At 44.2% G+C, this 139,386-nt stretch overlaps 1 protein-coding gene, 1 long non-coding RNA gene and 1 pseudogene across 2 annotated transcripts; 2 read left to right on the top strand and 1 right to left on the bottom strand.

Annotated features, from left to right (window-relative positions):
* Positions 1–36,166: 36,166 nt before the first annotated feature.
* ADRA1B (adrenoceptor alpha 1B) lies at positions 36,167–92,642 on the bottom strand. The gene is made up of 2 exons (XM_003900455.5): positions 91,269–92,642; positions 36,167–37,297 (listed from the first exon to the last, which is right to left on the bottom strand). The coding sequence occupies exons 1-2, from the start codon at positions 92,215–92,217 to the stop codon at positions 36,690–36,692; spliced, it is 1,557 nt and encodes a 518-aa protein (XP_003900504.1). The 5' UTR covers positions 92,218–92,642; the 3' UTR covers positions 36,167–36,689.
* LOC101026793 lies at positions 56,019–58,653 on the top strand (annotated as a pseudogene).
* Positions 70,880–72,345, top strand: LOC103885542. Its single transcript, XR_001903908.3, has 2 exons — positions 70,880–71,586; positions 71,944–72,345. It is a non-coding gene; the product is annotated as an uncharacterized LOC103885542 (long non-coding RNA).
* Positions 92,643–139,386: the final 46,744 nt, after the last annotated feature.

The raw sequence follows: 139,386 nt of genomic DNA, 5'->3' as shown, positions 1-139,386 counted from the left end.
GGAGGATCCTTGAACCTAGGAGTCAGAGGCTGCAGTGAGCTGTGATCACGACACTGCACTTCGGCCTGAAGTCTCCCTCTGTCTATATTAAAAAAAAATATGGACAGAGGGAGACTCTGTCTATATCAAAAAACAAAAAAAACAAAAAAACCACAAATGGTTAGAGGCCCTGTTAATTCAATTCTGGTATAATGGAAAGGCTGTAAACTTTGGAGCTAAATAAATAAGAAATACATAAAACTTGAGTTACAGTCTCAGCTTTCTTTACGAGCTGTACAACTTTGAACAATAATTCCCATTGCTGATATTCACAGACTATATGCTTATTAAGCACCACATGCTGTGAAAAATGCTTTAGGTGGCTTATTTGATTATTGAGTTCTAATTCAGGCTCTGCCACTTGAGTAGAAGTGTGATTTTGGGACCAGTTACTTACGCTTCTAAGGTTTTTATTTTACTTTTTTTTTTTAAGAGACAAGTTCTCACATTTCCCAGGCTGGTTTCAAACTCCTGGGCTCAAACAATCCTCCCGGGTCAGCCTCCTAACATGCAATAATTATGGATGTGAGCCACAGGGCCCAGCCAACTTTTTAATGTATACATTTACCTCATATGTAAAAATTGGGATGGGTAACAGTGGTACCTACTCACAAGCTTGTTGGGAGAAAAAAGTATCTAGAAGACAAGGAGCACAGGGCAGGGGAGAAAAAAATATCTAGAAGATAAGGAGCACAAGGCTTGGCACAGTGTTTAATGAATATTAGCAACAATAATATTATATGGCAGGTCTTGCGCCAGTAGCTGGGGACAGAAAGCCTAATAAGACACAGTCCTTGCCCTTCTCCATCATCAGGAGCTCACAGACTAGTGGGGGAGTGGAGAAGGAAAATAAAGAAGTTACTGAGCCCGAAAGAAGAGCAATCTGCCTTTCTTTTTATGCCAAAAGGAACCAAAGTGGAACTGACCCAATTTGGTAGGTCTTCACTAACAGGATACTCGAGTTAGGCTGTATAAAGAAGAATAGTTCACTTAGTGGGGGCGGGGGGCAAAAAAACCAGGATAGGTAGAAGGACATGGAATCTGGAGCATACAAATATCAGAAGCATTTTTAGGAACAATAAGTAGTTGGATGCTATTTAAGTATATATAGAACATAAAGCAAGAAACAAATTTTTAATGATGGAAGCCAATTCATCCATTCCTGGAAACATGAAGATTTTGTTTCTTAGTCCTTACAACTATCCTGTAAAAGGACAAGAAATGTTTTTGATTCAGAGGGTGGTTCTGTTTCTATTTTCCCTGGCCAGAGACCATGTTTGCCCTGTTTACAGTTGTAAGGGATCAGTGAACATCCTATTTCAGAAATTTATGGCCAAAACACAGGCCACTCAGCTCTCTGAGTTGAGTAAGTAGATACTGACACTTTTGGAATTATAGGGTGGTTGTAAGAATTAAATGGTGTCATGTCTTATCTAAAACACAGAAAATGAAATCCTCAAGATAGAAAAAATACTTAAAATTTGTTTTGAGGCAGGTTCTCACTCTGTCACCCAGGCTGGAGTACAGTGGCGCAATCTTGGCTCACTACAGCCTTGACTGGGCTCAAGCAAGCCTCGCCACCCCAGCCTCCCGAGTAGCTAGGACTGATTATAGGCGCTCACTACCACACCTGACTCATTTTTGTATTTTTTGTGAAGATGGGGTTTTGCCATGTTGCCCAAGCTGGTCTCAAACTCCTGAGCTCAAGCAATCTGCCCGCCTTGGCCTCCCAAAGTGCTGGGATTACAGGAGTGAACCACTGCATCCAGCCGCTTTAATATTAATAGCACCTAGCACCGTAAGTACTCAATAAATGTTTGTTGTTATCGTAATCATTATTACTATTAATGAAGATCTCACAGATATTACCATTATTAACTACTAATAGTGATTTTTTATTACTATTGTTAATGACTACTACTACTATTATTAATAGTGGCAGTGTTTGTGAAGCTTTCATTCACACCCCCCAGATAGGGAACTGAGCACTCAAGTTTGTTGAAAGAATCAGTGCTGAACATAAATTATTGACTAATGAATACACGCTAGGCATCGTACTAGGTCCAGTGGTGGGTATAGCAATAAATCGAGAAAGTAGCAAAAGAACCAGTTTCCCTCAGTGTTTTTTTGTTGGCGGGGAGCAGCTCAGTGGTTTCTTAATGACACATGTCTATCACTCAATCAGTAAGGTGTTGCCCACTTATTTTGTGGCCAGCTCTGTGCTGGAAACAGGATAGGGATTAGGAAGAAATGAGCAGGTCTCAGCGTAACTGGTAATAATGAAGGATAAAAGAGAAGGAGTCTCTTCCTCAAGGGTGGTCTTTTGGGTCACTAGCATGACAACTGGGTTGCTGTCTAGTATGGTTGTTAAGAGCATAGATTCTGGAATCAGAGTGTCTATTACTACATATGTGATCTTGGACAAGCCATCAAATCTCGGTAATATAGTATGGATGTAATAGTGATACTTATGCCTCATAAAGTTTCTTGAGGCTTAAAAGAGATAACAAACCTGAGGCTGGGCACAGTGACTCACACCTGTAATCCCAGCACTTTGGCAGGCCAAGGTGGGTGGATCACCTGAGGTCAGGAGTTCGAGACCAGCCTGGCCAACATGGTGAAACCCCGTCTCTACTAAAAATACAAAAATTAGCAGGGCATGGTGGCACGTGCCTGTAATCCCAGCTGCTTGGGAGGCTGAGGAAGGAGAATCGCTTGAACCTGGGAGGTGGAGGCTGCAGTGAGCTGAGATCGTGCCACTGCACTACAGCCTAGGTGACAAGAGCAAGACTCCATCTCTAAATAAATAAATAAAAGAGATAACAAACCTAAAACACTTAGTGCAGGCCCTGGCACGTGCCTTTAACTTAAAATAAATTGCTTTGCAGGAAGTCTGCAGGCAGAGACCGAAATCACTCCTGCCTCCCTAGTGACTTATGCATATACTGTGCAAACTTTTGGGAAACTCTGTGCAACTACATTCCCTGGAGTTAGCGATTTACACTTATGCTAGACTGACTCAGTACTTTCCATGCTCAAAGTAGATATACTAATACTATAGGGTATTGAGCCCAGTTGGTTTTGGGGATAAAACCTTACATTCTGGGACCCTCTAAGTCCTGAGATCCATTCTCTCTATTTCCCCTGGGGTTGCGCTTCTTGAGTTTGCCAAAAGAGGGTCTAACATCCAGGAACAGTCAGGCATGCTAAAATAACTCCTTGAGAGTGAGATGTACATAAAAATAAATAAAGCCGGGCATGGCGGCTTATGTCTGTAATCCAGCACTTTGGGAGGCGGAGGCAGTAGTATTGCTTGAGGCCAGGAGTTCAAGACCAGCCTGGCCAACATAGTGGAACCCCGCCTCTACTAAAATTACAAAAATTAGCTGGATGTGGTGACGCAGGCCTATAATCCCAGCTACTCGGGAGGCTGAGGCACAAGAATCGCTTGAACCTGGGAGGAAGAAGTTTCAGTCAATTGAGACCACGCGACTGCCCTCCAGCCTGGGCAACAGAGTGAGACTCTGTCTCAAACAAAATATAAAATAAAATAAAATAAAAATAAATAAATAATTACGATGTAGATTATGCATTCCTGCAGTGTTTCCAAAAGATGCTTTTGTTTCCCAGTTCCAATCTTTGAATTAAAATTTCTGATGAGACATAATCAAGAATTAGCATTCTGTGCATTTATATGTCTACATTTTTGTTTTCCCTTAGATCAGCATGCCCAATAGAAATACAATGTGAACCACATATGTTATTTATTTATTTATTAGAGATAAGATCTCACTGTGTCACCCAGGCTGAGTGCAATGGCATAATTCTAGCTCACTGCAGCCTCAAACTCCTGGCCTCAAGTGATCCTTTCATGTCAGCCTCCCAAAATGCTGTGATTACATGCATGAGCCACTGTACTGGGCCACACATGTTTTATTACTTTTTCTGTATTTTGTAACAGGGTCTTACTCTGTCACCCAGGCTGTAGTGCAGTGGCACAGTCATAGCTCACTGCAGCCTCGACATCCTGGGTTCAAGCTATCCTCTCACTTCAGCCTCCCAAGCAACTGGGACTACAAGCGAATGCCGTCGTGCCTCTTTTCTTTTTTTTTTTTTCTTTTTTTCTTTTTTTTGTAGAGAGAGGGGCTTGCTATTTTTACCAGGTTGGTCTTGATTTCCTGGCCTCAAGGTATCCTCCAGCCTTGGCCTCCCAAAGTGCTGGGCTTATAGGTGTGAGCCATTATACCTGGTCGAATTTTAAATTTTCTAGTATCGGCATTAAAAACAGTAAAAGAAGTAAAATTAATTTAATATTTACTATTATTAAATGCAATTAATGTTTTATTTAAGAGAATATGTCTAAAATATCCCTTGGGCATGTGATCAGTGTAAAAATGTTATCAAGTTTTCTTTTTTTTTTTTTGAGATGGAGTCTCACTCATTCTGTCACCCAGACTGGAGGGCAGTGGCACGATCTTGGCTCACTGCAACCTCCAGCTCCTGGGTTCAAGTGATTCTCCTGTCTCAGCCTCCCGAGTAGCTGGGATTACATGCATGCACCACCATTCCCGGCTAACTTTTTGTATTTTTAGTAGAGACAGGGTTTCGCCATGTTGGCCAGGCTGCTCTTGAACTCCTGACCTCAGGTGATCTGCCCGCCTCAGCCTCCCAAAGTGCTAGGATTACTGGCGTGAGCCACCATGCCCAGCTGTAACAAGTTATTTTACGTTCTCTTTTTCTTACTAAGTCTTTGGGGTCATGTGCGTATTTTATAGTGTATCTCAATTTGGACATCAAATTTTCTTCCAAAATACTTGAGTCTGTGTTCACATTTCATAAAATCTGTACTTTAAAAAATTGATTCATATATCTAAGTTTTTTCAAACATGCTTCCCAGTAACTGAATTGAGTATCAGTTTTTAAATTTAAATTAATTAAAATTAAATAAAATGAGAAATTTAAGACTTTGGTTGCACTAGCCACATTCCAGATGCTCAGTAATCACATGTGGTGAATGGCTGGTATACTGTACAGGACAGGCTTAGACTTTCCAGAACAACTAACTATCATTTAGAGAATTTACATGCATCAGGGGCTGTGCTCATTACTTTACATTTGTAACTGCAGGTAATCTTTACGATAACCGTGGCCTCTCTTGTTTCTTATAATCTTTTCACAAAGCAACAAAACCAATCTTTTCAAGACATGAATCACAGCTGGGCATGGTGGCTCATGCCTGTAATCTCAGCACCTTGGGAGGCTCAGGCAGGAGGATTGTCTGAGGCCAGAAGTTTGAGACCAGCCTGGGTAGCATAGTGAGACCTTATTTCTAAAAATAAAAAATAGCCAGGTGCCATTGCACATGCCTGTAGTCCCAGCTACTCGGAAGGCTGAGTGAGGAGGATTCCTTGCCCCCAGGAGGTGAAGGCTGCAGGAAGCCATGATCACACCACACCACTCCAGCGTGGGTGACAGAGCCAGACCCTGTCTCAGAGATTTAAAAAAAAAAAAAAAAAGGAAAAGAAAATATGAACTCTGTACAATTCTTTTACTGACTTCCCACGCTGATTAGAACAAAATCTAAAGTCCTTACCATGATGCATGAAGCCCATGCAACTGGGCCTCTGCCTCCCTCCCCGACCTCATCTCATGCCACCTTGCCTCTTGACACTATGCTACTGTCTGTTCCTAAAACAACTTTTTTTTCTTTGTTTTTTGAGATGGAGTCTTGCTCTGTTGCCCAGGCTGGAGTGTAGTGGCGCAGTCTCGGTTCACCCACCGCAACCTCCTGGGTTCAAGCAATTCTCCCACCTCAGCTTCCCAAGTATCTGGGATTACAGGCGCACACCACCATACCCGGCTAATTTTTGTACTTTTTTTTTTTTTAGTAGAGACGGGGTTTCACCATGTTGGCCAGGCTGGTCTTGTACTCCTGACCTCAAGCGATCTGCCTGCCTTGGCCTCCCAAAGAGTTGGTATTACAGGCATGAGCCACCGCGCCTGGCCCTAAAACAACACTTCTTTTCCCATCCCCATACCTTTGTGCTCAATGTTCCCGCAGCTTGATACCATTAACAGCTCTTCCCATGGCTATTGCTCATTCTCATACTTCAGGTCTTCCCTTAATGTCACTTGAGTGGCTCACTCTATTACATCACCCTCTATATCCCCTTCACATCATTTATCATCATCTGTAACAATCTTGAGTATTTATTTACTTGATTATTGCAGCGCCTTCTATTAGATGGTAAGATGCACAAGGATAAGGATCTTGTCTGTCTTATTTGCTGTGAAATTTATAGCTCTTCACAGTGCCTGGCACACAATAGGCACTCAAATATTTGTTATACAGGTGGATGAAATTGGTAAGTACTGTTATTGCAAAAGATAAGACTGAGGCTCAGAGAGGTTAAAAGTTTTTCTCAAGGTCACACAGTTAGTAGAATGGATCAGAGACTTAAAGCCCAGTCTAACCATGAAGTCTATGTTCTTCTAAAGAACAAAAGTGCTGGGCAGATTTAGTAACCTTAACTGCAGAGAGGAGAAGTGGCTTGAAGGTGATTTATGTCTATAAAAAAATGTGGATATATATTTGGCAGGAAAACTCAGCTGTTTTTCAGTGTCAGGCAAATGGCTCAGAGCCTGGTTAAAGATTAGGCTTTTAATGCTGGTGTTGGATGGGTGGAGGGACCAAGACTGACACAGTTGTGGAAAGAGTCATCCAGAGGCTGCCCAGGCAAGCATTCTGCTCCCACTCACTTGAGTGCTCATTCCCCTTTTGCCCTCCACCTTGGTCTTCTGGACAAAGAAAGATAATTCACTGCCTCAACTATAATGGAATGGCTGACCTGGCTGACCTAGCACATTCCCCTCGCTGCACCCCCCACCCCCGCACTCATCAACTGGACCCAAACAGTTTATTCTGAGTTGTGAAACTTACTTCCAACCTTCACTTTGTTATATGAAATGTCAATGTCGGTTTTAAAGCATAAAGCATTGTGTCCATGATATACAAACCTTTGGAAGTTGAGGCAGGTGGCCAATTTTGGTCCAGGAGGTGGCAAGGGCAGGTGTCGGAAGGAAGGGGACGTTTGCTGAGTGTTGACTGGGTGCAAAGCACCACACAGAACACCTTCAGCTGTCATTCCCCTCACTGAACTCTTCTAGACTCATTTTGAAGGGGAAGGAAATATTTTCACGCCAGAAAGGAGATAGGTTTCTTTGTCATCCTCTGTTCAGGTCAAAGCACAGATAGTGGGTATTTGGGGAGCTGACTAAACTACAAATTCCTCAGCAACAAGCTCACTCTGGGGATTGAGATCTCAGTTTGGAAGTTCCCACTCTGGGGGCTCACATTTTAAAGAGGATGACTCTACCCTCCACCACTCCAGTTATCCACAACTGCTCAAATGCTGTTGTCACACAAAAGCAGCCACATACACCATGTAAATGAACAACAGTGCCTGTGTTCCAATAAAACTTTATTTATAAAAAGAGGCATCAGGCCAGACTTGGCCTATGGTCTGCAGTGTGCTGACTCCTGTTTTAGAGATGAACTGTGGTATCAGACTGGCCAAGACTGAATCCCAGCTCTGTTCCAACAAGTCCTATCACCTTCGACAAGCTCCTTAATTTAAGTAAGCTTCAGATTCTCTGTTCGTAACATGGAGATAATAACAGTATTTTCATCCCAGGGCTACTGGGATGCATAAATGAATTAACATATGTAGAATACTCAAAGCCTGTCTTTTAAAAAGTAACAGCTGGGTTTGGTGGCACATGCCTGTAGTCCCAGCTACTCAGGAGGCTGAGGCGGGAGGATCACTTGAGCCCAGGAGTTCAAGACTGCAGTGAGCCATGAATGAGCCACTGCACTCCAGCCTGGGCAACAGAGCAAGACCCTGTGTAAGGAAAATAAAAATAAGTGATCCACATGCCTCAGCCTCCCAAAGTTCTGGGATTATAGGTGTGAGCCACTGCCCCCAGCATAATCAGTTGATTTAAAAAAATATATATATATATATATAAAAAAGTGGGCTTTTCAGGCCAGGACAGTGGTTCATGCCTGTAATCCCAGCACTTTGAGAGGCTGATGCGGGCAAATCACTTGAGGCCAGGAGTTTGAGACTAGCCTGGCCAATATGGTAAAATCCCATCTCCTCTAAAAATATGAAAATTAGTTGGGTGTGTTGGCAGGAGCATGTAGTCTCAGCTACTCGGGAGGCTGAGGCAAGAGACTTGCTTCAACCTGGGAGGTGGAGGTTGCAGTGAGCCAAGATTGCACCATTGCACTCCAGCCTGGATGACAGAGGGATGCATGGTCTCAAAAAAAAAAAAAAAAAAAAAAAAAAAAAAAAAAAGTGGGCTTTTCTTTTTTCTTTTTTAGTAGCATAGAAATTTCCTCAAGCCTGACTTTTAGCTGAATTATTTATATGACTCAGACCCCAACATCATCCTGAAATTCTCTTAAAACGAGAAAAAAAGAATAGCTTCCAGTGTGCAAATCAAACATCCTCCCCAACATAAATATCTCAGAGCATTTCCATAAATATTTGAAGAAACTGTATCAAAATAGTAGCTTGTTAGCAACTATCTTGCTTGTCCATGTAGACTACCTTACTCACAGTACCCTGTGTCTTTTAGTTAAAGACTATGAAAGCATTCAGCAGTACTTCAAACATAATTTGAAGTACTTCCTTAAACATAATTTAACAAATAAGATACTCGTAGCCTGGGATGGTGGCTCGTCCCTCTAATTCCAGCAGTTTTGGAGGCTGAGGTGGGAGGATCACTTGAGGCCAGGAGTTCAAGACAAGCCTGGGCAACATAGACCCCATCTTTACAAAAAATGAAAAATTAGCCAAGTGTGGAGGCATGTGCCTGTAGTCCCAGCTATTTGGGTGGCTGAGGTGGGAGGATCACTTGAGCCCAGGAGATTGAAGCTGCAACGAACTTTTGATGTGGTTTGGATCTGTGTCCTCACCTAAATCTTGTGTTGAAATGTAATCCCCAATGCTGGTGGTGGGTCCTGATAGGAGGTGATTGGATCATGGGGTCAGTTTCTCATGGTTTAACACCATCCCCCTTTGGTGTTGTGGTCACAATAGTAAGTTCTTGTGAGATCTGGTTGTTTAAAAGTGTGTGGCATATGCGCTTTTTTTTTTTTTTTTTTTAAATGGCGAATCCACACTGTCAGATGAGACCCATGGCCTTTCTAGTGTTTTCCTGCACCGTCCTTAAAATGTGGCCATAATGTCCCTCTTCCAGGCAGGAAGAAAAGGTGACAAAGGCGAAAGGATACATACAGGGCCAGGTGTGGTGACTCACACCTGTAATCCCAGCCACTCAGGAGACCAGGGTGGGAGGACTGCTTGAGCCCAGGAGTTTGAGACCAGCCTGGGCAACATAGCAAGATCCCCTCCTACAAAGGTAGAGAGAGTAAGGTATTTCTTTATAGCAGTAGCAGAACAGATTAATACAGCTGTGTTCACATCACTAAACCCCAGCCTGGGTGATGGAGCAAGACCCTGTCCGTCCTAAAAACAAACAAACAGGCGGCCGGGCGCGGTGGCTCAAGCCTGTAATCCCAGCACTTTGGGAGGCCGAGACGGGCGGATCACGAGTTCAGGAGATCGAGACCATCCTGGCTAACACGGTGAAACCCCGTCTCTACTAAAATACAAAAAAAAATTAGCCGGGCGAGGTGGCGGGCGCCTGTAGTCCCAGCTACTCGGGAGGCTGAGGCAGGAGAATGGCGTGAACCCGGGAGGCGGGGCTTGCAGTGAGCTGAGATCCGGCCACTGCACTCCAGCCTGGGCAACAGAGCCAGACTCCGTCTCAAAAAACAAACAAACAAACAAACAAACAAAAGATATTTGTAGATCTTTACTTGGCTATTTGAAACACTAATTATGGCCACCTAACCCGACTTTTAGATGAATGTTTAATAAGTATTCACAGATATCCAAAGACACAGATTATGAACAAGATAAACCAACTTTCCTTATTTTTCTGTCCTTTGTCCAGTTGTCCCTGTTTAGAAGTTGTAGACAAAATGACTGTGTTTGATCTGTAACTTAAAATCACAATATATTGACCCAAACTTTTCAAAGAGCCTAAGATAATTGGAGCTACAAGACCCATTGGCGAAATCTCATTTTATCTTCTATTTTCTTAAGTAGTTCCATCCAAGTGCACTTAAGATGCATTTCCCCCTTTATTATTGAATTGTATATGAATTCAGTCCTAAACTGGCACTAAAAAAAATACATCATTGTAGCAGGACACTCACATGGAAGTGACAGAAAAACATCAGCATCTCTGGGAAATAGGTCTAAAGTTGAACAGTGTAGTAACACTCAACATTCACTCAGCACTACAGAAGCCGACCCTGTGTAATTGAATATGCATAAGCTCTGCATTCATGTGTGCTTACATGTAGATTACTTCTGAGCTAGGCAAGGCAAGTATTACTCCCGTTTTACAGAAGAGAAAACTGAGGAAATCAAGAACTGAGAGGACTTGTTCAGGAGGACCACGATAGCTTATGACAGAGTTATATTTATAGCCAGAGGGACAAAGAGATCTCTGTCCAGTTCTTCATCTCATTTGTTCTATGAACTCCTTTGGTGGGCTGCTAAAGCCTCTGGATCCCTTCTCAGAGAAATTTTTTTCTAAATGCATAAAACAAAATATACTGGAATATGAAGGAAATAAATTATATTGAAATACAGTTCCTGTAATACTAACAATAAAATTAGCAAGATCTATATATCTGCATATCTATATATTCTATCTGTCTACACACACATGCACACTCCTCCTTATTAACACATTAAATATAGCAGGTGTAATAACTACCACAATTTTGAAGTAGTGATGAGTATATTCAATCTTTCAAGTCATCTGAAACAACTTAATATGCTATGAAATATCTGATATTCTTTTGGTGACAAAGTCAAAAGCTCTGCTAATATTACTATGGCCTATTGGCTAAATTCATAAAAGAAGGAAAAGCTAAATTTCAGTTAAAAGTTAGAGGCCAGGCACGGTGGCTCACGCCTGTAATCCTAGCACTTTGGGAGCCCGAGGCAGGAGGATCACCTGAGGTTGGCAGTTCGAGACCAGTCTGGCCAACATGATGAAACCCCATGTCTACTAAAAATACAAAAATTAGCCTGGTGTGGTGGTGGTCATCTGTAATCCTGGCTACTCGGGAGGCTGAGGCAGGAGAATTGCTTAAAACCGGGAGGCGGAGGTTGCAGTGAGCCGAGATTGCGCCAGTGCACTCCAGCCTGGGTGACAGTGCAAGACTCCGTCTCAAAAAAAAAAAAAAAAAAAAGTTAGTGAAGATAAGAATGTAATTTTTCCCCTGTCTAAAGTCATGACCCTTCCCTCTGAATTTTATCCATTGTCCTTTTAGGGGTTTGTAGACCCCAAGTTAAGATCTCCTTATCTAGTCCAATCTCTCATAAAACAGATGAACAAATGAGGTCCAGAGAGGGAATGTGATTTATCTAAGACATTTTAGCCACATAGCAGGGAGTAAACTAAAACCCAGAGGCTGATAATTCCTTCTCTACAAGGCTGTTATGAGGAATAAATGTAATAATATATGTAAAATCTTAGCACAGTACCAGTGACACAATGGGCATTTGTAGAAAACTGGCCACACAACACAGTAGAAGTAGAGAGATGAGACTTTCTGGAAATCTCTGTAACAGGGCAAACTCAGCTGTATGTGTCTTTTTGTTTGTTTTTATTTATTTTTTATTTGATTTTAAAAATTCTTTTTGCCACACTGGAGGAGAATGTTTGTTTGTTTTTAGACAGTCTCACTTTGTCACCTAGGCTGGAGTGCAACGGCACGATCTCGGCTCACTGCAACCTCTGCCTCCTGGGTTCAAGTGATTCTCCTGCCTCAGCCTCATGAGTAGCTGGGATTACAGGCACCTGCTACCATGCCCGGCTGATTTTTGTTTTTTTGTAGAGACGGGGTTTCACCGTGTTGGCCAGGCTCGTCTCGAACTCCTGACCTCAGGTGATCCACTGACCTCGGCCTCCCAAAGTGCTGGGATTACAGGCATGAGCCACCACACCTGGCCAGTTTGTTTGTTGCCCAGCCTGGAGTGCAGTGGTGCAATCACAGCTCACAGCAACCCGCAGCTCCTGGGCTCAAGTGATCCCCTTGCCTCAGTCTCCTAAGTAGCTGGGACTATAGGGGCGTACCACCAAGCCTGGATAATTTTTTGTTTTTAAATTTCTTTGTAGAGGGATCTTGCTATGTTGCCCAGGCTGGTCTCAAACTCCTGGGCTCAAGCAGCCCTCCCACTCTGGTCTCCTGAGTGGCTGGGATTACAGGTATGAGCCACCACACCTGGCCCTGTATGTGCCTTTTGTCTTTGTCACATTTATTCCTGCCTGGAAGAGGGACATTATGGCCACATTTAAAGGACAGAGTAGGGAAACTCTAGAAGGGCCATGGGCCTCTCCTGACAGTGTGAATTTGCCATACTGTCCCCACTGTCCCCAGACTGCCTACTTCCAGACTTCTCATATGAGAGAAAAAATAAACAGCTCTTTTTGATTTGTTCAAGCCACTGTTATGTGTTCTGTTATGTGCAGCCAAACTCACTCCCCTAACTGATACACAGCTCTTCCTGGCTGGATGACTTACTCTCGCTGAGCCCTGAGTCCTTCATTTAAGGTTTTTTGGTGAGGATTAGAAGATACAGAGGACTTAGGCAGTGCCTGGCACAGCAAGAAGCAGCTATTATTATTATTACTGTTTCAGTGGATTGCAGTTCAGTGCTCTTTCTACCAAATTGACTCACAGCTTAAAAATCACTCACACCGACTCAATATCCCATTAAGCCCTCCCCAGCCCCAGCCCCCCTTCTCCAGCTGCAGCTCTGGTCCACTGCCTCAAAGTCAGCCTGAGGAAATGCTTATAATGTCCCAGAGAGAGGAACAGTTTATGAAAATGCTGACACAGAGGAAACACCTAATAATTAGTGGCCGACGACCACAGACATGGAGGCAATTAGGAAGGTTGTATAAATTGAGGGGACTAAAGCAACTTCTCATTTATTCCTCAAATGTTTTGCCTAAGCCTCCGAGATATTTATTCTGCCAGCAGTACTGACTTTACAGGAAGAAAGTGGGATGAGAAGTGGTGGAGAGTTTGTAGGAGCTGTGAAGAAGCTTTAGACTCCAGATGCCTTTCCTGTTCCAGTGGCCACTCTGCTAGGCTTTCTCCCATATGAGCTGGGGCCATGTGGGTTGTGCTGGGCATGCGTGAGCCCATAGGACTTACAAGGGCTCAAAGGGCAAGGATGGCCTGTGGTTCCCAAAGGCACACTTGGCCTACAGTTCTGTCGAAGGATGGTGCCATTTATCTACCTGGCTCTTTTGTTTTCTTTGACACTACTTCCTTAGCACTGATGGTTTAGGGACCACCGACGATGCTAATGCCTGCCAAAGTGGCTTCCTTCCATGTGGGGCTAAGAAGTGAGGCACATGTCTCTCTATACTGGGGGCTGGTTGGGTCCCCAGAAGTATACTGGGCAGGCTAAAATTGGGCATCCATTCTAATTAATATCCCTTTATCATCATCATCTTTATTAAAAAAAACACAATTAAAAAAATCTAGGCATTAAAATAAGACTAACTTCAAGCCCCACTACCACTCCCCAGAAGTGATATTAACAGGAATGAAACCAATGAACTTTTCCTGTAATTTATCCCAGCGATGTTTTAGCATTTCTTTCAGATTCTCCCTCTCCCTTCCTCTGCCCGCAACCACCCCAGGGAGCTCTGGTTTGCTACTTAATCCAGCTGTCTACATGAAAACTTGGGGGCTCTCAAGGCATCAACTTGAAGGACATGAGGAAAACTCTCAAATTTCCATTTTCTTACCTAGGGAGATTTTCCTAAGGGCTAAGGCACAGTGAGTTGCTTTTGTTGTTTCTTATAATGAACAGCCCTTTAGATCTTAGATTTAGAAATGTTCATTTGGGATTCCTTAGTAATCACTGCTCTGGATGGCTCTTGGCATAAGATGAATGATGAGAGAAGGAACATGAAGGCTTGTGGGAGGTGCTCTGAGAGTCATCTTGACCACGCTTATTTCTTACAGGAACTGACACCGCCAGTAGCATCCCCTTGGAAGGATAAGTATGACTAGCAGTGTGAGCACAACTTATGAAGGCCTATTTCTAGAAGATTCTCCCACCCCTGCGGGATAGGTAAAATATGGGAGGCAGTGAGAGTGACTGGGCATTCTCTTCCCTGCCGTCCCTTTCCCTGCTGAGGGCTTCTGTGATGGAGTCACGTCAGAGTGCCCAGTTACTCCTAGGGCCTGCAAAAAGGTCTTGGACCTGAAGCCACTTTCTGGCTCCTCAGCTTTAGTTTCCAAACTGCAGGCCTCCCTGGCCCATTGCTGTTGCTCCATAAAGTGACACAGTGGGGTGGATGAAGCAGTTGTGATCTGTTTTTAGCCAAAGCTTTGTCCACAGCCTATAATTTCTTCTTTTTTCTTTTTTCGAGACAGAGTCTTGTTCTGTTGCCCAGGCTGGAATGCAGTGGCACGATCTTGGCTCACTACAGCCTCCTCCTCCTGGGTTCAAGTGATTCTCCTGCCTCAGCCTCCCGAGTAGCTGGGATTACAGGCACCTGCCACCACGCCTGGCTAATTTTTGTATTTTTAGTAGAGATGGGGTTTTACCATGTGGCCCAGGCTGCTCTTGAACTCCTGACCTCAAGTGATCTGCTGGCCTAGGCCTCCCAAAGTGCTGGGATTACAGGCGTGAGCCACTGTGCCCAGCCAACAGCCTATAATTTCCAAAGGACTGATGAGCTGTAAGTCCTGCTTTCAGTTCCCAAGAAGTAGCATCAGTAATTGAATAGTGTACTGTTTCTCAAATATCAGTGATTAGCATATCTACATTATGATTTTTGCTATTTCTGCAGTCTTCTATTATTTAAGTAAATTTAAAAATCATTCCATCACTTTTTGACTCAGTAAAATTTATTTTAAGAAGAAAATTTTATGTCATCCATACAGTTGAAATACTAGTGTCACTTGTGCTAAAGAGATGTTTTTAGTAGAAATAAGTAAAATAGAAATAAAATAATGTTATTAAAATTGAGCTTTGAGGTTGTCTGCTTAAATTTCTGAGCCTGAGGTCTGATATCTCTTTAGTTAAAGAAATACATCCTGGCTAACATGGTGAAACCCCGTCTCTACTAAAAGTACAAAAAATTAGCCAGGCGTGGTGGCGGGTGCCTGTAGTCCCAGCTACTTGGGAGGCTGAGGCAGGAGAATGGCATGAACCCGGGAGGCAGAGCTTGCAGTGAGCCGAGATGGTGCCACTGCACTCCAGCCTGGGCAATAGAGCAAGACTCTATCTCAAAAAAAAAAGAAAAAGAAATGAACAAGTTGGGGGTAGCGGCTCAGGATTGTAATCCCAGTGCTTTGGGAGGCCAACATAGGAAGATCATTTGAGGCCAGGAGTTTGAGACCAGTCTAGGGAACACAAGGAAACCCTGTCTCTACAAAAACGTAAAAAAGGAAAAAATTAAAAAAAAACCACACACATAAAGAAAGAGATTAGCAAGTATTAGAGGGGTGTTAGGTGTCTACTAACAAGACAGTTCTCTTGGATAGACCCAATTCTCCCCCTCATCTTGCTTATAGTTCTCAAGAGTAACTAAAGAATGTGCTGGGGATATAATATCCTGAGATTTGGAGGAGCCGACTGGAACAGCTTGGGCTTTGTTTCAGTCCCTCCTAGAAACAGGATGTCCTTCAATGCTTTAGCTCAGTGAGTCCCATATCCGCTGGTATAAAACCCAGGATGAGCTGCTTTCCGGGGTCCTTCAGCTGTGGTGCAAGGGGGCATGTGCAGATGAGCCTTCATCTGCCCCAGGCAGCTTTTCCTGAGCTTTGAGGGACTGGCTCATTGTGAATCCTGGACTTCTGTTGTCCCTTGCTGCCTGTCTGTGAGTAATAAGCCCATTTCATGTAATGGGTTATGTGTGTGAATATTCTCTTAACTTGGCAAGCAATTGGTGCACAGTGAACCTGCTTTGCACTAGCACCAAGGCAAGACTTTCAACTTGACAGAATCAGAAAGAATAAAAGAGACTGAAAAGAGAGTAACTTTTTAATTCTGTGGTTTAATATTATTGCTGCCTACTTAGTACTCTACTTAAGTTATCCTATAAGTAGGCAGAATGCAAAGTACACTACCTGAGCAGTTTATGGTGTCTTAGAAATTTAGAACCTGAAGGGCACAGTGAGCTCAACTTCCTTCTTGCATAGATGAGGGAAGTAGCGTCCCAAGGGGGAGGTGAGGACAAAATAACTTAAATTTTTTTTATTGTAGTAAAATACATATAACATAAAATTTCCTATTAGTAACATATAATATTCATAATGTTGTGCAACCATCACTATTACCAAGTTCCAGAACATTTTTATCACTCCAAAAATAAATTCTGTACCTATTAATAATTCCCATTTCCCCCTTCCCCCAGCTCTGGCAACCACTCCTCTGCTTTCTGTTTTTATAGATTGAATCTGGATATTTCACATAAATGGGATCCTACAACATGTAGGCTTTTGTGTTTGGCTTCTTCTTTCAAGATTCATTTATGTTGTGGCATATAACAGTACTTCTTTGTTTTATGGCTGAATAATATTCCATTGTATGGATATACCTCATTTTAAAAAACCCTTTTATCAGTTGATGGACATTTGAATTGTTTCTACATTTTGGCTACTATGAATACTGATGCTATGAACTTTTGTGTGTAAGTTTTTGAGTAACCTGTTTTCAGTTCCTTTGGGGATATACCTAGAAGTGGAATTGCTGGGTCAAATGCTTATTCTATAACTGATTGAAGAACTGCCAAACTGTTTTTTTTTATAGCGGATTTACCATTTAATATCCCTACCAACAGGGCGCAAAGATTCTAATGTCTCCACATCATTGTCAAGACTTGTTATCGTTAAAAAAAAAATGATACCCACTTTAGTGAGGTGGATAAATTAACTTTAATGCAGCACAAACTCCCTCTCTCATCCATCATCCTTCCATCCACCAACCAGATTGATCTTTCCAAAATGCCCATCTGGATCACATCACCTGCAAAACTGGAAATTTTCCTCCCAGTTTCTTAGGATGAAGACAAAAATACACCCAAAACCCTCAAGATCTGCCTACCTTCCCAGCCTCCTTATGACTCTCTCTCCTTCATTCAGTACCATCCACACTGGCCTTTCAGAAAGCACCCTCCTTGCGAGAGCCACTGCCTGAATTGTTTCCTCTGCCTGCAATGCTCCCTTCCCGCCCCACCTCTAAAGCTCAGCTCAATCCAGGCATAATGGTGCACACCTATAGTAGCAGCTACCTGGGAGGCTGAGGCGGGAGAACAGCTTGAGCCCAGGAGTTTGAGGCCAGCCTGGGCAACATAGTGGGACCCCCATCTCTGAAAAGTAAAAATAAAAAAACTCAGCTCAAGCTCCATTCCCTCAGGAAAGTCACCCCTGAACATCTCCTCCCTCCCCACCTCCACCTAGGCCTGGGGCCTGGTGGTCAGCCCTCAGAGCACTGTGCATCTCTCCTTTGTAATACTTATTCTTTTCTGCAATTATAAATTTATTCATGCCATTAATTGATTATATGGGAGAGCTCCACTTTCCGTCACTTATGAGGCACAGAGAGACAATGAGGGCTTGGAAGTTGTTTGAATCTAAAGCAATGGTCTCCTCTCCTCTCCATTTGGTCCAATGAAGGCTCACTCTAATTTCTCCCTACTCCATGTTCCTTAACTCAAAGACCAACTGTTTCTCCCCATAAGATTCATCAAGCAAGCAGGGTTTTTGCTTTCCTTTTTTTTTTTTTTTGGACAGGATCTGGCTCTGTCACCCAGGCTGGAATGTAGTGGCACAATCATGGCTCACTGCAGCCCCCAACTCCTTGGCTCAAGCAATTCTCTGGACTCAGCCTCCCAAGTAGCTGGGACTATAGATGTGCACCACTATGCCAGGCTAATTTTTAAATTTGTTATAGAGACAGAGTCTCCCTGCGTTGCCCAGGCTAGTCTCAAACTCCTGGACTCAAGCAATCCTCCTACATTGGCCTCCCAAAGTGTTAGGATTACAGGCATGAGCCACCACACTCAACCTGCTTTCTTTTTAAATAAAAAAAAAATTACTTACAGGACAATAAAAAGTATGCACTTCATTGAAATTAAATATGCCTACTTTTCAGAAGACATTATTAAAGAAACAAAAGGCAAGAGAAATGAAAAGACTGGAAGAAAATGTTTGCAAAGCATATATGCATTAAAAGAATTACACATAATATAAATCAATAACTTACATCTCAATAAGAAGAGCAAAATTGCCAATAAAACTGAGCAAAATATTTAAACAGACACATCACCAAAGATGTACAGAGGGCAGATAAGCAGATAAAAAGATGTTCAACATTAGTAGGCTTTAGGGAAATACAAATTAAAGCCACAAGAGAGCACTACAAACCAATTAGAATGACTAAAAATGAAACAGAATCATATACTAGGTGTTACTAAGGATGTGGAGCAGCCAGAAATCTCATGCATTGTTTGGAGAAACATGAAATACCACAGCAACTTTGGAAAACAGTTTGTCAGCTTTTTTTTTTTTTTTTTTCCAGACGGAGCCCTGCTCTGTCGCCCAGGCTGGAATATAGTGGTGTGATCTGGGCTCACTGCAACCTCCATCTCCCAGGTTCAAGCAATTCCCCTGCCTCAGCCTCCCAAGTAGCTGGGATTACAGATGCCTGCCACCATACTTGGCTATTTATTTATTTATTTATTTTTGTATTTTTAGTAGAGACGGGGTTTCACCATGTTGGCCAGGTTGGTCTCAAACTCCTGACCTCAAGTAATCCGCCTGCCTTGGCCTCCCAAAGTGCTGAAATTACAGGCGTGAGCCACTGCACCTGGCAGTTTGGCAGCTTTTATAACATTAAACATACACTTACCATACAACCCAGCAATCCGACTCCTAGGTATTCATTCAAGAGAAAGGAAGACCTGTATGCAAATATTTATGGCACTTTCATTTACAATCTAATGTCCATAAACTGATGAATTAATAAACGAATTATAGTATATCCATACACTGGAATACCACTCACTGATAAAAAGGAATGAATTACTGACACATACAACAACATGGATGAATCTCAAAGGCATTATTTTATACAGAAGGCTACATAGGGTATGATTTCATTTATAAGACATTTGGGAAAGGTAAAACTATAGGGGAGATCAGTGGTTGTCAGGACTGATGAAGGGAGAGGAGTTTGATGGCACAGGGGCCTGAGAGAAATTTTTGGGGTTATGAAAATGTTCTGTATTTTGATTGTGGTGTTGGTTATATGATCGCATACGTTTGTCAAAACCTATCATACACTTAAAATCTTACACTTAAAAATGGTGAAATTCATTTTATATAGTGAATTTTATTTTATATATATCCTACCCCCTCCAAAAAAAAACTGACTTAAAAGACTTACTTGAAAATCAACAACAACAAACACAAATAAGTTGATTTAAAAAGTGGGCAAAGGACTTGAATAAATGTTTTTCCAAAGAGAATATGCAAATGTCCAATAAGCACATGAAAAGATGCTCCACATCACTAATCATTAGTCAAAATCTCTGTGAGATATCACCTCACACCCATTAGAGTGCTTACTATAGAACAAACACTAGAAAAATAACAAAATTGATGAAGAGGTGGTGAAAACTGGAACCCCTGTGTACTGTTGGTGGGAATGTAAAATGGTGCAGCCACTATGGGAAACAGTATTGGGGTTCCTTAAAAAAATCAAATTATGATCCAGCAAGTCCATTTCTAGGTATATAGCCAAAGAATTGAAAGCAGGGTCTGGAAGAGATATTTATATGCCCATCCTCATAGCAGCGTTATTCACAATAGCCAAAAGGTAGAAAGCAGCCCAACTGGCCATCAGTGTATGGCCTCAAGTAATCCTCCTGTCTTAGTCTCCTGAGTAGGTAGGAATATAGGTGCATATCACCAAACCTGGCTAATTTAAATTTTTTTTTTCGTAGAGATGGGGTCTTGCTATGTTGTCCAGGCTGGTCTTGAATTCCTGGGCTCAAGTGATCTTCCCACTTCAGCCTCCTAAACTATTGGGATTGCAGTCATACACCACCATGCCCGGCCACTGATGCAATTTGAATTTTATCTTCCTAACTAGTTCTGAAACTCTCCAGGAAAGGGACTCAGATGTAGTTGTACCTCCGTGGCACAGGTGAGTTCAGTAGGGTCAGTTAGACTTTCTGTCTCTTGGTTGTCTCCTCCTGGAGAGGGGAAGGATCAGTGATACAGAGAATCTCAGCACTGTAAAGGACTGTGGTCTCTTACCACTTTTAGGGTCTGACGCCTGCTGAGATGCATATTAGCTTCCTAAAGCTTCTGTAACAAAGCACTACAAAGTAGTGGCATAAAGGAACAAACACATTGATTCTCTTGCAGTTCTGGAGGTCAGAAGTCTACAGTCAGTTTTACTGGGCTAAAGTCGAGGTGTCAGCAGTGGGGTTCTTTCCGGAGGCTCCTGGGTCTGGAGAAGCTGTTTCCTTGACCTTTCAAGCTTTCAGAATCTGCCCACATCCTTTGGCTCACGGCCCTGTTTCCCCATCTTCAAAGTCAGTCGTGTGGCATCTTAAAATGTCTGTCTCTTTGTTCTCCTGCTTCTGTTGTCACATTGTCTTCTGTCTGTCTCCTTTTGTGTTCGTCTTATAAGAACCCTTGTGATATCAGGCCCACCAGGATAATCCAGGCTAATCTCCCCATCTCATGATCCTTAACTTGATCATATCTGCAAAGTACCCTTTGCCATAAAGGGTAACATTCGCAGGTTCCAGGGATTAGGATGTAAAGATATTTTGGGTGGCGGCGGGGGGCGGGGGAGGGGGGTGGCATTTTTCAGCCTACAAAGTCGACGAGGAGAAGTGACACATCTGCTTGGTCATCACTTACCACCAATGGCTTGCACATTGCCTGGCACTTGGTCCACAGACCATATAAAATTAGACTCATGAAAATTGTGCATCCCTTTTCCAGAAAAATACTACATTGTTCATAGCATTTTAGAGAGCTCCCAGATTCCCTGAAGCCAGCGCACGGACCCCAGGTTAAGCAATCCTAACCTAGAATTCTAGACTATCTTGCTGCATCCATGGAGGCATAGGGGAAGTGCCGCAGGGCCGCACCAGCTGAATTGCCAAGCAGCCTGGTTTCTTTGCACTCCCGTGGCTTAGGCGCGTTGGCCAGCGGGTGGCGCGCGGGTCCACCTCAACGCCGAGCATTCCCCACGCCAAGCACCTGCTCAGGGGAAGGGGAAGGGGGCGTGGAGCGGGCTGGGTCACTGCAGTGTCTAAAGAGCTGCTTCCCAGTCTCTGCACGTACGGAGGAAGGATGCCCCGTTCCAGGCGGAGAGGAGCGGCCCCGGGAGGCTTCGTCTTCTTTGCTGCGCTCTGCTGGAGACGCCGCGGCGCCGGCCCGCTGAGCCCGGAGCAGAGACCCGCGCACCTGGGCGCCCCCGCCGCGGGAGGTGGATCGGAGCTCCTGGCAACGGCAGAAAACACAGAAACCCAAAGGCAAATATTTACGTGCCTGCAGAGGAAGAAACTGAAACCTCTACGCGTGATTTAAAAGGCATGATAACAACTGCCGTTTGGTTTCTGGAACCGGGCTAGTCCAGCTTCTTACACCACCACCCTTTAGCCCGCAGGCCCGGCTCCCCTGCCGCTGGGGCCAGGGTGTGGACGTTAACCACCTGGGAAGTGACTGGTCGATGACAAGCTTACTTTCTCTGGAGTCATCCTGGGTTCTAGGGACCCTTAAGGCAGAGGGCAGGTAGAAGTTACATCTGGAAGCAGCACCATCAGAGATTGGGAAAGAGAGGAAGCTGCTTTTCCAACTCGGTGTTTAGCAAAGTGGACCCCGTAAGACAGTAGGCACCGTTGAGCGGGAAGTAAAACCTAGCCCTTATCTGGGCAATGTAAGACGGAGCACCCATGCTCCTGGAATTACGATGGGGCTAGGCCTCCAGAAACCCATCGTAAAGCCAATAAATCGTAAATTGAGCCCTCCTGAGTCATTGACCGTCTGTACAATGCTTCTCAATATCTGGTCCATGGACCAACTGTATCATTTCTTTAAATGCAGATTACTGGGTCTTATTTCCATCTACTAAATCCGTTAGAGGGAGCTGGAGGTAACTGTGAGTCTGTATTTTTAATTAGCTCACTGAGTGATTCTCTCTGAGTTTGATTATCACAGCTCCAGCTCTTGGTACTAAAAGCTGTCGGTTCAAATAAAAGAACCGGCCTCAGAGCACACACCTCTTTTCAAAGATGAGTCTCTCTAGTCTCACAAGTCAGAGGGTGCAAATTAGGTCATGTGATTGTGAATAATCAATATTTTCTGTCTAGGTTGGGTGTACTGGCTTACACCTGTAATCCCAGTGCTTTGGGAGGCCAGGGAAGAGGATCACTTGAGGCCAGTAGTTTGAGATCTGCCTGGGCAACATAGAGGGGCCCTGTCTCTACAAATTTTAAAGATTAGAAGAGCATGGTGGCATGCACCTGTAGTCCCAGCTACTTGGGAGGCTGAGGTGGGAGGATCCCTTGAGCCAGGAGTTCGAGGCTGCAGTGAGCTGACTGTGTCACTGCATACCAGCCTGGGTGAGCATTGTCTCTTAAAAGAAAATCTGTCTACTGGTCCTCACCTGTCAAACTCAGGCCCTCTTAAAAGGCTCCCCAGATATTTCTGGGGGCCCTGTGGGTTCCTTTCTTCCCACCACCTTCTTAATAACTGCTTTCAGCAAGTTGCATTAAAGAGTAGTCACTGCTGCTGATGCTTCTGGTGCTTCTGTGAACTCTCCTCCTCCTTCGGGGCTATGCTGTGTCCCAGCCCTCCCAAAGCTGCAAAGCCTCGAGGGCTAGATGGAACTCTCTTCCCTTCAGGTCCCACAGTGCCTTGTTCCAAGCCGAATGCTCCTCTTTGCAATGCAGGATCAGGCTTTGTCAGCAGGGCCCAGAGGCAGCACTGCTTGGCCTCTCAGTGATCCAGAGTCCTTTGAGGAAAGCGTTTCTTCCAAGATTATTTCCAGTCCTTTTCCAGACCCTTTGGTGTGCTGGTAAATAGCTCTACAAAAAAGAAAAGAAAAAGGAGCCCTGATTTGTAGTGTTTGTCAATTTCTGTGGTGTACATATTCCCATCAGCATATTTCAAGCTGTCATTATGTCACTGAAGGCAAAGTTGAACAGAGATGCTTATAAACTGCTCTCAGCTGGTACAAGTCAGCTTTAGCATGCTACTACTTGGGGCCTGGCCAGAGACCAGATATTAAGACATCATTCATTCATTCAATAAATATTTAATGAGTGCCTGCTGTGTGCCAGTTATTATTCCCTGATCTAGGAATCCAGAAGTAACCAAAGTAACTAAAGTACTTGCCAAGGTGGATTTCATATTCCAATGGAGGAGATAGCCCATAAAGAAATAAATAATAGATCAGTTCACAATGTGTGCTAATTAAAAGGTAAAACCAGGTAAAGAGCTACAGAGTGATAGACGATCTGTTTTAGAATGGGTAATCAGGGCCTCTTTTAGGGGGTCTCTTATTGAGTCCTGAAGGGTGTGAAACCTGTAAATATCTGGAATGAGCACAGGCAGAGGAAACAGCAAGAGCAGAGGCTCTGTCCCTGGTGTGTTCATTAAGGGGACCCATATGGCTGGAGTGGAGTGAGGGAGGGGGTAGTATCAGAAGAGGAGGTGGGAGAGGGGCAGACCATTGCAAAATGTGGATTTTATGGATGGGAAATCATTGGAGGGTTCCAGCAGAAGCATAGTCTCATTTGCTTTTCTTTCTTTTTTTTTTCTTTTTTTTTTTGAGATGGAGTTTTGCTCTTTTGCCCAGGCTGGAGTGATGTGGCCTGATCTGGCTCAGTGCAACCTCCGTCCCCCAGGTTCAAGCAATTCTCCTGCCTCAGCCTCCCGAGTAGCTGGGATTATAGACACCCATCACCTCGCCTGGCTAATTTTTTTTTTTTTTTTTTTTTGTATTTTTAGTAGGGATGGGGTATTGCCATGTTGACCAGGTTGGTCTCGAACTCCTAACCTCAGGTGATCCACCCACCTTGGCCTCTCAAAGTGCTAGGATTACAGGCGTAAGCTACCACGTCCAGCCTCATTTACTTTTCAAACAGACCATTCTAGTAGCTGGGGAGGAGGGCAAATTGACCATTTTCTGAGGTGGAAGCCCAGAGTTTAGTTAGGAGGCAACTGCAGTGGTTCAGGCTGGAGAAGATGGGGTGGTGGTGGCAGTGGAGGTAGTGCAAAACAGATGGATTCTGGGTAGCTTCCGATGCTTGATGTGGGGTTTAAGAGTCAGAGAGAAGTCAAGAATGAGCTACGATTTTTATTTTGTGCATTCAGATGAACATTGGTCCATTTCCTGAGATGGGGGGCAGCCATTGTGGGAAAGAAACAAGAGGTCAGTTTGGGACATGTTAAGTTTGAGATGCCTATGAAAAGCCTGAGCTGGTGACATAATTTGGGAGTCACCATTTTGGATAAACTTAAAGTCATGGGAGTGGAGGAGGTGGCGAGGGAGTGAAGAGAAAGGCCTAAGGACTGAGTCCTGGAAACCTCAACATTTAGAGATTGGGAAGAGGAGAAGGTTCTCCACTGAGGAGTGGTCAGCAAGGTTGGAAGCAGTGTGAAAGAAGTGCTCAAAAGTGAAAAACCATGTATCAGTCACACCAAATGTTGCTGAGAGGTGTAGGAAGATGAAGCCTTGGCTCTGGCAGCATCAAGATCCTTAATGACCTTGACAAGCAGAGTTCTCAAGGAGAAGTAAGGATGAAAGCCATCTTCAGTGGATGGCAGAAAGAACCCGGGGAGGGAAAGTGGAGTCAGGGAAAATAATGTGGAGTGCTTTAGTTAGGGGAAATACTGGGGTAGTTTGGTAGCTGGAAGGCAACACAGGTCAACAGAGGAAGAAAAGGAGAGATCAGTGATGCTAGAAAAAAAAAAAAATCTTGTCTCTCTGCCCCCAGAGATCCACCTGCAAAATTCCCCTTCTTGCAGAATCCTGTGACGCGTGCATGCCATCTTATGCAAACAGATGTTTGGGAGGACCTGTGAGCCACTAATGCAGCAGACACAATCAAACTTCAAATCCCAATTTCGGTTCGGCTGGCACCCTTGCCACATTCCCACTGCCAAGGCAGTGATGAAGATCCTTGTTCATCACTGTATCTTAAGCGTGTCTGGCTGAGAAGAGGCCCCAGCGGCATGCGCTGAGTGGGTGTTGAAGGAATACCTGTCTCTGTTACCTCAGTAATGAGAGTGAGAGAGTGTGGTGCCAGAACACATGGGGTTTAAGGCTTGTAATGGGGGAGAATCCTAACAGAAGGCATCGGGTGCTCTCTGACATCTCTCTGCAGGTGTTTTCCAGGTGAGGGTCGGGGATGGTGGAGAGGAAAGCCTTGTCCAGGGTATTCTCTTGGACAGATCACAGCTCTGGACTGGCCAGCCCTTGGGGCTTTCTGAAGCAGCAGAGGGATCTGGCTGGGATAAGGAAGTCCTGCTCACTCTGCCCTGGTGGGGAAGCTACCAGCCTCTGCCTTTGGAACCCCTTCATGAGAAACCTTCAGGCTCATCCTGGGGTCAGGCTGAAGGGGAAAGAAGGTGATTACTTTCAACCCTGAATTCTGCAGCAGGTGCTTCCTCATCAATCCCTGCACTACATAAGCTTTTGAGGACTGGCCTTGAGCAGGATTAACTGAACGTCATCCACATCAGATTGAGTCAGAGCCGCGTCCTGCATGTGTGTGCGCACACGCGCAGAGCATCTTAGTAACTGCCTTTGGATAGGGACTGATGAGACATTTAGGTAGTGAGTGACTGGATAATAATTTGTGATATTCATTCATATTTCTGCCCCCACCCATCTTTTCCCCAGATTCAATCAAGTAGCAGGCTTCGTGCCTCCCTCCTTCAGGTGAGGTGTGGGGGAGGGAGGGAAGCAGAAGAAACTTACAAGTTTTCCTGGCTTTTGTTTTCTAAAAGCTAGAGACCAGAAAGAGGGCAGAGGTAGGTGGGAGCTTGGAGAAGCAGGAGGGTGAGAGGAGCTTCCTCCCAGGAACAAAGGAGGATTGTCCAGGCTGGGGGTGTGCAGAACAAGGTTGGTTGGCTGCAAGACTCAAATCCTGGCTCTGCCACCTAGAAGCCATGTTATCTTGGACTAATTACCTTAACTTTTCTAAGCCTAAAAATGAGACAGTAATAATGCCTATCTCATTGATGTGTTGTTCTAACATTGTGGTTTTAGTCCCAATGTTCTGGGTTGTTGATATTAAGCTTTGGAGGTCCCCGAGATACAAAGCTGCCTACCTAATTGGATGGGAAAATAAGTCAAACAACCAAGCACATCTCTTCCTGACTTTATGCCCTCTGACTCCTTTGCAAGTCAAGACCAGAAGATACCAGACCTCAAATCTTTCCCATCATTTCATTAGCTCTGTCAAGACAGAACGGACATTTCTAGGGCACCTGTTAGGTGCCCAATCACTTATTATTGTTACTTTCATCACCATTATGGGGATTGGCTAGGCTCAGTTAGTTGATTTGCACTTAGGAGTTATTTACGTGTCTGCAGGTGAGGCTGACTGCTGGCTGGAACCTTAGCCAGTAGGAACATCTCCATGTGGCCTCTCCATGTGGCTTGAACTTTCTCATAGAATGATAGATGGGTTCCAAGGGTGAGCATTCCAAGAAAGAAAGATGGGTGGAAACAGAATCGCCTTATATGACTTTGGAAGTCCCACAGGTCACTTCTGCTGCATTGCATGCAAGACATGGGTGATTAGGCTTTACCTCTAAATGAGAGGAGTGCCAAAGAATCTGCAGAAATATTTTAAAACCACCAGACCTTTCTAAGTATGCAACATTGGACAAGTTACTTGGCTTCTTAGAACTTCACTTTCCTCATCTGTACAGTAATGTTAATAACCATAACACCTTGTTTATAGAAAGAAAGTGAGAACTAAATGAGTAAATCTGTGTAAAGCCCTTAGGACAGTGCCTATCACATAGTGATGGCTCAATTAGAGGTAGTGCTTACTTTAAGAATTAGCTCATTAATGTCCACCCAAGCCTTTGAAATAGACATTTGATCCCCATTTTGCAGAGGATGAGACAGAGGCCCTAAGAGGATAAGTATCTTTCCCAGCCCAAACATCTTCCCAATTCCCAATAGGGAGTCTCCTCTGGGAATGATGGGGGACATTGGAAAACAGTTACAACTGAGTTCTTCAGGGCCTGGGATAAGTAGAAACCTTCACCTGAAATAGTGCCCCTCAAAGTATTGTTCTTACGGTGTAAAATCGAGTTAGTGGACCACAATTAGCACTATTATTATTTTTATTATTATTATTGTTATTATTATTTTTTGTAGAGACAGGGTTTCACCATGTTGGCCAGTCTGATCTCAAAGTCCTGGCCTCAAGTGATCCACCCACCTCAGCCTCCCAAACTTCTGGGATTACAGGCGTGAGTCACTGTGCCCATCCCCAAATTAGCACTTTTAAAAAAGTGACATCTAATAATACAAAATGGGAACTATTAGAGTACATTTTGTAAATATGGGTAACCTTCATAAAACTTTTGTTTCTTACATCTCTATCCATCAGTGGTTTTCATTTGGGAGCTATTTTACCGCCCCCCCCCCAGGAGGCATTTGACTGGAGACAATTTTGATTGTCAGAGCTGGTGGTGGGAGATGCTGCTAGCTTCTAGTAGGTAGAGACCGGAGATGCTGCTAAACATTCAGCAATTTGCAGGACAGTGCCTGCCCCCTGCCCAACAAGTAATTATCCAAATCAAAATTTCAATAGTGCTGGGATTGAGAAATCTGGATCTGTCTGTATTTATATCTGCATAGCTATATCTCTCTATGTATACTGGGTGGTAATGTAAAATGTATTTCATCCTGTGGGTTGCAGTTGGAAAGTTTGAGAGCCCCTGGCCTAGAAGTCTCTACATGAGTCCAGCTCCTGGACCTTGTTTTGCCCTCAACATTTGCTCATCAGCCCCAGTTAGCATCTGCCCCTGCTCAGATGATTTGGATTTATAATTTGTTTTCTTCTGGTTTTCTTTTACTGTGAGGTCTCCCAAAATAGTACTTATCTCAGGAGAGTTGAAGCGTCTCAAGAGAGAGTCCTCTAATACCTCTTACCCCTGGCTCAGAGAGGTTTGCGCTTTCCTGACGGCTAATTCTAAGACTCCATTTTCTCTGTTTCCTCACACTGGATAATGCTATCACTAATACTGTTGGCTATTAGTTGAGCATTTCCTATATGCCCAGTACGTCTCAGTTCCATGCATTGGCTCATTTATTTCTCATAGCAACTTTGTGAAGAAGATTCTGTTATTCTGCCAGTCTTCCCAATCAGGAAACGGAGGCTGAGAGAAGTTAAATCACTTGTCTAGGGCCACACAGCTTGCAAGTAGCAGAACCAGGATTTGAATGCAGTTCTTTCTGACCTCAAGCCCAAGTCCTAAAGACCAGGCTGTACTACTACTCGTCTGAGCTATGTTTTGGGCATCATAATCTGGGGTTGAAACCCATCTGTCACATAGAAAGATCTAGAAAGAGAAAAAATGTCTCAGTTGGGGCCAGGCAGTGTGGAGTCTTGTTCTCGCTCTCCCTCACACTAGCTATGTGACCGAAGAAAGAAATCTTTTAGAGTGTCATTTTCCTCCTCTTTCAGGTGGAGATTACTGTACCTGTTTAGCCTGTCACAGGAAAACCGTAATGAGGCAACTCTATGGATATGGAACCTCTTGGGCCAGTTCTGTGGCCATCCACCCAGTCACCTTTCACAGATCTCACCTTGAAATTCCCTTCTTGAATCCTCATTGCTGGCAGGTTGTCAGGGCTCCCTAACCACCCTTCCAACCTGAAGTCCCTCCCTCCACCTTTCTCTCTCTTTTGCTGCCTGGTGGTCCCTGTGAAACACGACTTTCCTTCTTCTATGGCAAATCTGAGGCTCTCCTCACACGATGGTCCGCTTACATTGGTGGGGCGCCTTCTGCTGTCTTGATCTGCCTCTAGCTTCCTTTCCCAGCCCCATCTTCTCTTCCTCATCATGCTTTGTCTCCTCTGCTCTCCTTCTTGCCCTCTCTACTTGGCCACATCTTTTTTTTTTTTTTTTTTTACAGAGTCTTGCTCTGTTGCCCAGGCTGGAATATAGTGGCAAGATCTTGGCTCACTGCAACCTTCTTCTCCCAGGTTCAAGAGACTCTCCTGCCTCAGCCTCCAGAGTAGCTGAGTTTACAGGCATGCACCACCATGCCTAGCTAATTTTTGTATTTTTAGTAGAGATGGGGTTTCACCATGTTGGCCAGTCTGGTCTTGAACTCCTGACCTTGGGTGATCCGCCCTCCATGGTCTCCACAGTGCTGGGATTACAGGCGAGAGTCACCACGCCCAGCCGGCCACATCTTTTAGACCCATTTCAAAAGTTCCATGAAGCCTTTCTTATTCTGTGCAAGTGGACATGAACCCTTGGATTCCCAAAGCCCCTTACTGGTATGCCTACAATGGCTCTTAATAACTTCCACTTACTGAACAAATACCATGTGCCAGGTATTGCACTAAACATGCTACATCCGAAGTGTAACTGATCTTCATGACAACCTTTTAAGACAGGTATTATTCTCATTTTACAGAATAAGAAAACTGACCCTCTCAGAGGATAGGTGACATGCCCAAGGAGACACAACTAATAAATGGGAAAATCAGGATTGTCATCCAGTTCTAGCTGATTCTATGGTTCTAATACTTAACTCATGTGTTACACAAACGTCTTTCTACCTTGTATGTAAGGTTTTTCTAAATTTTCTAAATTAATTTTTTTTGGTAGAGATAGTGTTGCCAGGCTGGTCTGGAAGTACTGGCCTCAAGCAATCCTCTTGCCTCAGCCTCCCAAAGTGCTGAGATTACAGTTATGAGCCACTACACCTGGCCATTTTGAATGACTGTGCAATCTCCCCTTTCACAATGAAATTTTCATGAGAGCAAAGACAGGTTTTGCTCAAGTTCTTGGCTCCAAGCTTTGTGTAGATGTTAAGAATAGTTTGCAGAATGAATGAATGAAAAAACAAATGAGCGAATGAAGTACTGCACAGGTGTCAGTGGTTGGCTGGGTTTCAGATGGTGTTTGGTGAGGACATAGCATGCCTCTGACAGTAGTGGCTGACACAATATTTGAGAGCATTCACTAGGTTTTAGCATTTTCCTCTGCTCCCAAGCAGTTTTGTAAATCTCTTGTGAAGATGCTATTTCTCTGAATAAGGCCATCAGCAAGGGCCAAAGCTGTTTGTCTTACTAATCCCAATGAAGTTGTCTCCAAAAATAACTTATCTGAGGATTGTGCAATGAGGAGGGGAGAACAAAAGCTGAAGTGACAGATCTGCAGAGCTTAGCTATTGTCTCTGGCTTAGTACAGATAAGAGACAGAGCCTTAGAAAGGGCCAGGGAGTTAGGTAGGGGCTGAGCCAGAATCAGACCGTAGGCCTTCAGACTCCATCCCCACTTAGGGGCACAAGGGAGAGCACTGACTATGGAAACACCAGGGTTGCCTGGCAGTGAGTCCCAGATGACATTTGTCAGATGCCACTTCTTACAGGAAGCCCTCCCTGACCAGAACTGCTCCATCAATTTAGAGGTAGGACCCAATGCCATGTGCTTCCCACAGCACTCTGTTCTGCTACTATAGCATTTTCACAGTCATGGCAGGGTAATACACATTTCTTCATTCAAGAATATTTAGTGAGCACCTAAAATGTGTCAGGTACTACGTGAAGTGCTGAGAAACAACAGTGAGCAAAACAGACAAATATCCCCACCCTCATGGAATATACACTTCTAGTGTGTGTGTGTGGGGAAACAGACAGTACACATGTAAATAAGTTTGAAAAATATATGTCAGGCAGTGATAAGTACTATGGAGAAAAATAAAGCGGGAAAGGGCAATAGGGATTGCTGGACAGTATTGGTAATAGGGAAGTCACTTTTAAGTTGGACGGTAGGAGAAATTAGATGATCACTGAGAAGGTGACATTTGAGCAAAGAGGGGAAGGAGGTCATGGAGGAGGCCACATGGAAAGGAGGGGCTCCAGGCAGAGGGGACAACAAGTGCAAAGTCCCTGAGCTGGGAGTCGTGAGGCTCCCCATGCTCCTATCATTTGAAGAGTAGCAAACAGGGATGGTAGGAAAGAAGATCAGAGAGGGAATAAGGGCAGGTCATGCCTGTGTGCCCCCTCCTCACCCCAATGCCCACACTTCAGTGAATTATCTTAGACACTAAACCTCTGACTCCAGCCAAGTCAGCTGGATGTCAGCCACTCATTGCCCAAGGGAACGGCTGTCAAGGGGAAGCTAAAGAAAAAAGTGTCAAATTCTTGGCTCTTAACTTTCAAAAGGCAGGTCCAGGTATAAGCTGGCAAAACTGTGGAAGGATGCAAATTCTTCCAAATCCAACCAACCTTGGGGGGCAACCTCCTTGCAAGAACCTGGAGCACTTTACCATCACTGCCATCCCTCCAATGGGAGATGGAGCCTGACACTGGGGTCTCACCAAGTGAGAACAGTAGTGGACCACTTTCTATCTGTGATGCACTTGAATGGGATTGCTTGCTGACCTGCTGCCTCTCACCCAGGCTGAGTTCCCTGACCTTGGGTCTTGGTCTCCCTCCGTGTTGTGTTCACAGGTCTAACACAGGGCCAGATTTCTCACTCTTGTATGTTCTCTTTGGCTTCTTCTGTATATTGAGGAAGCATATTTGTTAAGAAGTTTATAACCTGGGTTCCATGTGTCCTTTGGGAGATTTAGCAGGGCAGGGATAATAGGTGAAGTTTGAGCCTCCTGTGTTCATTTTTCTTTAGCTTTTATTAGATTCTTAAAGGAAATGCTGATCCAGGAAAAGTTGAGAACTGCTGGAACGGAGGATATACAAGGTCCCCCATAGTTAATAAAAATAGTGCCTACTCTGTGCCAAGCTCTTTCATATTTTGTCTCATTTATTGTTCATCCCAACCTTGTGAAGTAGGTGCTATCTGCATCCCCAATTTACAGGCAGAGTGGTTGGTCTCAAGAGGGTAAGTGCTTCACTTGGGTAGGAGAGCTGGGCCTTGAATTCAGGTGCATGAATTCAGAGCTGGGCCTTGAATTCAGGTGCCACTGTCCTGGTCCCCTCCTCCACCTCTTCTGTCACAGGATGTGCTAATCCTAACACATGTATGCTTCCCTTACCCATTTTGGTTTTGTCACCTGGAATGTCCTATAACTTTTATTAAATGTTTAAAGTTATTTTTAATTTTAGTTTGGACTGATTACCTTTTTGAGTAACGCGTCTTCATGCTGTAGGACAATTTTTTTTTTTTTTTTTTTTTTTGAGACAGTGAGATAACTCGCTCTGGGAGTTATCTCGGCTCACTGCAATCTCTGATTCCCAGGTTCAAGCGATTCTCCTGCCTTAACCTCCTGAGTAGCTGGGATTACAGGTGCATGCACTACGCCTGGCTAATTTTTATGTTTTTAGTAGAGACAGGCTATTCTCAAACTGCTGGCCTCAAATGATCCGCCTACCTCAGCCTCCCGAAGTGCTGGGATTACAGGTGTGAGCCACCGCGCCTGACCAACAAAATTCTTTTACTCTGTGATAAACTTATGTCTTTCTTCTTCAGGGTGGACCCTAAGTCCTAAAACCTGGAATCTGACCCAAAAAACCTGAATTGTTTTGTCTCTATATTCAGATTTTCCAAATTTCATATATCCCAGTAAATAATTGAAGAATGACTACCTCCGTTAATAGCTACTGTTCATGGGATGCTCACTGAGTGCCTGGCATGGTGTCAACTGTTTTAGCCTCATGATCTCATTTGATCCTTCCGATGTCCCTGTGAAGTAGTTAGTATTATTATCTCTATTTTATAGTTAAGGAAATGGAGGTTTAGACCCATGATGTAAGCTGCCCAATGTCACACAGCTACTACTGGCAGAGGTGGAATTTGAGTCCAAGTCTGGAAAATTAACTAGTATTCCACTTGCCAAGCCACTGGCCTCTTGACTGGGGTTGGCAGATTTATTCCTGTGCATCCTTCAATGGTGACAATGGCCCAGCAGTCTGGGTGGCTGGAGAGGAAAAAGTAGGGCTGCTTTGCTGCCTGTTGGGAGATCAGAACAGAGAGGACCTGTCTGTCTGAGGGATTCTTGATGAACTCTGGGTCCTCCTGGATACAACAAGGTGACTTGGGAAGGCCAGCAAAATGTAGACTCTGGCGAGGGGCAGATCTGGACTGTAGCACCCTCTGGGGCATATAAGCCACTGCTTGGCCAGTCTTCCTTCTGGAAAGAAACAGGAGGCTGCTACTGCCTCTCTGTGCTGCCTGGGTGACCTCCAAACACCAGTAATGAATGAGATCATCAGAACTGAGCAGCTCAGGAAATGCCTTTAGTGCCTTGTGGCTTCAGATATCCAAGGTCCAAATTATAACTTGCATCTGCCCAGTGATTTGCATTTCGGTGTTTATACTTCAATGATCTTGTTGAATCCTTTGTGTGTCCTGGTGGGCTGTGATGATCGTGTCCATTTGCTAGACCAGAAGAGGCAAGATGAACTGCCCAAGGTCATGCAGAGCTAAGACTTGAACCCAGGCCCTATTGACTCCAAATCCCATTTACTTGCACTAGACCAGTGATTTTTAAACATCATTCTGTGGAACTCCAGGGTGAATGGGGCAGGCCAGAGCAAGGGTCTCAGGAAGAGGAGGAGGCTGAGGAGGCTCTGTCTTCTTCTCTCCACTCCACTATGAGCTGATCTTGTATCAGATTTCTGTGTAAGATTTGTTAGAAGATTTGTGTTCCTAACAAAATGTTTTCAGAACTGCCCCAAATGATTCCTTCTTCTCTGGGAATGGAGTTGGGGTTTTTCTTTTCCTAGGGCCCCCTTTTCTCTATTTGGGCAAGAAAAGGACTGCTCTCTGTTGGAGGATGTACTTAACTACAGGATGGTAGCACAGGAGAATGTAAAAGGTACTGGACAAAGAGGCAGAAGACCTGGGTTCTACAGCTTTGGTGTGACCCAGTAAAGTTATTTACCTCGGTCTTCCCATGTGTAAAATTGAGGGAGTTGGCCTAGATAATTACTAAAATACAGTTCAGAGCATATAAACCGAGGATAGTGAGATCTTACACAGGGGTATGGCATCTAAAATTGAATGAAAATGTAATTTTTTTGGTATGTGCGTTTTTATGGAAAGAGAGTCTATAGCCTTCATCAAAGTCTTAAGGGGGTTTGTGATACAGAATCTCTGGCTTCCTAGGATTTTTTTTTTTTTTTTCCTGACGGAGTCTTGCTCTTGTCACCCAGGTTGGAGTGCGATGGTGTGATTTTGGCCCACTGCAACCTCCGCCTCCTGAGTTCAAGCAATTCTCCTGCCTCAGCCTCCCGAATAGCTGGGATTACAGGTGCCCACCATCACACCTAGCTAATTTTTTGTATTTTTAGTAGAATTGGAGTTTCACCATGTTGGCCAGGCTGGTCTTGAACTCCTGACCTCAGGTGATCCACCCATCTTGGCCTCCCAAAGTGCTGCGATTACAGGTGTGAGCCGCTGCGCTCAGCTGATTTTCTTTTTCATTTTTTGACAGAACTGCTGGGCAATCTTGTTTCTCCTTTTGAGGGTATCAAGTTGTAAGAATGTCGTGAGGAAGGCATTTTCAATAAGGAAACTAGGGCAATATACAAAGATAAGCAGAACTAAAAGATGGAAGCTACAGGAAGGAGAAAGAGACTGTGAGTAACTTGACAATCTTGTTTATGCCCCTGTATCCAGACATACCTGACACCCCTACACTTTTCAACTACATCAATCACTGGCTCTTTCCGCTTTAAGTATTTTCTCTCTCAATCACCTACAGAATGAATGGTCGATGTGCTAATATTATTGGAAGAGGTCCTTGCCATTTGCAAAATTATGAAACTCAACTCAGAAAAGCAAAGTAGAAAGAGAAAAAGGGATGGGATGTGGGAAGAGCGTTCCTCCTAGGCTTTTCTGAATCTCTGAAGAAAAATGTTTCATATTTTACTCACTGTCCTTTATTCTGTTTTCAAACTGGGGGCTTTCAGAGGCAGCAAAGACCTTAGAATCAACCCCACCATTACACAGATGGGGAACCAAGATCCAGAGAGGGGATGTAACTCTGCTCTTCATACAATAAATCAGTAGTAGGACTGAGACTGGAACCCAAGTTACTGACTCCAAAGAATGCTCCACCTTTCTGTGTGACCTTCCTCAGTGCTTTTTTTCCAGGCAGGGTCACAAGTCAGCAGAGCTTGGGAGGGTTCTTGTGCTCCTGTGTGCTGCTGGGCCCCAAGGATCCACACCTTATCCAGAAATGTCTGCAGTTTGGATGTCTTTTCAAGTTCTGTGGGCACAGGCAAACAATCAGTGGAGTGTTGGCCTGGGGATGCAAAGGGAAGGGGAAGGGAACCAGCCCCTCTCTCTGCCTGGGCTTTATCCTCTCTCTGGAAATAGGCCCATTTAGGGGACTGGCCCGGGAACCCCAGCTAGGGTTGGGGTTCTAGGGATTAGGACCAAGCCAGACATTGCTCAGTGTTGGTCACAGCAGGAGGGAGCCGCAGGAGGATTCAGATTCTGCTAAGGGTCAAAAGCGGGTAAGCAGGATTTATTAGGCAAGTCCAGGGCCTCACGTTCAGCCACAGGGCCAGATTGGTGCAGCCCCTTAGGTCAGTAACCGCAAAGGCATAAATGGGACCTAGGGGAGCCAGCACTAATTGTCCTCAGGACGTGGTGAGAGTGGCTCTTCTGGGGTGGAGACTGAAGGGCAGGGGAAAGGAAAGCGAAGAAGGAGCCTAAGACCTAGGACGGGATCAAATCCGAAGCGGAAGGAAGAGGAAACGCAAGGCTCGGCCTGCCGCTCGTCCACAAACCACTCAAAGCCGCACAGGAGAAATGACCTTTAATGTCGACTTTGTTTCCAACCCCACCAAAGTGCCATCCTTCAGTGAAGTACAAGGAGGGGCTTGAGAGGTACGAAGTCACGACACACACAACGCCCCCGGCTGCCTCCTGGGCGCACACTCGCTCCGCCCCCACAGGGCAGCCCCACGCGCACACACATGCGGAACACACGCACACCGCACAGACACACTCACTTGCACCCACGGTTAAATACAAGTAGAGAGGGACTCGTTTATATATACACAGAGGGAGAGAGAGAGGTAAATCCCGGCGGCGTCGGGTCCCCCAGGCTCTCAGCATGCTCCGCCCGGCTCTCCGCGTGGTACCTGGCACCCATGCCCCTGCCAGAAAAGCAGCTGCCCCTCTCCCCGGCCCTCCCCCCCCGTTCCCCTTGGGAAGCGCGTCTACCCGGCGTGGACGCTCCCCTCCCCCCCCCCCCCCCCCCCCCCCCCCCCCCCCCACGATGTTTTCCTCCCCAGGGAAAGGAAGCTGCGCACAGGGGCCCTAAAACTGCCCGGGCGCCAGGGGCATGTTGCTTTTGAAGCCCGGCTGCCCGTTGGCCACGTCGGCCGCGGCCTCGCAGCCTCCGTTGCTGGCGCCGCCGTCGGTCCCGGGGCTCTCGGGCTCGGCCAGGAGCTTGAAGGTGAAGAGCTGGCCCGAGTCGTGGCGGCCGCGGCGGCCGGGGGCCTCAGGCGCGGGCAGGCTCAGGAGGGCGCCGGGCGCCTTCCACTCGGGGAAGGCGCACAGCTCGACTGGCGGCGGCGCGCCGCGGCCCAGGTAGCCCGGGCTCGGCGAGGCCGAGGGCAGGGTCCGCTGGCTGCCGCTCAGGCAGCTGCCACTGTCGTCCATCGAGTCCTTGCGCGACTGCGAGCGCTCCAGCGAGCCGCCGCGCGTCCACGGCCGGTAGGTGTAGGCGCAGCCGCCCAGGCGGCGGCGGCGTCGGCGGCGTCGGCGGCCGCGGCACTGGCACCCGAGGATGCGCACGAAAGCGCGCTTGAACTCCTTGCTGGAGCATGGGTAGATGATGGGGTTGAGGCAGCTGTTGAAGTAGCCCAGCCAGAACACCACCTTGAACACGGCGTCGGGGGGCTTCAGGGTGGAGAACAAGGAGCCTGCAGTGGGGAGGGGGGTGGGCACGGGCAGAAAGACAGCAATTTGTGAGTAGTCAAGCTCTCGCCCCAATATGCTCCTCAACATTGTCAACCCGCAGCGTTTCTGCCGCCAGGCCTTTCCCCGAGCCAGTTCCTCGGCCCGGAATACTTCCCTTTCCATTCAAAATGAATGAATCCTACACTCATTTTTAGGGCCAGCCTCAATAACTTCGCCTTTGTCCATGAAACCTTTCTTGATCTAGTTGAACAGCATCTAAGCTCCTATAATTTCTTCTGGTAGCACTTGGCACCTTCTATCAAAGTAGTAACAATAATCGCCCACAATTGCACATCGCTTTTGGGTCAGGCACTGTGCTAGGTGCTTTCGCGATATTAGTTTATCCTTCACACAACGTCATGAAGTAGATGCCGACTTATTTCCGTGGAAAGTAGAAGGTGTATTAAAGACCTAAATGTGAAAGGTAAAGTTTTAAAGGTAAAAGAGGACAACATAAAAGACTATTTTTTTGATCTAGGGGTGGAGAAAAACAGTACTTCAAAAGGACGAATCATGAGGCAAGAATCTGGGAAGATATTTACAATGTCCAAAACAGTCAAGCGATTGATATTTAGAATATGCAAGGAACTCTTACAAATCAGCAAGAAAAAGTGTTCCCAGTAGAAACACTTTTTGGGCAATGGAAATTAGCAGGAAATTTACAAAATAGGAAACTCAAGGGCTAATGAACATATGAAAAGATAATCAAAATATTAGGCAGTCAAATAAAATAAAAACCGCAAAGAGGCTGAGTGCAGTGACTCATGCCTGTAATCCCAGCACTTTGGGAGACCAAGGCAGGAGGATCACTTGAGCCCAAGGGTTTGAGCTCTGCCTGGGCAGCACAGGGGGATCCCGTCTCTACAAAAGAATTAAGCATTAACCAGGCGTGTTGGTGCGTGCCTGTAGTCCTAGCTACTTGGGAGGCTGAGGCAGGAGGATTGCTTGAGTGCAAGAGTTCAAGGCTGCAGTGAACTATGATCGTGGCACTGCGCTCCAGCCTGGGTGTCAGAGCAAGACCCTGTCTCTAAAAAAACAACAACGAAAATGAAAACCACAAAGGAACGTATCTGAAAGGCTGGCAAAAATTAGGAAGCTAGATGCTTCCAAGTTCACACAGGGGTGTGGGGTGTGGGGACTCGAGGAGCTTTGTGCGTGGCTGGTGGGGGCACAGGCTGTACACACATCCTGGAGATGACTCTGGTAGCACTTGGTCTAATTAACTATACATACATCTTGTGACCCAGCCATTTTGCTCCAGGTCACAGATCTCAATGAATTTTCACACAAGTCCATAAGGGTTCATATATGAGGGGGCTCATGGCAATATTGTTTGTAGGGACAGAAGGTGGGAGACAACCTGGATGTCCCTCCCTGGGAAAAGTAGAATGGGGTAGATGCATTCTTAGATATTATGCAGCATTTAGAGGCCCAGGGTGACACGTCCACATGACCACATGGAAAGATCTGAAATACATGGTTCTTTGTGAAAAAAGTAGGAAATAGAATGAGGTTTATGACATAATACTATTTAAGTAGCTCACCAAACAACCACATGCATTTTGCAAAAACACACTCAAATTAACAAAAACATATTAAAGACAGAATGCCTAGGGGTGGAAGCAGAGGGAAATGGGTATGGGAATAAAAGGAAATAAATCAATATAATGAGACAGGCCTGGCATAGACTCATGATGATGAGGTGTTACGAATAAGAAACATGATTAACTCACCCCTCTGAATTTGAGATCCCAAAACATTTTATGGCAATATTCAAAACAATTTCCATTTTAAATATAAGTCAGCTGAAACTTAGAGAGGTTAAATGACTTGCCCCAGGTCACACAGCATGCATGTAATATATCTGGGATTTAAACTAAATTCTATTTGAATAAAAATGTGTCTTTTTTTAAAAAAAAAGAAGATGCAATTAATAATCTGTGTAGAGATAAGAAAATATAAAAATGCAAAAAGAAAAACTATTTTAAAAGCACATATAACTCTGCAGTGCCAAAATACCATATTTTAGTGTCTATACTTTCAGATTTTTCCTCTTGTATATACAAATTTAAATATCTTAAGAAAATGGAATACTTTCTAGAACATTTTGTACCTTCTAACCGTGTCTCTGTCCCTGCCACCTGGCTTGTGGCATATTTTGTATTCCTGACTTCTCAGACTGAGCTTCCCAAGGGCCTGGTCTGTGGGATCATCACTGAATTTATTTGTTAAAAGAAGAGTCAACACTCTTAGAGCATATCTGAATGGGAGGGATCTTAGCAACTGCCAAGTCCAACCAGTTTGCAAGTGGAGACACCAAGACCCAGAGAGTAGCTGAAAATCCCTGAGGTGGTTGGCACAGATGCCACATGGATTCCCATCTTTGATTTTGGATTGCTCTTGCATTTCCTCTCTGTAGCATTTCACTTTCTTGATTATTTGAGATTTGGCCTGTTTCAAACCTCAAATAATCAAGAAGAATAAATATAGGAGCCTGACTCCTAATTCTCTGCGCAGTAACTCAGTGGTGGCTACTGGGGGGGCAGTGGCTGGGCTCTTGGTACAGGACTCAGTCAGTCAGGAATTCAACTTAGAAAGAGGGTTATCCATACCTGGATGTAAGCGCCAAGTGTAAGTACTGACCTCTTTTCAGGTCAGGGGGAAATGTGGCAGTGGGATACTTTCTAGGTTTGGTCTAGGTGAGATAAGGGAGGGCACTATCTTGTGGCCTGTTTTGTGACAAGATTCACACCATTAGTTTGGGGTTTCACCATTGGAGCTACTCTTTTGGATTAAGACTCTGTACAGAAGGCCCCAGCTGAAATGCAACTATGGTATATGAACACCTAGTTATTCCCTGATGCGGGGAGTTGTCTCTGTCCACGGGGATGGGCTTATTTCTGTCACTGAGTCTGAAGAACATAGGAAACTGGCCTTGACAAAATGGGACACTGGGGAATAAATTTTGGAGAGGGCCAGACATGGTGGTTCACGTCTGTAATTCCAGCACTTTGGGAGGCCAAGGCGGGAGGATAGCTTGAGACCAGGAGTTCGAGACCATCCTGGCCAACATGGCAAAACCATGGACAGGATCTAGAGCAGAAAAGCATGTTTGTTGAGGACCAACTTGTAACTTCATTTGGTGCCAACCCTGTTGAAGGTGGTTGTGAAATAGGCAAATGGATTAATGAGGACGCAACCTGAGAAACTGGCTCTTTTAAAGGTTGCACGAATATCAATAATGCTAATAGCTACGATTCATCATAGCCAACATTTATCTTGTGTGTGTGCTCTGCAGGTCCTGTGCTAACTCTTCACACCACTAGCTTATTTAATTTTTATAATTGGAATGTACCAGTAAGGAAGGTACTGTTGTTGGTCCCATTGTTTTGGATCAAGCGACTAGTATATGGTAGTCATAGTTATTTAAATTCTTATATGTTCATTCATGTGTTCATTCATTCATCCGTCCCACAAACACTAAGCTCCTGCTAAGTGCTAGGCATGAGGACAAGCTATGGAAATACAGAGATGAGTTTGGGGTGTGGTGTTGCACCATGGCAGCTAACAGGCCATTCAACAGAGCAAATGTAGCATTAGGAAGGGCATACATTTCACTTTCCCCCTATGTCCGTGTGGCATATGTTTTTTGGTTGTTCTTCACGTCCATCACACTGGAAGCGCCTTGTCAGGGACAATGATGGGCTAGATTTTTACCTTCATTTTCTTACAAAGTACCCTCCAAGGACCATGGCCTTGAGAAGTGTTCAGCCAAAGGTGAGGGGGTGATGCCAACTTTTCTCATGGGCATTTACTGCCACATTTTGGATTTGGGCTCGTTACACTGTTTATTCGTCTGAGAAGAAGCAGCCAAGGGCCATTCTTTGCCCTTGGATCATTATGATTAGGCAGTGTGGTCAAGTGGCTGGAACCCAGAAACTGGGATGACACAGACCCATATTGAAACCCCTCTTGAGTTATTAGCTGTTCAGCTTTAGAAGAGTTAATTAGCCATCTCAGCCTCAATTTTCCCATCTGTAAAATGGGGACAATATCTGTGTCATAGAGTTACTATGAATACATGAAAATATCCATGTAAAATACTTGACACAGAGTCTGGCATCTTGAAAATAATAAGTAGTGAACATTTTCTAAATATACTTTATATCCTGGCCCATTCTTCTCGAGGAACTCAGCTCTGATTAGCCCCACCCAACTCAGATGGACTTCTTTATTCTGCACCCCATAGAATTCATACAAGCAGATCGTATTTTGTTATTTTATTATTTGCTTTTTCATGTTAAGCCATCCCAGGGCTGGCTGAATCCTGGTTCGTCACCCAGATTGTAAATTCCTTCTGGGAAGGAGCTATATCTTCATTTCTTTTCTTTTCCCTTCCAGATTTGTATATATTTTTTTATTTCAAAAGTAATCCATGCTGAATTTAAAAAATACATATCACAAAAAGTCTAAGTCTAGAGTAAAAATACGCCACTTAAGCAGAAGGGATCAGAGTTAACAGTTTTATTTTGAATCCTTCCAGATTTTAAAAAACGGGGTCATACTGCACATTCCTTTCCCCAAATTGCTCTCTTTGCTTAGAGTATGTAAAAGATATTTCCCTGTCAAAGTACGTGGTGCTATTTCACTTCTCTCCCCGCCGCACAAGGGCTGCATTACATCCTACTGTCCGGATAGATGGTAGTTTTATTTAATGCCTTCTCTATAGGTGATTTCCAATTTTTGGCTATTATGGACTGCAGTGATGAAAAGCCACATGCATTCACTTTTTGCATGCACATTTGAGTGTTTCTGTGCAATAAATTCCACATGAGGAGTCACTGGGTCATTTCCACTTTTAAGCACTGTCAGCCAAATTGCCTTCTGAACTGGTTGTACTAATTTACCCACCTATCAACTGTGCCTGAGTCTGACATTTTCTCTACAACTCCCCAGCTCTGGGCTCTTTCAGCCTTTTTACTCCTCACTTGTTTGGTAGGTGAACACTGGTGTTGCCCTCTTGTTCCATTTGCATTTCATTTTATTTTGTCCTCCCGCAGAGGAGGGCACCCTGAACAAGTTCTCAGTGACTTCTGACAGGGAGTCCCCTTTTTTATTGGAATGGGACTCCCTGGGATAGAATCCTGGCTCTGGCCATGTGACCTTGGGCCGGTTTCATACTGTTCCTAAGCCTTAGTTCCTCATCGGTAAGATGGGCTAATAATAGTACTAACCTCTCTGATTGTTGTGAGGATTAAGCAAGGTGAAAACATGTAGAGTCCTTATGAGCACTCTGGATCCCAGATGTCTGCCACCCAGTCAAGTCTGCATGAACAGTAATTAACTGAATAATAATTATTGTCCCTGTAAATCCCTGATTGGGCTGGAAATCTAATTTTAGGAAACATATTTGGGACCTATTTTACTAACTCCATGTATTATTTTGGGTAAACTGCTTTCCAATTTTGTGCCTGTTTTCCTTCTTTAATTGAGTGGTGTGAGGTGGGTCTTTTTCAGTCTTAAAATTCAGAGTTCTGGCCAGGTATGGTGGCTCACACCTGTAATCTGGCACTTTGGGAGGCCGAGGTGGGCAGATTACCTGAGGTCAGGAGTTTGAGACCAGCCTGGCCAATATGGTGAAACCCTGTCTTTACTAAAAATACGAAAATTAGCCGAAATGCTCCTGAACCCAGGAGGTGGAAGTTGCAGTGAGCTGAGATCGCTCCATTGCTCTACAGCCTGGGCTGTCTCAAAACAAAAACAAAAACAAAAAAAATTCAGAGTCCTCATGAAGTCAGAGACCAAAGCCTTGCCATCCCTGCTGGGGCGTGCCTGCTTCCCTAGACTCTCACCACAGCGGGGCAGTGTGGGTCAGGGACTGGACCGCCAGGCTGCCACGGATTCCACAAAATTTTCGGCCCCCTCCTTCCTCCTCCTTCCTCTGCCAGCACAGTAACTGCTGGGATTAGGGGGGTCCCGTTTGCTGCACTGGCCTGCCCTGGTGGAAACCAAGAAGCTGTCGTTAAGTGACAAGATGCTGAGCCTGTTGGGCATGTAAGAGGATGTGTGACAGGGATCTTTTCCCCTGGGCAGCCAAACAGACCTGTCATTGGAGAAGAGTGTGGTGGGTGAAGCTGCTGGGAGAGGGGAGTAAATACAACAGGAAGTGTGGGTTCCTGGAAGGCCCGGACACTCTGTGCTGGAAGTCAGGGCTGCGCTGGGCTCTTTAACAATGCCAGTAACCCCTGTGCATGTTCCCGAGCCTGGCCCTGAGCCTGCCTCTGCTTCTCTTGCTCATGGAATGTTTCCGATGCTCCTTGGCCTGCCTCTTAGAATCATGGCTTGCCAGGCCTGGGAAGCCTCCTTCCTTAATGGAGGGTCAGTGAGGGTGAGGGGAGTGACTCACTCAAGGTCACTCACCTGGTGAATGGCAGAGTGGCCACTAAGACCTGTTCAAGTTTCCATTCATTTGCTTCATTAAATATTTATTGAGGCAGTGGAGTTTAGTGGTTAAGGACCTGCTCAGCCATCACGGGTAGGTAGATCTGGGTTCAACCCTAGCCCTGGCATTCTCAGCTGGGTAAACTTGGAGAAGATCCTTAAGTTCGGTGAGGCTTGGTTTCCTGGAAAATGGGGAGGGTAATGATTCTTTTCTGTACGGATGAGGTAAGCTCAGGCTTGGTAAGTACCTGGCACATTGAAAGCACTTAATAAGTATAGCTATGATGACTGCTTTGAGCGCTGCTACTATTACAACTGCCAGTGCTGCTGTTACCACCGGTACCACTGCTACCGAGATGAGGAAGGTGGTGAAGAGGATGAGGTCTTTGTGTTGTCTGGGCATTGAGACTTACCCTACTGCTCTTTCCAATACCAGCTGAGTCATGGGCTCCACATGGCTCCTGAACCTGCTAACATTGTGGGCAACATTCCTATATTTTTCTTGGTGAGATTCTATAGCTGTCTTCATGGTCTTAAAGGGATCAGTAACCCTCAAAGGGTTGAGACTCACTCATCCCAGGTCTAAAGCTTGCTAAGAATTCATCATTCTGCCACCTGGACCACCATTTATTTAGTGCTTTCCTTTGCACCAATTAGCCTTTGGTATCTCAATTCTTTTGAGCTTTCTATCACTATTTTAAAACTTGCATCATTTGCTATAAATAAAACATCATGGTGGAGAAAATAAGATGAAAACAAAACAATGTTTGTACCTACTGGATAGCTCCAGACTGTGATGTGAATGAGGCCTGCTCCCTCTTTCTCCAAAAGGGAGATTAGCAGTGGTTGAGAGGTGCTGAAGACATTTTGTCCCTAAACTGAGAGGCACTCCTCTCTGAGGAACCTAAAGGATTGAAAGAGAAGTGAACAGGGAACCACTTCGTCTCTGGAGAGCTCAGGCCCTGGCACACATAGTAAGTGCTGAACAGATATTTGCTCAGTGATGGCCTGACTGAATATGTGACTCACAGTGTCTTGTGCTATCTCTAGATGTCATTTCAATCTTGCACACCACCCAAATCCATAGTGAATTTCACCTGCTGTGTAGGTACAGCCCTGGGAAAGCACATGTGGGAGGCATTTCTATTATTTTATTCTTTTTTTTTCTGGGGTGGGGTGGTGAGGGGAGGAGGGATAAATTGAGGAACAATGTTGCCGTGAGCCCACCCACGTCACTTGGGCTTTGAGTGCCCAAGGGCGATTTAGAGGGACTGAGAAGTGCAAGGATCAAAGACTCACATTGAGCAGGATATACACAGGGAAAAACATTTTTTGGCTGGACATGGCCCCAGCAGGTCATCCTTAAGGTGCCATTCAACAAATCTGAACAGTAAACAATGAACACTGGAGGTCTCAACCCTCTGTGAACCTCCGCTCATCAAAACCTCAGGGCATGTCTGTGGAATAGTGGCTGCCATTTAACAAGCTCTGACTCTGTGCCAGGCAATGGGCTAAGCGCTTAACTGCTGTTGGGCCAGTTACTCCTTCAACAGCCACTGTTCCCAGGGCAGCCCCTCATGACTGTGTTCTAGAAGGAACCATTCATACTGTCATTTGCAACAATTCTTGATGACTGTGTCCAACCTGCATCACCGGCCTGGGGGGCCACGATTCTTACACACGGCGGAACAGAAACTCAAATTTGATAGGTAACTCAAATTTGATAGGTAAGTTGCCTAAGGCCACAGAGCTAGTAGGTAACAGAGTTAGAATTTAAATCCAGGCAGCTATAACGGGGCTCTTAATCACCACAATGCAGCTCACAGGAAAACAAAATATACATACTTATGTGTGTGGATATATATATATATATATATTTGTTGTTGTTTATTCACTGTCAAGTCTCAACATAATGCTCATGTATAGAAAGGTCTGGGAGGGTGTGCACTGGAATGTCAACTGTGCTTATCTTTGAGTGCAGGGGAATTATGGGTGAATTTTCCTTCTCTGTGCTTTTCGGTATTTTCCAAAATGTTCTCCATGAACACAAATTCCTTCTGTAACTGGGGAAAATCCAATGAATGTTATCTGAAAGCTAAAAGACAGCTCAGGTGCAATGACTCATGGCTATAATCCCAGGACTTTGGAAGGCTGAAGCAGGAGGATTGCATGAGTCCAGGAGTTTGAGAACAACCCAGGCAACATAGATGTCTCAAAAAGAAAAAAAAGAAGAAGAAAAAGAAGAAATAAAAGCTAAAAACCAAACAAGCCAAAAAGGAAAAAAAAAAAAAAAATTAGCCAGGTGGCGTGGCCCCCACACCTGTGGAGCAGCTACTAGGGAGGCTGAGGTGGGAGGATTGCTTGAGCTCGGGAGGTTGAGGCTGAAGTGAGCTATGATCGCACCGCTACATTCCAGCCTGGGCAACAGAGTGAGACCTTGTCTCAAAAGAAAAAAAAAAAAAGAAAGAAAAAAAAGAAAAAAAAAAAGCTGAAATACAAGCCAAAAGATGCTGTGCGTATTGGGTCCTTGTTATGTGCCTCCAACTTTCTTAGATCCTACTTCATTTAATCCCGACAATAGCTCCCTGAGCAGTGTGGGCTTCTCCCTACTTTACAGATGAAGAAATGGGTAGAGGCAGCACCAGTGTGAGGTCCCTCACAGGTGAGAGAATGAGAGGTTTAAAATGAAATCAGATGATTTGAGAGATTTGAAATGAAAATGAAATCAGATGATTTGAGAGGTTTGAAATGAAATCAGACAGATGGCAGCACCACTCAGACAGATGGCAACACCAGTCTGAGGTCCCTGAGAAAGAGAGTTTTTAAATGAAATCTTTTGTTATTAAGCCCAGTAACCCCCTCGTTAGTTCCTGGTGTGCCTGTGGTCCCCTGTCCCTGTCGCCTTATTGTAGGGCATAAGTGGAGGAATCCTTTTAGTCTTTACATATTCTTTTTTCTTTGAGACAGAGTCTTACTCTGTTGCCCAGGCTGGAGCACAGTGGTGCGATCTTGGCTCACTGTAACTTCCACCTCCCGGATTCAAGTGATTCTCCTGCCTCAGCTTCCTGTGTAGTTGGGACTATAGGTGCGTGCCACCACACCCGGCTACTTTTTGTATTTTTTGGTACAGACAGGCTTTCATCATGTTGACCAGGCTGGTCTTGAACTCCTGACCTCAAGTGATCCACCCACCTTGGCTTCCCAAAGCGCTGTCTTTACATATTCTTAAATCCATTGGCCTTCACTCAATATTGGCTGAAGAAATGAGGCAGTGAGTGGGCTCAGAGACTGCGGCGTGGTGTGGGGACCTAAAGCATCATTTATCTGGTCCACAAAATGCCAGCCATGGGCTGGGTGGTTTCTAACATTCCTCCGGGCCCTGACGTTCTGGGACTCTGGGATTATAAATTTGATTTGATTTATTTCACAGTCAGTGTCAAACAAGCCAGTGACCTCAGGGGAGTCAGTGGGTGGAGAAACTGTTTCGATCCTCTTGTAAATGGAGTGGAACTCCTCTGCAGCACAGCTCTTATTAGGGGCACTTGGCTACACCGTCAGCCAAACCACATTTCCTCAGCCGAAACAATTTGATCTAGTAAAAACTGGAAAAATTTACAATAGTTGCTGCTTCTTTCAGCACCAGCTTTGTAAAAGGTTTCCTTGGATTTGGAAATTCCCTTCAAGGTTTTTCCAGTTTTATTTGCCACTTAACCCTGGAATGAGATCATAAACTTGTCCAATTAATACAATATCTTTGGGCCAATAGAGCCATGTTAAGTTTTAAAACAAACGCTGAAAACAATAAAAATCACCAGAGTCACCTTTTACAACGACTCCATTCCCAAACCAGTTATTAAGGTACCACATTTACAAACATTCTCTATTGTTAATTTTCCAACAGCCCTGCTACTATGTATTTCATTTTACAAATGAGGAAATAAGGCTTAAGAGGTTAACAAGGTCACATGCGTAGTATGTGGTGGACTGAAATTAAAATCCAATTTTGAAGCGTGGGTTTTTACTCGTTTAATAGTAAGGAAAAGGAGCATTTATTCATTTCCTTAAACACTAGGGAATTTCTCCCTTAACTGGGAACACTGAATTGTCAAAGCACTTTTTCTGAAACTAAAATGTGGCATTTATCCCTTTCGACCTTGGATTACAATTGCTTAGGTCTATATCTCATATCCTCTGATTTGACTGTGAATGAATAGAAAAGAGAGTTCATGTCTGACTCTTGTTTCTCTGCCCAAGGCCTACCTAGCACAGTGCCTGACACGTGAAAGGCACTCAGCCAACAGGTGTTGCATGAATAATAGTGATAAAAATAATAAAACCAAAATACATTAGCCTCTGGCTATGCAAAATGAAGTTCATGGATAAGCAGCACCTGAGTGCTGGTTAGACATGCAGAATCTCCCATCCAGTGCATCAGAATCTGTTTTTTTTTTTTTTTTTTTTAAGAGCTGGGGTCTTGCTATGTTGCCCAGGCCAGACTGGCCTTGATTGCTGAGTTCAAGCAATCCTCCTGCTTCAGCCTCCTGAGTAGTTGGAACTACAAGCAGGTATCCTCATGTCCAGTTCAAAATCTACTTTTTAACAAGATCCTGAGGTGAGAAGTATTGCCTTAGCTCACATTACAATTTTACTTTTAAGAACTGTTTTTGTGTGTATCTTGGGATTCATGGGTGAGCAAAGGCTGGGCTGAGAGCCACCTCACTATGGGGTTGACTCTCTTGGCCCCGATCCTCCAGTGTCTCCTCTAGTTTATAGGATAAAGTTCAAACTGCTTAGATTAGAATACAAGACCTGTTCAATGTGGCTGCAACGGACTGATTCTCTGCAACAGCATTGACTTTTCTGGCCCCTTTCCTTTTATTCACACTGTCCACATTGGCCTGAGATGCTCTTTTCTCTCCATCCTTTCCAGGCCTGGTTCACATTCTTTCTTCTCATAACCACTTTCCTCTGAAGTGTGAAAGCAGAGGGAAGGAATGAACAGCCCAAGAAGACCTGCTCAGATCCAGATGACTTACACACCTGACCTATTAATATTTTCATCTTCACAATAACACGGGGATGCCTCATGTAACGCCTTGGGTTCTGTAACTCCCAATTTACAAATGTGGAAATGGAAGCCGTGAGTGTATGGAACTCACCCAATATGACACAGATATTAAGTGGTAGAGTCATGATTGAAACACTAATCTTCCTGGCCTCAAATTAGTTTCCATAATACACAATATTATTTCTAAACTCTTAGAATACTTCTGGGGTGGGGAAGGCCGGAACTAGGTACTTAGGCTTTTTTGTAAGTTTTTTTTACATTTTTAAACTTTTTATTAAACTAATATTATTTTGCTTCTACAAATGATGACTCCTAGAAGTAATGACATCTTCACATATATTTTATCTGGCTATTAAGATGCAAGTATCTAGAAGCCAGGGATTTTGTGCCACCTTTAACTTGACAATACTGGTTAAGCAGATAATTCAGTGCCTTGTAATTTCAGGGGCTCACAGGCCTGCTGAATCTCATCCACTGATGTCCAGGAAGTACACGGCCCCCAGCTTAAGAGTCTCTGCTCTTCTCGCTACAGATTTCCATCATAACAGTTGAACTTATTTAAGGGTTTGTCTTCCTTGTTCACAAGCTCCTTAAGGCCAGGGTCAATCTTACTCATCTTGGTTTCTCTAGCAGCCAACATAGAGCTTGTCTTATAGTGAATGTGTAAAAATACTTGTTGAGCACATAACCTCCTTTTCATGTGCCTAACTCAGTATCGGGTTCATAATAGATGCTGAATAAATGGCTGTTGCCTGTATTTGATTCCTTTCTATTCTTTACGTACCTAAATGACATTCATGTGCCAACACCCAGCTCGGTTTCCATCTTCTCCCCAAACCCTTTCTGACTGCTCCAGACTTCTTTTTTATTTACCATCAAAGTCCATAGTACATGGATTAATCTAAAGTGCCATTGTTAGGGAGTGTGCCTCTTAACTCTTTGAGAACTGTAAAAGCTCCTTAAAAATGAGGTCTGTGTCTTGCCCTTGTAGCACAGGCCTTGGTATGCAGTCAGTGCCCATTGATTAGCACTGACTAACTGACCCATTCCAACTTCCAGTAGGGGAGCTACCTTTTGGCTTAAGCCCAGAGTTGAAAGCAGATGGGATGAAATAGTTTCTGCAGCACTAAGGTTCCATCTTTGATGCCAGACTGAGTTTGTTCCATGCTTTGACCTCATTGGAAATAGCACTTTCCCTGCAGAACACTTTTAGAAACTGAGCATTGGTGGGACTTACTGTGAAGAAGCTATAAAACTTTATAAAGGGTCATAAAAGAAGACATCTATAAATGGAGATACATAGATTGCTTTTGTACAGGGAGTCTCTATCCAAGATAACTTCAGTTTTCCCCAAATTAATCTGAAAATTCAAAACAGTCTAATTAAAATCCCAACAGGTATTTTTTTTTGTTGTTGTTGTTGTTGTTGTTGTGTGGAGAGTTAAATGATCCAAAACCAAATTTATGGAAGAATATGGAATTTGGAAGAATAACCATGAGAAAAATATCCAGATCAATGGAAATAAAGAGGGATGGTAAGAGTGGGTATGAGGAAAATGGGTAAACTCAGCTCTATAAATATTAAAACCTGTCATAGAATCATAGTAATTTAAAAAAATCCTAGGGCAGGAAGTGCAGAAGAAGGCAGAAGAAAGAAAGATCAATGAAATTACGTAGTTTAGAAAGAGAACCAAATATCCACGAGAATTTGATATGCCATTTCAATGCTTTTTGGAAAAAACAGACTGTAAGTGGTGTTGGGGCAACAGGATAGCTATTTAAGAAAGAAATAAGGCTGGGTCTCCACATTATTTCTTACATTAAAATAAACTTAGGCAGATCCAATATTTTAAATATAGAAAAATTGTTAAAGTATTAAAAGAGGATATAGGTATATATTTTTATAAGTATGAAATAGGAAAGACCATTTTAAGCACAGCTAAAAGTCCAGGATTTGTAAATAAGTATATTGATGAATTTGTCTAGACATTTTTATAAGGCTGCAAACTTCAAAAACAAAAGAAGAATTGAGAGAAATATGTGTAATTCAAATGACAATAAAAGGAATGATATTTCTTTTCTTTTCTGTTTTTTTTTTTTTTTTTTTTGAGATGGAGTTTTGCTCTTGTTGCCTAGGCTGGAGTGCAATGGCATGATCTTGGCTCACTACAACCTCCGCCTCCTGGGTTCAAGTGACTCTCTGGCCTCAGCTTGCTGGGATTACAGGCGCCTGCCACCATGCCCAGCTATTTTTTTTGTATTTGTAGTAGAGACGGGGTTTCGCCATGTTGACCAGGCTGGTCTCAAACTCCTCACCTCAGGTGATCCACCCGCCTTGGCCTCCCAAAGTACTGGGATTACAAGCGTCAGCCTGGCCAAGGAATGATATTTCTAATACACAAAGCTCTCTTTCAAATAAATAAGAGAAAACTCAATAGAAAACTAAATCATATGAATGAACAAATAACAAGAGTAAGTATAATTGACACCTAATGAATTAATGAAAAAATGTAACTTTTTTTTTTTTTTTTTTTTGGAGACAAAGTCTCTCACTCTATTGCCCAGATTGAAGTGCAGTGGCATGATCTCAGCTTACTGGAGCCTCCACCTCCTGGGCTCAAGTGATCCTCCCACCTCAGCTTCCAGAGTTGCTGAACTACAGGTGCGCACCATGGCACCCAGCTAATTTTTGTATTTTTTTGGTAGAGATGGAGTTTCACCATGTTGCCCCAGGCTGGTCTGGAACTACTGGGCTCAAGTGATCTACCCACTTCGGCCTTTCAAAGTGCTGGGATTATGGGAGTGAGCCACCAAGCCTGGCCTGAAATTTCTTTACAAAATAAATAATGCAAAATAAAAAGCAGCAAAATAAGACTGGGGACGGTGGCTTGCGCCTGTAATTCCAGCACTTTGAGAAGCCGAGGTGGGCAGATCACTTGAGATCAGGAGTTGGAGACCAGCCTGGTCAGTGTGGCGAAACCCCATCTCTACTTAAAACACAACAATTAGCTGGGCGTGGTGGTGCACGCCTGTAATCTCAGATACTTGAGAGGCTGAAGCCGGAGAATTGCTTGAACCCGGGAGGTGTAGGTGGCAGTGAGCTGAGATTGCACCACTGCACTCCAGCCTGGGTGACAGAGCGAGACCCTGTCTCAGGAAGAAAAAAAAAAAAAAAAAAAAGCAAAATGTTAAAATATTTTAGGTATATTTTTGTGGAAGATATTTTAAAAAGTGCTTATGCTCAATATGGCAAGTGTGTGGGAAAACAGACATTGTCATACATTCTGGGCAGAGATGTAAATTTTGGGTGGAAAACTGGCATTATCTAATAAAACTAAAATAAGCATGACTTTTGGTCTAAGTATTTGACATTCAGGAATTTAGCCTACATAAGTATTCTTGAAAGAGAGCAAAGATGAAAGTATAAAAAATTGCAGTAATGCTTTCCATAAATAGGAAATAATTTAAAATTTTAACAATAGGGGACTGTGAAATAAACCATGTAGCATTTACATAATGAAAAACCACACGTTTATTAAAATGGTAAGCTGTCAACAATGGGATGATGTCCATAACAAAATTAAGTAGCAAAAAAGCAAATTTCAGGAAAGAATGCTTAGAATGCTTTGGATTTCTCTAAAAAAACCTCTGGGCGTGTGTTTTGGTATATTTACAGCCAACAAAAAAATAAAATGTGGAAATCTGGGTGAGTATACACCAAACTCTTCATAGCTGTTATCTCTGGAATGTGTTTATGTGAACGTTTTCACGTTGTATTTAAAATTCTTTTTGCAATGAACATTTTTGTTTGTTTGTTTGCTTTGAAAAGGGTCTCCCTCTGTCATCCAGGCTAGAGTGCAGTGATGTGATCATAGCTTGCTGCAGCCTCAAACTCCTGGGCTCAAGCAATTCTCCTGCCTCAGTCTTCTGAGTAGCTGGGACTACTCAGTGTCACCAGGCCTGGCCAGTTGAAAACTTTTTTGTAGATATGGAATCTCCCCTATGTTGCCCAGGCTGGACTCAAAACCTTGGGCTCAAGTGATCCTCCTGCCTCAGCCTCCCAAACTGCTGGGATTACATGCAGGAGTCATGCCTGGCCTCAGATATTTATTTGGTTATCAGAGAGAGAGAGAGAGAGAGAGAGAGAGAGACAGACAGACAGAGAGAGAGAGAGAGAGAGAGATTGAGGGAGAGACAAAGGTTGAAAATCTAGGGATGAGAAAGGAGCTAGAAGAGGACTAGTAGCCGGTAGACCTTGAAGCTAAGTCATGGCCTTTCTGGACTCCAGTTTCTCCATGTGCAAAACAAGGGGGTCGAATTAGCTACCAGGGCCCCCTCCTTCTCTGACTTTTAGCCTTGTGTTCAGCCTTTAGAGGTAGAATGGAAATTAGGGAAGAAGGTGCAGATATTTCTCCAGCCAGAGTTTCTTTGAGCCTAGGACAAACAGGACACACAACACTGGATCCCTCCTTCCTAAGCAGTAGATGAACCTGCCGGCTGGCAGAGAGGCACAGGTGTCTCAGGATGAAAGGCTCTACAAGAGAACAGGGACAATTTCCAGCCTTGGGGAATCAGATGGTAAAACACTGAGATTGGACCACTTAGGCCATTAGGCTCCATGCAGTCCCTTTCATCTCTCCTCTCAGCAGCTGTGCGCTGATGTCCTTGCCCTCTTCTTTCTGACTCATCCCTTTGTTCTGTCCTTTCACTGGTGAGCATTGAAACTTTTCCTGCATCCAAACTGATACGACAGGTTAAGGTTATGTCTGGAGCCCTGGATGGCTCTGTGTCACCTCTCACTTCTCTGGCTCATTCTGGGACACATTCCTCCCTGAGGAGGCCACATCTGGAACTCATACCTTCCTTGACACTGGCAGCCCTCAGGGCTTCTCCAATACAGGGTGAATGATACTGGTACACCGTCTCTAGGGTGTCTTGTCTTCTCGCCAGAGCCCTTTCTTGTCTTTCTGTATCCTGAAGGCTAAGCACATTGCCTGGCATCATGAATATTGTATAATTAAATGATTAGTCTTTGCTGCTGAAGGCATGCCACTCTCCAGGTTCCAGCAAGATGAACCCTTATCTTGCTTCTCAGTCTAGGTCTACCAGCATGCCATAAATGACCCCGAAATTCCAGCCCTTAAAGGCTCCTTACAGCAGGGAAACCTTTCAGGTAGCAGTACAACTTGAAGATGTCCTGTAGGACACCCAGCTGGGTGGGCTTACTGTGGTCATATGAGAATGTTTTCTGAGAATCTCAATGAAAAAAGGTCTGAATGTGTTCAGTATTATTGCCTGTGATGGCTACATATGGTAGCCTGGATGCCAGGTGGAGGAGGCCTTCCTATTCCTTGAAAGTCAGGTGAGATTATCTCCTGTATCCCTTTCCCATAACCCTGGAAGTTCAAAGCCCTCCCTTGGAGTCTCCCAATTCCTGTTGTAGGGCAGGGACACTACCTTCCTTGTGGCCTCCCCTGACTCATGGGCTCCATTTCCCTTGGTGGCCTCCTCTGTTTGCACCACACAGAGGCAATGATTCCATAAGAGAAAAATCACCCATACCAAGTGCAATAGAGTGATTGTCCTCCTAAAATCCATTTGTTGAAGCCCTATACTGCAAAGTGATGGTATCAGGCGGTGGGGCCTTTAGGAGGTAATTAGGTCATGAGGGTGGAGCCCTCATGAATGGGATTAATACCCTTATAAAAGAGACCCTAGAGAGCTTCCTCCCCATCTTTCTCCCATGTAAGGCCACAACAGGAAGGCATCTGTCTGCAACTTGGAAGAGAGCCCTCACCAGAACCTGACCATACCAGCACCCTGATTTCAGGCTTCCAGCCTCCAGAACTGTGAGGAATAAATTTCTGTTGTTGATAAGCCACCTGATCTATGGTACCTTGTTACAGCAGCCAGAGCTGATTCAGACACCAAGCATGGAGGAGAACTCTTGATGCGGGTCTTCCTGACCCCCTCCTTGTCCATTCCCATCTCTGCCCCTCTCCCTTTCCCTCCTAGTTTGCTCCAGGAGTTCCAAATTCATATACATGTCTTTTGTTACTTTTCTTATGTCTCTTTTCAGGCAAGCATTTCTGTCCTGTCTACTGGCAACTTTGGTGTCAGCCTTGTTGAGGGGCAGCCGGGGAGAGAGAGTTCGTAATGGTAACGGTAGAAAATGGCTTTCATTTTCTTTCTTTTTTTTTTTTTTTTACCAGCTCTTTTTATGTAGATAAATGCTCCATTCTCAATTTGCCATAGGTTTTGGATTATTGCCCTCAGCAGGAGGTCCCCGAGCTTTGCTCCCCTTCACAGCAAGTCTGTATTGAACATCTCTTAGATGCCTGCATCTGATCAAGGAGATTAACACTGATTCGGGAGACAAGGAGATTTCACTATTATTCAGTCCTCACAAGCCTATAGGGTGGGTATAATTATTAGCCCATTTTATAGATGAAACAATGACAGCTCAGTCTGATTAAGGAACTTGCTCAAGATTACACAATGGTAGAGACAAGCTTCAGTTTGAGGCCTGACCAGAGCTACTGACCCTTCTACCACCCCAGTGCTGATTGCCACAGACTGGAGACTTGTGACTCCCTTGGAACATTCAGTGTGGGAGTGTGTAGAAGAAGATGAGGAGGTGCTGGTTACACACAGGGATGGAGAGATGTGTGGTGGGGATAGTTTGGAAAGGAGGAATTATTTGACATTGCCACTATCTTTTTTTTTATTTTTTATTTTTCTGAGACAGAGTCTTATTCTGTTGCCCAGGCTAGAGTGCAGTGGCATGATTGGCTCACTGCAACCTCCACCCCACCAGGTTCAAGTGATTCTCCTGCCTCAGTCTCCCGAGTAGCTGGGATTACAGGTGTGCACTATTACTCCCAGCTAATTTTGTATTTTTAGTAGAGACAGGGTTTTGCCGTCTTGGCCAGGCTAGTCTCGAATTCCCGACTTCAGGTGATCCACCTGCCTCGCCCTCCCAAAGTGCTGGGATTACAGATGTGAGCCACCACACCCAGCTCTTGACATTGTCACTTTCAAAGAAGGTTCCTATAAAAGTGATCACATATTCACACGTTTTGCAGACATAGGAGCTGGAAGGGCAGAAAATAGCATCCCTTCTGTGTAACTGCAACAGGGCAAGTGTGTTTCAGAAACCCTGTAACGTAAGAAGCTTATTCAGCTCTTGAGAGGGGACGCCTGGCTTCTTTTATGCGGTGTCCTGATTACAGAGAAGGTGGAGAATGTGTACTTATTCTCACAATAATTAGAAATGGACTCGGTCTTTTTGACAAAATCCAAAGAAAAATACAGAGGATAGTGGGGATCTGAATTTTATAACAATAACAACTATAATAATAGTAGTTACTGTGTACGGAGAGCTTATAGGTGGCAAGCACTGTAATAACTCCTAACATGCACCTCTCATTCGTACCGAAAACAATTCTATGTGGGAGATGCAATTAACTGTCCCCATTTTACAGATGTTGAAATCAACACTTACATAAGAGAAGTAATTTGCTCAAAGTCATGGAGCTATCTCCGTTCAAACCATGAGCTCCTGCTCTCCCATCTGCTGCTGTTTTAACTTGGTGAGGTGGGCCACTAGGAAGCCAAGGACAGTAGTTTCCCCCTTATCCACAGTTTTGCCATTCATGCTTTCAGTTACCTGAGGTCAACTGCAGTCCAAAAATATTACATACAATAAGATGTTTTGAGAGAGCGAGCGAGACCATGTTCAGATAGCTTTTATTTCAGTATATTGTTACAATCGTCCTATTTTCTTCTTCTTCTTCTTAATCTCATACTGTACCTAATTTATAAATTAAGCTTTATTGTAGATATGTATGCATAGGAAAAAACATAGTGCATATAGGGTTAGGTACTATCTGTGGTTTTAGGCATCCACTGGGGGTCTTGCAACATATCCCCCAAGAATAAAAAGGGCCTCCTGTACCAAAAGGCAATTTAAGAAAGTGTAGCAGATTCAACAGGGGACTGGAAAGTGCAGGGAATAAGCGTTTGACTGTGAATATACTAGTTTTCAGATAACTCATTTTCCCAGCCAAATCCAGGAGAAACTGTAATAATTTAGAATTGAAAAGTCATCCTTCTGCCATCTCCAGGCCTCATGAAAGGAAGTTCTGGGCCTCCAAGAAGGTGGAGGGAGAAGAGATGCCTAACTCAAAAATCCTTCCATGATCTGTGGACGAGCAATGCCAAGAACAAAAGTGAGAGGACAGAGCAAAGAGTGAGTTTTCAAAGGATGGAAAATATAAGTAGGGATGAAAAGATAGAACTAAGCCAGACAATAAAAGGGCACAACAGCCCTTGCTTCCCTCACCACTCTGCTCCATATTTCTGACTAGGATGAGGTGGTTTTGTGCACACTGAGACCCCAAAGATGGCTATGGGTGGGTAGCCAGGCCAGGGCAGCTCAGGTTCCAGCCTGAGGAGCAGACTGCATTCTTTGCCCCTGTCTCACCGTGGTCTGGTCTATCTATCCAGACTGAGCTAAATTCTCCACTAGGGGCTCTCTGCTCCTCCCGTTCAACAGACAGCCACATCTTCTCGTGTGTTGTCAGACGCATCCCCGAGACACCGTGGTGAAGGTGAAGGCTGGAGTCAATGGATTTGGACATACTGGTCACCTGGTCACCAGGGCCACTTTTAACTGTGGTAAAGTGGATATTGTTGCCATTACTGACCCTTCATTGACCTCATCTACATGGTTTACATGTTCTAGTATGATTCTACCTGTGGCAAATTCCATGGCACTCTCAACACTGAGAAAGGGAAGCTTCTCATCAATGGAAATCCCATCACCATCTTCCAGGAGCAAGATCCCTCCAAAATCAAATAGGGTGATGCTGGTGCTGAATATGTTGTGAAGTCCACAAGCATCTTTTACCATGGAGAAGGCTGGGGCTGACTTGCAGGGAGGACCTAAGGTCATCATCTCTGCCCTCTCTGCTGACGCCCCCATGTTTGTGATGGGCATGAACCACAAGAAATATGACAACAAACTCAATATTGTCAACTATACCTCCTGCACCACCAACTGCTTAGTGCCCCTGGGCAAGGTCATCCATGACAACTTTGGTATTGTGGAAAGATTCATGACCACAGTCCACGCCATCATGCCACCCAGAAGATTGTAGTGGCCTCTCCGGGAAACTGTGGTGTGACAGCTGCGGGGCTCTCCAGAACATCATCCCTGCCTCTACTGACACTGCCAAGGCTGTGGGCAGGGGTCATCTCTAAGCTGAACAAGAAGCTCACTGACATGGCCTTCTGTGTCCCCATCACCAATGTATCAGTCGTGGGCCTCACCTGCCATCTAGAAAAACTTGCCAAATATGATGACATCAAGAAGGTGGTGAAGTGAGCATCAGAGGGCCCCCTCAAGGGCACCTGGGGCGTCACTGAGCACCAGGTTGTCTCCTCTGACTTCAACAGAGACACCCACTCCTCCACCTTTGATGCTGGGGCTGGCATTGCCCTCAATGACTGCTTTGTCAAGCTCATTTCCTGGTATGACAATGAATTTGGCTATAGCAAAAGGGTGGTGGACCTCATGGCCCACATGGCCTCCAAGGAGTAACAGCCCTGGACTACCAGCCCTAGCAAAAACATGAGAGGAAGAGAGGAGCCCTGACTGCTGGGGAGTCCTGACACACTCAGTCCCCCACCACACTGAGACTCTTCCCTCCTCACAGTTTCCATGCAGACCCCCTGAAGAGGGAGGGGCCTAGGGAGCCCCACCTTGTCATGTACCATCAATAAAGTCCCCTGTGCTCAGCCAAAAAAAGAAAAAAACCTCCCCTAGGGTCGCCCAAAAGGGCAGATCACTTAAGCTTGCTAATTCCTCTGTCCACCTCCTTCCTTGCAAGCTGGAACCAGGTGTTTCAACCCTAATCCTGAAATGTCACTGAACCTCAATGGATTATTACAAAAAACTGCCCTGATGGATCATTACTGAAAACTGCCCCATTCCTCCCAGGGAACATGTGCTCTGGTCAAGGAGGGCTCACAGAAAGACCTGCCTGGCACAACAGCATTCAGAGCAGATGGATGGGCGAGGCCCTGGACTTCACTCTCTCTTCCCTGCTTGCCCTGATCCACTGCTTGTGACAGGAGGGGAGTGGGTAGGGTTGGTGGAGGTTTGACTGATCTGGGACAAGGCTTTGCAAGCCATAAAGGAGCAGGATGCAAGGGGAGATAATGAAAAACGCCAGCATGTGAAGAAGTGCATTTGGCAAGAGAATCCAACACTTACTCTTCTGAGGTTGCTGAAGTGCACAAACGGAGGCAGGCTGGTGCCGGCCGGTCCATCTGCTCTGAGATCTTGCTGATCTTAGTGGAGGACAGCATGACCTCAGGAGAGAGTCTTGACCTAGGTACCTCCCACTACATGGCAAATACACTGTTATAGTGCCTGGGTGTTTCATTCCAGTGTCTCCTGATCTGGTTCCTTATGCTTCAGGATTGTTAAAAAGAACAATCTGGCAAAACCATCATTTGAAGAATGAGTGTATTAGTCCTGCTTTTAGTTTTAGTTCTCATGTTGTTGATGCATCAATCCTCTGACAAGCCCAGAAGTTCTTTTTTTTTTTTTTTTTTTGAGATGGGGTCTCACTGTGTTGCCCAGGCTGGAGTGAAGTGGCAGGCTGGAGTGAAGTGGTGCGATCTCAGTTCACTGCAAGCTCCGCCTTCTGGGTTCATGCCATTCTCCCGTGTCAGTCTCCCAAGTAACTGGGACTACAGGCACCCACCACCACCCCCAGCTAATTTTTTGTATTTTTAGTAGAGACGGGGTTTCACCGTGTTAGCCAGGATGGTCTTGATCTCCTGACTTCATGATCCACCTGCCTCGGCCTCACGCGTGAGCCACCACACCTGGCCAAGCCCAGAAGTTCTTAATGGTGTTTGTGAGCCACTGAAAAATAAAAGGTTATTTGATGTGCATATGTACATTTTCTGCGTAGCTGTTTCATAGCTTCCCTCAGATTCCCAAAAGCACCTATGTACCAAAAAAAGGATATGAGCCATTGATTTAGAGAAAATCACTGTTTTGATCAGGAACCATGTTGCATGCATGCTCTAAAAGCGTGAATGAGCTATCAGAAGATTGGGCTTCATTTTTCCCTAATGAACAATACAAATTGAGTAGTACCCCATGTTGGGGATGATGTGAGTGAATGGGCATTCATATATTGAAGGTGGGCGTATACATTGGAATATGCTTTCTGGAGGGTAATTGAGTAAGGCGATTCAAAAGCCTTACAGTTTTATATATTTAGTTTCCCTGAAATTACAATTTTAAGAATTTGTCTTAGTGGGTAAGTGTGTTAGCTCTGCAGTCAGACTGACTTGAATTAAATTTGAACATCACTACTTATGATCTACATCACTGTGGGCAAGTTACTTAACCTCTCTCTAGGACTCAGTTCCCTCATCTATAAAACGGAGATGATATTATTTATCCATAGGATTCTTAGAAGGGTTAAATGAGATAATACACGCAAAACACTTAGTATAGTATCTGGGACAAAATAAATACTCAATAACTGCTATTATTATTTAGATACAAGGATTTTATTGGCACATTATTTATCATAAGTAAAAATTGGAAACAACCCCAAATATTCAACATAAGTGACTGGCTTAATAACACATACAATTCAACCAGAAAAAGTTAACTAGGTGAATATGATTAGAAACGTGTTCATAATATGTCAAAAGACAAGAACAGATTACAAAACAGTACATTTGATATCATGCCATAGAAAAATGGCTGAATAAATATGTTTTCAACATTTCAGTGGTTATGTTTAAGGGGTGGCTTTTTATTATCTTTTTTGTTTTTCTGATTCTTTTAAATTTTCTACAATGAAAACACGTGTATAACTTCTTGTAATAAAACATAACTAACCCAATAAAAGTTACTTTTTGAAAACATGATGACTGATCTCTGTTGAAAAATGCTTTATGGCTTTGAGTCATCATATCTGTGAAGGGTCCTTTCTTCATGTTGAAATGAGAGTTATATTTTCTTTCCTTGTTGAGACACTAGGAAACTCAAATGAAAGGGTGAGCATAAAGTGCTTTGTGAAGGGCGGTGCATGGCATGTGTGAAAAGGTCCAACTTCTTAACCTGTGGAGCTTTCACAGAATAATCTGTGCTGTAATGCAGGAGAACTCTGGAAGCCCTGTTGTCCAGACTTAGAGAACATGCCTCCAGCTCTGGGTCAAAGGCCTGTTATGATTAACTCCAGGGAAGTGGTATGGATTGAGAATGAAGGTACAGAGACTTTCAGCTATGAAAATTGGTCTGTGGTCAGGATCCCAAGTTTAATCTCTGTGAAACCGATGCACCAGTGTGGCCATGCTTACTAATTAGACAGCAGCAATGTAATTGATCAGTTCCCTTCATGATGCAAACCCAAAGAATCTAGGGACAGCTTGAGCTTGGAAGAGCTTGCAGAAAGCCAGAGAATGTGAATCCCTCTCCCAGAGATGTTAGCATGGTTAATTCTAAATTGCTGTGCTAATTGCTGGCTCCTTTCTCAATAACGGATAATATGGTGTTGCAACGTAGCTCCCGTGTCCCTCACGTGGCCAGACTCTAGGCTGGAGAGATTTAAATTGTGCTCATTCATTTCTTTCCTGGATTTACAGCAAGGATTCAACGTCATTAAGCTTAAAGAGTCTTTGCTTTCTGGAAAGAAGCAAAGTCATAGCCAGGTCCCCCATTTCATTTATGAATAGCTTTAGCGTTAATTTGAAAGCCAGTGTATTGATAAAAAGAATGTAAAAGGGAAACCATTAAAAGAAATGAGGCTTATTGCAACAACCAAGTATTGAGGCCAACACTTCAATCTATTTCCTGCAGATCAAATGAAAAAAAGTGCTATAGAGGCTGCACTGGTTGAGTGAAATAAGCATGGGATTTGGTGGCAGACAGAGCTAGTTGCAAGCTCAGCTCTGCCACTTAGGAGCCCTGAGAACTTGGGTCAATTATTTTACCTTTCTGAGCCATGGTTTTCTTTTCTTTTCTTTTTCTTTTTTTTTTTTTTTAGATGGAGTCTCACTCTGTTGCCCAGGTTGGAGTGCGGTGGTGCGATCTCGGCTCATTGCAACCTCTGCCTCCTGGGTTCAAGCAATTCTCCCTGCCTCAGCCTCTGGAGTAGCTGGGATTACAGGCATGCACACCACGCCTTGCTAAGTTTTCTATTATTTAGTAGAGATAGGGTTTTGCCATGTTGACCAGGCTGGTCTTGAACTCCTGACCTCAGGTGATCTGCCCACCTTGGCCTCCCAAAGTGTTGGGATTACAGGCATGAGCCACCACACCCAGCCAACCATGGTTTTCTCATTTGTACAGTGGAGAGAATTATGCCATCCTCAAAGGGCTGTGAAGATTAAATAAGATAACATACTGAAACACCTAGCTCAGTGCTAGGGACATCATAAGTGCTCAGTAAATATTAGTTCTCCACCAGTGTCTTGCCTTCTGAACAAAGTCCTGAAATCATGTCTTTGTTCGATGATACAAACTCACGTGTCTTAATCCTACACTCTGTGCCATTGGATTTCTAGATGATCCTAGACAAGGTAACCTGCAGGCTTTCCAGAATCGATGCCATGTTTATGTGTAAGCTCTGATTCTTAAGAGAGGGCACAATAGAATCTGAGCATATTCAATATTATACTATAATTTTAATTGTTTTCATAATATACATCACAGAATACAAAATTCAAATCATCTTGGCTGGTGTTATCAGAAATCTCTGATTGCAGAAGGCATGCAACTTTAGGTTTAGAAAAAGAAGTCATGAGATAAGCAAGACTGAGAATATGGATTTACAGAATGTCATTGTGCAAAACACGTGTCACACACACACTTGGAATGCCAGAGATGGGCTGGAAGGAGAAATGGGGAGGCTTTGCAGTTACTGATAATCTTTTCTTTCTTATTTTGGGTGCTGCTTACCGGGATGTGTTCATTTTGTGAGTATTGACACGGCCATCCCTTCTGATTGGTGCTGTTTTCTGTTTGCATGTCATACTTCATTAAAAAGTTTATTTAAAGAGAAATAAGTGTCACATAGTTTGTATGCATTCAGCATGAGGTGGGATAAATCCTGGAGAAGCCTCATGTCAGTTTACCAGGGAATTCCCTATAAATCCTGGATCAGGCTTTTTCCTGGATGGTCTAGATTTCCATAGGTAAGAACAGAATGCAATCCAAAGTTACCATCATCTCTTCTGGACCACGGCTGCAGCCTCACAACTGGCCTCCCTGTGTCTACCCTTAAGCCTCTACAATCCATTCTCCACTTACCCGATGAAGTCTTTAAAAACAGAAATCGGATTACATTATTTCCCTTTCCAAAACCCTCCTGTGATTTTCAATAGCATGTAGAGAAAATGCTGAACTTTCTATCATGACCTACAAGGCCTCACAGGATCTCCATGCTTCCTTCCTGTCTGACGTCATCTGCCACCTCTCTCCTCCTCCCTCTGTGCAGTCCAGCACTCTGGCTGCCATTTTCCATGTCACCCATGTCAAATGCATTCCTATCTCAGGGACTTTGCATTTACTGTCCTTGCTGCCTGGAATGCTTTCCCCTCAGATTCCTGCAGGGCTGTCTCCTTCTAGTCACTCAAGTTTCAGCCCATGATCTCATAGAGTAGCTTTCTCTCTTTTTTCTTCCCTTAGTTTTATTTATTTATTTATTTTTAGACAAAGTCTTGCTCTGTTGCCCAGGCTGGAGTGTAATGGCGCGATCTGGGCTCACTGCAACCTCTGCCTCCCGGGTTGAAGCAATTCTCCCACCTCAGCCTTCTGAGTAGCTGGGGATACAGGCATGCACCACCACGCCTGGCTAATTTTTGTATTTTTAGTAGAGGCGGGGTTTCACCATGTTGGCCAGACTGCTCTCGAACTCCTGACCTCAAGTGATTGTCTTGGCCTCCCCAAGTGCAGGGATTACAGGCGTGAGCCACCGAACCCAGCCCTCTTTTTTCTTATAATTAATTATTTTCTTTTTCAATCAGCTTCCTCAGGTTGAGTTCATGCTTTTTTTTTGATCATCACTGCCTGCTCCTCTCTAGCACACCACTTCATCTTATTTCCTCTATAGTATCTGCAGTTATCTGATATCACATGTTTATTTAAATGTATGATTTGTCCATGCCCACCCCTCAGGACTGTAAGCTTCATGGAGGCAGAGGCTTTGCCTGTTTTTTTCACTCTTGTATCTGCAGTGCCTTGAAGAGTACCCGAGATGGAGAAGGTACTTAATAGATATCTGACTGTGTGATCTTTACAAGCCTCTCACTCTCTGAATTTCAATTTCCATATCTGTGAATTTAGGCTAATAAGCTTCTCCCCCCGCCCCACCTCCCCCAGGGTTGTTGTAAAGATTGAAGGAGGTAACATATATGAAGCACTTAGCACAGTGCCTGGCACATGGTACAAATGGTGGCTGTGTTCCCTGGGTGCTAACTGTAAGGCATTTTTAATTTTTTATGCCCACCAGAATCCTCTCATTCATTCATCATGAGCAAGCAATCATCTTTTATTAGGGGCCCTTTGACAAGATGGTAACACAGCCTGTCGAGAGACCAGGTTTCACAGCATCATTCTGATGTTTCTTTGGCTAAGTGTTAGCCTTTCTCTGTGTGATGTACAATAATTAACTGATTAACAGAGACCTTGTGCTACTTCAGATCGTTCTTTAAAAGGCACTGCGGATGGAATTTGTATCTAGAATAATGAGTAGCCTGCAGGACACTGCACCACGGTCAGACAGGTAATAAACGAAAGCACAGGAGCACGACACTCCGGCCAGGAGCCAGTGGCCGGCGAGAAAGCTCTCTGCTGTGACAAATGGGGCCATTTGTTCCTGGGGCATCCTGAGTAAATTGGTATCTTTAGAAGAGTTTTGTTAAAAAACAAAAAAACTCTGCCTGAAATGTTCAGAAGGAAACAGGGCCTGCCACTTTAAGAATCTGAGTTCGTAAAGGTGAAAGTGGCCTCTGTAAGATATGATGTAAATAAATGCGGAAATCTTGGGTAAGGTACCTCATTGAATGGTAAAGAGGTATTGGTTTTAAAGGAGGAGAGAACCAAGAAGAATAAAACTGGGGAGTGAGAATGTGTGTGTGTGTGTGTGTGTGTGTGAGAGAGAGAGAGAGAGAGAGAGAGAGCCAATTGTGGTAGTCGGTCAGTCACCCAGGTAACAATATACTGATTGGAAGGAAATCATCACAAAATTTTAGTTACAAAATGAGAAAATGTTCCATTGTGTTCCTTTAAAATTTTATCTTTTCTTCCTATGATCTGAGGAAGAAAAGATTGGGAAAAAATCAAATGAAAAGCAAATCTCTTTCTCTCCCCAACCCCTGAAAAAAAAAATCCCCTAAGTAGGTCACACACAGTATCCTCAATCATCTCAGCGGAGGCTCAGCCTACAGCAAGCATAAAAGAATTTCGAGGCGTTACCTAGATAGATCTGATTAGGGAGAGATGCTGACGGGTGACACAGGGTAGAAGTCATTAGACTAATGATCTTTAATCAGGTTGGAGTTGGGGAGTTAGGGACATTCATGTCTGGGGTTCTTTCATCGGGGTCTTAAACTAGAGGAACTGGCCTCTTGGGTTTATTTGCAGCCCTAGAGAGTTCAGAGCTAAGCAAAGTTTAAGAGGTAAGTTTATTTCTTTGGGAGAATATGAGAGCTCAATTTACAAACAGAAAAAGTACCTCATTATAGTTAGGTAGTTTATATCATTGAAACTTGTTCTGCATTATATTTCTCTTTATCCTCCACTGAGATGATCTAATTTATTTATTTATTTATTTATTTATTTATTTATTTATTTATTTATTTTTGAGACAGAGTCTTGCTTTGTCACCTAGGCTGGAGTGCAGTGGCGCAATCTCACCTCACTGCAAACTCTGCCTCTCAAGTTCAAGTGATTCTCCTGCCTCAGCCTCCTGAGTAGCTCGGATTACAAGTGCACGCCACCAAGCCTGGCTAATTATTGCATTTTTAGTAGAGATGGGGTTTCACCATGTTGGCCAGGTTGGTCTTGAACTCCTGTACTTAGGTGATTCGCCCACCTTGATGTCCCAAAGACGATCTAATTTATGTTTTGATTTTAATAAAGAAAGCATTACAAATTATTAATTACATATGTAATAAATGAATACTTTTAAAAATTAAGAATAATTTTTTTGACTACCATCCCTAATTTCATATCCCTCCTTTATGGGGAACTGTTTTCATCTTTTTGGTGTATTACCTTTCAGTTTTTTTCTATGTATTTCCATACATATACTTATAGAAAATAGAATATTTGGGATTTAAAAAATGTAACATTTCATACTATATGCAATGCTCTGAAACTTGTTTCTCCCCCAACAATTTGTCTTTTTTATGTGTTTGTAGAGGTGGGGGTCTCACTGTGTTGCACAGGCTGGTCTGGAACTCCTGGGCTCAAGTGATCCTCCTGCCTTAGCCTCCCAGAGTGGTGGGATTACAGGTGTGGCCAGTCAACAATTTATCTTAAAGATCTTTTTAAATTAGTATCCAGATCGAATTCATTCCTTCTAACTGCTGTATCACAGTCCACTGTATGAATGTGTGAGAGTTTATTTCCTTACCTGCTTATGGATAGACATATAGGTTGTTTCCCAATTAGAACAGTATTTTTTTTTTTACAAAAAGTCATATTGAGCTATATAATTCCCATACCATACATTTATCTTTTTTAAGTGTACAATTTAGCGGTTTTTAGTAACTCACAAAGTTGTACACCAACCCCACTATCTAATTACGAACATTTTCATCACCCCCTAAAGAAACCCAGTACCCGGCCAGGCACAGTGGCTCACGTCTGTAATCCCAGTACTTTGGGAGGCTGAGATGTGCCGATCACGAAGTCAGGAGATCGAGACCATCCTGGCTAACACGGTGAAACCCTGTCTCTACTAAAAATACAAAAAATTAGCCGGGCGTGGTGGCGGGCGCCTGTAGTCCCAGCTACTCGGGAGGCTGAGGCAGGAGAATGGCGTGAATCTGGGAGACGGAACTTGCAGTGAGCCGAGATCGCACCACTGCACTCCAGCCTGGGCAACACAGTGAGACTGTCTCAAAAAAAAAAAAAAGAAACCCAGTACCCATTAGCAGTCATCTCATTTCCCCTTCTCCTCAGTCTCTGCGAACACTCATCTACATTCTCTCTCGGTGCATTTGCCTATTTTTAACATTTTGTTTTAACAGAATTATATGACAAAATGTGATCTTTTGTGTTTGGCTTCTTTCCCTTAGCGTATCAGTTTCAAGGTTCATCCGTGTTGCAGCATGTATCCGTACTTTGTTCTTTTTTCTTTGGCCAAATAACGTTCCATTGAATGGATATACCACATTTTGCATATCTGTTCTTCAGCAGGCGGACATTTGAGTTATTTCCTCCTTTTGGCCATTATGAATAATGCTGCTGTGAACATCTGTGTGCAAGTTTTTGTGTGAGGACATGTTTCCAATTCTCTTCTGTGTATACTAGGAGTGGGACTACCGGGTCATTAGGCAACTCTTTGTTTAACTTTTGAGGATCTACCAAACTGTTTTTCGAAGTGGCTGTGCCCTTCTACATTGCCATAGATGTGAGTTTTTAGAACAAGAACAAGGAAGAATATGTTCATGGGCCAAATGGATGTGTTTATTCTTGAGACATCTCAGCCATATTTGGAGCAAGCTGAAAAACAACTCAGCACTGTTCAGCAGAACTTTCTGTGATGATGAAAACGTTTTAAATCTGTGCTGTCCAATATGGTAGCCACTAGCCACGTGTAGCTGTTTAACACTTGCAAGGCGACTCCTGTGGCCGAAGAACTGCATTTTTAATTTTAATTAATTTAAATATGATTGTACTCATGTGTCCAGTGGCTACGGTATCGGATAGCTCAGTACTTATTCTCTCCTGTATGTAAAGACCAACAGAACCCAAAAGGTCACCATAAAGATACCGGAGAAGTGATCCACCTTCTAGTATGCACCTTGCAACTCCAAGTTAGCTCTTGTCACAGACATCACAGAGAAGAAATTCAGAGAAGAAATTAAACCAGAATTGAGAAGGAATTAAACCAGAATTGTACCACACTGAAATTCAGGTAACTCCCAACTTTTGCAGAATTATGCTTGGAAAGTTGGCATTTCATGTATCTCCTTTTAGCTTACCAGTTTAAAGAACTATCTTTATATTATTTTGCTTCTTTGTACAAGAGCAATTCATGCTCACTACAGAGAAGCATGAAAAGAAAATAAAAACTACCACAGATAATTGCTGCTAAAATCTTGGGGGTGTGTGTGTATGTTTAACTGTGTGTATATGCATGTGTGTGTGTATGTGTATGTATGTGTGTGTGTATATATATATACTGTTAAAGAAAACGTTATTTAATGATCCTTCTTAAAGCACAGTAAAGAAGACTTTATTTAGAACCATTGAGATAGGTATAGGAACTACTGCAATGGGCTTTGCAGTGGGGGAGACAGACTGGGCTCAGCTGTGAATACAGAATAAGCAAGTGGGAATTTATGGCCAAGGAAAAGGGTTGGGGGCAGTGGATGGAAAATTACTAAGAGAAAACATCAGGAGTAAGGGTGATTCTGGCTAATCCGAACTAACAGGGTTCTTGCTGAAGGCAGACCGGGGTAATCACATGTCAATTGGGGGGATGCTGGAGGATAAGAGGCCTGATCAGATATTAAGAGTGATTAGATATTCAGGTTGATTAGATATTTATGTGGGTGGTTCTTTCTGAACTGACTCACCATGGTTCTTCCCAAAACTGGGTTTTACAAAGAAGTGCACAGATAAGTCTAGAAGAAGATTCAGGAGCTGGACTAAAGTTTGATCAAGCAAAGTCTTTGTCAGTACACACAGAATTCAACTATATTTCGGCTTTGGTAGAAGAGCGGAAGTGACATTGGAATCAATCTTGTTCCTTCCTCACAGTTCCTCTTTACAGTTCTGATCAGATTTCATTCACTTACTGAGTTCTCCCTATGCCAGGCCCATGCTGGGTGAGACCCAGTCTCCTGGGAGAGATGGACATCAAAAAGCCCAGTGTGACAAGGCTCTGATGGGCATGGAGTGAGGACAGAGAAAGCACAGGAGAGAGAGTAGCCACTGCCTGAGGAATCGTGGAAGACAGCAAAGGAGATGTTACATTTGAGCTGGAGGAATTCACTGTGCAGAGGAGAGAAGGAAGGGTGTTACAGGCAGAGGGAATTGCACTGGCAAAGGCTTGGGGCATGACAGAGCCACGTGTGTTCTGGGAAGGGAGACTGCTCCTGTGTGGCTGGAGGAGCAGTAGCAGGGGCCACGTGTGATTGCCTGCCTTACTGTCTTTTAATTCTCTTATCACCCCAGTGAGGTAAGTAAAATGTCATCCCTGTCTTACAGGCAGAAAAAATGGGAGCTGAGAGAAGTTAAGTAACTTGCCTGAGGTTGCACAGCTAGTAAGGGACAGGGCCGAGATTCTGATCTGTTTGAGCACAAAACCCTATCTTGGGAGATGGGGTAGGTTAGATTCCATTTGTGAAGAGTCTTTTCTGTCACACTCAGAAGTTCAGAAGTCACCCTGGGGTAATTCAGCAGGGTACCAGCTTGAGCGGATCTGTGCTCTAGGAAGATCTTTGTGGCAGCAAAGCCAAGACAGTTTGTAAGCAGGTCAGCAATTCACCTTGGGCTGAACTATCCTCAGTGCATTGCACGCGCGCGCGCACACACACACACACTCTCTCTCTCTCTCTCTCTCTCTCTCTCTCTCTGTCCTTCAAAGAAAGGAGCCTCTGAGAATCCAGCACTCTTTGTTTCCCTCTTCCTTCTCAAATGAAAACCAGCAGCTCTGAGTTCTATGTTTATTCCAGATCACAGTGGAAGAAGATTAGAGGGGCTGGGGACACTGCCCCTTGCTGAGGGACCTTGGATTAATCGCTTCTCACATGACTTCAGTTTTCTTATCTGTAAAATGAAATTCTTGGCGTTTCCACCTTTACATGTCCTTTCCGTCTTTACAATTGTCTGATTCCTAAGAGTGGTGGGACCTATTAAGGGATTTCGCTCTGGCCGCATACTATGATTTTTGGAGAGCTAAGCTAGTTCTGGACTGGCTGCCCCCAAATTTAGATAGAGTCTCTTAGCATTTCCTGCATAAGGCCAGAGACTGGATTTTCTAGGTATTGCTGAGGACTTAAGGTCTTCTTTGGTTTTCAGGCTAGGCCAACGGCCGCAAATAACCTAATTAGGACCTCGCAAGCAACTTGCCCAGTGAAAGCTAATTTAATTAGGGTCTTATTAGTTGTTATAACTACTTTTTTAATGAAGCTTTATTACATTCAACTACGCAAATCCTAAGCAATTGTTTTAAATGCTGGCAAATGACCCATTAGTCTTTGATTTCACTTCTATTTTTGCATTGTTCACATCTATCCTGAGATTCAGATGCCTGTAGTTCATTTTTCCTCTTTGAAGCCAGGTGCAGCCTTGAAGGCATATTTTCTGTTCTAGTCTCATTACCCATTCTCTGGGATTCCCCATCCACTTACGCTAGTGATATGATATTGGAGTGATATGTGGGGTGGAGAAAGGCTGGGAAATCTCTTCCCAGTGGTCTTCCATATTCCCTAACGTTTCCATCGTTAATCACCCCATGGTTGGAAGACTTTGAGGATAAGGGCCCCTGGTTGAAATGCAGATGTCATTTTGGAGACAAATGCAGAAAACCATTATTATGAATTAACACCTGAGGATTAGCTCATCATATTAGCTAACTGGTCAATACAAGAGACTTCAACAGAATGGATTCTGGATGGAGTAGTTTTGATAGTTGCTGGTGTGTAGAGGAGGATGAAAGAAAACCGAGAATTAATTCGTTTCTACTGTGCAACAGTCACTGGGCTAGGTACATTCACATATATTATCTCATTTAATTCTTTTAACAACCTTGATATAAATGTATTATTATCACTGATAATAAGAGAAGAAGAGAAGAGTCAGCTTCATGTCACACAGCTAGTAAGAGGAAAAGCCTAGGAGAGCACTGAAGTGTGGGCAGCTTTGGCCTCCAGTGGGACAGTGTCATGACCCTGGGGGTTAACAACTTCAGAGGATTGCCTGAGGCCAGTTGAGCCCCAGGACCAGTGACTGAGGGTCACTAAAGACAAACTTGACAGGGCTCACAACTTGGCCTGAGCAGTGCTGATCTCTTTGTGTTCTGTTTCTTTTCATCCTCAATGGGCAGTGTGATGTCACAGTATGATGTCATCATTAAGAGACTAGGATCTGGGCTAGGCATGGTGGCTCACACCTGTAATCCCAGCACTTTGGGAGGCTGAGGAGGGAGGATCATGAAGTCAGGAGTTCGAGATCAGCTTAGCCAGCATGGTGAAACCCTGTCTCTACTAAAATACAAAAAATTAGCCGGGCACGTGGCGTACGCCTGTAGTCCCAGGTACTCAGGAGGCTGAGGCAGGAGAATTGCTTGAACCTGGCAGGCAGAGGTTGCAGTGAACCGAGATCACATCATTGCACTCCAGCCTGAGTGACATGGCGAGACTCCCAAGACTCCATCTCAAAAAAAAAAAAAAAAAAAAAAAAAAAGAGGCTAGGATCTGGCAGGAGGCACACTGAGATTCACATCCTGGTTCCAGCCTTTTTGTGCAGGTATGACCCTGGGCCAATTGTTTAAACTCCCTAAGCTGTGGTTTTCTCATCTGGAAAGGAGAAAATAGCAATTTCCTTATAATCTTCTGGAAGTTATAGAATATGTGCCAAGCATCTGACACCAGGCAAGTGCCAGTGAGCCAAGCTTCCTCCACATCTGAGCTGGTGTTGGAGTGCTTTGTAGCTACAGTGGGAAAACAGGAAGTACACACAGAGGGAACGTGGAGACTGTTCTTATTAGGCCGGGGGTTCTTAAACTTAAGTGTGCATCAATAGTACCCAGAGGGCTTGGGAAAACCCAGACTGCTTGGGGTGCACCTCCAGTTTCTGATTCAGTTGTTCTGGGATGGGGTCTAGGATTTGTCATCTATAACAAGTTTCTGGGTGATGTCAATGCTGCTGGGCTGAGGACCCCACTTGAAGACCCACTGGATAAGGCCACTCACAGTGTATGCTCTTTGACAACACAGTCAGCAGCTCCAGGACAGAGTGTTCCAAGTCCACCTGAGCCTGGGGTGAGTCAGAGAAGCAGAGATCTGGCTGTTTTCCTCTTTCCCATTTTCTACCCTGCCTCTGTGGCTTCTTGAGTCCTTGAGAGCCAGTCCTTGTGAACAGGGGCCAAAAATATTCTCTTAATTTTGATTATTTACTTATTTATAGCCACGCCAGTTCCTGGGCCTGCTTAGGTTGAAGGGAATTTTTTTTTTTTTTTTTTTTTTGGTGGTTTGAGTAAACTAATTTTGTGGCTAAAAGCACTGATACAATTTGTTTTTCACTGAGCGCAAAGAGAAGTTAGGCTCCAAGTAACAACTTCCAATTAATCTGTCAGTCTGAAAGTTTACATTTTTAATAGGCTTATCATTTTGATTTAACAAATGGTATAGACATTGTCAGGCATGCAGAAAAAATAGTGCTTGCTGTCCACCATCCTTTTCATCAAGAAGGTGCAACTCACTGGATACCAGTGAGATAATTTATGTAAAATTGTTTAACACGATGTCTTTCAAAGGACAAATTATAATAATTTATGTTATTGTGTTTACTGAACAAATGTTTGTTGAGCCCTTATAAAGTGACAGCATGCTTGATGTCAGATTTTCTCCACTTCAACAGCGATTGACATCTTGGGCGAGGTAATTCTTTGTTGTGGGAGCTGTCCTTTGCATTGTAGGATGTTTAGCAGCATACCTGGCCTCTCCCAGTTAATGCCAGTAGCACCCCCAGTGTGACAATAAAAAATGTCTCCTGACATTGCTAAACGTCCCCTGGGGAAAAATTGCTCTTGGTTGAGAACTACTGGTTTACATGAATAATCTTATATTGCATCTTTGCAACACCCAACAAAATTAGCTGTTATTTGTTTTATTTTAGAGATGAGAGAAAAGAGGATCAGAGAGTTGAGCAATTTGCTGAAGGCCACACAGGTAGTCAAGAAGCAGGAGTGGAGTTTGAACCCAGGACTGACAATCCAGAGCCTCAGTCTCGACCACTATTCTTGCTTCTTAAGAGTACACATGTAAGAATGTATAGAAGAGGCTAGGTACGGTGGCTCACACCTGTAATTCCAGCACTTCTGGAGGCTGAGGCGAATGGATCACTTGAGATCAGGAGTTCGAGACCAGCTGGCCAACATGGCAAAACCCTGTCTCTACTAAAAATACAAAACTTAGCTAGGTGTGGTGGTGCATGCCTGTAATCCCAGCTACTAGGGAGGCTGAGGCCTGAGAATCGCTTGAACCCAGGAGGTGAAGGTTGCAGTGATCTGAGATTGCGCCATGGTTCTCCAGTCTGGGTGACAGAGCAAGACCCCATCTCAAAAGAAAAAAAAAATTGTATAGAAGAAAGTCCACCCAATCACAGACATTGTGGTAATTGCCTTTGGGAAGCAGAGAGGTTAATGAGATGAGGGGTGGGGAGCCTTTTAGATATATTTGTAACATTTTTATTTCTTAAAAGAAGATGTATAGCAAATTCAGCAACATGTTAAATTTGGATGGAGGACTCATGGGTGTCCCAAATTACTTCCTGTACTTTTTGGAATGACCGAAATATCATAAATCTAAATATTGTAACAATTTGAAAAAGAGAGAAACATGACCATAAATGTTAGGCAAAGTCATCTGATTTTTTTTGACCATGTGATCATCATACCTGGCACTCTAAAAAAACTTTAGTTTTTACTCTTCTGCCCTTTTTTAACAGAGGATTTTCCCAACTATTCAGTGAGGAGGAACCTGTCTCATTTTTGTTTCCTCAAAACACATAGCCCATTCATAGAATTTGTCATGATCATAATATTAACAGGTACTTAAATATCTCCTCTGAAGTGGATGCCATATTAGAGGCTTCATGTACATTAATAGTTGACGTTTATGAAATATTTACTAGTGTTTGGCACCTAGCTGAGTCCCTTTCATCCATTTCTCATCTATTCTTCACTACAGTTCTTTGAGGTTGATGATTTTGGTCTCGTTTTACAGATAAGTTAACTGGGGCTTAGCAATCTGAGCAGCAGAGCCAGACAGATATGTCAGATTTCAAAGTTCCTGTTCTTTTTTAGTTTTATTTATTTATTTATTTTTGAGATGGAGTCTCACTCTGTCTCCCAGACTGGAGTGCAGTGGTGCAATCTCGGCTTACTGCAACCTCCACCTCCTGGGTTCAGGTGATGGATTCTCCTGCCTCAGCCTCCTGAGTGGCTGGGATTACAGGTGCCTGCCACCACATCCGGCTAATTTTTGTATTTTTAGTAGAGACATGGTTTCACTGTGTTGGCCAGGCTGGTCTCAAACTCCTGACCTCAAGTGTTCTGCCTGCCTCGGACTCCCAAAGTGTTTGCTAGGAGTATAGGAGTGAGCCACCGCCTGGCCTTCAAGTCCCTATTCTTTCTAGTACAGCAACTGAAGCAGGAGTCATTAAGAGCTAGCAAAGGTGTCTCAGAGAAGAGAAGGTGCCATCCTTCTTCCTCAAGATGAGGGGGTGGGATGACGGTGACAGAGGCAGGTGACAGGAAGCGCTTTCCTGGTCAGATTCTGGGAATCACTTGGTGAGCCCAGGCCTCTGGCTTAGTGGCATTCCCAACACTGTGGCAAGTGGGTCAAAGTTCACCCAGCCCCTGCCTTGTCCTAGTTGCTGGTTCCAACACCTCTGGATTTAGTAGAGTTTAAAGATAACCCAGCTTCTCCCTCTAGATCAGCAGTTCAAGGGTAGGATTAAATTATGCCTCTGACTGACCAGGGTCCATTGGTTCCCTCTCAAAAGGCCTCCTTCCCTGGCAGAATCTGCTCAAGCGGCCAGCTCTTTGCTTCTTGAGTGGTGCTCAATTGAATTTTCAATTCGTGAGTCTGGCGTCTTCCAGGGCCAATCCGAATTTTGCAACTAAAATGTGGTGCATTTGCATGCCCTGATCTAAATATAGGCTGTCTACTGCATTCCCTCGATCCACACAGGCCCCCACGGTGGGGAGGGGGTGAGCTTAGATGCCTAGAGGAATCCTTCTTTATTAACTCATCCTTTGAGTGCCTCCAACTGGATTGTTTTCCCGGGGATGGCAACAGCGTTTTATTTTATTTTGTTATGGTTTTAAATTGTGATGTCAGTCCTGGAGCCTCGAACCACTGATGTGGACCGTGGTGGGCCTGGCAGCCCACCACATGTGAAAGATCAAATCTGTGTATACGTCCTGGCTGACTGCTTTTTTTTCTTAACTCCTGGATAAAATACACACATTCCGAGGCTGTTGTCTCCTCTGGCTCCTTTGAGGGATGGGTGTTGCATCCCAAGAGGGCAGCTAGCTAGCCCTGAACTCTGGGAAACTGACACCAAATTAGCTGGAAGGATTTGAAGCTTTCAAGACATCTTATCACCTCAGGAGGAAGTCACGTAGATGCCTGAAACTTCTTGTGCCTCAGGCAGTGAGAAGCTATCAGCATAAAAACTGGCTTCTTCATCAATGTTGAAACATACTTTGTGGATGTGCAAATTGCTACACCCTTTCCAGAGAGAAATTTGACAATATACATCTGAGGCCTTTCCCCGGAGTCTGCCTTTTGATTTAACCATTCAAAGTGAGCTTTATCCCAACAAAATCCTAAAGGGCAAGTGCCCTAAAGATATTAAGGAAAAGAATGTGTGCATCAGAATATTTCTCACAGCTAAAAACTGAAAACAAATTGCACATCAAGAGGGAATGGAGAACATATCTGGAAGAATATATAAGAAACTGGGGGGCCGGGCGCGGTGGCTCAAGCCTGTAATCCCAGCACTTTGGGAGGCCGAGACGGGCGGATCACGAGGTCAGGAGATCGAGACCATCTTGGCTAACACGGTGAAACGCCGTCTACTAAAAAATACAAAAAACTAGTCAGGCGAGGTTGCGGGCGCCTGTAGTCCCAGCTACTCGGGAGGCTGAGGCAGGAGAATGGCGTAAACCCGGGAGGCGGAGCTTGCAGTGAGCTGAGATCCGGCCACTGCACTCCAGCCTGGGTGACAAAGCAAGAATCCGTCAAAAAAAAAAAAAAAAAAAAAAAAAAAAGAAACTGGTAGTAGTAGTTGCCTCCATGGAGGGGAATTGGATGACTGGGGCCAAGGAAGTGAGAGAGACAGACTTTTCACTCCACATTTGTACCTTGTAAAGTGATACCTTGTGTGTGTCTTATCTATTGGTGTAAACGGCTTGTTTACATAACTGGATTGGTTAAATACATTATGATACCTTCTATTATGGAATTCAGTGCAGCATTAAAAAGATGGGAAAGGCTGAGCGTAGTGACTCATGCTTGTAATCCTAGCACTTTGGGAGGCTGAGGCAGGATGATCGCTTGAAGCCAGGAGTTTGAGACCAGCCTGGGCAACATAGGGAGACCCCATCTCAACAGAAGAATTTACAAATTAGCTGGGTGTGGTGGTGCACACCTGTGGTCCCTGCTACTTGGGAGGATGAAGTAGGGGGATATCACGTGGGTTCAAGAGTTCAAGACTGCAATGAGCTATGGTTGTGCCACTGCACTCTAGCCTGGGTAACAGAGTGATACTCTGTCTATAAAAACAAAAAAGAAAAGAAAAAAGGGAAAAACAAAAAAAATGAAAAGACTCAGATTCATCGATATGATAAGAAGTCAGGCAGGATGACTTGCTGATTAGTGAAAAAAGCGCTGGGTGATCCAATTTGTGTGAATACACATAACAACACACAGAGAAAATTCTGCAAAGTTGCATAGGCAAATATTAAACATGGTTATATCAATGGCGCTATGGTCTGAATGTTTGTCTCTCCCAAAATTAGTATGTTGAAACTTAATCCCCGTGCAGTGGTGTTGGTAAGTGGGTCCTGTGGAAGGCAAGTAGGTCACCAGGGCAGAACTCTGATGAATGGGGTCAGTGTACTTATAAAAGAGGCATTCGAGAGCCTGTTTGCCCCTTCTGCCATGTGAGGACATGTAGAAGTCACCATCTATGAGGGGCAGGTCCTCACCAGACACTGAATGTGCCTGCTCCTTGATCTTGGACTTCCCAGCCTCCAGAACTGTGAGCAATAAATTCTGTCGTTTATTATAAATTACCCAGTCTAAGGTATTTTGTTACAGCAGCCTGAATGGACTAAGGCAGGTGATATGATTATGGATGATTTTTCTTTTCTTTTTTATATTTTGCTGTTACGTATAAATTAGTTTTTGCTACCAAGAAAGAGAAAATTGTTCTCATTTTGAAAAGAATAAAAAATCAACAACTTGACAGCATGAATTTGAATTGCGGGAAGAGCAGGGCTGTAACCAACAGAGGAAAGGGCTGAAGTCATTTCTTTCTGTTTTTTTTTTTTTTTAGATGGGGTCTTACACTGTTGCCCAGGCTTGAGTGCAGTGGTGTGGTTATGGCTCATTGTACCCTTGACCTCCTGGGCTCAAGAGATCTTCCCCACTCAGCCTCCCTAGTAGCTGGGACTACAGGCCCATGCTACCACATGACGCTAATTTTTATTTTTTATGTGTAGGGATGGGAGTCTTCCTGTGTTGCCCAGGTTGGTCTCGAATTCCTGGTATGATCTTCCCGCTTCAGCCTCTCAAAGTGCTGGGATTACAGGCATGAGTCACTGCTCCCAGCATGGGCCAAAGCAATTTCTAAGTGTTCCAGATCTGGTAATCACAGAGCAGGAGATATATACATATATATAGACATATCTATCTATCTATCTATCTATCTATCTATCTATCTATCTATCTATCTATCTCATATACATGTTAAATTAGATTGAAAATGACTAAGAACAACAATCTTTTTTTTTTAACCATTGATAGTTTTTCTTCTAAAATTTTAAAAATGTTTAGTAGTCCCCACTGTAATTCTATTGAAACCCAATTTGTATTCTATCACATTTTCTTAATTTGATGTTCTTAATCACAAATAGAGTATTTGCTTATTGCAACATGTGAAATAATACAGAGGTTATGAAAAAGCTAATAACCTACTCCTCCTCACTCCATCCTACCCCTTGAGGTAACTAAACTAATAAATAGCTTTTAAAAATTGGGTTAGACATTACTCTGTAACTTGCTTTTTTAACTTAGATATCATGAGCAACCCTCCTAACTAATAGATTAGTAGATGTAGATCTAACCTATTTGTTTTGTTTGTTTGTTTGTTTGTTTGTTTTTGAGACGGAGCCTCACTCTGTCACCCAGGTTGGAGTGCAGTGGCGTGATCTCAGCTCACTGCAACTTCTGCCTCCCGGATTCAAGCAATTCTCTGGCTAATTTTTATATTTTTAGTAGAGAAGGTGTTTTGCCATGTTGGCCAGGCTTGTCTCGAACTCCTGACCTCAGGTGATCCATCTGCCTCAGTCTCCCAAAGTGCTGGGATTACAGGCGTGAGCCACTGTGCCCGGCCTAACCTATTTGTTTTAACACCACTGTGCATTTTACTATATTTAAAATTTTTTATTACACATAATCAAGTTAAACCTAAAATACCAAATCTTCCTTGCCCCAGCCACTACATTTCTAGGAATTTATCCTGAATATGTAGGCACAGACATATATACAAGAGTATTCATTCAACATTGTTTGTAGTAAAAGACCAAAAATAACCTAAATGTCAATCAACTGGGAAATTAATAAGTAAAATAGGACACTTCGTATAATGGATTATTATGCAGCCATGAAAACCAGCAGTAACTCTATGCATTCTGACATAGAACTATGTCTAAGATATGCCGTGCTGTTGAGTGAAAAATGAAACTTTCACAGAAGTGTTTCTAAAATGACACCATGAATCAAAATAAACAGAGTGAAAACACACATATTCTACATGCAAAAACACTCAAACATACACATACACATATGGATATGTATGCTTACAAATAAATAGACTGTTTTGGAAAGCATACACAATCTGGTAACAATGTTTACTTCAGGGGAAAAAATACTAGACTGTTGGGTGTGAATGTGGGGTAGGTAAGAGCAGAAGAATTTTTTCGTTTTTTTTTCTGATTCAAATAAGAATCTATGCATCATTAAAAAATAAACTAGTTGATTTTTAAAAATTGCTACAAGTAATCATGCAAAATAGTTACAAGGCATGATGGCACGGTCCAAGTTCCCTGTGGTCCTAAGTCTAAAAACAGGCATTCTTTATAAAACATTGTACAGAAAAAAAGTATAGAAAATCTCATATCCTGGAGTACATTTTTGTAATGTCCCAAGGCAGGGTTCTTATTCTGGAGTTAGAGGGTCCATGAACTCGGGTGAGGAAAAAACCCTCTTTAAAAAAAAAATACAAAAAACAAAAAACCCCAAACTAACCTTTGGCGGAAAGTTTGCATTTCCTTTGATAGGAATGTAGGCAAGCAGCCACACTAGAGTTAGCAGGATTTGTCACCATTAGAAATCAGGTTTGTGATAGCACATTACATTTGTTGCAGATAATCTTGAAATATTTCCACTTGTCAGTACTTCAAAATTATAGTAGTTATTTATTTGACTTGCTGCTAGATCTTGTTTAATATGTTAAAGGACATTTTTTACTCTATAATAAATTTGTTTTTTCAACATTATAACTGTATTTCAATATAATTGGTTTTCTTTGAAATCCTGTGTCTTTTATCTGATGTGTCGACTGTAAGAAGGGGCTTCATCAGATTGCCAAAGGGGTCCGCAAAACAATGAAGCCAAGGAACCTTGGTGTAAAGGTAAATGCCAAAGGGCTGGGGACAAGGAATCACAAATGGGCACTGTGGGAAGTGTCCCTAGAAGCTGGGAGAAGGGATCCTACCGCTTCCTCTTGATGCCGGGGGCCGATTAATGGCCTGAATATATGAATCAGAGATGTAATTTTTTGTTGCTGTTCCAGTTGGTGGATCCTCCTCCTCCCCAACCAGCTGCCTCCCTGGATCTCCGCCCGGCCGGTGCTGGTGGTGTGAGCCCTGGGGCTGATGCCTGCAAATGACAGTGAGCCCGGCTTGCCCTTGGTCCCATTTTAACCTCCTTTTGGGGCACGGCCAGGGTGCTAAGCTCAGCCTCTAAGCAATGCATGTTAGCCTGGCAGGAAACTCTGTCTTGAAGAACTTCAAAAAGTGTGCAAAACTAAGCCCCAAATTCATCCAAGCAGGAGATAGAAAGCTTAGGAGGGAGCAAGACACTGTGGGCAGACACCCTTGGAAAAAGTTAAATGGAGCTCTAGGAGGAATGGGCCACTTGCATGTGCTAGAACATTCTGTTTCTGAACATTTTGAACTGAACTGCTCATTGGTGCAACTTTTATAGCACAATTGCTGCTCTCGCACCAGAGAGGGGCACTTGAGTGTTCAAAGGGTGGTCAGATGAGCTGCAGGTGGGTGTGCCCAGGAGTGTGCTGTTGATAGAGTCCTAAGAGCAGAGCCTGCCAGTGTGGACAGATTCTACTGTATCCTGAGCTGACTCACGTGCTGTCATGCCAGGAGGGGTGATGATGGCTGGGGTGAAGATGGCCCTCCGCCTGCACTGATTCCAGCCTCACAAGTCCTTAAAACACAGCTCACTTTCCTTTTCCTCCCCCAAATCTTATTTCAGCCCACTCTTCTTTCTGTCTCCTCTGCATTCTGGAGGCACCCATCATTCAGATGGCACCACTTAGCTTGTGCTGAAATTGATCCATTCCTTCATTTAATCATTTATTCCCTAAGTATTTAGTGCTGGCCAGCCATAGATTCAAATCCCAGCACAGCCACTCACTTGTATCATCAGGGCAAGTAAAATAAATGAACACTTTTTAAAAAAAATTTCAGACCCACATTTACAAAACTCCTGCTTCCCACAAAATACACACATGGTAAGTCACATTTTTCCTTCTTAAATGGATGATGACTTTGCTCTCTCATCATGAATCTTTCTCTGGACTGTTGAGGCTGTTCGTGCCAGTTTCTCTTTCCTCTCCATCTCAGGCTCTGGCATGAAACTGGGGTACTATTGGATGTCCACACTGTAAACACCCTTATTCCAAGTTTTAAAACAGGGAGACATTTTTATTGTTCAAATTGAGACACTTTTGAAAATAAGAAAGGGTTATTATGATAATTATAATTATGCTTTGATAATAGGCATAAAAGGAGACCATCTCAGTGAAATGGGACATATGGTCACCCCATTAGAGAACAGTGATATATTACCCAACAGAAAGACCCAGTGTGTCTTCAGAGCATTCACAAAGCTGGGGCGCCGGTATTTTTGGTGAAATAATCTGATATTAAAGAAATCAAAGTTACCTGCATGGAAAGAATCAGAATATTGTTGGCCTTCCTTACATTTATTTTAGGGCTCTATGCATATGTGTGTGTTTGTGTGTGTGTTTGTGTGTGTGTGTGTGTACATGTTTTAATTTATAATTTTATTATTCCCTTTTCAATACTGTAGGCCTTTAGAGGTCTCTATCTGGCTCTGCTATAAAGTCACTGGAATAGTTTTCTCTTTTTCTGCTTCTGCAGGGATCAACTCTGACCATATCCCTCTCAGAGGTGAGAGGCAAGTGACCAGGGCTAGTAGGGTAAGGGAATGTGTGAGGGCCAATTGGCAATGGGACAATCTCCCCCAGAGGCAGGTGGAATGGCAGTCTTTTAATAAAGAATGAAGAGGCCGTCCATTTTCAAGATCTACCTTGTGTCCATACGGGTCTTCACCTAGCCAATCCCTCTTCACTGGCTTCATGACCAGGTCCAGATTGGCGTTTTGGTTTTAGAATATGAGTCTATGACAGTCTGTTTGTAATGAACTTGTGGTAGTTTCAAGGAATGAGATAAGCCACTTAACCCCTCTAAGCCCATTTCCTTATTTGTTTACCTATGAATTTAATTTTTTTTGAGATGGAGTTTTGCTTTGTCTGCCAGGCTGGAGTGTAGTGGTGCAATCTTGGCTCACTGTAACCTCTGCCTCCCAGGTTCAAGTGATTCTCCTCCCTCAGCCTCCTGAGTAGCTGGGATTACAGGTGCCGCTACCATGCCCGGGGATAATTTTTTGTATTTTAATAGAGACAGGGGTTTCCCTGTGTGTTGGCAACAGTCTCGAACTCCCGACCTCAGGTGATCCATCCACCTTGGACTCCCAAAGTGCTGGGATTACAGGTTTGAGTCACCACGGCCGGCCCCATTTCCTTATTTATAAAATGGGCAAAGCGTGAATACCTATCTGATGGGCCGTGGGAGGTTCAAGTACTAGAAGAAGTCTGGTACACACTGTGTGAATCCTATTGGTCATTGCTAATTTTTTGGTGAGACAGGTCTCACTCTGTCCTGAGTTGGAGTGCGGTCTGTGATCTCTGCTTACTGCAAGCTGTGCCCCCTGGAGTTCCGCCATTCTCCTGCCTCAGCCTCCCGGTAGCTGGGACTATAAGTAGCCCACCACCAGCCCAGCTAATTTTTGTATATTTTAGTAGGGGTGGGGTTTCACCTTGTTAGCCAGGATGGTCTCGATCTCCTGACCCCATGATCCACCCACCTCGGCCTCCCAAAGTGCTGGGATTACAAGCATGAGCCACCGCGCCCGGCCGGTCATTGCTATTTTTATGGAGTTTACTATGTACACATCCCTGGGCATGAAGGACAAGAAGACAATTTGAACTTGGACCCTGCAAAGGTCTGCAGCCTGGCAGTGCTGCAAAAGTTGTGCACATCAGCCTTTATCCCCAGAGAGAAATGTGGCAAGCACCACAAACCAGGGATAAAGGGAGTGATTACTGATGAGGAAAAGGGTGGGATCCAGGAAGACTTCGCGAGAAAGGTGTAAACAGAACCACGTTTACAGACGAGCAGGAATTGGATATTCAGAGGGTATGAGAAACACACTGGTGGGAGAGGGAACAGATGCACAGAAAAAAGAAAATGCAAAGTGTATTTGGGAAGTGGCAAATAATTTTACTTCAACTGAGTGCACTCTTAATTATTCTTCTGGGCTCTGTACTATTCATTCATTCATTCATTCAGCTTGTGTGAACACCCGTGTTAGGCAGAGATTTAGTCACTGCTTAGAAGATGTTCACAGTAGGTAGAGGAGAAAGAGCAGTCAGGAGGTTGCTGGAGAGAGCCCTGAGAAGAGTAGCCTTAGGGCTTCCCTCTTCATGGGACCCTATGCGGCCTCAGCAGGGGCCCTGCAATGCCCCCGCCATGGCCACACAGTTTTCAGAAGTAAGGTGTATTAATGAAATTGGTTATTCCCCTTATTTAAATATTATTCCCATTTCTCCTTATGTAGGTGGTAAATATAGGGGCCATGGACATTTTTGGGAACCAGGTAAGAGCCGAGTTAAGATTGACTTTGTTTGGGTTCTGTTGAATATATGTATGTGGTTTACAGTCTTTTCTTTCTGTGTAGCTAGGTCACCACTAGCCACAGTAACTGCAAAGTGAAAAAACAGCTTCTAGAAATACTCTCTTGCCCACGATGCCAACTCACCTGATCTTGTGGCATCAAGAGGCAGGACCAGAGGCAGATTCATGATGGAAGAGTGTCCCCATGGTGCTGGCACCACACATAGGTGGGTGAGTGGTGGTGAATCCAGGTCTGAAATGTATGCAGCCAGAAACTAAACTGTAAAAAAGTGCTCTAAATTTTATGTGTTTCTCCAAATTTGATAAAAATCTGAAAAATGTATGTGATATTACCCATAAGTTGTGAAGCTGAAAAAAGTCTTCTAAAGCATCAATAATACAAGAGAAATTTTGACTTATCTTGCTAGAGGAACGACCCAATTATTTTTATCTTCTTTACGGTCTCACCAGGATACGGTGCCTCTTGGTTGCTGAATGACGGGCAGCCACATGCTTTTTCTTTCCTCCTTCTCAGAATAAACTCTGGCTTCCCCAGTTTCCTTCCTGCACTTCCTTAAATCAGGCTCAGAGCCCCACTTCTAGGAGAGCTCCAAAGATGAACCCATCTGACTGCCTGCATTAGTGTCCATGTTCTGTCACTGATCAGCTGGGTAACCTGAGGAAAATCACTCAATCTCTCTGAGCTTCTGTTTCCTCATCTGTAAAATGGGGACAATACCAGCGCCCACTTCACAATCCTGTGGACAGGTATGAATAAGGGAATATAGAGAAAGAACCCCTATCCAGCATGGAGAGCACAGTAAGCCTGGCATTCAATGAGACCTAATAAATAGTAGCTATTAGTATTACTATTATCAAATGTGGTTAGGAAGCACAGTGACTGCAGAAACATTCTGCAGATATGGCAGGAAGCAATTTCCCACTGCTGCCCGGCAGACATCAGTTATTTTTACTAGCCACGCACACACTCAGGTAAAGGCATTTCCTACATAACATATCTTAATAGGCTCATCCATGATGGCACTGCAGCTACACACGCACCTGCTGGCATTTCTGTGAGCTGTTTTGCTCCAGCAGGGGTGGGTGCCTCTATGACGGGCCCCACCATCCTGTCGGACCTGGCAGGCATAGCTCTGCACACATCATTCTTCCCCTCCTGGCCCCTCTGCCTCAGACAGCCGAATCTCACAGCAAAGCTGAGGCTAACTCATTCACCCAGCCCTCCTTCCTTCTCTCTTGCCCTCACTTCTTTCCTTCCTCCCGTTTTCCTCACAAATATTTGTTGTGTCTAGCCGCCATGGTGTCTTCTATGATTCCAAGACTTTAGGAGACTCAGTAAAGTTTGAAAAAAATTTCTGAAAGGGACTGACATAGGGTACTAACTTTTAATTTTGCCAAGTAAGATATCAACACACACACACATACACACACACATGCACACACATACACACACACACAAACGCACACTGTTGCCACTAATTACCATCGTTCCGTCAAAGAAGTGCTATTTCAGTGTCCCCAAATAGAAAAGACACAGTCTCTAGAAGAAAAAGACAATCGTGTATATGACATACATTTATTTTTTAAAGGAACACAGCATTTTCCTAACTTTTTTTCTGATTCGTCATAAGCCAGTAAAATCTCTGGGTGCCAGATCTCAGATAAATGGTGGAGAAGAAGTTTACTGACAACAGGAATAATATAATGAATGTTTATTGAGTGCCAAATGTGGTATTTGATAGACTCTACCGTTTACTAACTGTGTGATCTTGGGCAAAGTACTGAACCTCTCTGAACTCTAGTTCCCTCACCTGTAAAGACAGGGATGACGATGCTTGCTCTGCAAAGCCTTCCAGGGGTTTCTAGGCACAGGGAGGACTTGTGTGGTGCTGGCTGCATAACAGTCGCCAGGGAAACTTGTTAAAACTAAGATTCTTGGCGCTACAAGGAGAGAATCTGATGCAAGAGATCTACAATGGGGCCCAAGGACCTACGCCTTTAAAAACAGCCCCTCCTCCAGATGTTTCTGATGAACAGCTGGGTTTGGGTTGCTCACAGCCCCTGACTTTTGAGTTGGACTTGTCTACTCGACTTACGTGTGTGGCAGATTGTTCCTAGCATGGTGTGTTCAGAGGAAAATCTTGGGAGGTATCTTGTTTGCTGTGTTCAGCCTCCCCCCTCCCACTCTGTTCCCCTTCTCAACAAATGGTACCTCCATCTACTTAGAAACCCCAGGGTTATTCTGAACACATTTCGTCTCTCACGGACTCTCCTATGCTGTCACCAACCCATCCCCAGGTCCTTGAAGCTGTCTGCTTCTCCACCTCCACTGCCCAGCCTGGTCTAGGTCATCATCATCTCTCACTGCCACTGCAAAGCCTCCTACCTGTCTCGTCTGAAGTGTATGCTCCACACAGTGGCTGCAGTCACTTTTAAAAGATGTGATTCAGACAGTGTCTTTCATCTGCTTCAAACCCTGCTGTAGTGGCCAACGCACTTAAGATAAAAATCTAAAGTCCTTAATGTGGCCTAAAAGCCCCTGCATGGCCCGGCCTCTGCCCACGCCTCTGGCCCTGACACGCACCTGCCTCCCTTCTGATTCTCTGGGCTCTGTTAGTTCTCCACTCTCTCTGGCCTCAGGACTTTCAAGTGTGCCCCTCCTCTTGCCCACACCTTTCTTCCTCTATCAGCTGCCTTCACTGAATTAGCTTCTCCACACTGTTGAGGGTTCTACTTAAATGTCACTGCCTCAGGGACCTGTGATGTACTAACCCCTGTTTTAGAATTCTAGCAGCATCACACTCCTTTTCTTCAAGTCACTTGTTGCAATTTATGTTCACGTTTGTTTGTGCATGTGTGTTTTTCAATATATCTGTGTTCCCCACTGGAGCCAAATTCTATGAAATATTAACTATTTTGCTCACCATTATATCGTCAGTGTAATGCCTGGACATGGTACCCACTGAATAGATACATATTTATTCGGTGAATGGATGAATGAGTAAAGATGTGAACCCACATCACCAGAAGGGCAAGGTCTCTCCCACTTTTTCTTTCTGGTTGGGGTGACTGACAAAATGTCCAATCCTGAGAGACCCTTGTCTTACACAGTACAGGAGAACATCGAGCCGTGAGCTAGAACATGGATGACCCACCTGATATGTCACGGGTTGGTTATTTTTTCAGGAGTGAGCAGGCAGTGGAAGAAAGGCAGCTTTTGCAACAGAAGCATCGTTACTAGTTCTTGACAGTGTGGTTCTGGGTTTCCTGGAGAACATGTGCTACGAAAAAAGGTTGCTAAAAGACAGCAAAAGGGCAAGGCATTTCCTTGGTGTGGTGGAACAGGTATGGGTCTGTTCTGACAGTCCTGGATTCAACTTTTGGCTCTATGACTTATTTGATGTGTGACCTCGGACAGGAAGTTTTACCTCTCTGAGCTTCAGTATATTCATCCATAAAAAAGGAGCAGTTACTTTTGCCTGTTGGGGTAGCTGTGAGGATTAATGAGATAATGTCTGTAGGAGGCCTAGCAGAATGTCTGGTACATAGTGTGTATCCAATACTGAATACAATCTCACCAGGCTGTAAGCCTCCTTCAATCAGGGGCCATGTTTGCTTTTGGCTTGATAACCCAGTATCTGGTGCAGTGCCTGGCATGTAGTAGATGCTTTAGGAAGTCCTTATTAGTGATTTAATACATGGTCAAATGGGTTTTACTTTAGCAGGATTTTCCTCTTCCAGGATGGAGTCCCATGTGTAAAAACTTCCCCCTTGCCAAGTACTCAAACCAATTGATTTCCTTGTGGGCAACTCAAATCCCTGTGTTTTGAAGTCTCAGAGCTGGAAGATGAATGTGTGTTTGTGGGGGTGGCTCTGTCTTGAGTCATCTCTGAGACCCTTATGCTTGCAGAAGGTGGAAATTTGTCAGCCCCCATTTGAATGAAAGGGCTGGAGGATCAGATCAATGGAGAAAGGGATTCCTATTTTGTTCCAATACTATAGAGAACACAACTGTTTCTTTGAAATTGACCTTCATTTATTTGGAGGGGAAAGCAGTTAGTTCAATAATGGCTTCCTGGTGCCTTCCAGCATTTTAAAAGACAGAAGAAAGATTTGGAGCAAGGCAAGGTTCCAGTGTTTTCTAAACAACTCACTAAGCCCAGCTACTGGTTGGCTGCCGAGCACTTCCTGCTACCAGCCCTGCATCCCCCAACTTCCCCTACTGCTGCAGTGCACATCCTCAATAGCTCAGTCACTTCTTGAGACCCTGACCAGGCCTTCCCCAGGTGGGCTGGAAGTTAGTCTTCATTCTAATGCTGGGCAGCTGAAGATTCTCTGACATCTTGCAAATGGCTCATGGAGTAAGAAATACTACTATATTCTATTTCAATTATTTCCTGTCCCTCCCTGGCCTGTTTCCAGGGGCCAAATAAAGAGGTCCTTGTTTGGTGGAGTCCATCCCTGCTCCTGAGTAAGTGAGCACTGGTCCCTGGTCCAACTTGGTCTGAGGCCACAGGGAAAGGGTGGGGAGGACATGGGGGAGGGTGTCCCAGGTGGGGAGAGGGCAGGAGGAGACAAGAGGCCCTGCTCTGCAGGCAGCCCAACCCTGCTCCCAGAAATAAAAATAAGAGATGAAGAAAAACAAATGAGGCCCCTGAACAGGATCCTGTAGGGGGCACAGCTATTTTCCCTCCTTCCCAGGCGAAATCCCAACCCTTCTCTCCCATGGAGAAAACAAACACAGCTATGGAAATCTTGTGCCATCCTGGCACCTGAAAGTCTATCACCAATTGGAAGTTGCTCCTACCTGCACTTCTCCCTTGGCCAAACACAGTCCTCTCCCACATCTGCCTCCTCCCCTTATGAGTGAAAAGGTTTTCATGGAAAATTTAGAATTTGGAACCTTCTTCAGATTCCAAAGAAGTTATTGTTCTATATCATGCTACTTTTGCTTGGGTGTTATTTCAACTCAGAGGAAGTAGAAACCTACATCTCTATTTTGCTGGAATGCTCTTCCTGAATCATTAAGAAACAGTAATTAAGTACCCTCTCTGTTTGAAGCTCTTGAGTACTTTTTGAAGCCCATCCCAAACCCAAGTCCTAGAGTCCACATTCCCCACCTTATCCGTTCGGTTTTCAGGGAAGAAAGATGTTGATGGGGTTGGCTCAGGGACAAATCATTGGAAGATCTCTGGGAGATCATCGCATGATAGTCAGAAAGTTTTCATTGCCAGAAGAGAAACAAGATAGCATCAGGGTGGCAAGAACCTCTCACTTCCTATTGTGTGGAAGCTCAGGACCTGAGATGCTAGGGGGACAAGGTCTCAGAAAGGCACAGACAGAAAGGAGAGAGACGATGGGGGTAATATGAGTGAGGAGCAACTGAGGGTGGGCTTGATGACTTGAAGAGCAACACCCAGAGAGAAGCCACATCATCTCACACTACGATGTGGCTGGGAAAGGTCTGAGATTGGCAGCATTTAAAACCCTGGCTTCCAGGGTGCTGGGGCCTGAAGGAAACAGAGACATTTTCTGGCCAGTGATTCTCAAAACCTGGTCTGTGGACTACCTCTTCAGAATCATCTGGTGGGCTGATTACACCTTCAGATTCCTGGGATCCTTCTGACTTACTGAATCCTGTTCACTGGGGGTTCGGCCCAGGCAGCTACCATTGTTTATTAAGTTTCACAGGTGATTCTAATAGTTATCAAAGTTTGAGATCCCTTAAGCTGATTCAATCCCCTCTTCTCCAGATATGAGACCTGAAGCCCAGAGAAGCAAAGCAACAAGCCTAGGGCCATAGAGCTAATTGATGGCAAAGCTCAAATGGGAACTCTGTTGCTCCTCATCACTGGAGCTGTGTTCTTCCCATTTCAATATGCTGGAAGCCTCCTTACCTGTTTGGAGCTATTTCCCCTGCCCCTAAAAGCCAAAGTCTGCACCTTTGATCCATTCCTGCATCCTGCTGAGGCCTTCTCCTTCCTGAGCATGCTCTGGTCACAGCCTCTGCAGACTGGAGAGCAGGGGCAAAGGAAGAAAGGAGAAAGACTCAGTTCTCTTCCAAGACTTTAGTAACAGGTGTGAGATTGGCAAATGAGTAGAGAAAGAGAAAAGACACAGTTATACTGAAGGGGAGATTGGGGTTTGGTTTGTACTGCTCATAGCTAACTTACATTGAGCATCTGCTATATACAAGATACTGTGCTAAGTCCTTCCTATACATTAGTGCAAACTCCATGGAGCAAATATTAATTAGCCCCATTTTGTAGATGAAGAAACTGAGGCTCATACGGGAGTAGTCATTTGGCCAAGGTCATATGGCTAATGGGAGGCCAAATCACCTCCATCAGCTCCATGTACAACCATGATCTTTGTAATGGCCCAATGCCGTGTGAACTGTCATCCATTGTAAACCCAACAAGCCTGTGAAACAACCCTGAGACCTTGGGAAAGAAAAGCAAGCTTCCCTGCAATGGTATGTGATCACGCCTGGGGAGTAGAACTTTTTCAAACGCTTTCCACTTAACACTAACCACTGAAAATATTTCTGAAAGGCGTTAGCCTGCAGGCCTCCTTTAGAAAAGATGACATGGAGAAAAGGTTAGACGGCTTTTGAAAATCTTTTTCTTTTTTTCTTTCTTTTTAAATGGAAACGTGATATCCGTTTGCTTCCTTTCCATTTGCCTTTTTCTCTTGAAAGCATTGTGTCTTCAGAATTTATAGCTGCTTGAGGGATTTGGTTATATTTGGGTCTGACCTGAGACTCCGGTGTGATTGTAGGCATATGTGATCCGTGGCATGTAGCAGCTGTTACCACTCCTGATATCATGGCACATGACTGTGTCATGATAACCTCCCTCTCTTCATTTTCTGTAGTGTCCCCCAGGGATAGGAGAAGGAATCAAAGCAGATCAGTGCCTCAGAGGAAGGACAAGAGTTTCCCAGGCCATGTGGACAGCATGTGACAGATGCCCCCTTTTAGGGTTTACCTGCTAACCAGACCTTGACTTCTTCCTTAGAAAACATCAGGTAACCTTTTGAACAATTCAGTTAGTGGGACCACCAAACAAAAAGAAGATGAACACGTTTTCATAAGAGGGGGAGGACGCACTGAATTCCATCTTACCAGGATTTGGTGTCTGTCAGCTAAGGTGAGGGGCAACTATAAATTGATTCTGGGCATTCCATAAATCACCAGAGTTAGAAATATTTTTGGGTAAAAACTAAAAATGTGTGACCCTCTAGTCATCTTCTCTTTCATATCTCAAGCTTTCAATAACTTAAAGTCTGCTTGGGGCTGTGTGGCTGTAAAATGCTCGTATTAACTGATAATGAACGTAGTATATATGGGTGATAGCTGTCAGTGAAGAGGGGAGGGAGAGAATGCAGCCTCTGCAAAGCTCTTGAGAAGCGTGGCTTCTGCACTAGCCCTGGAAATGCTGAATGAATGCTGCCTTTCTGTGTACGAGCTGCCTCCCTGCTTCCCAAATGCCGCATCTGCAGTAACTACAAACTATTTTGTATGCTGCATTAGTGACGCTGCCTTAGCCGACACATCATTACTACTGAAATAACGCCGAAGTGATATTCAAGTCCAGTGTCCTTTTTAATTATTAAACCGAGGCTGTTGAGTGAGTCATTCCCCATACCAGATTTTCCTTCTGTGGTTCTATTTCTAGAAGCTAGTACCTTAGCGTGTTCTACTAACACCTGAGTTGGTTTTTAGCCAGCTCCCCAGTCTGCAAAGCCTTTGCAGAACAAACAATATTATTCAATCTCCAAACACGCACAGACTGCATAAGAAACAAAACCCACAAAAAACTTTAGAGTAAGCTCATCAGTAAACCCAAGGTCCAAAAATGCCCAGTTCCCCTCCTGCTAGTCCCCAACTTACCAAGCGGTAGAGCGATGAAGAAGGGTAGCCAGCACAAGATGAACATACCGACCACAATGCCCAACGTCTTAGCTGCTTTCTTTTCCCTGGAGAACTTAAAAAGTTTGACAGCTATGGAACTCCTGGGGTTGTGGCCCTTGGCCTTGGTACTGCTGAGGGCGTCCTCGTGAAAGTTCTTGGAGTGGATCCTCAGGGTCAGCTCCTTGGAGTTGGACATCTCCTTCATGACTCCTGCCTCTAGGTTCTTGGTGGTTCTCTTGGCCACTATATAGACACGGCAGTACATGACTAGAATGACCGCCAGAGGGATGTAGAAGGAGCCCAGGGAGGAGAAGAGGGCATAGAAGGGTTCTTCGGTGACCCCACACTCCTTATCATCGTTGGGTGCGGGCTCCTTCCACCCAAGGAGAGGCCCGATGGAGATGACTGTGGACAAGACCCAGACACTGAGCAGCGCCAAGATGGCCTTCCTCCGGGTGACCAGCGTGGGGTACTGCAGAGAGTAGCGCACCCCGATGTAGCGATCGATGGAGATGGCACACAGGCTCAGAATGGACGCTGTGCAGCACAGGACATCCACGGCTGCCCAGATGTCACAGAAGATCCGCCCCAGCACCCAGTAGCCGAGCACCTCTAGGGCCGCTGAGAAGGGCAGGACGGTGAAGCTCAACAGAAGGTCGGCCATGGCCAGGTTGACGATGAAGTAGTTGGTGGGCGTCCGCAGGTGCCGGTTGCAGGCCACAGACAAGATGACTAGGATGTTGCCCACGATGGCGAAGAGGATGAAGGCGCCCAGCACCAGGCCCACAGAGATGGCCCTGGTGATGTCCAGCTGGGGCAGTGTGGAGTTGCTCGAGGTCTGGTTGGGGCCAGTGAAGTTGGCATTTTTCAACTCTCCCCAGTGGGCAGGTGCTGATGTGTTGTGGCCGGTGTCCAGATCGGGATTCATCTTAGAGTTCGCCCTCCATAGCCAGGGGGATGATTAGGCTCGGAAGGGCTGCGGCGAAGGCTCCTCAGCTGCCCTGAAACTTTGCTTCCCCCGTGGTCTTCTTCCCAGAGGCGCCCTTCTGGCGTGGAGTCATCTCCCCCGGGCAGCCCAGCCCGGCAGCACGTCTCCTGCCTGCACCGAGCCGCGCGCTCGCCTGTCAGAGGGAGGAGGAGGAGAGAGAGGGTACGAGGCGGCAGCTCCAAGTTTAATGGTCCACGTCAGGCGCGCCGGGCCGGGCTCGCGGGGGAGCGGCGGGGAGGAGGGGGCGGCAGGGCCGGGGGCGCCCGGCGGTGCCCGGCTTGCGCGGGTCTGCGGACCGTGGCGCGTCCTCCGCCCAGCGAGCGCCGAGGAGGGTCTGCTTTCAATGAGCCGCCTCTGGGCTGACTGCACGGCGGTGACATCAGGCGGGGGAGCCCGGCGCCCTGACTCCGTGCGGCACTAGGGGGCAATGCGGGTCCAGCCAAGGCGCCCGCAGCCCCGACGCCGCCACCCGGGCAAGCCGGGAGGCCAGCCGCGTCCCCCGCCGCTCCCAGGGCGCGCCCCCTGCGGGGGGCTGGGGGGGAGGCAGGGGCCGGGAGGGCGGGACCTGGGCGTGGAGATCGCCGGTCACCTACCCCCTAGGCGGCCCGCTGGCGTTATTTTCCCGGCTAGTCACTCTTCCTTGTCAAAGGTGGGTTGGGGGCTGCCCCTGTAATCGGGGCTCCTGGAGTCAGGCCCCGGATTTAACGGGATATGCAAATTGTCCGGCACCTAAAAGAGGGAAAGAGAATTGTAGGGTTAGGCAGGTGGGAGGGACTTGAGTCGAATCTGAGGCCAGCACTCATCCTTCATCTCGCTCCCCTCGTCCCGTGCAAACTCTTTGGCCCCAGTAAAATCCGGCTTCTCTTCATCTTTTCATTCGCTCAGGCATTCACTCATTTATTCAGCCGATTGTTACTGAGTCTCCACTCTCTGCCCTGGCTCTAGGCGCTGTGGACATAGCAACTGAACAAAACAGACGGACTCCTGCCCTCTAGGAGTGTACCTTCTCCCCACAGAAGACAGACAGTAAACTAAATAAGCAAATGATGAGGTGTGTAATGTGATGACAGGTGTTAGGCTGAAATAAAGTAAGGAGAGGGAAATACAGTGAGGCGTTTGTAGGGTGGATTTGAAATGTTAAGTGGGTACTTGGGAAGTCACTGAAGTGATATTTGAGGAAACCTGAAGGGAATTGAGGGAGGAAGCGAGCTGCTATCTGGGAGTGGGGGTGAGGGAGGTCAGAGACCTGGGGAAGGGACATAGAGTATCTTGGTTATTTGTTAAGTTTTTTCCTTTCTGTCTGAGATCCAGGTTGGACATTCAGTCAAAGGGATGCACTCCCAAAGGTAATAATGGTACTATAGGAAGAGAAAAGAGTGGGGGAAAGAAAGAAAGAAAGAAAGAAAGAAAAGAAAGAAAGAAGAAAAGAAAGAAAGAAAGAGAGAGAGAGAGAGAGAGAGAGAGAAGGGAAGGAAGGAAGGAAGGAAGGAAGGAAGGAAGGAAGGAAGGAAGGAAGGAAGGAAGGAAGGAAGCCAAAGAACTTTATGTTAGTTCACATTTATCCAACAATTATTATGTCCTAGACAGTGTGCTGAGTTCTTTTTGCGTTTTCTCATGACTCTCATGAGATAAAGAATATACTCTGCATCATTTCTATTTCATGGATGGTACACCAAATTACGGGGAAGTTTAGCTGTTTGCCTAAGTTCACAAAGCCATGGAGGAGAGCTGCTGGGAACTGAACGCAACTGTGGGGTCTCTCCCAAAGTTGGATACTCAGCTACTGTGTCACACTTTTCCCCCTGGGGCAAGGTAGGGGATGGAACCAGTGTTGTAGATGGAGCTGCCTTTTGAGTAGTTAATTTTGGGGACTGAGTCACTGGTGCTGGGCAGGGACTCCCATGAATTGAGCGCTTACTGATACCCATGCATTTACTCATTTTCTTTGACTCTTTACAATTCTTTGAGAGAAGCATAACCATTGTTCATTGACAGATGAGAAATAGTGGTTCAGAGAGAGTCAGTTGATTCCTGAGGTCATAGGCTAGCAGATATATGGCAGAGCAATGGGTAGTGGCAGCTGGAGATTGAAAAGTAAAGCCTGATACCTTCTTTTACTCCAGTTCACAAGCCTGCATCTTGGGTTTCTCATCTTCTGCTCTTGATAGTCGTTATAACTTGATATTCACGGGTAGGGAAATCAGAAGTCACTCAGGGTGACTTACATCTAAGCTTCTCAATGTAGAGGTAAGTTCTTAACCTCTTTTTATTTTTATTTTTTGAGAAGAGAGGCAGGTGGTTATCACACACCTTTCGAAGGTTTTAATTTACTCCCAGCAAAATGCACAGCCTCTACAAATGTGCAAAATACACAATTTCAGGAGGTTTCCCTCGGGTTAAGAAATCTATGGTAGAGACAGCCCTGAAAATAGATTTTTTTTCTATTATAATTAAATTGCCCTAAGCTGTATTTGAAAATTTGAAAATAAGAGATTCACAAGTTTATAATGATTTAGATCTTCAGACGCTCTCAGAACCCTGGTTTGCTTATCTTCCTATGTTGGAGGTGGTGTACTAGGGAAACGGACCTGGCAAGCCGGACAGGTGCAGAGCTGGTTAGCAAACTCTGTTTCCCTGGCCTACAAGACAGTGCTCCTTCTGCTACTGCAGCCACTCATGACCTACACAGTGGGGTGTGAGACTGGAATAACTTGGCAGCCCTCTGCCAGGGGTCTGTATTAAAAGGAGAGGCTGTCCTTGGTCCTGGGTGGCTCAGACTAGTCTGTCTGCAGATAGGAGCCAGCTTAGATGATCTTTGAGATCCTGTAGCTCCAGGTGGTCAGCTTCTCTTGCTGGATAAAGTGGCCCCTGAAGGCACCTGCTGTCCTTTCTCTCATGTATTTTCCAGGGAAGGGGTGAGAGTGAGGTATCATGAACTCAGTTCCCACCATTCCCAATGTATTTTCAAGTCTAAGATAATGAGGCTTCTTTTGAGGTGGTTTACTTACAAGGGGGGAGGGAGGAGGAAGAAAATACCAGTAACCTGGCATGTAGCTGGCATTAGCACAAAGACAGGGGTGTAGGGGAGGGTAAGGGTGGGATAGAATAAAGAGCAAGTTCCAAATCCACATTTTGATTGTGGTGGCCCATTTCCCACTTCCCTGGGCATTAATTTCACCAGCTATTGAACAGCCAGCAACACACCATTGAATTTACTGAGGCTGTGTCTACATAATCACAGTAACCAGCTGCAATGTGAAAACTCAGCCTATCAGACATTTTTCTGTGGTGGCAAAAGGCCAGGAGGAAAAAAAGAGCAAATCTGAGATTCAGAGATGGTTTATCCTCATTGTGAAAGAAAATAGTTTGTTACCTAGATGAGAACTTATGTCTTGATTCAGGTGTCAGGATGTGGAAGAAATTATTGAGCCAGATTGACAAGTTCAAAATCCTTGCAGGTTTCAGACTTGTTGTCATTTACCAGTGTCTTTCGTGAAGACAAAACAAAGATCTCATTGTAAGGAGAACAGGTATTAGCCTTAATAGCAGCCATGTAGCAGGACCCCACTCAGCAACCTTTGCTAATGGTGCTTTCCTTGCTGCTCCTCCCCTCCCTTTGCTGGAGATGCCTCTTAACCCCTCTGGCTGATTTTTGACCCATGGACTTGACCATTTGTTTAGGTGTCATGAGAATACAGACGATATTTCATTTTCTCGGTACTCCCTGGGGCAAAGCCAAGCACAGAGCTCTGACTCACTCGATGCTTGTGGAAGAAGAATCTTTTCATTATCCGTCTTATTGCATTAGAAATCTCTGATGTTGCAGAACTCCCGTTTCTGTGAACCCTCCAGGGGAAGCTGCCACTGAAGTTGACCTGTAGGGAAACTGAAGCTATGGGAGATTCAAGGATCTGCTTAAGATATCTATGGGAGGAGATCTGTCATCTGTGATCATGCAAATTTTCATGGTGCTCTCTCTAGCTTTCAATTTGACCAGGCTTATAGAGAAGCATGTACTCTGTGTAAGCACCATGCTAAGTACCGTGGGTGAATCAACACTGAGCTAGGTGCTGTGGGAGATGATGATAACGCTAAAGCACTTTTAAGAGGGTGCCTACTGTGTGCCAGGCACTGTGTTAGGCAATCTATGTGCATTTCCTCAACTATTCACAACAGTGCAAGGGAGGAATTCTTTCCATTTTACAAATGAGGAAACTGAGGTTCAGAGAGGTTCTGTGACATGGCCAAGGCCATTCGGTGAGTAAGTAGCATTGGTATTCAAAGCATTGTTGTCTGGCTCCAAAACTTGCATCCTTCTCTCTGCACCAGACTGAGATTAAAACAAGAAAAAGGCAGCAGAAGGCTCAATATTAGCCTGAAGGAAATAACAGCAGAAAACAGAATGTGACCAGGGTCCTGAATAAGGCAGAGGTCAGGGAGGGGAGGGCAAAGGAGAGCTGTCTGGGAGAAAAGGTTCCTCAGTGGAGCACCTTAGGTTAGTCTTCCTTGCCTTCCAGGCCAGCACTTGATCTGCTGAGGGAGTTGAGAGCTAACTTGGATTTTAACTGCACTTCTGTCATTTAATGTTTACTGTGACTCTGGGCAGGAGAGTGAAGTGATGAAGAGCCTGGATCAGACATACCTGGGTTTATGTCCCACTTCCACTAATTTATTAGCTGTGTGTTCTTGGGCAAGTCACTTAACCCCTCTGGGCCCAGTTTTCTCACCTGTGAAATGAAGATCAGAATAGTTCCTAGCTCTACAGGGCTATGGTGAGGATGGCATGTGAAAATGTGTGTAAAGTGCTCAGCACAGAGTAATAGTAATACTATCTGCTAGGAGTTAGTGCTTGCTAGGTGCCAGGCGCTGGGCCCAAAGTGCCTTCTGTATATTATCTTATTTAATCCTAATGATAACATTATGAGGTAGGTACTATTATTATTGACATTTGATAGATGAGGAATCTGAGGCCCAGAGTGGTTAAATGACTTGCCCGAGGCCACAGGACTAACAAGTGGCACAGCTGAAATACAAAATACCCAGTAAATGAGGCTAAACCCCAAAAAGGAATTGGAGGAGTGAGGCATCTGCTTTAGGAGGTACACTAGGGCCTGTGGGGACTCGAAGGATAATTTTTGTCCCAGCTGTACCCTGGTGACAGGATGAGATGCATTCTTTCTTCTGGGTGGGGTACATTAACTAGAGCAAAGCCTTCTCTTCTACCTCCAAAGGCAGCAGGTCAGAGGCTCCCAAGAGGGAGGAATTTCAGCTCCTTCTGGAAAGGACTGTGTTTTCTCTGTGGTCATTACAACTTGTCACTCTCTGGTGAGTATGCATTCCCCCAACCCAGAACTTCCAGTCATACAGCACTCCCTGGTAAGACAGAGAGAGCTCAGCGGCAGCCCTTTGCAGCAGGCTGGTAAAGATCAATTGGCAAGTCACCCAGGGGCTGAAAGTCACCCAGGGGCTGAATGCACATCACATGTTCGGGGAGAGTCCGGGAGCTGGGGTGTGAGGTGGGGGCTGGGGTGTGAAGGCACAGGGTGCCAGAGGGAGAATCCCAAAGGCCTGCTGTCTCTGGAACTAGAGAGCAGATCCATTCTCTCTTATGCCTTCGTGCTATTCTGGTGGGACAGTGGAAACAGGCTGCCAAAACCCACCCATGCTGCTACAGAATCGAGGGCGAAGGGGAGTGTGTGCTGCTTTCTTGAATGACTCTGGCTGACCCTTGCTGGCCATGGGCTTGCCACTGTCACTTTGCCCAAAAATCTATGGTGCCTCCAGAATTTCTCTGGGAAAAGATCTTTAAGTTGCAGTCTGGTTTGAAGGTGGGCATGCCGCTGTTTGCCCCATGACCTTCTCAAGATAGATGTCATTGTCCACATCACAGATCCAGGGTAGGGAGTGGATAGAGATTTTACTGGGGCAAAAGTCCTCCCAAGCTTCCTTGGTATTGCTACTGCCAGGATCTATTTCCCAACCACATGTCCTAAAGTCATCAAAGGTTAAAAAAACAAAACAAAACAAAACAAAAAAAACCCCAGCAAAAAATACCTAGGGCAATAGATTCCTTACAGCTGACATTTCAGGGCTTTGGGCCCTCTGGGCTGCACTGCCACAAGTCAGGATGAGAGACTACAGAAGTGTCAGAACTAGAAAACTCTAGAGATCATCTAGTCCAGAGTCTGCAAACTACAATTCATGGATCAAATCCAGCCTTGTGCCTATTTTTGCAAATAAAGTTTTACTGGAACACAGCTATGCCAATTTGTTTTCATGTTGTCTATGGCTGCTTTCAGGTTATAATGGCAGAGTTGAGTAGCTGCAACAGAGACTGTCTGTCCTGTAAAGCCTAAAATATTTACTCCCTGGACCTTTGCAGAAAACATTTGTTAACCTTTCATCTAGTCTAACGCTCTTAATTTGCATATGAGAACACAGAGGCCCAGAAAGAGGAAGAAATTTGTCTGAGGTAGAGCCAGGGTCACTAGCCAGGAGATTTGACTCCATGCCCACAACTTGTTTTTGCCACCACTTTCATCTGTTTCTGCAGCATGGCACGGGCTCTGAGTTTGAATCTCGGCTTTAGTTGACCCAGATGTGTGACATTGGGCAAGCAACATAAACTCTTTCAGCCTCTTTATTTTCATCTGTGCCCAGAGGATAATGCTTTCTATTTCTTGAGATAATGCACATTCTGGGTGGTTGTGAAAATTAACTACATATAGTCTGTGTTGCTTAGGCTGGGAGCTGGCTCTTTAAAACACTCAACAAAAGACCTCTACTATTATTATATTGATGTTCTCCGTAATTTATATGTGTTTGTATGTATGTAGGATATGTATGTGTGTGTGTATGTGTGTATATATAAGTTGTGTCTCTCTCACTCCAAATTTCTGAAGGGAAAGGGCCTCCTAAACTAAAGGCCTCTTACCTGTAGTTCTTAAACTTTTGGGTTCTAGACCTTATTGAGAATTTGCTGCAAGCTGTGGATGCAGCTGTGGATACGTTCTTTACCCTCCACTTTTCCTGAATTCCTTATAGGGGCTTCCTCAGTGCCAAGTCCTTGGTAGGGCCCCTTGATCAATTGATTTCCATTTTGTTACTTCTTATTTTTGTTTGAGAAGCCTCTCTGTTGTAACTCTCTTTGTCTAGGCATAACCTCTTTCAATTTTGGGCAATAGAACTAATTCAGTGTTTCACCATTTATCATGGAACAGAACTTGAACCGAATATAGTGAATTGACGCCGGCCTTCCTTGTCCTCCCGGAGTTTATAGTCTAAGATGAATAACGGGAATGTGCAATGGAGGATGCATAGAGAATTGTGTCTGACATTGAACAGGGATGTGAGTTAAATAAGGAAATAAATAAATACATGACACAAATCTCAAATTTCTCCATCCTTTTTCTTCTTCCTTTTTTTGTGCTCTCTGAACCAAACCATCCAATCCTTTTGGGGGATTTTCACTTGTAGCTATCAAGTTCAGAAAAGTCTAAAGGAAGCGGTGGGAACCTTTTCCTTGGGGGCATCTAAAAATTGTATCTGGAAAAAGTGTTAGAGCCCAGCTTTGGAGAGGACAGACCAGGCCCCAGGGGAGCAAGGCAAGGAAGTGATGTCAGAAGGCGGTTTCTGCCTTCTCATCTCCATTGTCTGGCAGAGGTGACAGCGTAGGGTCCTGGAATGAGTGTAGGCTTGCTTGGGAAATAGCGTGTGGCATGACTTGGGAATGGGGAGCATAGTAAAGGGGGGAGCAGGGTGAGAAAGGGGCAGTTTCCTTTGCCCATCTTCATCGTGCATTGAGGAAAGCTGGGACAGGAAATGCCCAGCGTGTCTCTGCTGTTTACTGGACACCAAAACCAAAAGATATGGAAGGTTGCCTTGGGAGTCCTGAAAAGACAAGGGGAGAAAGAGGCAGTATTTTGGTTTTTTGGCTTCTTGTGACACTTCTTGAGTGAGTGCTCGGGGAATGGGGAAGATATTGTGGAGACTTTTAGACAGGAGCAGCCTGGTATAATGGCAATTAGCTATGTGGTGTGAATTGCAAGTGCCTGGGTGGGCCCCAAATATTTCCCCTGCCCTTTGGAGTGCTACCCATTTACATTGCCTGCTTTCTTTGGTCCCATCTGAATTAACTCTGACTTACTGAGTGCAGTTATGCATGCAGCATTGTGCCAAGTGAATCCCTATGTATCATCTCATTTAATTCACCGAACAACACTTCCGTGGTATGTCTTAAACCCTTGCATGGCTGTAAAGGAGTCTCTGAAGCTGGATAATCTATAAAGAAGAAAGGTTTATGGGGACCACACAAGAAGCATGGTGCAGCATCTGCTTCTGGTGAAGGACTCAGGCTACTTCCACTCCATGGTGGAAGGGGAAGGGAAGCTGGCATCACATGGGGAAAGAGGAGGAAAAAGGAGGACGTGCCAGGCTCTTTTGAACAACCAGCTCTCACTCACTCCTGCAAGAATGGCGCCAAGCCATTCATAAGGGATCCTCCCTCACAAACCAAACATGTCCCACCAGGCTCCACTTTCAACACTGGAGGATTGAATTTCAAAATGCGACTTGATAGGGCCAAGTAAAGCATATCCAAACCATAGCATGGTTGACATCATTAGCTCCAATTTACAGGTGAGAAAACTGAAGATAAGAAAGATTCATTATCTTGTCCAAGATTATTCAGAGATGGGATTAGAGCACAGACAGTCCAGAGAGGCAGAAGTTGTGCTAGGCTGTGTGCTACTGCACAACACAAATGTGTGCCCTTCTCCATGGTGAGGATTGGGAATTGAATCTCTCCTCCTAACACTTCCTGGGGAACCTTCAGTGAGTTTATATCAGGATCCTGCCTTACCTCTTCCAAGAAGGGTGTGAGACCTGATTCAATAATTGTCTTTAAGGAGGGCAAAAATTATTGGTCCCATGATGGCAACCAGCTCTGTGTGTGTGTGTGTGTGTGTGTGTGTGTGTGAGAGAGAGAGAGAGAGAACACACAGCTATAGATGCCAAAGACAAAGACAGCATGAGAAATGCCAGTTAGCCCTAAGGAAGTAGCTTATTAAAGAGCAAGCTGGCTTCATCCAGACAGATCAAATTCTAGCTCCTGCCACTTCCTGTCTTTGTGACCTTGGGCCAGTTACTTTATTTACTTAAGCTTCCATCTGTTTGTCTGTAAAATGGGGATTTTAATAGTATTAAAATCCACATGGAGTTGTTGTGAAGATAAAATGGAACTGTGCTTGGCACCTAGAAAGCTCTCAATAGATGTTAGTTATTATGGATATTTTTGCATAATCTTAAAAACACACAAAAGATTTCTCAGTATCTGGAGTATTTAGGTGCAGATTTTCTCTGTTAATCTCTCAGCTATCCTTACAGCCCTTTACTTGCCAAATGATGTCACCGATGCATTTTTTTTCTGACATAAATTGCCCTGAACAAACAGCGGCTGGTAAAAGAACAACAGTATAAATAATAACAGCTAACATTTGTTGAGAACTTCTGTGTACTAAGCATCTGTTATATGCTTCACATGAATTATCTCATTCTAATACAAGAATCTTATCAGGTAGGGAGAAATAATACATCCGGCCTTTGAGATGCAACTTCTGAAACTGCCATATCCAGAGAGCCAGAACTTGTTGGAAATATTTCTATCCACAGTAAGGTTGGAGATCAAGCTGGTTGTGGGTGTTGGTGAGCTTGGGGAATGGGGTGTGGCAGGCCAGTGAGCTTGCTGTGCAGTGGGAGAGAAACCCAGCTCAGTTCAGCAGGCAGAGTGGCAGGTCCTTGGACTATAATTCATGGCCACTGGTACAATTAGTGTCAACAGGAATTTTCCTTGTGTATCAGACCAAAGAGGCTCAAAGGCCATAAATCGTCTCATTGGAAGCTGGCCATTCATACCCTAGAAGGGCAGGGAAGGCAGGGGGACTCATGTGAACCTCCATCTACTCCTAGATACTTATACAGAGGACCAGGTCCTCTGGGAATGGGATGAAGAGAAGGAAGCAAAGGGCAGGGAATGAAGGCCAGTAAATTTGTATTTTCAATTAAATCCTGGGACTAAGTGGAAATGAAAAAAAGGATTCAGTCTGGAGCTCTCAAGTCAAGCTGGGGAACTTGTCCCTAAAAGAGCTGGATCATCTCCAGGTGTGAAAGTTTGGCCTTTTGTTATCACTTAAAAACTTTAGAATTTTCCTTTGTTCAGTCTAGGGAACTGCTCACTTTTCCCCTTCCTGGTCCTGCTCCATCAAGAGCCTGGAATTTAGAAAGGAATGTAGAGTGTTGAGTAGGCAAAGGTTTCTCCACATAGCCAGCTATGCTCAAACTTTACAGGGAATAAAAGTCACCTAGAGCAAGCCTTAAGATGCAGATTCCTGGGCCCCAGCCCTAGATATCGTGATTCAGTAGGTTTGAAATGGGGTTCAGGAATTTATATTTTTGTAAGTAACCCAATGATTTGATTGTGGAAGACTACGTTTTGAGAAACATCATTTTAGTCCAACATCCCCATTTTTACAGATGATCCAGTGGAGGTCATCTGTAAAATGGTTGGTTGAGTGTTTCATATAGAGGGTTCTTATACACATAACTTGGTTGAATGTCTCATAGAGAGGGTTCTTGGTTGAGTGTCTCATAGAGAGGAGCTAGGACTGTAGAAGTTGTGTAGCCCTTTCCTTATTTCCCAGGTGGGGAAACTGAGGCCAGGCAAGTTACTTGACCATGGTCACTCAGAACCAGAACCAGAACTGAGGCCTCTAATGTCCAGCCCCATAGTCTTAAAAATAACTATATGCTATTTTCATTATTTAAATATTAAACAAATGCAAGCAGCTTTAAAAAAATTATCAAGGTAAATTGTGCTCATCTCAAAGCTATGGAAAGACATAGAAAATGGAAAGAAAATCACCCTCATTTCACTATCAAGAGAACATCATTGTTAACATTTTGGCAAATCTTTTCTCGTATTTACACACACACACATGCATACGTGCACACGCACAACACACATACACGTGTGTGTGTACAGACCAGGTGCCTTTTGTTTGGACCCCAGCCTATTTTTAGCCTCCCTTTGTAATGGAAGCTGTGCCCTGAGTCTTCAACCTGTCAGGCCCAGGCACACCCTCCCCTCCAGCTCTAGGGGTGGACTCCTGACCCAATCATAGCCAAGGAGTACCCAGGTACTCTTAAGACGTAGGATTTGAAGATGAGGGGATGTGAGGTTTGGAGCCAGGTCTGGAGGTGTTGTGGTTGCTATGCAGCCACAGTGAGAGAGCCTGTCTGGGTGTGAATGGAGCTGAGTGAATGTGGCCACCCTTCCCACACACTCCCACGGGAGTTGCCAGAATAATTTCTACCCTTTAAAGTAGCTACTTGGCCATTACCGGTGGATCCAATTCTTAGCTGAAGGACTTTGAACAAGTCACTTAACCACTGAGCCCAGTTTCCTCATCTGTGAAATGGGGTAACACTTGTAGGATCATAGTGAGGATAATATATCACTACTACTACTAATAACAAAAATAGTAGTTAAATTTACAGCTGCTTTTATTAATTGTTTGCTAGATATCAGGGCTATGCTAAGCAGTTTAATATATTGCTTCATTTAGTCTTCACACGGGCAGAGAGTGGAAGGAAGAGGAATTTGCTTATCCTTGCCTGTGTTTGGGGAAGGACTAAGATGCAGGGCCAGGTCCCAGCTGCCCTGGTTCCTGGTGCAGTCATTTGCTAACTGATTGCTTCTGCCTCTTTGAACATTTGGGGTGGGGACCTTGATGCTTTTCAGGGCCTGTTAGCTGGGGACTGCTTGGGTCCTCTAGAGGGACAGGATGCTGGTCCAAACTAGAGAATGGGAAGGTCTTGCCGGGCTGTAGAGGGAGAGGTGGGGACACTGGCCAGAGTCCTCTCTGTCTGCAGAGTCCCCCTTCCTGGCTGGGCCCCAGAGTTCCCTAGGTAACCACAGGGGATGCAGCACAGATTCATGGGCCTGCTGTTCCCAAGCAAGTACCTGACGTGTTCTGTCCGAGAGCGACAGTGTCTGATTCCTGTATGACTCATCAGGAGGGGAATAGACACACGCCGGAGGCATAGGAGGAAGGAAAACCCCCACATTCTCACCTCCCACCAGCAAAGGGATGAAGAGGAATCTCTCCACTGCACACACTGCTTAAAAAGCAGGTGTTTTCCAAATTTTATAGGTGGGGAAAATGACGACCCGTTACATCCACTCTTTCATTTGTTCCACGGACATGGGTTGAGCAAGGGCTTTGTGCCAGGCATCATGTTGGATTGTGTGGGAGACACAAACTTGGGAAAAACACTGACTCTACCATCAACTAACTGGGCTGTTGACTAAGATGTGGCAACAGGAAATATCACCCAGGGTGGGGCCTTGAAGAGTGGGAGGGTCCCAGGAGTTAGCATGCCAGTCATTTGTCTTTGAATAGGTTCAACTTCACCTCATGTCAAACATTCCTGTTTTTTAAAAACAGTGGTTAAAAAAACACGTAACATCTATTTACCCCTTTAGCAGTTTTTAAGTATACATTACAACATTGTTAACTCTATGGACATCGTTGTACAGCAGATCCCTAGAACTTGTTCATCTTACATGACTGAAACTGCAGACCCATTGAACAACAACTCCCCATTCCGCCTCCCCCAGCCCCATTCTACTCTCTGTTTCTATGAATTCAACTACTTACCTCATGTAAGTGGAATCATATTGTATTTGCCTTCTGGTGACTGACTTATTTAACTTAGCATAATGTCCTCAAGGTTCATCCATGTTGTAGCATGCATCAGAATTTCCTTTCTTTTTAAGGCTGAGTAATATTCCATTGTGTATATATTGTGTATATATCACATTTTCTTTATTCACTCATCTGACATTTAGGTTGCTTCCACAACATTGAGGATAATGCTGCGGTTTCACCGTGTTAGCCAGGATGGTCTCAATCTCCTGACCTCGTGATCTGCCTGCCTCAGTCTCCCAAAGTGCTGGGATTACAGGTGTGAGCCACTGCACCCAGCCTTCTTTGTCTACTTTTTAATTGGGCTGTTTGTCACTGTAAACATTCTTTGAGCATCTACTTCTACATGCTGAGAAGAGCTGAGATGAACAAGAAGCCCCTCAAGAAGCTTTCAGGAAGGCTTTTGGGATTTTTTTCAAAGCAACATATCTGGTTAGTTATAAGAAATTTGAACTACACAGAAATTAAAATGTGTAGTTCCTCTCCTCCTCCTCCTCCTTCCTCTTCCTCTCCTCCTCCTACTCCTTCTTCCTCCTCCTCCTCCTCCTCCCCTTCTCCTTCTCCTCCTCCTTCTCCTCCTCTTCCTCCTCCTCCTCCTCCTTCTTCTTCTTCTCCTTCTTCTCCTTCTCCTCCTCCTCCTCCTCCTCCTCCTCCTCCTCCTCCTCCTCCTCCTTCTTCTTCTTCTTCTTCTTCTTCTTCTTCTTCTTCTTCTTCTTCTTCTTCTTCTTCTTCTTCTTTCTTCTTCTTCTTTCTTCTTCTTCTTCTTCTTCTTCTTCTTCTTCTTCTTCTTCTTCTCTCTTCTCTCTTCTCTCTTCTCTCTTCTTCTTCTTCTTCTTCTTCTCTAGTGGGGTTCTATTTGGCTTATTTGACTGTGCTGGAAGAGCAAGGGGTGTACCTGCTGAGAAGTCCCCTAACTTCTCCCTCTGCCTTTATCCTCTGAGGAAGGCATGAGGGAGGAAAATGAGATTTCTCGGGGTTCTTCAAGAGAGTGGATTATCTTTGATCTCCACTCTTTGGGAGCTTGTTGGAATGACACCCATTTTACATAATAAATAATTATAAGTTAATGAGCCTACTTCAAAATAATAATACATATATTATATGTCTAATATCTATAATATGTGTAGTAGTAATAAATAATATAATGAATATATAATAATAAGTATACCCATAGGCAGGTTTTTCCCTTCAGAGTACTCACCTCAGGAGGCCATGAGCTTGTTTTCACAATCCAATTAAAACTATTTTCTCTCCTCTTTCATTATTCTTCTCAAACCAGTTTGTACCTTCTTGTGACCATCATGGTGGAATTAAGCACTCATTCTTTGAGAGCAGATGTAATTTTCAGAAGCAATCCATAGTCTTTATGAAGACACTCTGAGCTGGTCCTTAGCCTGTCTGTCCCAAGTCCATTCCATGGCCTGTCTTGCATGGCTGTGGGGCTGCCCACCCCCCATCCAGGCTCCCTGTCATCTTGCTGCCAGCTGGGCTAGGTCAGCTGGAGGGATGGCAGAAGGGAGAGAGACAAGAGAAGTGAGGACATTTCTCCCCTTTGCTGACTCTCTCTCTCTCCCTCAGGGGCTATTTCTGATTAAGGTTCATCACTTTCATGGCTCCCACTACACCAGACAGGTCTAGCAGTACAAATACATTTATAAAAAAATCAATGGCTTGCTACACACCAGCATGAACTTGCTACAAAATATAAAAGAAAAGAGATTCTACTCACAATAACAACCAAATATGCAATGCCCAGGAATAACTTGAACAAGGAACATACAGGATCTATATGAAGAAAGTGACAAAACTTCACTGAGGGGCATAAACAAGGCCTTGAATAAACGGAAAGAAGTATTCCACTTTTGGGAGTATAGTAAGGATGTCAATGCTTCTCAGTTTAACCTATTAATTTAATGCCATTCCATCGAAAATATCACTGGGATTTGGAGGGAATTTAATAAAATGATTCCAAAGTGCCTCTGGAAGAATAAATGCTTAAGAATAACCAAAAAATTTCAGGAAAAAAGGTTAGGTGGAGGGAATTTCCCTACCAGATTTAAAGGCTTGATAATGTGACTGTAGTTGAAACAGTGCTGCTGGCAGAGGGTCAGGCTGGCAGATTATTGGAATAGAATAGGCTATTTAAACTAGATTCAGTGACATATGACAATTACTGTGTTGATAAAGGCATTTGTGAAGAACGGAAATGTCACCTTTATCAATATATTAATTGGGTATTTGCAAAAAATAAAGTTATAGCCCTACTTCTCACCTTACATACACTATACGTTCCAGATACATCTCTTGGCAGAGATTTTGGGGATCCTGTGGTCTAAAACAGTCATTTCACAGGCTATAAAACATACAGAAAGGAGAAAGAGCTTGCCCGAGGACACACAACACATTAATAGCAGGGCCAATGATTCTTTACTTCCTATTTGGAGCTGTCTACCCTTTAAGGACCCATCTTTACAGTCCAGTTCATTGCCTCCTACCACAGTTTTCATTCCCATAAGGCATCACAGGAGCAGGGCTGCCAGGTGCAATTGTGCAGGTTATGACTGTACCACTTCAGGGGGGTCCATTTACATCAAAATCAATATGAACGGTACCCTTTTGGAGCTGTGCAGAGCACAGTCAGTATGGGCATACTTAGGAGTCCTGCTCAGGAGGATGGATCTGGAATTCATTCTTCAGCAAGGATGACGAATACTTATGATATGTGGCGAAGCTTCTTTCTCCAGTATGCATGGCTGTGAATCAATTCTCTAGGCATTGGCTGTCAATCATTTTAGTCTTTCCCACTCGGCCCAGCCTTAATCTCAAAATCTTTCCAAACCTCAATCCTCCTTCCCTCCCTCCCCTCCCCCCACCCCTGCCCTCCTCCTTCCTTCTTTCCTTCCTTCCTTCTTTCCTTCCTTCCTTCTTTCCTTCCTTCCTTCCTTCCTTCTTTCCTTCCTTCCTTCCTTCCTCCCTTCCTTCCTCCCTTCTACCCTTCCTCCCTTCCTTCATTCTCTTTTCTTCCTTCCTTCTCCTTCCTTCCTTCCTTCCTTCCTCCCTTCCTGACAGGGCCTCACTTTGTCACCCAGGCTGGAGTGCAGTGGCATGATCAAAGTTCAGTGCAAACTTAACCTGCCAGACTCAAGCAATCTTACTGCTTCAGCCTCCCACATAGCTGGGGCTACAGGTGCGCACCACCACACTTGGCTAATTAAATTTTCTTTTTGTAGAGATGGGGTCCCACTATGTTGTTCAGGCAGGTCTTAAATTTCTAGGCTCAAGTTATCCTCCTGCCTCTGCCTGTCAAGTGTTGAGATTACAGGTGTGAACCACTGCTTCTGACCTCCACTAGTTTTCAATTGTAGCTGGCCCTTGAACTAAATAAAATCCATTTGCTTTAACTGTTTTAAGTGAGTAGCTCAAATTTGTCCTCAGAAGGATCCCCCTTCCAAGTCTCTCCTCAGCTTCTATTCATTGATACCAACATAGATGTGATAAAACTCCCAACCAAAACAATCAATACTGCCATGGTAACATTATAGGATGCTTTAAGGATTAAATGCAAAAATGCAGATAAAATCTTTAGATAGTGACTGCTAATAATTAGTATTTTCAAATAACAATGAACTATTTAAAAATCACCTTGTTGAAATCTATAAACATGTGTTTGTTTTGCTAATAACCTCTAATGTATTCTCAATCTAACCCTTAGGTTCCAAAAGTACATTAGAGATATAAACTGCTGAGTATTGTTGAGAATCAGATGTTTATCAGAGTTTCAGTCATCAAACACACACACACCCACTTTTGGGAATCAGTTTCTGTGATCCAGAAGCTGCTAAAATCTATGGGCGACAATTCTCTCTGCCCTCCTGTCTTACAGCTGTCTCCTGAGTGAGCCTCTCTCCCACTCTTCCCGTTCTCTGTGTTCGCAGGAAACCAGTGATATGAAGGGTTGTGGGGGCAACAGGGGTTAAGAGCAGCTTCAGTGGCTCCCTTTGGCATTCCAGAAGCAACCAAACACATTTGCCGTACCCAGATGCCAGCACCACTGATTCCTTTAAGTGGAATCATCAACAGAGCCAGCAGAGACACCACAGATCAGCCCTGCCAGGGCTTCTCTGCCTGTGGTTTGCCTGCCTGGCTGGGCAGGGTGAGGAGAGAGGAAGAGAGGGAAGGGGATGGGAGCGGAAAGTGGCAGGGAGCCCTATTAGCTATGGCAGTAGATGTGGGAGCTGTGCCAGCCCCGAGCCCTCTGTCATCTCAGCCTCTGGCAGGAACATTTCTGTTCTGGCGCCAGTGCCCTTGTCCTTACCCTGCCATTAGACCTTTTATAAGTGGACAAGGAAAAGGTGGCCAAACCCCTTAGATGTCCCCTCAGGTCAGAATGACAGAGAATGTCCCAGCAGGAAGGGACTTTGAGGATCACGTGACCCAGACTCTTAATGTTACAGATGAGGGCACTGGGATTCTGGAAGCACCATCTTGACTCACATGTTTACCAACAAGGACAGGTCTGGGCTCTTTTAAAGACCCATACAGGACAACGCCGTGGGAGGTTAGTAGTTGCACCTGATCTTGAGGAGAAATGGGCAGGGATTTTAGGAACCCTGGAAGGCCATTGGAGGAAACATTTTTGGAAGGGGGGAAATTTTAAAAATCACTCCACCTAAATGGCTACCTGCTTTATACCCATGGGAGGGACCAGTCCTAAGCATAGCCAGGTGAGTTAGTGGGAGAAGCAGAGGAAATGAGGAAAATAGTCGCTGGAGTTGAAAAAGCTGCATTTTCTTCCCACCTCTGTCATCTCCTTGCTGTGTGACTTTGGATCAGTTGCTTGGTTGTCTGAGCCTTGACTTTCTAGCCACTGCCAATAGGCCCCAAAGGATTGCTGGGAGAAAAGAATAAAATATATACACGCAATTTTTCCATTGTCTCATATTATTATTATTATTATTTTTTTTTTTTTTTTGAGACGGAGTCTCGCTCTGTCACCCAGGGTGGAGTGCAGTGGCTGGATCTCAGCTCACTGCAAGCTCCGCCTCCTGGGTTCACGCCATTCTCCTGCCTCAGCCTCCCAAGGAGCTGGGACTACAGGGGCCCGCCACCTCGCCCAGCTAATTTTTTGTATTTTTTTAGGAGAGACGGGGTTTCACCGTGTTAGCCAGCATGGTCTCGATCTCCTGACCTCGTGATCCGCCCGTCTCGGCCTCCCAAAGTGCTGGGATTACAGGCTTGAGCCACCGCGCCCGGCCCATTGTCTCATATTATATAAATAATTATTTGAGACCTGGGCAGAATTTGGTGACACGGAACTGTTTTACTTGTTTTGATGTACTGAGCATGGAGTTAGGTGCTTTTCCATGTGAATTCATTAAATAATATGCAACAATCCTGCATCTTTCTGACTTGGTGACTTGGAGAAATAAGATTTTTTCCCCCTGTGCTGGGCAGTACTCTCTGTCCTTGAGAATTTTGTCAAGGGGTTTGTTACATTTGTGATTTCAGTGGAGCGTGGCTGATGAGTATGTTACCCCGAGATGATCACATCATAAAAGAAGAATGGATTTGACAGAGGACCTGATATGCTCTTCAACATGGAATTCGTTTCACATCATATTTCGTTTCCAAACTCTGAGAAATACGGGATACCTGTGCCCACATTCACTAAACAATAGCTTTTTAAATGTTTCTTCTCTGAGCACACGTCTTTCATCTGACTCAGGAGGAACACTTGAGAATTCCAGGAACACATTTAATCACTAAAAATTAGTTGTGCCATCAGTCTCAGGAGAATTGATACAAGAATTGGGAATTACAGCAAGCACAATCGTGGAAGCATGTTCCCCAGAAGATGGCTCCACTTGGGCTTAGGTGTGATTTCACATCCAAAGTTTTGTTTGTTTGTTTGTTTGTTTGTTTGTTTGTTTGTTTTTTTAGACCGAGTCTTGCTCTGCTGCCCAGCCTGGAGTGCAGTGGCGGGATCTCGGCTCACTGCAAGCTCCGCCTCCCGGGTTCATGCCATTCTCCTGCCTCAGCCTCCCGAGTAGCTGGGACTACAGGCGCCTGCCACCGCGCCCGGCTAATTTTTTGTATTTTTAGTAGAGACGGGGTTTCACCGTGGTCTCGATCTCCTGACCTTGTGATCCGCCCTCTTCGGCCTCCCAAAGTGCTGGGATTACAGGCGTGAGCCACCACGCCCGGCACATCCAAAGGTTTTAAAATTTTAAGTTTATTTAAATTGATCTTGAGTAACTTCTTCCTTTACCTTCCTTCCTTTAGCTTGTTTATTTATTTTTAACAGCAGGAGGTCCCATTTAAAATTCATATTCTTCTGAATTCTAGAAAGTAGAATTTCAAAATCTTAGTTCTGCTTCATCTTCAAGTAACAGGACTGTCATTTATTGATTCAACAATTTACTGAGAACCTTCTGTGTGCCAGGCACTGTACTAGGTACTGGGAATACCAGATTTTTGGGTAGATACCAATATAGCTTTTCATCCATCCATTCACCAGCAAGTATTTATTGAGCACCTACTATAGCTGTCAGGCACAGCACTATGTGAGAGGGACACAGGTGAATGAAACAGAAGAGATCCTTGCTTTCATAGCCCCTGTAGTCCACTGGGAGCATTGAACTCCTGACCTCAGGTGATCCACCCACCGCGGCATCCCAAAGTGCTGGGATTACAGGCATGAGCCACCTCACCTGGCCCGGGGAGCACTGAAATTGGACCATACCTTCCAGGAGCTCACAGCTTCGTGTATGGGGCAGACATAGTACAAGAAATGCAAAACAGTATGTAAGGCCTTGAATACATTTGGACTTCAGAGAGCTCGGGAATGCCAAAGGGAGGATGAGAATGATTTTTTTTTTTTTCTTGAACTTTTACTTTAAGTCCAGGAGTCCATGTACAGGATGTGCAGGTTTGTTATGTAGGTAAACGTGTGCCATAGTGGTTTGCTGCGCAGAAAGAATGGGAACGATCTTAAGGAAGTGTGGGATTGTAAATACTGAGCACAAGCTTGTAAACCTGAGACCTGGGTTTGAATTCTGGCTCTGTCTCTAGTAGCTGTGTGACTTTGGTGTCTCCTTGTCTTAATTTCCTGTTTTCTAAGAGGATAGCAGTAGCATCTGGTTCCAGGTGGTGAAGCTTCAGTGAGGCATTGTTTGTAAAGAAAGCATGTAGCACAGTTCCTGGTGGCTGCTCTTCTGCTCTCAGAGTTAATTCTGATGAGGACATGATCTTTGGAAGGTGAAGATTCCACTGGGCCTGGGATGTGGTAAGTTGGTGAAATGGGTGCCTATGATCTTTGCTGCCATCTTCGTCTAGAAGGGCAGTGTCTTGTGAGAGGAAGAGCACCAGGCTCTGGCCGGCTCTGGGGCCTAGGTCAACCTTTCTGTGTGTGGGCTGCATAGATAGCGCTGAAGTGGTACAGAGGCAAGTGTTGAACAAACTGAAGAGCTGTGCATTTTCCTGTGTATAACAAAGATACCATCTTTCCATTTACAGTAGTTCTATAATGCTTCCTTTAAAGATAGATTTATATACATTAAAAACATGATTTGATTTAGAGGAGAAACTTAAGAACTAGCAGAGGTATGTGAACATGGTAAAATCATGATGGTGCTTGTCTGATGCTCTGTTGTGCTCAAAGGAGCATAGGTAATGCTGGCCTAGAACAAGGTTCTTAATGGTGCCAGTTCTCCTTTTTCTTGTCTGTAAAATGACAGTGACAACGTCACCTTCTTGGGGCTAGAGAGCTGACACGAGAGAATGCGTGTGAGGGGCCCTGCATGGTGAGTGGCCCTCTCCCCTGATGTTGCTCTATCCTCACCTCGTGCATGACCATATTACCCGCTTTTATTGTAGCACAAACTAAAATTAATTTGTTTACAATTCCTCTCCATAACACTGAAATTCCAAACATTCTGAAAACTGAATGTTAAAAAAAAAACAAGTTCAGCACACATCAGTTTATTTTTGATACAAATTTACAGTTTTCGTAGCAAAATTTGACCTAAACTGATGCAAAGCTATCTGCCTCCTTAATTTATCCCTCTAAGTGTAAATATTTACATGTGTGGAGACAGAACTGTGAATATGCTTGACTCTGATATGCTGGCCTGGATTCTATGGAGTATAGCATATTATATGGTATTTGAATTGCATAACCTCTCTAAAATGTGAAAAATTCTCTATCCCCTAAAGCATCTGGTGACAAGCGTTTTAGATAAATATTGCAGACTTTTAATTGTTTGTTTTCCCAACCAGCACATAAATCCCAAGAGGGCAGGGATCACATTTGTTTTATTTAAGGCCGTAGCCTCAGGCCTAGACCAGAACTGGCACATAGTAGGCACTTAGTAGATGTGAAGGAAGGCACTGAATGGGTGTCTCCCTGCGGGGCACCATGGCCCCTGTCTGTGGGGAGAGGGTTTCTGGCACTTCAGCAAGGTGTAGCTGTTGACCGCCTGGCCCCTTGCCAGGTAGGTAGATATTCTGGCCATGTAAGGGGCCAGCCTGAGTCTCCTGAAACTGGGTCTACCTTAGTGTTTGGTCCAAGAGTGATTAGGTTTACTTGGGGTAGTCCAGACTGGACACACTATCCAGAGAGGCCTTTCCAATCCAGGCCCCTGTGGTTTCCTAAACTCCCAGAACCTGGTGCAGATTCAGGGCCTGTGAAGCTATTTGAACTGTGGGAAAAGCTTGCAAGTTTCCTCTTGCTTTCTGACCCATCAGGGCAGCCCCTACATCTCTGGACTGGTATTTTCAAAAGCCTTTTGATGACAGTTGAGCCCCTGACTGCCTGTCTGCCCACCTTCCACAGACAGCACCCAGTTCTCTGCTCCTTTTGGCACAACAGAGCATCTTGCATGCAGCAGGAACCTAGGAAATACTTACTGAATGACTGAACAAATGAAAGAAAGAAAGAGTTGCATCTTTCTTGACATTTGACCTTTTCCCTTCTTCCTGGCTTTGCACAACCCCTAGTCTTCGCCTTTGAGCTTCTTCCTGGCATGCATGTCTTGTCCTCTGCTTTGTTTTGCAACATGCTCAGCTATCAGTCTTGGCTCCCAGGCTGTGGTTGCCACTTGGAGCCCCTCCTTCCAAGCTGCCTCTCCATTCTCATATTCATCCCCATTAAGCATTGCTCCATCACTTCCTATGGATAAGGTGCTGGGCATAAGCTCATTATCTCATTTCATTGTTTTATTCCATCTTTACAGAGAGGTGAAGTAACTCACCCAACATCTGGCAGAGCTGGGATTCAACCGCAGGCTGGACTGGTTCTTCTGACAATCTTTCTACATAGCCTGGGTCTGTTAGAGCCTCTCCATTTTCCCCCTTTCAGTTGTTTCCACAGATTAGCAAGATATACTCAACCTTTAGCTCAGCTTGCTTAGCACCGCAGCCCGAAGCAAACCCCTGGACGCCTGGCATTAACTGCTCAAGTCACCAAAGGCATGCGAGTTACCAGAAATGGGTTCTACAGCTTTGTGGCTAATGTGTCAGGCTCTGGAATTCCACAGAGATGTTTTTCAGTCCCAGCTCTAACAGCATCTGCTTCAAAGAATATAAGCTCCAGGAAACCATAATAGGTACTCAATGACATGTGTTTGATTAATTCATTCCACTAATTAATTAAGTTAAATAATGCTCGTAAAATACAAATCAAAATCACAGTGAGATACCATCTCATACCAGTCAGAATGGCGATTATTCAAAAGTCAAAAAACAACAGGTGCTGGCGAGGTTGTGGAGAAAAAGGAATGATTTTAGATTGTTGGTGGGAGTGTAAATTAGTTCAACTATTGTGCAAGACAGTGTGGCGATTCCTCAAAGACCTAGAGGTAGAAATACCATTTGACCCAACAATTCCATTACTGGGTATCTACCCAGAGGAATAGAAATCATTCTATTATAAACATACGTGCATGCATATGTTCACTGAAGCACTGTGTTCACAATAGCAAAGACGTGGAACCAACATAAATGCCCATCAATGGTAGACTGAATAAGGATAATATGGTACATATTCACCATGGAATACTATGCAGTCATAAAAGGGAAGGAGATCATGTCTTTTGCAGGGACATGGATGGAGCTGGAGGCCATTGTCCTTAGCAAACTAACACAGGAACAGAAAGCCAAATACCACATGTTCTCACTTACAAGTGGGAGCTGAATGATGAGAACACATGGACACATGGTGGGTAACAACACACACTGGGGACTGTCAGAGTGTCGAGGGGGAGAAGGGAGAGCATCAGGAAGAAGAGCTAATGGATGCTGGGCTTAAAACCTAGATAATGGGATGATCTGTGCAGCAAACCACCTTGGCACATGTTTACCTATGTAACAAACCTGCACATCTTGCACATGTATCCTGGAACCTTAAAAAATATGTATAATGCTCATAAAACTGTTAGTTCAGAGACTGGCACAAATCAAGCATCTTTTTTTTTTTTCTTTTTTTACTTTATTTATTATTATTATACTTTAAGTTGTAGGGTACATGTGCATAACGTGCAGGTTTGTTACATATGTATACTTGTGCCATGTTGGTGTGCTGCACCCATCAACTCGTCATTTACATCAGGTATAACTCCCAGTGCAATCCCTCCCCCCTCCCCCCTCCCCATGATAGGCCCCGGTGTGTGATGTTCCCCTTCCCGAGTCCAAGTGATCTCAATGTTCAGTTCCCACCTATGAGTGAGAACATGCGGTGTTTGGTTTTCAGTTCTTGTGATAGTTTGCTAAGAATGATGGTTTCCAGCTGCATCCATGTCCCTACAAAGGACACAAACTCATCATTTTTTATGGCTGCATAGTATTCCATGGTGTATATGTGCCACATTTTCTTAATCCAATCTGTCACTGATGGACATTTGGGTTGATTCCAAGTCTTTGCTATTGTGAATAGTGCTGCAATAAACATACGTGTGCATGTGTCTTTATAGCAGCATAATTTATAATCCTTTGGGTATATCCCCAGTAATGGGATGGCTGGGTCATATGGTACATCTAGTTCTAGATCCTTGAGGAATCGCCATACTGTTTTCCATAATGGTTGAACTAGTTTACAATCCCACCAACAGTGTAAAAGCGTTCCTATTTCTCCACATCCTCTCCAGCACCTGTTGTTTCCTGACTTTTTAATGATTGCCATTCTAACTGGTGTGAGATGGTATCTCATTGTGGTTTTGATTTGCATTTCTCTGATGGCCAGTGATGATGAGCATTTTTTCATGTGTCTGTTGGCTGTATGAATGTCTTCTTTTGAGAAATCTCTGTTCATATCCTTTGCCCACTTTTTGATGGGGTTGTTTGTTTTTTTCTTGTAAATTTGTTTGAGTTCTTTGTAGGTTCTGGATATTAGCCCTTTGTCAGATGAGTAGATTGCAAAAATTTTCTCCCATTCTGTAGGTTGCCTGTTCACTCTGATGGTAGTTTCTTTTGCTGTGCAGAAGCTCTTTAGTTTAATGAGATCCCATTTGTCAATTTTGGCTTTTGCTGCCGTTGCTTTTGGTGTTTTAGACATGAAGTCTTTGCCCATGCCTATGTCCTGAATGGTACTACCTAGGTTTTCCTCTAGGATTTTTATGGTATTAGGTCTAACATTTAAGTCTCTAATCCATCTTGAATTAATTTTCGTATAAGGAGTAAGGAAAGGATCCAGTTTCAGCTTTCTACTTATGGCTAGCCAATTTTCCCAGCACCATTTATTAAATAGGGAATCCTTTCCCCATTTCTTGTTTCTCTCAGGTTTGTCAAAGATCAGATGGCTGTAGATGTGTGGTATTATTTCTGAGGACTCTGTTCTGTTCCATTGGTCTATATCTCTGTTTTGGTACCAGTACCATGCTGTTTCGGTTACTGTAGCCTTGTAGTATAGTTTGAAGTCAGGTAGCGTGATGCCTCCAGCTTTGTTCTTTTGACTTAGGATTGTCTTGGAGATGTGGGCTCTTTTTTGGTTCCATATGAACTTTAAAGCAGTTTTTTCCAATTCTGTGAAGAAACTCATTGGTAGCTTGATGGGGATGGCATTGAATCTATAAATTACCTTGGGCAGTATGGCCATTTTCACGATATTGATTCTTCCTATCCATGAGCATGGTATGTTCTTCCATTTGTTTGTGTCCTCTTTTATTTCACTGAGCAGTGGTTTGTAGTTCTCCTTGAAGAGGTCCTTTACATCCCTTGGAAGTTGGATTCCTAGGTATTTTATTCTCTTTGAAGCAATTGTGAATGGAAGTTCATTCCTGATTTGGCTCTCTGTTTGTCTGTTACTGGTGTATAAGAATGCTTGTGATTTTTGCACATTAATTTTGTATCCTGAGACTTTGCTGAAGTTGCTTATCAGCTTAAGGAGATTTTGGGCTGAGACAATGGGGTTTTCTAAATATACAATCATGTCATCTGCAAACAGGGACAATTTGACTTCTTCTTTTCCTAACTGAATACCCTTGATTTCTTTCTCTTGCCTAATTGCCCTAGCCAGAACTTCCAACACTATGTTGAATAGGAGTGGTGAGAGAGGGCATCCCTGTCTTGTGCCAGTTTTCAAAGGGAATTTTTCCAGTTTTTGCTCATTCAGTATGATATTGGCTGTGGGTTTGTCATAAATAGCTCTTATTATTTTGAGGTACGTTCCATCAATACCGAATTTATTGAACGTTTTTAGCATGAAGGGCTGTTGAATTTTGTCAAAGGCCTTTTCTGCATCTATTGAGATAATCATGTGGTTCTTGTCTTTGGTTCTGTTTATATGCTGGATTATGTTTATTGATTTGCGAATGTTGAACCAGCCTTGCATCCCAGGGATGAAGCCCACTTGATCATGGTGGATAAGCTTTTTGATGTGTTGCTGAATCCGGTTTGCCAGTATTTTATTGAGGATTTTTGCATCGATGTTCATCAGGGATATTGGTCTAAAATTCTCTTTTTTTGTTGTGTCTCTGCCAGGCTTTGGTATCAGGATGATGTTGGCCTCATAAAATGAGTTAGGGAGGATTCCCTCTTTTTCTATTGATTGGAATAGTTTCAGAAGGAATGGTACCAACTCCTCCTTATACCTCTGGTAGAATTCAGCTGTGAATCCATCTGGTCCTGGACTTTTTTTGGTTGGTAGGCTATTAATTATTGCCTCAATTTCAGAGCCTGCTATTGGTCTATTCAGGGATTCAACTTCTTCCTGGTTTAGTCTTGGAAGAGTGTAAGTGTCCAGGAAATTATCCATTTCTTCTAGATTTTCCAGTTTATTTGCGTAGAGGTGTTTATAGTATTCTCTGATGGTAGTTTGTATTTCTGTGGGGTCGGTGGTGATATCCCCTTTATCATTTTTAATTGCATCAATTTGATTCTTCTCTCTTTTCTTCTTTATTAGTCTTGCTAGTGGTCTGTCAATTTTGTTGATCTTTTCAAAAAACCAACTCCTGGATTCATGGATTTTTTGGAGGGTTTTTTGTGTCTCTATCTCCTTCAGTTCTGCTCTGATCTTAGTTATTTCTTGCCTTCTGCTAGCTTTCGAATGTGTTTGCTCTTGCTTCTCTAGTTCTTTTAATTGCGATGTTAGAGTGTCAATTTTAGATCTTTCCTGCTTTCTCTTGTGGGCATTTAGTGCTATAAATTTCCCTCTACACACTGCTTTAAATGTGTCCGAGAGATTCTGGTATGTTGTATCTTTGTTCTCATTGGTTTCAAAGAACATCTTTATTTCTGCCTTCATTTCGTTATGTACCCAATAGTCATTCAGGAGCAGGTTGTTCAGTTTCCATGTAGTTGAGCAGTTTTGATTGAGTTTCTTAGTCCTGAGTTCTAGTTTGATTGCACTGTGGTCTGAGAGACAGTTTGTTATAATTTCTGTTCTTGTACATTTGCTGAGGAGTGATTTACTTCCAATTACGTGGTCAATTTTGGAGTAAGTACGATGTGGTGCTGAGAAGAATGTATATTCTGTTGATTTGGGGTGGAGAGTTCTATAGATGTTTATTAGGTCTGCTTGCTGCAGAGATGAGTTCAATTCCTGGATATCCTTGTTAACTTTCTGTCTCGTTGATCTGTCTAATGTTGACAGTGGAGTGTTGAAGTCTCCCATTATTATTGTATGGGAGTCTAAGTCTCTTTGTAAGTCTCTAAGGACTTGCTTTATGAATCTGGGTGCTCCTGTATTGGTTGCATATATATTTAGGATAGTTAGCTCTTCCTGTTGAATTGATCCCTTTACCATTATGTAATGGCCTTCTTTGTCTCTTTTGATCTTTGATGGTTTAAAGTCTGTTTTATCAGAGACTAGTATTGCAACCCCCGCTTTTTTTGGTTCTCCATTTGCTTGGTAAATCTTCCTCCATCCCTTTATTTTGAGCCTATGTATGTCTCTGCGTGTGAGATGGGTCTCCTGAATACAGCAGACTGATGGGTCTTGACTCTTTATCCAGTTTGCCAGTCTGTGTCTTTTAATTGGAGCATTTAGTCCATTTACATTTAAGGTTAAGATTGTTATGTGTGAACTTGATCCTGCCATTATGATATTAACTGGTTATTTTGCTCGTTAGTTGATGCAGTTTCTTCCTAGCCTCGATGGTCTTTACATTTTGGCATGTTTTTGCAATGGCTGGTACCGGTTGTTCCTTTCCATGTTTAGTGCTTCCTTCAGGGTCTCTTGTAAGGCAGGCCTAGTGGTGACAAAATCTCTCAGCATTTGCTTATCTGTAAAGGATTTTATTTCTCCTTCACTTATGAAACTGAGTTTGGCTGGATATGAAATTCTGGGTTTAAAATTCTTTTCTTTAAGAATGTTGAATATTGGCCCCCACTCTCTTCTGGCTTGTAGAGTTTCTGCCGAGAGATCTGCTGTTAGTCTGATGGGCTTCCCTTTGTGGGTAACCCAACCTTTCTCTCTGGCTGCCCTTAAGATTTTTTCCTTCATTTCAACTTTGGTGAATCTGGCAATTATGTGTCTTGGAGTTGCTCTTCTCGAGGAGTATCTTTGTGGCGTTCTCTGTATTTCCTGGATTTGAATGTTGGCCTGCCCTACTAGGTTGGGGAAGTTCTCCTGGATGATATCCTGAAGAGTGTTTTCCAACTTGGTTCCATTTTCCCCCTCACTTTCAGGCACCCCAATCAGACGTAGATTTGGTCTTTTTACATAATCCCATACTTCTTGCAGGCTTTGTTCATTTCTTTTTCTTCTTTTTTCTTTTGGTTTCTCTTCTCGCTTCATTTCATTCATTTGATCCTCAATCGCTGATACTCTTTCTTCCAGTTGATCGAGTCGGTTACTGAAGCTTGTGCATTTGTCACGTATTTCTCGTGTCATGGTTTTCATCTCTTTCATTTCGTTTAGGACCTTCTCTGCATTAATTACTCTAGCCATCAATTCTTCCACTTTTTTTTCAAGATTTTTAGTTTCTTTGCGCTGGGTACGTAATTCCTCCTTTAGCTCTGAGAAATTTGATGGACTGAAGCCTTCTTCTCTCATCTCGTCAAAGTCATTCTCCGTCCAGCTTTGATCCGTTGCTGGCGATGAGCTGCGCTCCTTTGCCGGGGGAGATGCACTCTTATTTTTTGAATTTCCAGCTTTTCTGCCCTGCTTTTTCCCCATCTTTGTGGTTTTATCTGCCTCTGGTCTTTGATGATGGTGATGTACTGATGGGGTTTTGGTGTAGGTGTCCTTCCTGTTTGATAGTTTTCCTTCTAACAGTCAGGACCCTCAGCTGTAGGTCTGCTGGAGATTGCTTGAGGTCCACTCCAGACCCTGTTTGCCTGGGTATCAGCAGCAGAGGCTGCAGAAGATAGAATATTTCTGAACAGCGAGTGTACCTGTCTGATTCTTGCTTTGGAAGCTTCCTCTCAGGGGTGTACTCCACCCTGTGAGGTGTGGGGTGTCAGACTGCCCCTAGTGGGGGATGTCTCCCAGTTAGGCTACTCAGGGGTCAGGGACCCACTTGAACAGGGAGTCTGTCCCTTCTCAGATCTCAACCTCTGTGTTGGGAGATCCACTGCTCTCTTCAAAGCTGTCAGACAGAGTCGTTTGCGTCTGCAGAGGCTTCTGCTGCGTTTATTGTTTACTGTGCCCTGTCCCCAGAGGTGGAGTCTACAGAGACAGGCAGGTTTCCTTGAGCTGCTGTGAGCTCCACCCAGTTGGAGCTTCCCAGCAGCTTTGTTTACCTACTTAAGCCTCAGCAATGGCGGGCGCCCCTCCCCCAGCCTCGCTGCTGCCTTGCCGGTAGATCACAGACTGCTGTGCTAGCAATGAAGGAGGCTCCGTGGGCGTGGGACCCTCCCGGCCAGGTGTGGGATATGATCTCCTGGTGTGCCTGTTTGCTTAAAGCGCAGTATTGGGGTGGGAGTTACCCAATTTTCCAGGTGTTGTGTGTCTCAGTTCCCCTGGCTAGGAAAAGGGATTCCCTTCCCCCTTGCACTTCCCAGGTGAGGCAATGCCTCGCCCTGCTTCAGCTCTCGCTGGTCGGGCAGCAGCAGCTGACCAGCACCGATCGTCTGGCACTCCCCAGTGAGATGAACCCAGTACCTCAGTTGAAAATGCCGAAATCACCGGTCTTCTGTGTCGCTCGCGCTGGGAGTTGGAGACTGCAGCTGTTCCTATTCGGCCATCTTGCTCCGCCCCCAACCAAGCATCTTCAAAGGATAGCTTTTATTTTCTTTTTCTGAAAGGGAGTCTTGCTCTGTTGCTGAGGCTGGAGTGCAGTGGCGTGATCTCAGCTCACTGAAACCTCCACCTCCCAGGTTCAAGCAATTATTTTGCCTCAGCCTCCTGAGTAGCTAGGGTTATAGGTGTGTGCCACCATGCCTGGCTAATTTTTGTATTTTTAGTAGAGAGGGGGTTTCACCATGTTGACCAGGCTGGTGTGGAACTCATGACCTCATGATCTGCCCGCCTCGGCCTCCCAAAGTGCTGGGATTACAGGAGTGAGCCACCGTGCCTGGCCAGATAGCTGTTACTTTCATTTATCACGAGGAACCCCTTTCAAATTTCAGCACTGATGACTCAAGCTTTTTGACAGGTGCAAGTTACTCCTCTACTGTAGCCATGATTGAATCCTAAGGTGGCTCTCCCCTACCAAAATCAGGGCCTAGATTGAGCAGTCTAAAGTTTGTGCCCAATTCTGGTTTCTCCACTACTACTTTGCCCTTGTTGCATGCAGAGTCAGGCCTGGCCTGCAGCTGAAGACCTGAGGGAGTAGGGCTGCAGGAGGGTGTTATGAAAATTCTCAACAATGAATCTCTGATGCTTTGCCTGAGGGTTAAAAGCACAGTCAATTTATTTTATGCCTTTCCACCTCCAAGTCATCCAGCTCCTGCAGGATCCTTAGCTTGGGAACATTAACTCAAGTGTGCCAGAGCCTCCCCTTCCTACTGTGTAAGCCACCTTCTTACCTGCTTTTCCCTCCCTCATCAACCAGATTGCTCATGTGGAACCCTACTTCTTGCTGAGGTGTCAGTCCCTGAGGGGTGGGTTTTAACCAATGACATTGAAGTAGGTGGAAATTGAGATGGGGAAGAGTGGTGTGAGTGATTTTCAAGCCATGTTTGTACTTAACACAGTGTAGTTTTATATATTTACGATTTTCATCAGAAAAGTCATCTTGGAGTTTATTGATTTAATAAGCCTGTGCAAGCAAAAGTACTATAAAGCAGTGCGTAGCTCTGAGGGGTTATTGAAATCAGTATTGTTGGGTTAACATTTGTAGCAGGGAGCCCTTTTGAGTTGACATTTGCATTTGTTTATTTGTTTTTCTTCAGAAGAAGGAGCCAGAAGACCATCTGGAACTCACTGAGCATAGCTTCCCTCTTAGAGGGTGGGTGGGTGTAGGATATTCTGGACTCACTGAGGGGATATAGTTAGAATGGCAGGTGCAGCATGAGTTGCTATATGATCCAAGGAGGAATGAGTCCAAGGAAGTCTTTTAAACCTCGGAATTATTGAAGGTGACTGTGTCAGGAAATATTTCCCCAAGATAGCCACAACAATGTATTTCCCATCTTACAGGTTTGTTTTACAATGAGAAATTGACACATCACCTTTAGGGTAGGGGGTGGAGGATTGTTTCTGTTCCCTTCCCTTGAAATGGGGCAGGTCTTTGTAGCTGCCTTGACCAATAGAATGTGGTAGAAGTGATGCCACATGGATTCCCAGGTTAGACTGTAGAAGGCAATACAGCTTCTCTCGGGGTCTTAGAGCCCAGCCGTCATGTGTAAGGAAGACCAGGCACATGTGCGGGTATTTGACTTGATGGTCCCTGCTAGGCCCCCAGCCAAGGGCAAGCATCAACAGGCAGACATATGAATGAACGAGCCTGTAAGTGAGTGCAGCCTTCAGCCTTTGAATTTTCTTGTTGAGATCCCCGAACATTGTGGATCACGGAAACAACTCATCTAAACCCTACCCTGTCTGAATGCTGATCCCCAGAAATGATGAGAGGTAATAAATGACTATTGTTGTTTTAAGCCTCTATAGACTTTTTGAGGTGATTTATTATGTGGCAATAGATGACTAATTTAATAGATGATTATTTAGAATAGGAGGAGCAAGGCAAGTATCCTATACCTGGGAAAATCCTTGGCTGATATTGGAAGAAGGTTGGGGGTTCTGAACTTGCAAGGGAGTAGAAATCAATAATTTCTGACAGTACTTCTTAGGGCCATCTATGGTCTGGGAGATGGCAGGAAATGCAATAGAACCAAGAGTTTCCTGGACAGGGTGAATCCTTGAGGGAGAGGCAGAAAAACACTCGGTGTCTACTACTAGGTTTGGAGCCTGACCCTCAAGGCAAGCACCCCTTGCCCATGGTCATATCTGGAGATTGCATGCTCTTACACCTCTGGATGCTGGAGGCTGGCAGCATATCTTAGCACCTTCTGGAGGCTTCTGTGCCAGAGTCTATTTATCTGTCATTGTTCATTTCTTTTGGATATCATAGGAGATGAAGTTCCCTAAAGCCTTTGGACAATCATAAGTGTTAGGTTCAAGATGGAAGATCTCTGGTTACAAAACAAGGAAGGAATTTATAGTAGCCACGTTCTTGGTTGCAAGCAATAGACAGTTATTCTAGATGATTTAAGCAGAAAGTGAGATTATTGAAAATATTTGGGTAGATCTCAAAATCACTGGGAAGTCTAGAGGATAAGGACCAAATCACATGATGAACCTGTTTAGTAAGGACATGGATGCCATAGCCATTGGAACCTGAATGTCATTGAACCCTAAACACAGCCACTGGCATGACCCCCATTATGGTCCTTTGAACCTGGATGTATGTGGCTACTTCTCTATCAGGTTGGAACCTCTCTGTCTCTACCTCTTCATATCACTAGCTCCTCTGATTGATGGAGCCTCGGTCATGTGCTACTTCCTAGCTACAAGGGAAGCTGGCAAGTCAGGGATCTAGAGTTTCATCTTTGGACAATGGGGAATTCCCTCCAAATAGGAAGAGGCTTCAAGCACTGGGCAGAAAAAAGTTACAAATGCCCACTACTGTGCTGTTGGGGACTTGTTGCTATATGGGTACATCAGTGTGTAGATGTGAATTTTTGGTGGGGAGAGGGAGGATAGACCTTGAATTGGAGAACTATGGAGAAATTGCTAGAAGGAATATTACATTTAGAAAATACAGTGTGGCGGCTACTTCCCTGTTTATTCTCAGCACCATTCTTTCCTTCGATGCTGTGCATCACAGGTCCTAGACCACTGCAAACTACAGACCCCAGCCTCCCTTGATAGATTCAGTCAGTGTGAAGCACTGGTAGGAGGTTGGAAGTTGAGAGAAGGCAGGAAGCAATGTTCTTTCTCTTTCACTGTTTCTCATGTGATCTTTGGAAGTGACTGTATCTCTAACAATTTCGACTTCAGTCATAAAATCTCAGTACCAGCTTGGAGCTTGGATGAGCCCTCTGTGTTGGTACTAGTACTGGCTTGGTGGCCTCTCCTTGGTGGTTCCATCACTCTTCCTGGTGCCCCCAGTGGTGCAGTCATAAGTGCATTCCTGGGCTTAGATAATAACATAGTCTCATCTTTGTTCCAGCCCTAGGAGGGGTAGGTGCTTTCTGCAGTTCCTACTCTCTGGATTTCCTCTCCTTTCCCATTTTTTTGTTCTTCTATTATTTCCAACAGTGTATAACTAGGTTTCAGGATTAAATCCCCTCTATTTGAAATACCTAATATGCTTCTTGCTTCCTGACTAGGCTCTACTGATGTACATGGTAATTTGGTAAGAATAATATACTTTACATTTATAACATAGTTGTCAATTCCAAACAGGTTTCATGTTTGAAGGAGCCTATTCCAAATAGGCTCCATTACTTCCTCTTTCCATCTGGGGAACTCGTATGCACTATTCAAAACTTTGTTCAGGCATTAGTTCTTCCATGACGTCTTCTCTGATATCACCCCCACACTCTGTCCTCCTAAGCTCTAAGGTGCCAAATACAGTACCACATACTCATAGTAGGTATATGACAATAGTGTTTGTTGATGTTTACAGTGACGGTCATGAAGATTTGAAGTGTATGTTTGCAAAAAAAAAAAATGCTTCCAATAGCTCTTTTTAGACAAGTGTGCTGATCTCTAAGCCTGGAATTCTAGTCTAGATTTTATTAGTAGCTAGCTGTGCAACCTTGGGCAAGTCTTGACTTCTCTGGGCTGCATATTTTTCTCCTGAAAAATAAATAGGTTCAATCAGGAGTGTGATTTACAAACTTCTTTGAAATGTTATGATTAATATTATTTGAGAGCCCAATATGGAAAACAGAAATAAGGGCACTGCTTGAAGTGAGGGGTGGGCACTCTAGAATTCTGTGTACTCTACTGCTCCCCCATCCCTTAACCCTTGTTGGCACTTCCACGGAAATGCTAGGACTCCATGGAGCACAGTTATAACTCTGCACTAGATGACGTCTATATATTCCATCTCTACACAGAGAGGCTGGCACATGGTGGGATGTGGGATGTTTTTGGCTGCAACTAATCAAACTTCCAGCTCAAAGTGGCTTAAAAAAGGAAGTATAATAGCTTCATGCAAACCACAGTTCAGGTAAACAAGTAGGTTTCCAAAACCAACCAAATATGATGCCCATGCATTGCTCAAATGATAGTCTAAACATGGCCTTACTTATACCACTTGATTTAGAAGTCTGGGTGCAAATCTTCCTCAAAATCATGTCAAGCAAGACATGTATATTTTGGTCAACTGGATAACCACACCACACTCAATGGTAGATAGAGATGGAATCCTGGGGAGATATTTGAAGAAGGATAGTTGAAGTCTTTTCAACATCAGTCTGATAAGATCATTATAATAGCTTTGAACACTGAAGCTTAGTTGTCCTGTAACCAACATTCCCTATTGAAATTAACCATATCTGTGTTGGTTTATATTTTCCAACTCCACACGTAGCCTAACTAATTGGCTTTACTTAGTTGAGCTGGATGTTTGCCATTAACATAGCTTGATATAATGGGAAATCATCTTTGTAATCAACCACAGAAGAGCCACTTGATGGTTTGGTTAAAGTTCAAGTGTACTGAATTGTACGTAGTCTGGTCTTTGTTAGGAGGGAAGAATCATGGTAACATGGGGCAAAAGAGAGGCAGAGAGTTTCTTTGAATGAGCCTGACACCTGTCTTGAGTTGTTACTAAGGAGAATCTTTGACCATGAGGATTAACACATGTTATCTATCCACTCAATTTTTCATCCTGATCATTATCATCATCATTGAAGTCAATATCATTGTCTTTGAAGGCACTGAGCATTACTAGGTGCTAGATACTATACTCATCATATCTAATCCCCACAGCCATATATTTACAGAGGAAGAAACTAAATTCAGGGCAAGTTCCATTACTCTCTCTTTTTTCATCAGCTAGCAAGTAACTGAACTGAGAGTCAGATCCATATCTGCTTAATTATAAGACCATGCTCATAATCACAACATCCCACAATGTAAGAGTGGGCTTCCCATTCCTTTTTGTTATATTAGCATGATGACATTGCCATCATCAATATGTCCCCTTGCTCATGGACAATCCAAGGCCTATGAGGTCCCTATGGCAGAGCCCCCTGTGACTCATCCTTAGCATGAGGTAACTTCAAGTGTTTGCTTTCTTCCTATGCCTGGAACTGCTGGGCACTGCTGAGTTGTCACCTGGCTTGGGAGACTCACTGAATCAAGATGAAAGCAATTAGCATGGGAGATCTGCCAACTCATCCTCCATGCCCCCAGCAGACAGCTTAATTTCCTTGCTAGTGAGAACTCCTCATTGGCAAGGATCTTGCTCCTGTCATGGGGGATTTTCCAGGAGATTCACATGTCTCTCTTTAATGGCTACAAAAAGTCAGTTAATGAGCTGAAAAGGCAGAAATGAAGAAGAAGGTGGAAGCAAGATGAGCATAGAGAGCCAGAGAATGTGGTCAATGATTAGAAAAAAGAACCAGACATTTAAGGCAGACTATGGGTCCCATGAGAAAGGATACCTTGGTTAAAGGTGATGGCAGTGGCTACACTAGCTCCTGCTCTCCAAAATCATCACCATTACTTAAGCATTGAAAGACCACTGGATGTCAGTTTTAATCCCTGAATAATTCTAACTTATTGTGCTTTTTGGTGCAAGTTTTTCCCTTTTCTGGATTGCATAGCATGGAGATTAAAGGTGCAGACCCTGGCGTCAGACTGCTTAAATTTTGAATCTAGTCTCTACCATCTATGAATTGATTCTGAGAAAGTCATTTAATCTCTCTAAGACTTAGTCTTTTTTAACTGTGTAATGGGGATAATAATAATATTGTTCTCAGAGGGTTGTCACAGGGTTAAGTGCAATAATTCTTGTAGAGTTACAAGTACGGAAGCTGGCTCATGGTAAACACTGTCTAACTTGGGATGTTTTTTGTTGCAGCTCATCAAACCTCCAGCTCAAAGTGACATAAAAAAGAATGTGCGATAGCTTTATTTAAAAAGAAGTTCTGGAAGAGGATGTCTTCAAGGTTGGTTAAATAAGTGCCTCAGTGGTGTCATCAAGGACCTGGGTTTTCCCATATTTCTGTTTTGTGATCCTGAGCATTGGCTCCAACCTTAGGCGGATAGCAGGATGACTACATCACTTCCAGGAATCACATCTAGATGTGTTAGTGTTAATGTCCAGAGGAAGAAGAAAGATGTCTCTCCTGAGACTCTCTATTTGAAATGAAACTTTTTTTGTAGAATCCCATTAGCAAATACCTGCTTATGTCTCATTGGCCAGAATTGGGTCACATGCCTGTTGTGACCAATCATTGGTAGGCAGCATTTGACCTTTGACCAATGGAACTCATCCTGGAGTTGGGGGCTGCAGTCAGTTTCACCTGAGGCTATATGGAGGGAAGCTGATTGAGGTTCTATTAGGAAAGAAGAAGGATGATGTGGATGCTGGCTAGGCATCTGGCAAAAATCTCCAGAAAAATAAATAAATTTCATTATTATCATTTTTATTATTACTGTTATTCTTATAACTTTCTTGTTTGGACTGCTTTCTCTCCCTGTCTCTTTCCTGTTCTGATAGTCTGTGACTCTGATCTTACTCAGCAGTCTCAGTGTGGGCCGGGCTAATTTGGTCCCTGCATCTTCTGATGAGAAGGCAACTGAAAAGTACAATTTCTGCTTCCAACTTTCTTTCCCCTCTTACAAATACTTCAGGTAGAATAGCCAAACACTCCCAGGGGTACTGAGCTACTAAGAACCAGCCAAAGGAAATTAATTTCAAGATTCCAGGATTCCAGCCTGTCACTCGCAACAGTGAGTTGTGTAACTGAGCGGAGGATACAGTTGATTATGTGCCAAAGCATCTGCCTTTTCAGTCATATATATGGGAATCCTTTCTCTATTTGAGATGGCAAGTCCATCTCAAATAGAGTTTTGGATTGCAGGGTGGTAGATTTGAACATTTCTAGTTCATTTGACTAACTCCTCTGTGTTTTGTGGTCACAGATTACATAGTTAATACTTTTTTTTTTTTTTTTAAAGAAGAACCAGTGTGGATAGATTGGTGAAAAACCACTCCCATTTTTGGAGAAACAACCTGTCTTGGTCTGTTTCGTGCTGCTATAACAGAGTATCACAGACTGGGTAATTTATAAAGAACAGAGATTTATTTTTTACAGTTTTGGAGGCTGGGAAGTCCAAGGTCAAGGGGCCTGAATCTGGTGAGGGCCTCCTTGTTGTATTATCCCATGGTGGAAGTTGAAAGGGCAAGAGAACATACACAAGGGAGGGGAGCGGGGACAAACTCATCCAATTATCAGGAACCCACTTCCATAACAACAAACCCACTTCTTGGATAATGGCATTAATCCTTGCATGAGGGCAGAGTCCACATGACCTAATCACCTCTCAAAAGTCCCACCTCTCAACACTGTTGCATGAGGAATTAAGTTTTCAAATTTCCAGCATATGAACTTTCAAGCCATAACACAACCCCAAACATAATAGCAGGCCATTTAGGGATTGGAAAAATATTCCTCACTTACATGGGACAGTCAATTATTTTTTGCATCCCAATCCTGAAGCATAGCTTAATTTTACATCCATAATTGAACTGATTTTTTTCTTTTTAATTGATTTTTGGCTTTAGGCCATAACAAAGGCTGCTTGTGGAGAAGATGGCACAGATCACTTCTCTCTGTTGCAAGTAGTCAGCTCATTCAACCATTGGCAACCCCTCATCCACTGGTCAATTGGCCTGGGTCAACTAGAAAGTGATGTGTTTGGTATTGAAGGTATGTATGAGCCTACTGCCTCATAGTGCAGATAACAATTTCCTCCAAGGGTCAGGTTAGACTCTGCTGTCTGATGTCATAAACTCCCAGGCAAGTGGCAGAAATTCAGCAGCACAGGAGTTCTCTCAAGAACCAGCCAGGAAGTCTCTGGAATCTGGCAAAGTGAATTATGGTTCATTGAGTAAGATGTTCATCACCCTCTTCTTAGAAATAAATTCCATTTGCATCATCAGGGAGTCACAGACTGTTAGAGCTCGAAGTAACTTTGGACATCATGTGTTTAAATATCTTTGCAGCCAAGTCCATGGGGAAGGCCTAATTTGTGTCCCACTGCAGGGACTGTGACACAGAGGTTCTGTTTATATGAAGTCCCTGTAGGCCTTGTAGGAGAACCAGTGGGGAACATGTTGGCACTGACTGTTGCTCTAGGATAAATTTCTTCAACCAAGGTGGAGGACAAGAGTTGCCCTTTAAGTCTTGTACTGAACTGACTCTAAGTTTGAGTCTAATTCTTGGATAGTCTGTTAGAGAAGGGGTAATTTTGGATTCAACACTTTTTGCATCTTGCCCTCTGTTTCAATCCCAAAGAATTCTCTCTGAAGTTCCTAGAAGAGAGAGCATGGTAAAAAATTACATGTGTGAGACAAATAAAAGAATCATCATGCCAGGCTGCAAGACAGTGAGAACACAGGGAAACTCTTCTTGGGAGTTTGAAAAGAGGTGGGTCTTTTGATTATAGGAGTGGAGGCATGACAAAAACCAAGTTGGAAGGGTGAAAAAGAGAAGGAGCAAGAGCCGCTTGTGAGATAGAGAGCTTGCTTGAGTGATAAGTTAAGACTTGCCTCAAGGGTAACAGTAAATATGGTGGCTTGGAAAACCTAGAACCAGCAACTGGCACAAGAGAATGTCAGTGGCCAGTAAAGAGCTGATCATGGGAACTGAGCTTATCCAGTCTGTCTCCCTCTCCTAGGACCTCGAATCTTGAGAAGATCGGTTGGCCTTCATTTACTCCAGCCATGGCATCATGACATTGTCAGTTTGGAGAGCTTCTCAACATTCTCTCTCTCTCTCTCCCTCTCTCTCTCTTTGGTTAGAGTTGAGTTCTGTTGATTGAATTTGAATTGTCCTAACAGTTTCAGGGTCCCTTTGCCAATTAGCTAATTGCAAAATGAACAGACACTGAAGGAGCAAGTTTGGCGATTTAGAGAGCTTGAGCCCTGAAGCCACAAGTTCATCCCTGTTCTGCAGTTTGCATATTACCAAGCACAGCTGTATGATCAGGCTATTGGGTGATGGAAACATGTCAATAGTGAATGCCTGATGCTTTGCTGCAGGTGGAAGACACAGATGGCTAGCTCTCATGACAGTTTTCCTTGTCAGAAATCATTGTTCTCTTTTTGGTCTCCATATGACCTGTGCCAGCAGAAAGAGGGCTCTGGGAGTCAGCACAGCTGGAAACCAGCACTATCTGACTCTGGGCAAGTTGCTGTACCTCTCTGCAGTCAGTTTCCTCACCTATAAACCAGTGAAACAATACATAGCAACTCAACATATAAAATTAAGAACAGCAGGATTGCACTGCTGCCAGAGGATGCTGGTGGGTGGAATCCTGTCTACTTCGGAAGGATTCCTGAATACTTTCCTGCTACCTCCTCTTTTGGTCCTTGAGGTTCTTCTGGGGAACGCTCGAGGTCTGAGGCACACCCTTTGATGACTACATGGCTAGATGATCTATAAGGGACTTTCTAGCCTACGAGTCTATTCATTTATTTTACAAAACAGTCAAACAAGTCTATTCATTTGTTTTATAAAACAGTCACATTTCCATAGTCCCTCCTCTTCATCCCCTCCCTACTGCATAAGCCTATCTCAGCACAGCACACATACAAACTTTCTCTGTGCACACGGGGAGGAGGAAAATGAGCTATTTTTGTGTTCAGTGCTTGCGGATTGGACCTTCTGTATTTCCAGAGATGGCCAGGATCATTGACAACATGCTAAGGAGCCACAAATAGGGTAAGTGGAATGTTCTTCTGCAAAAGGGAAGCCTGAGCCCTTTTCGGGCCACCCATGCCACTAGTCAGGCTTTCCGGGACTTCATGGCTCTGCATCAGAATTTCAGAGGTGCAAGAAGTTCTGAAAGCCTCCAGTCCCTAGAGCCCATGTCTGGACATCCTAAGGATAATATACTTCTCTGAGAGCATCCTGACCTCTCAGATCCATTTATAATGTTGGTATTTAAAGGTGTACAAGAGATGTCAGCATTTCTATTCTATTCACTCATACTCCTTCCCAAAGATTCTTCCCTCCTCTCTAAGACAGCCTTCAAATCCTTGCTAAAAAGATGCCTAAATGCAGCCACATTTTGTACTAGTAGATTCCTCCCCACTGCCTGACAGCCACTGCTGATAGGTCTAGGAGTGACCACTTGACCAATCGATTCCTCTCTATTGGGACACAGAGCCTCTGTCATTTAGATGCTGACAGACATGAAGCTGTGTGGGGGTATGTCTTTGGGACAGCTGCCATGTTGAGCCATGTGCAATAGAGAAAATTGGCATGCCAAGAAGAGAAGGTAGTAGATACAAAAAACGGAAGTAGATAGAGAGAACATGGGAGTGGGTAGGGGGAGAGGAGAAAAGGGCAGAAAGAGAGAGGGAGAGAGAGAGAGAGAACTTTCTGATAATTGTTCTCATTCCACAAGACCCTGTAATCTTCTACATTTACCTGTCTTTAGAGTTGCCTGAATCCCTCCATCATTGCAGAATTTTTATTGAAGTAGCCAGAATAGACTGTTCCTGGCAACCAGGCAATTTTTAATTAAGACTAAGGACTTAATGAAACAAGTCATGGCACCATCTACCCTGAAAGAGCTCGTGTATCTCTTCATTCACTCAACTGATATTTACCTAACCTAGATGTGGCAGCACTGTGGGTACCAGCATGAAGGATACAGTGATGAACAAATATTTAGGGATTTGAAATAATTTCAAGTGTGGAATGACCTGGCTGGATAAGGAAATGGAAGATGACTTATTTGAAAGGCAGTGATAAGGAGGAGGAATTAGGCTTGCTTTATTAGCCCCAGAGGGCATAAGAAAACTTGGGTGGGTAGAAATAAAAAGGGGGCAGATTTGGCCTCAACATAGAGGAGAGCTTCCTGGCAGTTTGGAACTGTCTGAAGATGGAACCACTTGTCTTGAGAGTTGACTTTCTCCTACCAAGGGGCTAAATGACCAGTTTTCATGAGCTTTGTAGGGTAGATGCAAGCAATAGATGAAAGTTTAGATGAGATGATCTGTAAGATTCTGCCCCAAACCCTTGAATTCACATTTCACCTTGGACCCACACGGTCTTTGTGATTTTAGGCCAGTTATTTAACTTCTCTAAGCCTGTTTTATCACCTTTGAAAACTGAGATGGAAAACTCTTGCGCTGTTGTAAGGAATGAATTATGTGGCACTTAGTAAGCGCCTGGTGTGGGGAAGAAGGAATTCAGTGAATGAGTGTTTTCTTTACTCTTCTCTGTTATAGGTGAGGGTTTTCTTTTTATGAAATGCTGCTCTCAACTGCTGCCACCACTTCAGGGATTTTGTTTGCTTTAAGCAATTGTAGTCCATGAAGATGATAGAGTTTGTGTCTTATTCACCTTACTTAGCATAGGGTGGTGCCCTAAAAAGGCCTTCATAAATGTAGATATGATTTACTATGAAGCCTTAGCTAACAATCGCTACACTGAAATATCTATGAGAAATGCATTTCTTCTCTACTCTTTTTAAAAATTTTTAAATTTAAATTTTATTTATTTATTTATTTATTTATTTATTTATTTATTTATTTTTGAGACGGTCTCGCTCTGTGTCTCAAGCTGGAGTGCAGTGGCGTGATCTCAGCTAACTGCAACCTCCGCCTCCCAGGTTCATGCGATCCTTCTGCCTCAGCCTCATGAGTAGGTGGGATTACAGGCGCTCGCCACCACGCCCAGCTAATTTCTATATAGTTAGTAGAGACGGGGTCTCACCATGTTGGCCAGGCTGGTCTTGACTTCCTGAGCTCAAGTGATCTGCCTGCCTCGGCCTCCCAAAGTGCTAGGATTATATGCGTGAGCCACTGCGCCCAGCCACTTTTCTACATTTTAAGCTTAAACACTGAGTCACAGGTAAACACACATGTACACATAGACACACACACGCATGCATATGGACTGCAACTAAGATAATGCACACAGCATGCAGGCAGATATGCACAGACGTTCATTCCCCCCTGCCCATAATTAAGAAGATGGAAGAAGAATTGGCTTGTGGAATGAGTCACAGAGGCAGCCAGGATGAAGGGCAGGATTCAGCATCCCCAGGGAATCTTTATTTATAGCCCTGGCTGCTGGAGAGGGGGCTGGAATTATTCCTAAAGAGTTTCAGTGATGGAGTGATCAGATAACCAAAAGATGTCATTCCCACCGTCGTGCTTACAGGCAGGCGCCTGTTGCTGCTGGAGCCAGCAGAAGCGCTGTGTCACTCCAGAGCTGTGGTTCATGGGAGGAGCCGAGCTGACTGCATTCCAGCTGGTCCATCGGCAGTCGCTGGGCCCCTTTCCCCAGTGCACAGACAATCTCTATGCTAATCCGAGCAAATCCTCCCAACCCAAACAAACAGAAACCTCTGGGACAGCAGAGGCCACTGATTGCAGAGGATGCAGCTTAGATTCAAAATGATACAGTCTAATCCGTTGGCCCCACAGCCCTGCCTCTGTCAACAGTGTGGTTTCTGTAATGAGCAGAGAAAGTGGCATGAGGAATATGCAATAGGAGACCTGACCTATCTCACTCAGGGCCAGGGTGAGGACGGGAGGAGGCAGCTGGCTCTTTGCTAGGTTTTGAGGGACATCAGAAAAGTCTAGGGATCATGAACATTAAGTTCCTTGGGTGCAAGCTGTCTGTCTTATCCATTCTGGCACTCCTGGTGGCAAGCGCACAGGAGATATTAGTTGATCAATGGATACATGCATAATCTATGCAATATCTCAGTGTGTGAAGACCCCGCAATTCTGGTTCTTGAATGTGATACATGATAGAAAAGGAAGAACATTTTTTAGGGAGCTAAGCAGACTAGGACTCCAATCCTGTTACTTCCTGTAGAAGACCTTGCACAGGTCACCTATTCTCTCCAAGCCTCGGTTTGCTTACTTGTAAAATGGAGACTCCCTATTATGTGCTATGTTTTGGGAATCATGGGAAGGATTAAAGATGGTGAAGTAGGTTACTTCACTTTATTATATGTGCTACCTAGGGGAAATGAGGTATTGTTATCAGCCAATAACACGTTAGCTGAATTAATCAGACAGATTGCACGTGGAAAACAGGGAATCCAGAACTGCCTGAGATGGTCTGGTTTATTGGCTCCTTATTTCCCAGCCTCCTTCCTTGGACTAGAGCCCTTCTCTGAGTGGGAGTTCTCTTCTCAGTTGGCTCAAGTGTGTGCCTGGAACTTTGTTCCCATTTGGGGCAGGAGGCCCCTTGGACTGGACCCCAGCTACCCAGTGCAAACCCTGTGCTCAGCCCTCATGTGCTCTTCCTCTTGGTCCTTGACCCTTACCTTGGCTCCTGGCCCTGACATAGCTTAGGTAACAGCTGCTGCTCATCTCTGGACTGACTGATTCAAGAGGGCAACTCTAGGTCTGCTGGGCCTGGCGTCCCAGACTGTTGGAGCTGCCTGAGACTGCCTCGGCATTTGGTCCTCTGATTCTTGGGCCTCATTCATCCCTGGAGTCCTGACAAGACCAAGCTGAAGAAACCTGAACCTGCTCTTCTAGGTTACAGAGCACCCAATCCAGCACTTGAATCTCAGGTTGTTTCCAGAAGAGGTCAGAAAACAGGAAGTAAGGCTCGGGAGAGAAGGAAGAATCAGGAAGAGGATTTCAGGAGCATTCACTACAGCTGCCATCAAAACATTACTTCCTAGACTGAGAGAAAAAAGTAGTAGTTATTAAAAGCCCCAGGTGTTTCAGCTGAAGAGATCTGAGCTTAAAGCCTGCCTCTGTCGCTTGTGAACTGGGCAGCCCTGGGCACGCTGCACCTTCTTTCTGAGCTTTGGATTCCTTGCTTATAAAGTGGGGTTAGGAACAGTACCTACCTTATGGGGCTGAGAGCACTGAGAGACATAATGGCTGCAAAGTGCTGAGCACAATGCCTGGTGCACAGTAGGGAGTCCATAAAATAGTGGCTACGATGACTGTGATTTGATGATTTTTGTGACCACTGCCCTAGTGGCTGCTCAGGGTCATCAGGAGGACCCGATGAGATAAGGGATTTGAATGTGTTTACAAGGAGGCTGGAGAGCCTGATGTCAACATGGAGTATTGAAATCATTATTTTCTCAGTTTTTGACATTTGCCAACTGATGTGCTGTTGCACCCAAAGATTGGGTGCATGGCAGCCAGAGGGCATGAAGGACTTCCCCAGAGCTGGCTGCTGGCATGACCTTCCCATCTGGTGCAGTGGGAGGGAAGAGGCTTGGACAGAGTTCTCCTATTGTCCCGGGTCTTCTGAGGCCATCAGCTTTGCTCAGTTCTTCTAGCTTAGCAGAGGGGTTTACAAAGGGTGGAGGGGAGACACAGGGGACCAGGAGCTGAAACTTTATTTGCTAAGTGTTTTTCAGAGCCCGCGGCTCTGAGAAGGTGACAAGGGGCCAGGCAACAAGCCTTGATTTATGAACTGAGGCTCCCATTCCAGAAAACACATCATCAGTCCTTGTAGTAAAGAGCTTCAACCAGAGGGGCTGCCCTTCTGACTGCAGGCCTGAGTCCCAGGACTGCTCTGAAAGGCAACTCTTTTTTATGCACCCCTTAGGGGAAGAAAATCCAGAGAACAAATTCTGGGCCCTCCGTAGGGATGGGAACTGCTCTCTGATGGCCAGGAAAGTACCTGAAACACAAGCGCCAGGCCCCTAACAGTGAAAGGGAGAGTGGTAGAGTTCTTAACAAAATGACCTTACTGTCAGCTGATCATACATAGAGTCCAGAAGAAGGGACAAAGGGTCCTTTACTTTTTACTTATAGCCCCAACAGACCCCACAGAGGCAGATTCCACTCAGCCACATGTTCAGTTCTTCTCCAGCATTCCAACACGGAGCCACTCTAACAGAATCTTAGGATGCCACCTTTCACAAATGGTATGTGCTACCCATACCTACCATTCTCCCCATCTTCTTTTTCACAGAACTGTATCTGCAGCAGTATGCTAAGATGGACCCCCCTCTGCTGAATCTAGGGAATGAGCCATGTTTGGTCTCACTCAGACACAACATTTTCATTCCCATTTGCCAGTGATTGGTTTAGGGATGGTCATGTGGCTCAGTTCTGGCCAATGGGATCTGAGTCAAAGTCTTCTGGAATCTTCTGAAAATATTTTGCTGCTTGATAAGAAAGAGACATAGGAGGAGAAATCCCATTCTGTCTCTTTCTTCTTTTGCATGTCATTGTATGAGGATGTGGTGTTTGGCAGCCATTCTGCCACTGTGAGGAGAAAGCCAAAAACGGCACAGAAGCTGATTCAGAGCCTTCACATTGTTGAGCCACAGTCTAACCCTGGAACTGCCAACTTGTAGACTTTTGTTAAATGAAGTAATGAAAGTCCTTATTGTTTTGTTTGGAGACAGAGTCTTGCTCTGTCACCCAGGCTAGGGTGCAGTGGCGTGATCTCAGTTCACTGTGACCTCTGTCTCCTGGGTTCAAGTGATTCTCCTGCCTCAGCCTCCTGAGTATCTGGGATTACAGGTATGCGCCACCATGTCTGCTTAATTTTTGTATTTTTAGTAGAGATGGGCTTTCACCATGTTGGCCAGGCTGGTCACGAACTCCTGACCTCAAGTGTTCCACCTACCTCGGCCTCCCAAAGTGTTGGGATTACAGGCGTGAGCCACCGTGCCCGGCCCCTTGCTGTTTAAGCAACTTTTAGTCACATATGCTGTTCCATCTATACCAAAGCATCTGAACGAATCTATCAGGGAAACCTCTTCTCAGTTGATCCTCCCTTTTTCTTCTCCTTTCCCTGCTTTAATTCAGGTGACTCAAACCTGGATGCCTGCAGGGGCTGGAGCAGAACTATGCACAACTGTAACTTGTGTGGGACAAGGAAGGCGAATTACAGAGTGTGTGCCCCTTGTGAAGGGGCTGGTGCTGGTTATTGAGTTCCAGCTGGTTCTGGCTGTGCAGGAATCCTACCCAACTGTGGCCGGATATTTTTATTTTTCAGGAGAAACTGGAAAACTGGATTTTTAGGTGGACTCTCAATTTAGAAATGCATGTTGAAATTTTAAAGTAAGATACTGTATATGAACTAAACTGACATATCTGTGCACTATGTATGGTCTCAGGGTCATATATTTGTGACTTGGGTTTAACCCCAGAGTTTCATTTTTCCTTGAGCTTGAACCTTAAGGCTGTCAGTGACTTATTTCAGATTTTGCTGTTGGGTAGGAGCTGTGGTTGTGGGCTTAAGTTATATGGCAGTGGGGAATAGAAAAGGGGAGAAAAGAGAATAGAAGGATGTAACTGTGTCCTGACATTAAGGCAGGACATCTGCAAGCCAACAAGCCTTTATCCTGCAGGATAAACCTTCTCTTAGCATAAGTCTTGTGTTTGATTTTACTGAAAAGGCCACTATTGTTTTCTCCACCATGAATTATGTTACCAAAGCCCCCTTCTCTTATCTAAATGTCAGTGTGGCTCAGGCTCTAAGAATTGGGCCTATACCACCAAACGACCATGAAGCTAGAAGTTTTGATGCAATTTCCAAGGAAATTGACATCCTGTTTGACTTAATTAGTGCTGTGAAGACACAAGTTTTGTCTAGGAGCATGAATTCTCAGTTCTTATTTAGCCCAATAAATGTTCAGTTCTTTTCAGCTAAAGAAAATATCTCATGGAAAATACAAGGACATACCCTTTTCATGCAAACTGCATTTGGGTGCATGAATAAATTCAAATGGGTCCCTGTAGAGAAGGCCTGGACTGCTGTGGACATTTTAGACCTTTGTTAAACTAACTTTCCATGGACCTGAGGATTCTGACACCCAAGGGGGCAAGTCTAGGCTCCTTGTCCCTGCATGACCCACACAGGTTGTTTAATTTAATTCTTCAGGCTGTTAAATTGGAAATCTTCATGTTTGCCTCCAGGTCATCAAATTAAAAATTTTCAGAGTGCCTTTGTTGCAAGGCATCAGAGAACAGCTAACACGAACTTCATGCCGTGTACTGTGTATAGCCCAGTGATGCCCCTCGATGACAAGAGAGGATGAGTCACCACCAGCTTCAGGGATTTGGAAGAAATGTCAATGAAGTCATGAATAATAGGTGCTGCACTGACACCTAAGAAGGTTAAGGTCAGGAATTAGTTGGCAGGGAAGAAAATTGTGAAGGAGGCCACCCACAGCTCTACAGAGCTTCAGTAGCTTGTGTCATCTGATTGGATAGTGGTGAGCTGGGATAGCCAAGAAAATAAGGAATTCATTTCATTTTGAAGAAATAAAATGCGCATATGTTGGTGGTGGTGGGAGGTTCTTCCTAAGGGCAGAGAGGTG

The sequence above is a fragment of the Papio anubis genome, chromosome 5, assembly GCF_008728515.1.
Source record: "Papio anubis isolate 15944 chromosome 5, Panubis1.0, whole genome shotgun sequence".
NCBI lineage: Eukaryota > Metazoa > Chordata > Mammalia > Primates > Cercopithecidae > Papio > Papio anubis.
The sequence above is the reverse complement of the archived record's forward strand: the minus strand, read 5'-3'. Positions and strand labels throughout refer to the sequence as shown.

Coding starts and splice junctions, on each gene's coding strand:
- ADRA1B (XM_003900455.5), bottom strand. CDS start 92,217: ATGAATCCCGATCTGGACACCGGCCACAACACATCAGCACCTGCCCAC. Junction 37,298..91,268: donor CTTCATCGCTCTACCGCTTG/GTAAGTTGGGGA, acceptor TCCCCACTGCAG/GCTCCTTGTTCTCCACCCTG.